The sequence below is a fragment of the Halichoerus grypus genome, chromosome 3 (assembly GCF_964656455.1).
Source record: "Halichoerus grypus chromosome 3, mHalGry1.hap1.1, whole genome shotgun sequence".
Lineage (NCBI taxonomy): Eukaryota > Metazoa > Chordata > Mammalia > Carnivora > Phocidae > Halichoerus > Halichoerus grypus.
Genome location: NC_135714.1, coordinates 24604720 through 24748898, shown reverse-complemented (window position 1 = coordinate 24748898; position 144179 = coordinate 24604720).

Sequence of the window (144179 nt, the reverse complement as noted above, 5' to 3'; positions counted from 1 at the left end):
AGTTCCATCATTGATTTATTTTTTTTAGGGCTGGATTTTACATAGCCCAGTGATTTCTAGGAACACAGATTAGGCTTATTGCAGAACTGACTGTATTTACAATGAAGCTTTCTACATAGTATTTTCAGATGTCTGCAGTGCTGGCCAGAAGTGCAAACAACAAACAACATATAAGCTACCTAGCTTTGTAGAATCTATACAATTCAATAGATAAACGTTTTTTGTTTGTTTGTTTGTTTTTTTGGTAAGTAGTAATCAGTGACCTAGGGATATCTGGGTAAAAGTGTGATTCTAATAAGCCATGGGGCTATTTGAAAAAAACAAACTCATTCTGTTTTTTGTTTTGTTTTGTTCCTATCATTTAAATTGGAATTTGCTGATTGTTAGGTTTAGTTTCTCCAGTCCTCATATCACAGAGTCTTACATATCACAAATTCTTAATATTGAGTGAGTAAATATAAGAATAGATGAACTGTATAAATATCCTCAAAAGAACAGCTGGAGAAAAATAAAAGAACTAGAAATTTTGCCCTAAATACACCAGGGACAGAGCCAGCATTATCTGATGGGTAATGGTGACACTTGCCAGGCAGGACCTGATATGAATTTGCCAAATTCATGTCCAGTTCACAGAGACACCAGCTACTTCTTTGCTGAAAACAGAATATAGTATCTGCTTTTCATTTTCACTTAAGAGACCACAGGGTTGTTCAATTGATACAGAAATAATTGTATCACCATGTTATTTAAATTGAAGGAAAATAATTTAAAATAATTTTCTGTCTTATATGTATAAATACAGAACTAGAAAAATAATTTTAAAAGATATAATCTGAACTAATGGTAAATCACATGTATAGAACCAGTGCTGATTTATAACAAGTTCTAATTTACCAAATAGTAACCCCATGAATGCCTTTAATTCCTATGTTCAGTGATATCAGCCCAGAGAGTATTCCACATCCTCTGGTTCTCAGTATCACTGGGTACTAGTAGAAATAACAGGCAGGGAATTTTAAATATTTTCTAGTCAATGCGTTGCATTGTTTCAATGACCTTTCTTCTTTGGACTATGGGTCATTGCCTAAAAGCTTTGTATCAGTAACGATAGGGATTTTGTAATGTTCAACATGAGGTTTGCAGTTATACTATTTCTAGGTAAAGCAGAATCCCATTAAATAGAATCCACACAATTAGAAAGCTTTGTGAGAATTTTCTTACATGTATGTATGCACCTTAATTATTTCTGTTTAAGTAGATGAACCTGAGATTCCGTAAAATCCTAAATTACCTACTAAAATATCAGTATGTATTTGAAGTAATCAGTATATTCATTCATATTCTACTGAATGAAAATAATTTGAAAATGTGTGATACATGGATTATTTATGTCAAAGCTGAAAAAATCATTCAATGAAGCAGAGCTCTTTGGAATGGGAACCTCCACAGCTTTGAGTCATTCAGAGTTGAAATATAGGGTTTGCCACCAATTACCTATAATTTCTGTCCTTTTATTTAAATGTTATAAGCCTCAGGATATTCATATATAAAATGGATATTATTATGCCTACCTTACATGGTGGTTATTAGAATTAATGAGATTATATTACATTAAATACCTGGCATATGCATTCTCTGTGCAAAAATATTGGTTCTCAATCTTTTTTTCTCTTTAATTCTGATTCTAGTTTTAAATGTTATTTTATGACCATTCAATAACTGATGTCAACTTATAGGCTATAGTTGATTTCTAAAAATATTGTTAGATGATTAAAAGAATTGATACTGGGCCCCTGGGTGGCTCAGTTGGTTAAGCGACTGCCTTCGGCTCAGGTCATGATCCTGGAGTACCGGGATCGAGTCCCACATCAGGCTCCCTGCTCAGCAGGGAGTCTACTCCCTCTGACCCTCCTCCCTCTCATGCTCTCTGTCTCTCATTCTCTCTCTCGCAAATAAATAAAATCTTAAAAAAAAAAAAAGAATTGATGCTATCTTCTAAGCTATGATGGAAGTAGGAGACAGAGCAATGACTTTCTGCACAATAACTTGATAATATTAGTAATAGAGAATTTGGCTTTGTTAAATCTTGTAACTGAAACATAGCCATAAAACTCCCACCAAATCTTCTTCTGGTCTTGATATTACAGTGGCTAGCAGCAGCAAATTTACCACAAGATCACCATAATTGTAAAGTCTCCTTCAATAGAGAGAAGGGTTTGCCCTTTCATAGTTGGCCAAATATAGTAATTGCCCAATAAAATATGTAAGTATTGAAATGTTCTAGAGAAGTTGAGGCACTATCCTTATTTGGATCTGATAACCAGTTTCATTTCTTCCTAATTACACACTGAGACCAATGTGTTGGGAAATAAGACAGCATTGTGATTGTTTACATGATGTCACCTAAGGGATGCCTTAATATCTTATTGGGGAACAGCGGTTTGCTTTCAAATTTGACATATAGTGTTGTGTATGGAACACATGAGAATAAATTATCTTATCACATAGTACCCGTATCGGTGACATGAAAAGAGATTGTGTGGTTAATATCAAGATAACCAAATCTACAAAAGTCTTTTTAAATCACTGAATGTCTTATATGTAACTTTCTTAGAACAGTATTGTCTCCTTGAGATTTTATTGATAAGGCACCAGAATAAGTAAGAGTCCTTGTATTTTTATTTTTAATTCTGAAGGTGTTACATATTTGAAGTTACCTTGTCACTGGTAATCATGTGGAGGACATAATAGGAAGAAATTCTAGGTGTCTAATTTTTCTACAGTTGGACATAATTGTAGTCCCTTTGATCAACTACACAGATTATGTAACTTTACCTTTTAAAATGACAAAGTCAACAGTATGAATCCAATGTCCTTAATCTTTTTATTTTTTTTTACCAAAAGTCTGTATTCTATCTACTTTACACAGAGATATTTAAGAATATGAAAATCACCCCCCCACACTTGTGCTCTCTCTCACTCTCAAATCTTAAAAAAAAAAAGAAAAGAGGGGAGTGGGGTCTGGGTGGCTTAGTCAGCATCCAACTCTTGGTTTTGGCTCAGGTCATGATTTCAGGGTTGTGAGATTGAGCTCTGCATTGGGCTCTATGCTCAGCAGGGAGCCTGCTTGGGATGCGCTCTCTCTCTCTCTCTCTTCCTCTGATCCTCCCCCATTCATTCTCTCTATCTTCCTCTCTCTCTCTCTCTTCCTCTCTCTCTCACTTCCTCTCGCTTTCTTTCTCTCACTTTTTCTCTCTCTCTCGAATAAATAAATCTTAAAAAAAAACCCATGAAAATAAGTGTACCATGTTATAGAGAATTTAGAATTTTTTCCTGAAAGAATCAAGGAAAATCCTTTTGTTTCAGGTTAATTTTTCAGATCTGAGATATCCAGAAAATTTCCTTCAATTTACTAGGCAAACAAAAGGGGCTTCATAAACTGAAAATTTGGATTTGAGAGATTCCAAGGAAGGGTGGCCTTGGTAAATTGCCCAGCCTTTGCATGGAAATACCAACAGACTAAACCTTGAAGTGAGGATAAACTGGAAATAGATGGGCTTTCACAGGGACTCTCTTAGGTTTGAATTATCTAAAACTGCTTGAAATAAGGTGTTCTGGGATTGTTAGCATAGTCATTTATCAGAGGTAGATATAAGTCCTCTCTTACAAAAGAAAATACTAATCAGAGAGCTAAATTATCTTTAGAATATTTTAGTAAAATTTTCTAGTGTTCATTAAAAATAAAAAGACCTCCCAGGAGGCAATTCTAATGACTGAAAGGCAAGGGAAACAATAGGCAATAGAAAGAGACCTATGGAGAACTTAAGTAATGGAGATAACCGGAGAAAATAACAGGAAAGATTACTGAGATTGATATAGAACTACAAAATAATTTTATAAATATAAACATGTGGTGAATATCAGTAAAATATTGTAACAGAATTTAAGAACTCAGTGGGTAAATAATAGATTAGGCAGGATAAAGAGAAGAAGTCTGATCAGGGAGATGGGTCTGAAGTAAACAACAAGACTAAAGTTTGAAGAAACAGAGAAAACACAAAAGGTCAAAATAGACATGGATAAAATAACAATTCTAAACTGGAAGAGTTTTGAGAATGAAAGTTGGGTTACTCAGTTAATAGACATTAATTAATCTCCATAGGTATGCACTTGAACTGATTGGTGAAACCACGACTCATGGTCACTCTACACATAAGATACCATTAAAAGGCCGAATATTCTTGAAAGCCCAATTCAAGTCACAGAAAAGGATAATTGAGAAAATGGAGACAATAAATATTTATAGAGATAATACTAAAAGAATTTTCTAAAATTTGAAAGAAGCCAGTGAAAGTCCTTCAAGACTGTGATGCCCTTCAAACTTTGTCCAAACTTAATTCCCCTTTTGATAAGAAGGATTAGACTTCTAATAAATCATTCAAATAACTATTCGCTCCAAGATACAAAACTATCTGAGCTAATGCAGGCAGATTTTGTTGTGAGTGACTATCATAGTGACTATCATGCAAATTTCACATTTTTGGTGACTAAACTCTAAAAGAAAGGCCTGTCCTATTTCTGGCTAGAAAAACTAAAGGAAGGAGCCTCAGACATGTACCATAGAGAAAATCCCAGAATAGAGAGGACCAGAAAGAACAGTGGGATCAAACTTAATGTATAATCTCTACCACTGTGTCTACCTGGTTTATTACTTACTAACATGCATGGTACACAAGACTTTCTAAACTGAGATCTAAATGGTTACACCTTTCAGACATGACAAAATTTATACTTTGAATCTTTCTAAGTTAATGTCAGATAAAACAAAAATACCCTTTTAAGCTATATAACAGAACCCAGAGAACTATAAGTCCAGGGTCAAAAAGAGTGAGTGATAGCCAGAATGATGATGGAGGCTCTGTCCCAGCACAAGCCTGAGTTGCCTCAATGATCACACCTGTTCTTGTCATATCTGTATATCAGCTTTTCAGTTGTGAAGAGGCTGGTGTTGTGTAAATGACAAAATATCTGGAACAAAATCTCAAATTGTTCAACATAAAAAGCCATATTAAAAATGAAAGAAAATGATCATTTTAATATACGCAGACAAAAAAATTGAAAAATACTCTGTGTGTTGAGAAAATTCAACACACATTCAAATTTTGAAAAATCAAATAGAGAACTTTACCAACTTAATGAATGGCAAGAATGGTAAAACTTTCAGATAACATCATAAGCAATGGTTTAAAACAAGCAAACTTTCCCTCTAAAATTAAAAAAAACAAAACAAAACAAAGATGCCTTTTCTCCACCATTCCAACCAAACATTCTCTTGTTCTGATCTTTACTATAATACCGGACGTGATAACTATTGCAATTTTACAAATTAAATGAATACACTTTATTCCAAATTATACATCAATTAGATTGATTTATTTTATTTTTTATTTTTTGAAAGATTTTATTTATCAGAGAGAGAGAGAGAGAGCACAAGCAGGGAGAGCAGGAGGCAGAGGGAGAAGCAGGCTCCCCACTGACTGAGGATCCCTATGCCTGACTGGATCCCAGGACCCTGGGATCATAACCTGAGCCGAAGGGAGAGGCTTAACCAACTGAGTCACCCAGGTGTCCTAGATTGATTTTTTTTTTAATCTTAAATTTAATAGTCACCAATATCTGTAAGATGCTATGAAACAATGGATCTTTCATAAAATCTAGGCAAATCATGATAAAACTGCTAGAAAATAGAAAAAATCTTAAATGCAGCCTAAGAAAAATAATGGGGTTAATGTGTTTATGTCCTGTATTGTCCCCCAAATGGTATGATTCGAATGAGTCAAGGGTATCTGTTGCAATCTCTAGAGAAACCGCAGTAAGAGCACTGCAAGTTTGGATATCAAAAAACTTACTGAGGTGAAAACATGAAATAAAAACAATAATCCATTGAAAGTTACCAAGTAATGAAAGAGGCCTACATTGAGACAAATTAAATGTTAATAGTAAAATGGTATATTTAAACTCAAATATATTCATTATTATACTAAATATAATGACTAAATGGCAAAAACAATATTTTTAATTGAAGTATAGTTGACATACAGTATTAGTTTTAGGTGTAAACACAGTGATTTGACATTTATATACATTATGAAATTCTCACCACACTAAATGTAGTTATCTCTCAACATACAATTGGTTACATTATTATTGACTATAATCCTGTTACATTTTTCATCTCTGTGACTTATTTATTTTATAACTGGAAGATTGTACTTCTAAATACCCTTCACCTATTTCACTCTCCACCTCCCCTACCCACCCCACATCTGGGCAACCATCAATTTGTACATATATTTAGAAGTCTATTTCTGTTTTTTTTATTGTTGATTTTCTTTGTATGTTTGTTTTTTAGATTCCAAACATAAATGAAATATTATAGGGGCGCCTGGGTGGCTCAGGCGTTAAGCGTCTGCCTTCGGCTCAGGTCATGATCCCAGCGTCCTGGGATGGAGCCCCGCATCGGGCTCCCTGCTCTGCGGGGAGTCTGCTTCTCCCTCTCCCACTCCCCCTGCTTGTGTTCCCTCTCTCCCTGTGTCTTTCTCTGTCAAATAAATACAATCTTTAAAAAAAAAATAAAATAAATGAAATATTATAGTCTATGTCTTTCTCTGACTCATTTTAGTTAGCATAATACCCTCTAGGTCTATCCTTGTTGTCACAAATGAAAAAATTTCATTCTTTGTTATGGCTGGGTAATATTCTGTTGCATATATATACCACATCTTTATCCATTCATTTTTCAATGAATACTTAGCTTACTTCTATATCTTGGCTATTGTAAATGTTACAATAAACATAGGGGTGCATATTTATTTGGATCGGTGTTTTTGTTTTCTTTGGTTAAATGCATAGAAGTGGAATTACTAGACCATATAGTATTTCCACTTTTAATTTTTTGAGAAACCTCCGTACTGTTTGCCATAGTGGCAGCACCAATTTACATTCCCACAAACAGTGCACCAATGTCTCCCTTTTTCCACATTTTTGTCAACACTTGTTTTTTCTTGTCTTTTTGATTCTAGTCATTTTAACACGTGTGAGGTATTATCTCATTGTGATTTTGACTTGTATTTACCTGCTGATTAGTGATGTTGGAGCATCTATTCATGTGTCTGTTGGCCATCTGTATGGCTTCTTTGGAAAAATGTGTATTCAGGTCCTCTGTCCATTTTTTAACTAAATTGTTTCTTTTTTTGGTGTTGAGATGTGTAAGTTCTTTATATATTTTTAGATGTTAACCCCTTACCAGATAACCTCATTTGTGAATATCTTCTCCCATTCACTGGGTTGCCTTTTTGTTTTGTTGATGGTTTCTTTTGCTGTACAAAACCTTTTTACTCTGATATAAACCCATTTGCTTACTTTTGCTTTTGTTTCTCTTGCCTGAGGAGACCAACCCCCACCCCCCCACACACACAATGCTAAGATCGATATCCAAAAGTTTACTACCTAAGTTTTCTTTTAGGAGTTTTATGGTTTCCGGTCTTACATTTATATCATTAAACAATTATGAATTTATTTTTGTGTACGTTGTAAGAAAGTGGTCCAGTTTCATTCTTTAGCATGTAGCTGTCTATTTCTTAAAAAGACTCTCTTATCTCCCATCATATAGTTTTGCTTTCTTTGTCCTAGATTGAGCATGTTAAGTATGGGTTTACTTCTGAGATCTCCATTCTATTCCATTGATATAAATGCCTATTTTTGTGCCAGTATCATAGTCTTTTGATTATTATAGCTTTGTAGTCTAGTTTGAAATCTGGGATCGTGATACCTTCAGCTTATTTTATTTTTTTAAAATTTTTGTCTAGTACAGTTAACAGTGTTATATTAGTTTTGGTGTACAATACAGTGATTCAACAATTCTATACATTGTTTGTGCTCACCATGATAAGTGTACTCTTTAATCTTCATCACCTATTTCATCCATCCTCCCACCCATCTCCTCACTGATAATTATCAGTTAGTTCTCTATAGTTATGAGTGCTTCTTGGTTTGTCTATTTCTCTTTTTTAAATTTTTTCCTTTGCTTGTTTGTTTTGCTTCTTAAATTCCACATGTGAGTGAGATCGTATGGTATTTGTCTTTCTCTGTCTGGCCTATTTTGCTTAGCATTATACTCTCTAGCTCCATCCATGTTGATACAGATGGCAAGATTTCATTCTTTTTTATGTCTGAATAACAATCCACTCTATAAATATATGCCACTTCTTCTTTATCCATTCCTGAATCTATGGACACTTGGGCTGCTTCCATAATTTGGCTATTGTAAATATTGCTGCTATCAACATAGTGGTGCAGGTGTCCCTTTGAATTAGTGCTTTGTATTTTTGGGGTGAATAGCCAGTAGTGCAGTTATTGGATTATAGGGTATTTCTATTTTTTAACTTTTTGTGAAACCTCTGTACTGTTTTCCACCATGGCTGCACCAGTTTGCATTCTCACCAACAGTGCAAGAGGTTTCCTTTTTCTCCACATCCTAGCCTACACTTGTTGCTTCTTGTGTTTTTGATTTTAGTCATTCTGACAGGTGTGAGGTGATATCTCATTGTGGTTCTGATTTACACTTCCCTGATGATGAGTGATACTGAACATCTTTTCATGTGCCTGTCAGCCATTTGGATGTCTTCTTTGGAGAAATATCTGTTTATGTCTTCTGCCCATTTTTAAATTGGATTATTCATTTTTTGGGTATTGAGTTGTATCAGTTCTTTATATATTTTGGATACTAACACTTTATTGGATATGTCATTTGCAAATATCTTCTCCCATTCCATATGTTGTATTTTGGTTTGTTGATTGTTTCCTTTGCCTTGCAGGAGACTTTTAATTTGATGTATCCCCAATAGTTTATTTTTGCTTTTGTTTCCCTTGCCTCTGGAGACCTATCTAGAAAAATGTTGCTGTGGCTGGTGTCAGAAAATTTACTGCCTGTGCTCTCCTCTAGGATTTTTTGGTTTCAGCTTTCACATTTAGTTCTTTGATCCATTTTGAGTTTATTTTTGTGTATGGTGAAAGAAAGTGGTCCAGGTTCACTCTTTTTCATGTAGCAGTCCAGTTTTCCCAACATCATTTGTTGAAGAGACCATTTTTCCCCATTGTATATTCTTTCCCCCTTTGTTGAAGATTAAGTGACCATATAATTGTGGGTTTATTTCTGGGTTTTCTGTTCTATTCCTTTGATTTATGTGTTTACTTCTATGCCAGTACCATATTGTTTTGGTTAGTATCACTTTGTTTTTTTTTTTTTTTTTTTTTTTTTTTTTTAAAGATTTTATTTATTTATTTGAGAGAGAGAATGAGATAGAGCATGAGAGGGGGGAGGGTCAGAGGGAGAAGCAGACTCCCTGCTGAACAGGGAGCCCGATGCGGGACTCGATCCCGGGACTCCAGGATCATGACCTGAGCCGAAGGCAGTCGCTTAACCAACTGAGCCACCCAGGCGCCCGGTTAGTATCACTTTGTACTATAACTTGAAGTCCAGAATTGTGATACTTCCAATTTTGCCTTTCTTTATCAAGATGGGTTTGAATAAGTGGGGTCTTTTGTGGTTCCATACAAATTTTAGGATTGTTTGTTCTAGTTCTGTGAAAAATACTGTTGGTATTTTGATAGGGATTGCATTAAATCTGTAGATTCCTTTGGGTAGTATTGACATTTTAACAATATTTGTTCTTTCAACCCATGAGCTTGGTATGTCTTTCCATTTCTTTGTGTCATCTTGAATTTCTTTCATCAGTGTTTTATAGTTTTTAGAGTACAGGTCTTTCACCTCTTTGGTTAAGTTTATTCCTAGATATTACTGTTTTTGGTGCAATTGTAAACGGGATTGTTTTCTTAATTTCACATTCTCCTGCTTCATTATTGGTGTATAGGAATGTAATGGATTTCTATATGTTGATTTTGTATCCTATGACTTTATTGATTTTTATCAGGTCTTGTAGTGTTTTTTTTTTTTTTTTTTTTTTTTTAGAGTCTTCAGGGTTTTCTATATATAGTATCATGTCATTGGTAAACAGGGAGAGTTTTACTTCTTTCCTACCAATTTGGACACCTTTTATTTCTTTTTGTGGTTAGGACTTCCAGTACTATGTGTGGTTAGGACTTCCAGTACTCTGTTATATAAAAGTGGTGGGAGGGGACATCCTTGTCTTTTTCCTGACCTTGCAGGAAAACCTCTCAGTTTTTCCCTGTTGAGGATGATATTAGCTGTGGGTACTTCATATATGGCCTTTATTATATTGAGGTATGTTCCTTCTAGATCTACTTGGTTGAGAGTTTTTATCATGAATGGATGCTGTACTTTGTCAAATGCTTTTACTGCATCTATTGAAATGATCATGTGGTTCTTTTTTTTTTTTTTAAAGATTTTATTTATTTGACAGAGAGGAACACAGCGAGAGAGGGAATACAAGCAGGGGGAGTGGGAGAGGGAGAAGCAGACTCCCACCGAGCAGGGAGCCCGATGCGGGGCTCTATCCCAGGACCCTGGGATCATGATCCGAGCCAAAGGCAGACGCTTAACGACTGAGCCACCCAGGCGCCCCTGATCATATGGTTCTTATCCTTTCTCTTATTGATGTGACATATCACACTGATTGATTTGTGAATACTGAACCACACTTGAATCTCAAGAACAAATCCCACATGATTGTGGTGAATGATTTTTTTAATGTACTGTTGGATTTGGTTTGCTAATATTTTGTTGAAGACTTTTGCATCTATATTCATGAGAGATATTGGCCTTTAGTTCTCTTTTGTGTGTGTGTCTTTGTCTGGCTTTGGTATCAGGGTGATAGTAGCCTCATAGAATGAATTTGGAAGTTTTTTTTCTCTTCTATTTTTTTTGGAATGGTTTGAGAAGAATAGGTATTAACTCTTTAAATGGTTGGTAGAATTAACCTTTGAAGCCAACTGGTACTGGAATTTTGTCTGTTGGGTATTTTTTGATTGTTGATTCAATTTCATTGCTGGTAATTGTTCTGTTCACATTTTCTATTTCTTCCTGTTTCAGTGTGGTAGGTTTCTAGGAATTTATTAATTTCTTTAGGATGTCCAATTTGTTGATATATAATTTTTTCATAATATTCTTTTACCATTGTTTGTATTTCTGTGGTATTCGTTGTTATTTCTCTACTCTCATTTGTGATTTTGTTTATATGGAGCCCCTCCCTCTCTCTTTTTAATGAATGTGGCTAGAGGTTTATCAATTTTGTTTGTATTTTCAAAGAACCAACTCCTGGTTTCATTGATCCATTCTATTGTGGTGGTGGTGGTGTTGTTTCTTTTATCATTTATTTCTGTTCAAATATTTATTTATTTTTTTTCCTTCTGCCAGTTTTGGGTTTTGTTTGTTCTTCTTTTTCTAGCTCCTGTAGGTGTAAGATTAAATTGTTTGAGATTTTTCATGCTTCTTGAGGTGGGCCTGTATTCCTTATAAACTTTCCTCTTGGAACCACTTTTGCTGCATGCCAAAGGTTTGGGAAAATTATGTTTTCATTTTCATTTGTTTCCATGTAATTTTTTATTTCTTCTTTGATTTCTTGGTTGACCCATTCATTGTTTAGTGGCATAATATTTAACGTCCATGTATTTGTGTTCCTTCCAGATTTTTTCTTGTGGTTGATTTCAAGTTTCATAATGTTGTGGTCAAAAAAGATACATGGGATGACTTTGATCTTTTTGAGTTTGTTGAGACTTGTGTGGCCTAAAATGTCATCTGGAGAATGTCCCATGTGCACTTGAAAAGAAAGTGTATTCTGCTATTTTAGGATGGAACGTTTTGAATTCATCTGTTAGATCCATCTGGTCAGTATGTTATTCAAAGCCACAGTTTTTTTCTTATTGATTTTTTTTTTTTGTTTGGATAATTTGTACTTCAGTGTAAGTGGGGTTGTTAAAGTCCCATACTATGATTCTATTACTATTGGTTAGTTCATTTATGTTTGTTATTAACGGTTTTATGTATTTGGGAGCTTCTATGATGGGTGCACAAATATTTAGAGTTCTTATATCTTCTTTTTGGATTGCCCATTTTTATTATTATATAGTGTCCTTCTTTGTCTCTTGGTACAGTCCTCAGTTTAAAGTCTATTTTGTCTAATATAAGTATTGCTACTCTGGCTTTCTTTTAGTATCCGTTTGCATTATAAATGTTTCTTCATCCCCTCACTTTCAATCTGCAAGTGTCTTTAGGTCTGAAAGGAGTCTTTTGTAGACAGCATATAGATGGGTCTTGTTTTTTTTTATCTACTATGTCACTCTATGTCTTTTGATTGTTTAGTCCATTGACATCAAAGTAATTATTGATATGTATTTATTGCCATTTTGTTACTCATTTTCTGTTTTTTCTCTGATCCTTTCTTCTCTTTCATGGTTTGCTGGTTTTCTCTAGTGATATACTTGGATTCCTTTGTCTTTATTCTTTGCATATCTATTACTGGTATTTAATTTATGGTTATTATCATGTTTGTATATAACCTCTTCTGCATATAGCAGTCTTTGTTGTTGATGGACACTTATTTTCAAAACCATTCTTTACTCCTCACTGCCCCCCCATTTTAGAAATTTGGTGTCATATTTTACACCTTTATTTTGTGAATCCCTTGACTGATTTTTTACAGAAATATTTACTTTTACTGCCTTTGTGTTTTTGTTTTTTATTTTTTTTTACTTTTCATATTCTCACTTATAAGTCTTTTCTTTCCGCTCAAAAGTTCCCTTTAATATTTCTTGTAGGTGCTGGTTTAGTGATCATGAACTTCTTTAGTTTTTGTTTGTCTGAGAAACTTTATCTCTCCTCTGTTCTGAATGATAGTCCTGCTGAATCACTCTCCCTCCTGTCTGCCCAGACGGTTTTTCAAACTGCTGCTTCCACACTGTATCTCTGTGAGCTGTTTGTTGTACTGTCTCTTTAAGGGTGAGGACTCTGCTTCCTAATACCTCACAGGCTCTCCCAGAGCTGAGCCTGATGATTTTTAAATTTCCAAGCTTTAAGCCCTGCTGGTTCTAAAAACTCACAAGATTTGGCCCCTATTGCTTTTAAAGCCAAATGTTATGGGGATTCTTCTACCCCATGTGGGCTTCCTGGTGTGAAAGTCTGTTTTCTGCCCTTCTCCACATCACTGACTCCCTCCCCGCTATGGATGGCCATGGTCCCTTTTGCTCCCAAACTGTGTCTTCACCCTTCCTATCTTCTTTGATGTAGCCTCTTCTCTACCTTTAGTTGTGGAATACGTTCTGCCAGTCTTTGGATTGTTTTCTGGGTTATTTACACTGATGTGAGTGTTATCTAGTTGAATCTGTGTGACAAGGCTAGCTTATGGTCCTCCTACTCCACCATCTTTCCAGCCTCCCTAGTGATACTTCAGCTTTATTTTCTCAAGATTGCTTTCACTATTTAAGGTTTTTTGTTTTTCATGTAATTTTAGGATTATTTGTTCTAGTTTTATAAAAAATACTCTTGGTATTTTGATAGGGATTGTATTGATTCTATAGATTGCTTTGGGTAGTATGTACATTTTAATAGTACTGATTCTTCAAATCCATGAGCACAGTGTATCTTTCATTTATTTGTGGTGTCTTCAGTTTCTTTAGTCAATGTCTTACAGTTTTTAGAGCACAAATCTTTCATCTTTTTGTTTGAACTTATTTCTCTGTATTTTATTCTTTTAGATACAACTGTAAATGTGATTGCTAACATTTTTTCTTCTTCATTATTAGTGTATACAAATGCAACAAATGTCTATATATTAATTTTGCATCCTGAAACTTCACTGAATTTATTGATTCTAATTTTTTTTTTTTTTGTGGCTTCTTTAGGATTTTCTATATATAGTATCATATCATATGAAAATAGTGACAATTTTACTTCTTATAAACTTTGGATGCCTTTTATTTTCTTGTCTGATTGCTGCAGCTTGTACTTTCAGTACTGTGCTGAATAAGACTGTGGACATCCTTTTCCTATTCCTGATCTTAGAGAAAAAACTCAACTTTTCACCACTGAGTATGCTGAAGCTGTGGGTTTGTCTTCTATGGCCCTTATTATGCTGTGGTATGATCCCTCTAAAGTGACTTTATTGAGATTTTTTTTATCATGAATGGATGTTGAATTTTGTCAAATGCTTTTTATTTATCTCTCTTTTGAGAGAATTATATGATTTTAATACTTTATTTTGTTAATGCAGTGTCTCATGTTGATAGATTCATAGGTATTGAACCATCCTTGCATCTGTGAAATAAATCCCACTTGATAATGGTCTATTATATTATAGAATTTGGCTTGCTAATATTTTGTTGAGGATATTCGTATCCATGTTCAACAGGGATATTGGCCTATAATTTTCTTATTTTGTAGTGTCTTTGGTTTTCATACCAGGTAGTGCTGGCCTTATAAAATGAATTTAGAGGTATTCCTTTCTCTAAGTTTTTTTGGAATAATTTGAGAAGGATAAATATTAACTGTTTAAATATTTGGAAGAATTCACCTGTGAAGATGTCTGGTTCTGCCCTTTTGTCTGCTGGAATTTTCCACTCAACACTTTGAATATAACATGCCTCTCTTGTTGCAAAGTTTCTGCTGAAAAATCAGCTGATGGCCTTATGAGATTTCCCTTGTATGTAACTAATCGCTTTTCTCTGATACTGTTAGGATTCTCTGTCTTTAATTTTTGACATTTTAGTTATTTGTCTTGCTGTGGATCTTTGGGGTTCATCTTGTCTGAGGCTCTCTGTGCTTCCTGGACATCTGGATGTCTGTTTCCTTCTTAAGGTTTAGGAAGTTTTCTGCTCCCTTATCTAGCTAGAAAGTGGATGTTTGTACACTTGACTTTTGTCCTAGAGGTTTCTTAACCTATCCTCATTTTTTAAACCTTATTTTTTCTTTTTGCTGTTTAGGTTGGATGATTTCCACTGTTTGTCTTCCGGATGACTAATTTATTTTCTGCCTCCTATAATCTGTTGGTTCCATCTGGTGTATTTTTTTAAATTCCATTATTGTGTATTTAGCAGAAAGTAGTGGCTATGAATAAAGGTATTCTGTGGGGCTCAATATCCCCTTGTCACCAGAACCAGGCATTTCATGGATGTCACTTGTGTAAGTTGTGTGCACCCTCCTGTTATGACTGGGTTGCAACCGCTATCAGCATGCTGGTGGGTGGTGCTGGCTCCCAGCTCATTTGATTGTAATGACCAGCTGCACCCATTGTGGGTGCACTGGTGGGCAGGGCTGGCCCCAGAGCAGTGGGCTAAGATGTCCATTTGTAGATGCTGCAAACAAGCTATTGGGTAGGTGTAGTTCCTAGGTCTGAGAGGCCTCACCACAACTGTTTCAGGCATGCTTTTAGGTGGGGCTTGGCCCTCCATCCTCAGGGCAGGAGTTGCTATGGAGGGGCACTAGTCTTTTTTTTTTTTTTTAAGATTTTATTTATTTGACAGAGAGAGACACAGCGAGAGAGGGAACACAAGCAGGGGGAGTGGGAGAGGGAGAAGCAGGCTTCCCGCCAAGCAGGGAGCCCAATGCGGGGCTCGATCCCAGGACCCTGGGACCATGACCTGAGCCGAAAGCAGACGCTTAACGACTGAGCCACCCAGGCGCCCCTGGAGGCGCACTAGTCTTGACGGGGGCTGCCAGCCAGGTGTAGTGGGGTAGAAGCTGCATTGGAAGGGCACCTGCCAGAGTGGGTGGTTTGGGTGGAGCAAGTCTTCAAGGGAATTCTGGAGGAGGATGAGTAGTGAAGCAAGGTAGATGGAGAGTGTCAGAACTAACTCCTGCTAGCATCAGGCCAGCTAGGCTGATGGAGGTGGAAACATGATACCTGACAGAACTTCTGTTCCTGGAGAATGTTTACTGAGATCCCTGTCCTTCTGGCACATATTCTAAAATTAGTCAATAAATCTCCTTCATATATAAGCTAGGTGCTTTTCAAAGTGCTACATTTGCTGGACCTCAGAGTGACTTATATAGTGTGCTATACTTTTAAGAGTAGAGTGTCCATTTCCTATAGTCCTCTGGCTCTCCGGGAGATAAACCCCACTGATTATCAAAACCAGTTGTGTTATGGGGGCTTGTTTTTCCAATGAAGATCCTCAGGGCAAGGAGTACTTCATATAGGTCTTGATTCCCTCAAACCTCAGGGAGGACCTCTATGCCTATGACATACCTTCCACTTGTGGGTTTCCTATCCAAGGGTTTAGTTCCTGAGCACATCTCTAACACTCCCCACCCTTCTTGATGAGGCTTTTTCTATATATCATTAGCTATGAAACAGATGTTCTGCTAGTCTCAGGTAGTTTTCAAGGGAAATTGCACTATATGTAGTTTGTTGTAGGTTTGATGTTTTTGTAAGAGAAAGTGAGCTCAAGATCCTTCTACCCTTCCAACTTCCTAACCACCCCTGCCTCAGAATAGATTAAAAAAACAATTATATTCTACTTAAGAAACATACTTAAAAAAATTAAAAAATAGGGGCGCCTGGGTGGCTCAGTTGGTTAAGCGACTGCCTTCGGCTCAGGTCATGATCCTGGAGTCCCTGGATCGAGTCCCACATCGGGCTCCCTGCTCAACAGGGAGTTTGCTTCTCCCTCTGACCCTCCTCCCTCTCATGTGCTCTCTCTCATTCTCTCTCTCTCAAATAAATAAATAAAAATCTTAAAAAAAATAAAAAATTAAAAAAAAATAAAAATAAAAAAAAAATTAAAAAATAGACTAATATTACCTAAAAGAAAATTGATTAAACTTTTAAAATATCAAAATAAAACCTTTGTTAAACAGTGATAAGTTTTGGTATACCAAGTATATATAGCAATTCTTAATTGTAAGGAAACATTAAAAATTTCAAATATATAAAATGAAATCACCAAGAACTACAAGAATAAATAAATACATAATCATATTTGGGGATTTTCAGATAGTTCTCTTAGTAACATATAGAACAAGTAGACTGAAAATTAGGAAATATATAGAAAAGTTTAACCAAAATGAAGTCAACAAACATGACTTAATTATCATATAAACAACATTGCACCCAATGAATGAAGAATAAAGATCTCTTTAGATTGCTCAAAGATAATTTACTGAAATTGAACATATGCTGATGCATAAAGCAAGTATCAATAATTTCAAATTAGTAAAATCATAGAGGTGTTTCAGACCTAGTGGAATTAAGATGGAAATCATAACAAAAAGAAAGTTAAAAATCCTGCAGATAATTTAAATTCATATAGCACATTTCTCATAACTTTTAGACTTCAAGAAAATTTTACAGTGGGAATGAGTAAACATGATATATCAAAAGTTGGGTGATGCAGCTATTTTATGCTAACAGGAAATCTAGAGCCATAAATGCATACATTAAAAAAAGAAATATTTGATCATCAATGAACTAAGACTATACTAAACAAAGTTATAAAAATATCAGCAAATTATATCCCCAAATCGTAAAAGATAGAAAACGATAGAGAAATAAACAGGTAATATTAAGATAGAAAATAAACCTTTTGATAGAGATTAACCAAGGCAGAAGTGAGTTCTTTGTGAAGACCAATACAATTTACAAATGCTTGAAACACCTGGCAAGATAAGGGAACAGAGTAACTATAAAGTAACAAATATTCTAAATGTGAAAACATATTACTATATATGTAATTTTAGAAATTAAAAATATTATGGGAGTTAGTTTTTATGAACAAGTTACATCAATAATTTTGAAAAAACTAAATATATAAGTTCTAGAAAAATAAATTTACCAAAGCTCATAAAAGATAAAACATTAGAATTATTGATATACATTTACTATTAATAACCTTCTGTAATTCTAGGCCCAGATTACTGATAAATTCTACTAAATATTAAGGAGGAAATAACATCCATTTTTTTAAAAACTAATAATGACTAAGAAAAAATATATTTCTTAATCGAATCAATGAAATTTATATCACCCTGATATCAAACATAACAAGGTAATGATAATATAAATATAGCCAATCTCATTCATGAACTTAAAAGCAAAAATCCTAGGGGTGCCTGGGTGGCTCAGTCAGTTAAGTGCCTGCCTTCAGCTCAAGTCATTATGCAGGGGTCCTGGGATCCAGCTTGGGCTGCCTGCTCACCAGGGAGTCTGCTTCTCACACTCCCTCTACCCTCCCTCCCCCACACAAGGCTCACCCTCTCTCACTTGTTCACTCGTTCATCTCTCTCAAATAAATAAAACCTTAAAAAAAAAAAAAAGGGAGTAAAAATCCAAAACAAATGTCAGTCAACAAAATCCAATGATACAAAGTGGCTGTTATATCAAGAACTAAACGGGGTGCATTTCAAGAATTCCAGAATGCCGTGCTATTGAAAATCTCTCAAGTTGTTCAGTATTTTAACAAAGTAATAATCAAAATTTTCTCAAAATATTCAGAAAAATCATTTGCTATAATCCAATACCCATTCATAAGAAATTATTGGAAACTATGAATAGTGGAAAAGAATTTAACATAATAACATTATGTTTGAAAGAATCTTCAGAGTATATCACATGTATCTGCAAATTAAAAAAGAAAAAAAAACCCCTTAATTCACAGGTAATTCCATCTCCTTAGAATGTTGTAAGTTCCTTTTGGTTGGGTGCTGTCTTATCCAATTAATTTTGTATTTGTTTTTGCCACTGTACTGCAAACATAATACACACTGAGTTTAATTCTAAAGTCAAGGCTTTTATATCTCTTTGCTTGGAATTCTTTTGATCCATGTCTTTGCCCAGCTAACTCCTCATTATTCTGATTTACTCAAGATACTCTTTTCAGAGAGGATTTCTTCAACTATCCTAGCTACAATGATTCCCTATGGTCTTTCTGACGATGTATTCAGCTAAGTTACCAGGGATAACAATCAACTGATGTGATTGTACATTCATGTCACAATATTTTTTGAGTGCTTCTAAGTGCCAAAGGTTCTTCTACTTATCAAGGATAGAGTAGTGATAAAAACATAATCCCTGATCTGCTTTATTTCAGGAGGAGAAAGTTAAAATAGCAAATATTAAAACTTTAGAAAATGATAAATAATTGATAATAAATCATAGTAGCAGATGTAAAACAGATTGTTGTAGTACTTTTTATCCTTGGGTTCCTTCTGTCAGTAGCAACACCTAAGACTAATAATATATATTATATAATTTAACAAAATACATTGTGATGATCACTTTTAGCTTAAAGATATGTGCTTCCAATAAAGTAGTAAATGTAGGTAGTAGTAGCAAAACAAGATTATATTTTTATGATAATCATTATAATTAAATTAAAAATCAAGTCTCTTTTGATTAACATTTAGAAACAATGTTTTTAGTACCACATATTGGGGATGTTGAAGAATATTTTTTATAACCATTTTAATGGACTATTTAATAGAAGTTCTGTATTAATAATGTGACTTTTCCTTTCTTCTAAACTCCAGAATTTATCCTCCAAAATGCAGAGCATATACTTCTTTTTAATAAGGCTGTTGTCATTCTGTAGTGGTGCATTACTAATTAGAAAATTATTTCCATACTAGTAAAACATTACTTGGAGTACTTATTATAGCTCTTATAACAGTAAGGAGTTACACAGTTATAAATTGCTTACATTACATCAGGTATCATTTGCCACACAGTTCAAAACTGCTTGTCCTTTCTCAAAGTAAGTGTTGCATAATTACAGTAAGTGACTGCAATTATAAATACATAACTTTTAAGAATGACATTTATTGACTTAATTGAAATAAATTTGGAATGAAATTCTTCAAACATAAAATCAATAAATATTGCCTTTTGTAAAGGACCTTAAGTACATAAATTTTGTAATGTGTACATCACGTATTCATTTACATTTTTTTTGTTTAACAGATTATTTTAGAGTATCTAATATATGTAAGGAAATGTACACGTAAAAGTCAATGGAAGTAGCAGTATAATGTAATGGGTGTTAATGAATTTGTCAAGCCAGTGAAATCTGTTGCTTATTATCAGGCTAGAAGTATGAACACTTCTGCCCACAGTACTTTTATATCACAGTTGCCAAAGAAAACGGAATGCCATCAAGCCCTAGATGAAACAATGTTTTACTCACATAGAGTAGAGAGACAAAGCAAGATCATCTTCAGTAGTGGGCATTGGTCTCCATGGCAAGCCAGTCTCTTCCAGTTGCTGATGCAGGGCAATTAGCCTCCATGTACCCATGTTGTGCTACAACAGAAGGACCCTGTCCCATCCCCACAGAGAACAGATATAGTAGTAGTGTTGGCCAAGTGCCATATGACGCACATACCTAAGCAAAACAAAGGAGTACACACTGAGTCTGAATAGGGAAAGATCTTCCCACACAAGTGATAAATTCAGCACAAGCTGTGAGGTCTCTTTATCTCTTGGTAAGGAAGTATTCCAGGCCCAAGGCCCATTCTTATGGGGCTGAGTAGGAGTCCTCTGTATGCAATTTTTGGACTACCTTTCCCAACAGGATTTATCTTGAATTCACATTCAATGTTAGCCGTTTAGGGGATTCAGCAATCTTAGCCACCATGCTTTTACTAATTTAGGCAAAATCGAGAGTCAACAATTCCTATTGGTCAGATAAACATGGCATTCTACTTCATTTTTAACATGTTTTAGAAAGCCATTGCCAAATAAGACTATACAAAGAAAAAATATTCAGGACAATGGGACTGAAAACTTTCATATAAGGCAGAATTGAAGGAATTATGGAGGTCCAACACTAGCTAAAGCAAAATAAAATGAAGATGGAGGACAGATAAAGGAAATGTAATGCGTGCTGAATTTCTTATGAGAACCTTACTGTGACTTCTACCATAACTTTCATGATAATTTGTTATATAATATTACACCAATAATTAAAACTTTTAAGGAGAGGCAGAGACATAAGAGTTAAAGCACACAAAAGAGATCCTAGAGGATATAAATGACATAATTAAATAATACATTCAATAGACATATATTGAATTCATTTCCTGAAAATGGGATGTGAACTTGCTTTTCAAGGGCTCATGGAACTTTTTAAAACTTCAGTTAGAATAGAAATTTTAATAATCAAATCTAAAAATAACAGTAACCTAAAAAACAAAACCTCAGTGATATGAACATTAAAAAAATACAAACTTTAGGATTGATTTTAATTTTGCCACAAAATAATCATACACTTTATAAATAACACTTCACGTCTAAATTTTGGAAGTTAAGACAGCACTCAGAGGGATATTTATAGCTGAAATATTTATATTACTAAACATTGAAATAAATTATCTAATCATCTAAAAGGGTTTGAAAAATGATCAAGAAAACAAGCCAGAGGAAGCCTAGAAAAACGGTGAAGTAAGTGCACCTAGGTCTGTGTCCCACATGTGAGTTCTTTCAAATCTTTCAGAAATACAAAATCTCACGGCTATCTAAACTATTAGAATTGAGAAGTGGGAAAATTACAAATCAGTTTTACAAAGCAAGTATAATATTGTATCACTGTATTAAATTTCATAATATGCAAAGGAAAAATAACATACACTAGCCTCACTTTTGAAACAATGCAGAAGTGCTTTAAAATATTAGCAAATAGAAATCAAAAACACATTAAAAGAGAAAAAAGACATGTGGAATTGATTCTAATAATAAGATGTAAAGTTTATTATTAGAAACCTATCTAGGTTTAACAAAGCAGAAATTACACTAAAAAGTATCTATAGATGCTTAAAAGTCAGTTGATTAAAAATTAATATCCATTTCTGATAAACTCTATAATATATATGTACATACACACAAAGCCACAGTTATGAATAAAACTGAAATACTAGGTCATTACCATTAAAGTCAATGATGCCCAATATTGCCACTATTTTTAATCACTTTCTGGCTGTACTTGATGATGCAGTTAGGTAAGAAAGACATAATTGGCATAACATTGGGGGAAAAAAAACCCTAATCATTATTGCAGATGACATGGTTTTATACCTGGAAACCATGAGAAAGTCAAATGAAAACCCATATGAACAACAGAATTCCATAAGGGAGCTATTTACAAGATTAGGATATAAAAAGCATTATCTGTCTTACATACACATTATAAACATTTAGAAAACACTGGTGAACTCTCTGCTATTGAAGTGTTGAAGCAGAGATAAGGCAACCATCTGTCAATGATATGGTGGAGGGATCTCCCTGGATGGGAGCTTAATTATTCTGGATGAATTCTACAGCCCAGTCTATGCTCTGATCTATAATCTTGGGGAATCTGAATCTATGAATAAAGGGTTTTGACAGTAATGGCATAATTCCTATGACCAGGTTTCTGCAGGTCCTGCACCTATTCTGACAATTCTTGTTTGTGTAGTTGCCTTTTGTTAAATTCTGTCATTCTGCACTCTGGTTTGGTGCCCAAGTATCTTCTTGGACATCGGACCTTGGCCCATTGTTCTCACCTACTGAATGTACATATTTTAATTTCTGTCTCTCCTTGTTAGTAACTTGAACTTGGCTTGATCCTAACAAATAGACCATCCAATCTTTAGCATGTGTTAAAAAGTCTGGCACATAATAGGCATTAAATAAACACGTAATGAAAACATATATCTTGATTTTCTACATAATTTAGATTCGCACACTTGTTTATAAGATGAAGATTTTCCCCAATTTGCCCTGCCTAATTGCTTCTAGACTTTGGTCCCAAATTTGAGGTTTGGGGCTTTGTTCCCATTCATTTTATCCAAAATTATTTCTTTTAAACTAGAGGTTCTTCACTGGGAATTCATGCAAGCCCAGGAAGTCTATAGGAAGGATTCAGTGTTATTTTGCAAGTACCCCAGTCATACACAAAAGCTTTGGTTTATTATATGCATATAGTCCTATTTTTCTGGAGAGTTCATAAATTTTATCCCAATTTTATTATCTCTCCTTTTCTATGCTTTACTATGTCATGCTGATCCCACACCAATGCCTTCTAATACTAAAACTCAAATTGGAAACTGACAATACTGTATTGTTTTTTATAATAACATATGTAGCTGGATGTCAATAATAGTTTTTAGTTGTGGGAAGGTTCTTTGTGCTGGAGATGTTTTTCCTTTTGGTGCACTCTACAAGAAACAGTATCGCAATTACAAATAAATGTTATAAAATGTTTATCACATTAGGGCGCCTGGGTGGCTCAGTTGGTTAAGCGACTGCCTTCGGCTCAGGTCATGATCCTGGAGTCCCGGGACCGAGTCCCGCATCGGGCTCCCTGCTCTGCAGGGAGTCTGCTCCTCCCTCTGACCCTCCCCCCTCTCATGTGCTCTCTCTCTCATTCTCTCTCTCTCAAATAAATAAATAAAATCTTTAAAAAAAAAAAAAATGTTTATCACATTAAAGATATATTTTCTACAAATAATAAATCCCATGATCTGTTTTTCTCCTTACTTTCCATGTGGTTGATCTTCACATATAGTGATGGATCAAACATTAATATAGGCCAAAATACACATGGTAGTGATCAAACAGCGTTGATCAAACAGGACCTACTTCTTTATCATGAAAAAATTGATATTTTCTTTCTTTTTTTTTTTTAAAGGATTTTTTTTTAAGATTTTTTTTTTTATTTATTTGACAGAGAGGCAGCCAGAGAGAGAACACAAGCAGGGGGAGTTGGAGAGAGAGAAGCAGACTCTCGCAGAGTGGGGAGCCCTACTCGGGGCTCGATCCCAGGACCCTGGGATCATGACCTGAGCCGAAGGCAGACGCTTAATGACTGAGCCACGCAGGCACCCCTTTCTTTTTTTTAACTAAAGACTTTGTTTTTGGAGCAGCTTTAGGATTACCACAAACTTGAGAGGAAGGTACAGAGATTTCCCATTTACACTTTGCTGCCACACATGCATAGCTCCCCCACTATCAACATCCCTGTCAGAGTGGCAATTTAATACAATCAATGAGCCCACATTGACACACTTGGTATCAAAGTCCATAGTTTATATTAGGGTTCATTTTAGGGTATATTCTAAGGGTGGGGACAAATTCATACTATTATAATATCACACAGAGTAGTTTCACTGCCTAAAAATCCTCTATGCTCAACCTATTCATTCTTCCCTCCCCTCTTAAGCCCTGGTAAATACTGATCTTTTTACTGTTTCCACAATTTTGCCTTATCCAGAACATCACACAGTTGAAATCATACAGTCCCTGCCCTTTTCAGAGTGGCTTCTTTCATTTAGTCATACACATTTAAGTTTTCTCCATATTATTTGTGGCTTAAGAGTTCCTTTCTTTTTAGTGCTGAATAATATTTATTGTCTAAAAGTACCACCTGTGATTTGTCCGATCACTTACTGAAAGGCATCTTGGTTGTTCTGAAGTTTTGTGAATTATGAGTAAAGTGTTACAAACATCTGTGTGTAAGTTTCTGTGTGGACCTCTTTTCAATTCCTTGGGTAAATACCATGGAACTTGATTGCTGGATCATATGGCAATAGTATATTTAGCTTTGTAAGAAACGACCAAGCTCTCTTCCAAACTGGCTGTATCATTTTGCGTTTCTACTATCAATGAATGAGTTTTTGTTGCCCACATCCTCACTAGTATTTGGTGTTGTCAGTGTTTTGAATTTTGACTGTTCTAACAGGTATTTAAGTGTATCTCATTAGAGTTTTCATTTCCCTGATGGCATGATATAGAGCATCTTTTCATATTATTATTTGCCATCTGTGTATCTTTTTTGGTGAGGTGTCTGTTAATGTCTTTGGCCTGTTACAATGGAGAAGGTAGTCTTTTCAACAAATGGTGCTACAACAACTGAATATCTACAGGCAAAAATAAATCTGGATATAGACCTTGCACCCTTTACAAAAATTAACTCAAAATGTATCATAGACCTAAATGTAAAACACAAAACTATAAAATTCCTAGGAGATAACATAGAATAGACCCTGGATAACCTGTACATAGGACAATGACTTTTTGGATACAGCACCAAAGGCATAATTCATGAAAGAAATAATTGATAAGCTGGATTTTATTAAAATTAAAATTTTCTGCCCTGCAAGAGACACTATCAAATAAATGAACAAGTCAAGTCACACATACATGTAATTATCAAATTGACCCTCATAGGAGTTGTACTGATTTACATTCCCACCAGCAATGGATGAGAAGGCTTTTGTTCTACAGCCTCACCAATAGAGTGAGACATCAAATTTTGGGCTTTTGCCAATCTAAAAGTTAAAAATGGCATCTCAGCATGGTTTTCAATTTTCACTTATATTACTATAAGTAGTATGAGCATATTTTTTAATATATTTGTAACCAAATGGTATTATATTTTCTTAAACTAGACTTCATATCCTTTGGCCATGATTTGTAGGAGCTCTTTTTATACGAAAATGATTAGCCTCTTGTGTACGTGATGAAAAGATAATATTTTTCCAGTTCGTCATTTGTATGTTCATGATTTCATCCTTACTCATTTTTTTCTCTTATGTTTAATAGTATATTTGTATTGCATCTCTACTGTTTTCTTTATTGCTCAAAAATGAATAACTTAGGATTCCTCGATGTCTGTGAGATTCCTAAGTGTTATGCGAAAAATAGGGGGTTACACAACCAAGTTAATCTTTCATGCTGGGTGGTTTTGCCATCTCAAATTCTCTGCTGCTTCAGAGAGATTGTGTCCTGCAAATATGACTCACTTGAGTGATTCTTTGTGTTGATCTGCCTCATCTACAGTTCTGAATCAAACCAGGCTAAGAACAATTTCTTCATGTGTCCTATCAACACACTTTCTGCAATTATTGCTGTAGCAAGAGATGGAATTTTGTACTTCAGAATATGCTTCTTCCCCTCAAGAAGCATGCTTTGTTGCTGCTTTCCCTAGATCTGCTACAACTGGGCCCTCTTATCACTGACAATGCAAATACTATTCATTCTTTCTGTATGGGACCTGCCTGATCTTAGCTACTCTTTGCCTTTTCTCATACTTTGGAGATTGAGGATTATATTCCTTTAGAAATACATTTTTTTTGTGATTTTATTTCTTGCTTTTACTTGACATCCAGGAAGTAAAGAGAAATTTTGAAATGCACATCTTTTCATACTCAAAGAAAATATCAAGACATTTTTGAGCACATGCCCATATGTGATGTTAATCATCATATGAATCTAATCTTTTTAAGATTTGCATTAATATAAAATTTTAAAGCTTTGTTAATATTTCCTACTTAATGTTGCATTACTATTATTTTGTGGCTAAAAACCTAATATGGAAACAGTATATTAGAAGTTTGACAACAAGTCAAAGACCTTTTATAAAATGTTAATCTTCATATACTTTCTATTTGGGTGTAAGAACTTGTGTCCCCAGGGATAATACATCTGATATTTTAACCACAATTGCCAGTGATCTATGTGAATGATGACAATCATATTTGGCACCATATAGGGCAAATGGCATGTGCTTTTTTGTAGCCCCAGTATATTGCATGGTGCTTAGCATACATAATCAGTGAAAATACTTTTTTTTTTTTTTTTTTTTATGACTTGATGCGTAAGTTAATGAACAAATGAATGGATCCTAGTGGGACAGTTAACTGAGGATAATCTTTTGATAAACAATCCATTTAACAATATAAAACAAGGGAACAGAATGATTTCACTGAATAAAGAATGCTTAGACATCATGGATTTTCACGTGGCTATTTTAAGGCTAACTAATCTGGGATAACTATAATTGAGAATGAACAAGACAGGAGGAGATGGGTTTAACAGTCGAAATGCATTAACTTTAATTCCTGGGAGGCATTTGCTGCCACTGTATACCTACACAAGCCAAGTAAAAATTTGAGTTTTGGCCTAATTATCTTCTTATATGCTACTCATTTTGCTACCGTGATCTAAGCCTTAGGGAAAATATATCCTGCTAATTATTTTAGTCTCAATATTTACAATAACAATGTATGCATGCCATGTATTAGAAAGATAAGGTAAGTTACCACACATCAGGACAATCTTTGAATTTTGGTTCTGTAGGGTGTATCGACCATGAAGGAGAAACCTCTGTTGGCCACTCTTTTTTTTTTTTTTTTTTTTTTTTTTCAGAGAGAGAATCTTTTCTTTTCTTTTTTTTTTTTTTTTTTTAAGATTTTACTTATTTCCTTGACAGAGAGAGACACAGCGAGAGAGGGAACACAAGCAGGGGGAGTGGGAGAGGGAGAAGCAGGCTTCCCGCCGAGCAGGGAGCCCGATGCGGGGCTCGATCCCAGGACCCTGGGATCACGACCTGAGCCGAAGGCAGACGCTTAACGACTGAGCCACCCAGGCGCCCTCTGTTGGCCACTCTTGAGAATAGGAAGCCAAAGAGGAAAAGTAGGAAACTCAATTTCTTCTATCATATACTCATGGGAGCAAAAGTGATAGTAATGCTAAATACATAGTCTAACTTTCATTCATCAGTTCAGATATGCTATATATTCTTTTAAAAAATATTTTATTTATTTTAGAGAGCGAGACAGAGAGAGCATGGGGTGGGGAAGGGCAGAGGGAGAAAAGAATCTCAAGCAGACTCCACACTGAGTGCGGAGCCCTACTTGGGGCTCAATCCCAGGACCCTGAGATCATGACTTGAGCCAAAACTAAGAGTCATATGCTTAACCCACTGCACCACCCAGGCACCCTGATAGGCTATATATTCTTGAATACAAAGTAATTTTGCCTAAGTAAAATGCTACTGAGTGAGCATATATTTTGTCTTCCATGACTTCAGTTAGGGAACGAATGTGGGCTTCCTCCAGTGAGTGCTGCATCCATCAGTCCTTACAACACAGTCACTTTTTCTGATCAAGTCAAAAGCTTATGTATTTTCTAAGCTTCAAGGATTACACAGTTCCAGATAAAAATGTTATTAGATTATGTAGTGATGTGTAGTGAGAAAAATACAAAGTGCCTTTTTGGTAGCTGGAAAATTCTGCTTTCCAAATTAAAAAACGATATGGGAATATTCCTATAATACAAGAAAGTTTTTTTTCAAATACTTTTAGAAAGGAGGTAAGAAATGAGCTCTATTGTTTATTGCATTAGAATAGCATTTGTTCTGTAAATGTCTATAATGTTAAAATATTCATATTCACTTATTTATAACTTACAATTTTTTAAGTCTAATTCAGTTTTTTAAAATTTCTTTAAAAATCCAATCTCACTTTTTAAAGTACCTTAATTAAATAAGCATTCACTGAATCTCTGAGATGTTATGGTATTCTGCATCAGATGGAATAAAGCAGAATAGAATTTAATCCTGTTCTCTATCAAAGAGGTCACTGTCTAGTTGATAAGTCAAATGAATATAAAGGCAAAAAAGTAATTATGGAAAAGATTATGATGGGTCTTATAGCAAACATATTACTAAAGTGAAAAGAAGGCATACATGTTTAAGTTTTTTTCATGATCCATTGCTTTTACAAATGATATGGAATTTTATACTTCTAGCAGATAAATATTAATAGGTATAAGATAAATAGAAAATTTGAAGCAAATTATATATTTCCTCTCAGGATTAGATTTAATCCTTAGTGAAAGTTTCAACCTGATACAATGAAAATTTTCAAATTTCAGTATCATTCTGTAATAATTATGATTAGACTGGCTCTTACTCTTCCAGCAGAGATTAGGAATGATATACTCCCTGATCAGTTAGCTATGTGAAATTGACTCATTCTCTTCTGGAATAGAAGTACAACTTGAAGAATTGATTTTATTTCCTTTTCCCTGAAGGAGGCTGACCAGCAGAATGGTCTTTGTCTAAGACATGATTGAATCAGTTACATTTTCATCTTGGAATAGGGAGCAGTTACTAAGGACAGTGACTCTCTAACTGGGGCTGGACCAAAGTGAAGCAGAAAGGAAACTAAGGACCATTAGGCAAATCGAGGTGACTCACGACCATTTTGGAAGAATGTCTTACAAGTTTACACCTGAGTTAGAAGCCTTTCCTTCTTCACCTTTCGTTGGATAAAATGTAACCAGCTGCAGCACAGGGGCCAGATCCTGCCCACAGAGGTGCTTCTTTTGTTTAATATGCACAAAATGAATGTTGATCCCGGCTTTTAAATTTAACAAAATCCAGGTTTCTGCTTTCCCTTGAAAAACCAAAAAATATGCTTCAATTCTCCATTTCCACAGTGGAATGACCAGTTGAATCTGAGCAGCAGCTGCATTTCAAACAGGTCATTCACTCCTGTTTTCCAGCTGTTTTTGCTAGCAAAACAGTTTGTCTTATGCTTATCCTATCTCATTTATTTGTGGCAAATTACCTTTAACATACTTGTGCTAGACTAAATGGCAAAAATACAAAATAAAGTTGAAAAATCAAAATATTTATACATCACACATGGAGACAAGTGAAAGTTACCCAAGCAATTAGCTTGTGTAAATACTTTCTTAGTGGATTATTTTGATCTCCCTGTATCAAAGAGCTTATTTCTAAGTACTTTTTTCATCTTTCTCTTGGCTTATAAAACTTGTATCCAACAGACTACTATAGATATCATCCACATTTCCTAAAACTTCCCCCGTGCTTTGCTCACTTTCCAGACTAAATATAAACATACTCCTTTATTCATATTTCATCCCATTCCCTAGATACTCTCTTTGCTCTGTTCCCTTCTACCCATTCTTTAGATTCTTCTCCATATGTTCGTTCTTTCATACCCCAACATTTTCCTCTTATGGCACTCGGCTCATACTCCATCAATATTAGGAGAGCTTCTCACTCTCAAAAGTAAATTTGGGGGGCGCCTGGGTGGCTCAGTCGTTAAGCGTCTGCCTTCGGCTCAGGTCGTGATCCCAGGGTCCTGGGATCGAGCCCCGCATCGGGCTCCCTGCTCGGCGGGAAGCCTGCTTCTCCCTCTGCCACTCCCCCTGCTTGTGTTCCCTCTCTCGCTTTGTCTCTCTCTTCAAATAAATAAATAAAATCTTAAAAAAAATGTTTAAAAAAAAAAAGTAAATTTGGGGAACATTTGAGGCAATTTATGTATGGAATTACTATTGAAATTGCTAGATGTGATGAAGACATTGTAGTTATGTAAGGAAATGTTTTTTATTCCCATAAATGTATAAATACTATGAGGGAAATGTCAGTTTGTAATTAATCATAAATACTACAGAAGAAAAGACCTGTGAAGCATATACTTCAAATATATTAACTGTTAAATCTAGATGATAGGTGCATATGTTTTCTCTATAACTCTGCATATTTGAGATTTTTCATAATGAATTTTGAAGTGGGCTCATGGTTAAGTGCAGAGGTATACATGTTTCAGAGAAAAAGCATTATATTGAATGTACCTGTATTCAACCCATTATCTCTACTACATTCTTTTTCCTCTCTTATTGTATACAGTTTAGTGTCTAAATTGTTTGAGGTTAAGAATAAATCTTGCATTCAGCATACTTACATCCTACCTCTTTTTAAAAAAATTGTATTCTGTATGAATCACTAAATGATACTCTGGAAATAACAGCTTAAACCAGATTAAAAAAAAAAGTTATATGTCTCTATTAATGAAGTTTGAGTATAGGTGGTCTGGGACTGATAACATTGTTCCATAAACTTAATTTTGACATATCTTCATTCTAGAGAGCTTCATCCTTAATATTGCTTTATAGAACAAATGCCTGGTGAGGGTCCAGCTTTCCTGTCCATATAGGAGATACCAGTGAGACAAGGAATCATAAAAAAGCCATACCATATATCCATATGTCCTTGTCTTAAGGAGCCTTCCCTGGGATATCACCCAAAACTTCCCCATAAATCTCCTTGACCATGTGTAGTGGGAGGAAAGCTGGAGAGTCAGTCATTTAGCTGGACATGTTGCTACTTTGAATAAAATTTTATTTTCCTAAGAAAGAAGAGGAGAGTGGGGTAATCAGCCTACATTCTCTATATAACTTCGGTTGATAATAACTTAAAAAATTCTTATTTTCACAAAAATTATATTTGGGTGGAAATAATACTGAACTTTGTAAAAAAAGGCATAAATATAAATTTACATGCAAAGACAGTTAATAGTGAAACCCATGTTTTGAAAAAGTTAAAAAATCTTGCTTTATGGGGAAAGCTGAATATATTAGTAAAAAAAATATATTCATCATCTTTCTTCCAAATAAACTTCATAATGCAGCAGATATGCTTTTTCCTTTTTTCCCCTTCTGTTACTGTTGTTGTTATTATTATAAGATCATAGAACAAAAATACTCTAACAAAAATACTAATAGGAAGAAAGCATGAAAAAGAAACTATCTTTTATGCTATAAAATGCATTAATTGTTTCTAATGATTACCAATCACCCACAAAAATGTCTGTATCTTTGCTTTTGTTTCAACTGTGTAATCAGAAATGGTTTCCTTCTTTAACTTGATCATTTTTATTCTATTAATGGAAGAATCTTCATATAAAAGACTGACACAGTTTTATACTCTTACATCCTTGTACTTTCTTTTTGGGGAGGGTATGTGCTATGGTGAGCGCTGTGAATTGTGCAAGACTGTTGAATCACAGATCTGTACCTCTGAAACAAATAATACATTGTATGTTAAAAAAAAAAAAAAAAAAGAGGAAGAAGAAGAAGATAGCAGGAGGGGAAGAATGAAGGGGGGCAGAATCAGAGGGGGAGATGAACCATGAGAGACACTGGACTCTGAAAAACAAACTGAGGGTTCTAGAGGGAAGGGCGGTGGGGGGATGGGTTAGCCTGGTGATGGGTATTAAAGAGGGCACATTCTGTATGGAGCACTGGGTGTTATACGCAAATAATGAATAATGGAACACTACATCAAAAAAAAAAATTTGTTTATTTGAGAGAGAGTGAGAGAGAGAGATCATGAGCAGAAGGAGGAGTAGAGGGAGAGGCAGACTCCCCGCTGAGCAGGGAGCCGGATGGGGAACTCCATCCCAGGACCCCGGGATTATGACCTGAGCCAAAGGCAGACACTTAACCGACTGAGCCACCCAGGCGCCCCACATCCTTGTGCTTTCAACTGCATAACTGATGCAAATTGTTCATCCCTTGTCCCCAACAACTTGTCATTTTCTCCCTCTCCCACTTTCTCTCTGCCTCTGTCTTTTTGTCTCCCTCATCATCATTGAAAGATAGACTTTTTCTTGTATTCTATGACCAAAGAACTTGGAACCCAGATATTATGTATTGGACAAGACAGGAAATACATGAAATGAAGGGGAAAAAACTTCATTGTTGTTAGTGGAATGATGATGATATAGGTCCTCAACATGTCAATGGCAAGTGAATGAATAAATGAAAAGCTACCCTCCCACTGTAAAACAGAATATGAGGCCTTAGGCCCTGCATGTTTTGTAATTGTCTTTGTAATTTAGCTCACTGATGATGTAGACAAAATGCTGCTTGTTGGAAAATATGCTTCTCATGTCTCTTTCATCTCTCCTCCTAGTGGTTCTCAAATGGGCTACACATTGGAATCATCTGCGGGACTTTAAAAAAAATCTAATATCTGAGCCTCATCTCTAGAGATCCTGTTTACCCGGTCTGGCCTAGAGCCTTGGATAAAACTTCTGTATCTCTAGAGTTGAGAACCACTTTTAAGCTCAATAGTTTTCTAGTGTCACATGTGGTGTTTTGTTAAAAAATTCTGATGTCATGGTTCTTCTTTTAGAAATTTACCTTTCTTTAGTCATCCCAGTTACTTGTGATACAGGTAGTTCAAGAAGTAAATCAGGAAACATTATTATTGTTTTAATTAGATACAGTTAATGAACTTTGATGTTTATTCTTTTTTTGTTTGCTTTTTGTGTGTGTGTGTGTTAACTAGTTGGCTGATTTGTTTTTTTATTTTATTTTTTAATTTAAATTCAATTAATTAACATAGAATGTATTATTAGTTTCAGAGGTAGAGGTCAGTGATTCATCAGTCTTATATAATACCCAGTGCTCATTACATCACATGCCCTCTTTAATGTGAATTGTCATCTAATTTAACCCTGTACTCTGAGTTACATGTTTGTAACATTAGTGGTTACTTCAGTTGATTTTGGCAGAATTTTTATTCCTTGAAGAATAAGAACTAATGCATCAGGTGTGGGAATTTTAGTTCTAGTTGTTTATTGCAGAGTAATTGATAGAGATTAGAATTGGAAGCACGCCGCAGTCTTTGAACCTGGCCCTTGATGTCCCATATCAGGAAGATTTCTAGTAGATTTACATCCTGACATTTATTTATCTGGAATTTATTAATGCCCTTGTTTTCCTTCTTAACATTAGCTTTAGCAAATAGATTTTAAGTAACAAGTGTTGAGTTTGTTTTGGAAAATTCTAACATAAAACATTATACATCATTCCAGATTAGTCTTTCTAGGAATGAGGTCAGTAAAAATGATTACCTTTTATGGAGGGGGTGGAGTGGAGTAGGGTGTGGGGTAAAAAAGAAATTTTTAAAATATAGGAAAAAAACTTAGCCCTAAGGCACCAAATTTATAGAATTGCCAAATAAATTTATTTTCATTCTTAAGCCAAGTATATCCATGAAGAAGACAGACTGTAAATGAAGGAAGGAGTAGAAACACAGCCTTATTCTATCTTATTTATTTATTTATTTACCCAGATTGACAGTGTAAATTGTCCTGAAATCACTGGGTAATTAGGCAACCTTCTGCATGGCCCTGAAGCAGCAATCTTGATACTACATAATTAATAATGTTCTCTTCAAAGTATGAGCGATAATCCCTTGATTGAATGTTCCAGTTTCATTACATTACTAAATAAAATGAAACAATAATTAGAACAATAGGCAAGGTAAGGGAGGTCCATATCATTATGTGTTTGTATGTAGGGAAGCAGAAGAATTAATTAAATGAAATGTGAAATTATTATGGATAATTGCAGGTATATGGAGATGATCAGTTGCTTGCAATCAGAATTTTATAAAGGGAAAATACATGTGCTTATCTTTCCTTGGTAATGCTATGTAAATTTGGGATTGTAACTGAGTTCTAGTATCTAGAATTACAGTAAAATCTTTATTCTTTTTACAGATCTTTGAGAGGTACTTTTTGAAAATTTGAACATTTCTTTTTAAACTCTATTCTCAATTCCCCTTGTGAAAATTAGTTTTTTTTCTTCATTTCACTCCCATATACCTTCTTTATATTTTCCCAGACAATATTGTTTTAATATAAGCTTATTTTATCCTTATCCCACATTATTTTAACCCCAGCAATACCTTAAAACCGTCTTATATCTTTTTTTTTTTTTTTGAAGGAGAGAGCCTGAGCAAAGGGAGGGACAGAGGGAGAGGGAGAGGGAGAATCTCAAGCAGGCTCCACACCCAGCATGAAGCCCAATGTGGGGCTCAGTCTCACAACCCTGAGATCATGACCCAAGCTGAAATCAAGAATCAGATGCTTAACTGACTGAGCCACCCAGGCACCGCATAACTGTCGTATATCTTATTCTTTGTGGTCTCTGCTCACACTTAGTACTATGAGCCACACATATTTTGTCTTCAGTAAGTGCTTGATAAATGCATGAACACAATCAAATGACAAACATTATTAAAGGTAAATAATGAAAATAAAACTATGGGTTCTATTTCCTAAGGATAATGATTGAAAATTAAACAAGTCATTTACCTAATGTAAAAATTAAAAACTACTTTTATTCATCCATTTGATAAGTAGTCAGTAATTATAGGATATAGATAAGGCATTACCAGAAAATTCAATGCACAGTAATTGAAGAGCTAGTACTTGTAACATCAGAATAGAAATTCTTTTGGTAGTCATCACCTATCAAGCTCCAGTTCCATGTTCTCAACTGCTGGTGGGACATCTTAGTCACTTATGAAAGAAATGTTTGTTAAACATATATGTATAGAACTATGCTGTATATTTTCAGAATTCAAAGGATAAGAGGGTTATTATATATGGCCATGCAAGTTTTACATTGCCCAACTGTAGGAAGGGGTAGATGGATTTATTTATACACAGAATTGGTCTGTGTATAAGAGACACAGTTTGGTCTCTTGGTAGAGTTTACCAGTGAACCCATTGGAGCTTTGAATTTCTCTTTCAGAAGGTTATTAATTATTTATTCATTTCCTAAACACATTGTATGCTTCTTTAGGGACACAGCCAATTGAAACTTAAATCTATGGCAAGTGAAAATTAAGGGGTATGCATTATTGTCTTTTAAAGAATTCCACCTGTCATGACACATATTTTATTGACCAAAGTATATGGTCCCACCCAACTTCAGGGAATAGTGAAAGTGTAATCCTCTTATATGCCTACTATGTGCCTGAAATAAGTAAAACTGTAAATACTGGTGGGTAGGAATAATAGATACCACACCATCATTAACTTGAATGATCATGAACAATTTCACATGGCATTTGAATATTTTAAAAATAGCTAAAATTTGGGCAAAAAAAAACCAGTTACAGGGATGCTAGGGAGAAAGATGGAGAACGCAGAAAGTTATGGAAACAAGAGGAGTTCAAATAACTCAAGGTGAGTTCAAACCACCACTATGAAATGCCATCATCACATAATATAGAGCCTGTATGATTATCTACCCCTTCCTTTTCAATCTAAGATTTTCACGCTTGAAAACTTGGAATTATTTGACAAGCACTACTAATATTTACAGTTATTGCTTCTGTGTTATTTTAATAGCTACTTAAATGGATCTAAATATTACCCTTTTTGAAAATATTCACTAATAATGTTATTTTTCTAAAATGTTTTTTGGTAATTTCCATGCTGAAGAACAATAATTATTCTTGGTTGTCTTTCGGGTCAGTTGCTTAGTCTGTGTCAAAGAGCCTCAGTATGTTGATTATTTAAACTATTTAAATTTATTTATGCATCATTTTCTATAGCCAAGGAGTTGGTTTCCTTATTTTAGCAATAAAACATGTTCATTAATAGCTCTTTTATAATGTTCTCCACCTGGAATACCCATTTTTCCTTTTCACTAGTCCATGAAATGATCCCATTCATATTTTATCCATAAAAATATGTCCATATTGCCTCAATATATTTCCTTTCAGTTGTATAAATAATAACAAAGAAAAAGAACTTTAATGAATTGCTTAACATATATTAAACAATTACAAATGTTATCTTTGATGTATTTATATTTTCATTTGAGAAAAGGGAAATCTGGAGTTTAGAATCTGAACAAATAACCAAAAGTTATAGGAGGTCATATAGCATATAGCTGATATTTAATTCCAGGCCCATGTAATGCCTAAACTTGAATAAACGTTATAATACCTCCTAAATCTTTTAAAGTATATGGTGTATTTCTGAGTTTTCTATTCTGTTCCATTGATCTTTGTGTCTGTTTCTGTGCCAGTACCATAATGTCTTGATCACTATAGCTTGGTAATACAACTTGAAGTCCGGAGTTGTGATTCCTCCAGCTTTGCTTTTCTTTTTCAAGATTGCTTTGCTATTTCGGGTCTTTTGGGGTTCCATATAAATTTTAGACTTCTTCTAGCTCTGTGAGAAATGCTGCTATTTTGATAGGGATTGCATTAAATGTGTAGATTGCTTTGGGTAGTATAGACATTTTAACATATTTATTCTTCCAATCCATGAGTATGGAATATTTTTCCATTTCTTGGTGTCATCCTCAATTTCTTTCATAAGTGTTTTATAGTTTTCAGAGTACAGATATTTTCACTCTTTGGTTGGTTAGGTTTATTCCTAGGTATCTTATGTTTTTTGGTACAATTGCAAATGGGATCAATTCCTTGATTTTCTTTTCTGCTGCTTCATTACTGGTGTATAGAAATGCCACAGATTTCTGTGTGTTGATTTTGTATCCTGTCACTTTATTGAATTTGTGTATCAGTTCTAGCAAGTTTTTTGCTGGAGTCTTTCAGGTTTTCTACATAGAGTATCATGTCATCTGCAAATAGTGAAAGTTTGACTTCTTCCTTGCTGATTTGGATGCCTTTTATTTCTTTTTGTTTGATTGCTGAGGCTAGGACTTCCAGTACTATGTTAAATAACAGTGGTGAGAGTTTACATCCCTGTCTTGTTCCTGACCATAGAGGAAAAAAGAGAGAGGCAAACCAAGAAACAGACTCTCAACTATAGAGAACAAACTGAGGGTTGCTGAAGGGGATGTGGGCAGAGGTTGGGTTTAATAGGTGATGGGTATTAAGGAGGGCATTGTTTGTAATGAGCCCTGGGTGTTGTATGTAAGTGTCAAATCACTAAATTCTACACCTGAAACTAATATTGTACTGTATGTTAACTAACTGGAATTTTTAAATAAAAACTTGAAGCTACAAAAAAAAAGTGGATGGTCAGTTATTTTACCTGAATGTGGATTCCTATTTTTCTCTAAATCATTTTCACATACATATCTTTTTTTCTCAAGTAGCCTATAAGCATTTCAAAGCCAGGGACTTATCTTTCAATTGTTTTGTATCCCCAAACCAATGAACATTGTGGAAATATATGAGGGTGAAACAAATGAGAAAAGCAAAGGCTTTTTATTTTGAGCTTACTGTAGTAAGGAAGTCAGCCACAGTCACCTGAGTTTTGACAGACTGAAAGGAAAGCAAAGGATTGGGAAAGCTTTATAGTGGAAAAAAGGAAGACTTTGGTATGCCCTGATTGGAGGCTGTTGGCATGCGGAAGCTGTATGCGGGCAACTAGATGTGGAGCATACTGTGTGACTCTGTAGAGGTGAATATTTGTCTCTTTATGGTTGATCCTAAGTTAAAAGCAGGGACAAAAATTAGGAAACCTTTCAATTATTAATCAAGTCTTGGCCATTTGGAGCTGATTGTTAAATTATTGTTTAGCTTACTGGTTTGTCACTAGAAATAGAAATCTGCCTTTCTGTTTGCTTATTATAGATAAGGAGTTAGTTCCCTGAGCAGATTGCTGTAGGTTGTGGGTCAGAGTTCTCTTTTTATATTTGGTCAATCCATTGTCCATTTACATATTCAGTTTCTCAGCACTATGTTTAACAATTGAGAGCTATCAGGAAACACTTAATAATTTTAATTTGGCTATGCTCTAAGGAAGATGAAATGAATCAATGATGTCTTGTAGGTTTTTGCATGCATAGGTGAAATAGCTCTGTTCTATCCCTGATTTTTAATGTGCTGGCCACAGAATCCATCATGTATAGTTTCTTCAATGCTGGATCATTTCCTACGTCTTTGAGAAAATAAGAACAGGGATGGAGACATTCTCTGCTTTGAGGAAAGCAGCTACTATGGTCTTAACAGGTCAATTTTCAAGTTGAACTACCTGAATTCCAATCTTGATCCTGAATTTTATATGCCATATTATTTGAAACTAATTACTGCCTATCTTTAAACCTCCATTTCTTTATCAGTACATTAGAGATTATTATTATCTTATAGGACTGTTGTAACAAATAGGGGTAAATTAAGAATTTTAAAAGCCCCAAGTACTGACCTGTTTATTGAATTTCCTCATATGCAATTCAAAATGAAAATATTTCTAAACCATAAATTAATTGGAAAAACGTCTGACACAAGTTTTATTTTTGCTATGATAAATAATTAAATGATACTATAAAAACCTTAAATATCAAATAATTTCCTCATTCTCTATTGGGAGGGGGGTATTCAGTCACTGCTGGTGCACTAAGCACATGATTACTGTAACTATATAATGCAATCCAGTGTTGGTGGGTATTATAATAAACCTCACATTTAAAACCCTTAGCAATAAGGAACTCTTAATATTATTATGATAATTTCATTTTTACATTTTTGAGGTTTCATGTAATATAATGATGAATAATGAATACATACATAAATATGATGGGTAGACATATATCGTGTTTAAATGGAGCTCTACTTTCTAAAGTTTTTCAGAAAAATTCTCATGTTAACACATAAAATAAAGTTCCTGTTAAAATCATAAAATTGGTGGAAAAATTGCTGTTTTTAAATCAAAAGACCTTTTAGAGGCACCAGGAAATGGAAAAGAACTCATGACATTCTTAAGAGTCAACTCTGTCTTGAACCGCTTTTAAAAAATGTAAATTTTTTTTTTTTTTTTTTGCTTTTAACTTGACTTGGAAACCTCAGTTATAGATGTAAGGGTTATTTTATAAATGTATAATAATAAGCCATAATGATGATGTGCAGAGTAACTAAAACACACATTACCCTGCATAAGAAGGAATTCACAGCAGAATAAATGGAAAAGTTATAATTTTAGAATGGTCAAATGCATATACCTTTAAAGTAATTTATTTCAAAAATAAATTTATTTTGCTATAGTATTTTCTCAAAGAGGTGAAAGATAGTTTTAATTTAAACTTTCATGACAAATGTATAGTGTTTTTTTTTTAAATTATGTTTTCCTCTTTATTTTAGCAAAGCCTTTTGTTTTAACACTCATTTAAATAAATGCATTCCCTTTTATTTTGATGTTGTGTATTTTCATTAATTCTTATGCTAATTCTTCAATTATTCATCCACGGCAAATAAATAATATTGAGTATCTACTATATGCTAACTATTGGGCTAAGAATTTGAGATACAGTGTAAATATGATGAGCATAGTGCCTACTCTCCAGGATAATAGTTTAAATAGGAAATTTTAGAATGTAATGTGATTGGGACTGTGATGAACAAAATCCCACGTGTGGTGAACCACATAAGAGAAAACCCTAATACAAACTTGAATATATGTGAGTGGAGATCTGGGGATGCAAAGGGGTTTGGGATAGAATGCTTCCTGGAGTTAATGCTTTCAGTGAAATTTAAAGATTGAGCTATAAAACCTGGAGGGAATAGTGGTCCAGATTCAGGAGAAAAAATGTGGAAAGGCCCCAAGGTAAATGAGAGCAAAGAGGTAAATGGTAAGAAGAATGAAATTTAGAAGTTTATTAAGAATCAATTTGCATAGGGCCCTGCATGACATTTAATTGGCTTTAGAATTTATCCTGTGGTCAAGGGGCAGCTTTTAAGATATTTCATTAAAGTCTTTCAATTAAATGTTTAATTGATTTTTGTAAAAATTTTATAATACCTATAAGTTATCTCAAGTTTTTGAAGGCAGTTATAGAGATTAGGTAGAGTTTATTTTTCTTTTTTGCTTTTGTTTTGTTTTAGCCATTTAAAATATTATTTAAAAATATATGACTTTGCATATAACTTATAAAATATTGAGTGGATTAGATAACACAACTTCAAAAGAGATTTTGTTCCACTTTCTTGTTTTGAAAGCTTTCTAAGATTAGGTCTTTGGGGACTGGAAGGGGTGAAGTTGCTGTGAGTGTTCAAAAACTACTGGGACATTTCAGGTCAAATCACTGATATGTGCTTCCAAACACTATGTGCTAAATGTTGATACAAATTCCAATGGTATATATCCAAGAATAACAGGTGAACTTAGTTCAATATTTGATGTTGTCTGCTGCATCATTGATCAATCTAAAAGATATAAAGCTTGCTTTCAGCAGGGATAGAATAGTTTGTTATTTATTTAGTTTGATTTGGGGGTTAGAGAATGGGCAAGCTTTAAAATATCCTTTATGAAAATGCTATGAAAGCTCAAATACTTACTGCTGGTGTCTTTTATTAATTAGTTAATTAACTAATTAATGAAGGTTAAATGGAAATATCTTACCCATGTGGAATAATGCATGATACCAGGATTGCCATTACCGTAGTATTCTTTTACTTATGACATGTAATGAGTGCTGCCAATTGAAAGAAAAATACTAGAAGTAATAAGGGAATCCTAAAAGTTCATAAAGGGGATTGGAGATCAAATTTAGAATATGGTATACCATAATTATATTTATCTCAAGGGTACTTATATATTATATGTGTTTTCAGAGTCTAAGAAGATTTAAATGCTACATTTATGTTAAAATCTGTGCCAGGTAACCAAAAAAAATGCAACTGAGAATCAAGGTTCATTAAATGTGGGAAGACTAGTTTTCAAGCTCTGTCAGGAGAAGATCTTCAGAATGTTATACTTGAAAGTCAAAATCTCTAGAAAAATTAAGATAAAACAATATTTTGAAGGGTTATTTGGGGGAAATGGAGAATATCATCCCTGAGGATTTTTATGTCCTTTGATAAGATCTCTACCAAAAAAAGATTTGGAAAGAAAGAGATTGATTATTTTTTTCTTCAACCTTTTGTTTTTTAAAGATCTGAATCAAAGCATAAATTAGAATGGAATTATTAGGATAGTCTTTTTTTTTTTTTTAAGATTTTATTTATTTGTTTGACAGAGAGAGAGATAGCGAGAGCAGGAACACAAGCAGGGGGAGTGGGAGAGGGAGAAGCAGGCTTCCTGCCAAGCAGGGAGCCCAATGTGGGGCTTGATTCCAGGACCCTGGGATCCTGACCTGAGCCAAGGCAGACGCTTAATGACTGAGCCACCCAAGTGCTCCGAATTATTAGGATATTCATTACTGAATCTGAATATTCTGAATATGTTCCATAATTATTCAGTAACTTCACTTTTACATGAGGCATATCACCGAGTTCTGAAGATTTGCAGTATTTTTATTTTTTTTTATTTTTTGAGAACAATGTGTGTGTGTATATGTATCTCAAACTTCTACGGACACACCAGCAGTTGGCTAGAGAAGAAATATGATGACCTTGAAAATATAGCTTTTGAAAAACTTGATTGACATTGTTTTCCTCTTCAACCTTGTTTTGAATTAATGAAACATTGTGGCAAAATCAAATTATTAAAAAAATTACAATTAAAATTGAAGAAATTAGAATGCCTGTTTTTGCTAGACACTAGTTTAACAACAAAATGCATTTCCATGCTTCTAAGGGTGGAGAGAAATTGAAATTGTCTACCAATGCTTTATTAAATTCCTATGTGTAGTTGGACAGGGATTGGGATATCACTAGTATACCACACTGTAGACTATTTCATCTGAGTAGCTAGCTTGCTAAACCAAGAATGAGGGGCAGATTCCCTTGGATTGGTGAGAGAGGGAAGAGAATGGTATTTGATTTATGGAGAGTTTAGAGGGCAAATTTCAAAACAGAACTGTGACAGTAAGAGACATTTGTTCATAGAAATCTTATATGAGGAGGGTGCTGAAAAGAGAAAGGGCAAACAAGACAAATATCACCTATAGAGGTAACTACCTATTGTAATTTTTCTTTGTTCCTTGAAAGTACTTACTTACTTATGAATCCCAAACTAATATTTCTCTTTGGGACAATCTGGGTTAATCCCATTAGCCTTTCCTAATCTGCTTTCTATTACACACTTACACTCTTTTTCATTCATCCACATGTTCATTGATTTCATCATTTTTCCACTGCCAATCATCCACGGAGGACTTACTGTGGAGGTAACACAAACATTTACAGGAAGCCATTTTTCCTAAGACAAATCTCGATTTCATAATATTGCCAAATAACTCTGTAAGGTGTAGAGTTATCATTTTTTCAGAATTCTAAGCCTGACTCCATTTTCTGGTGTATCTACAAAATAAAAAACAAAACAAAACAAAACAAAACAAAAAACATGGATTATTTGGATTTCTGACCCATGGATATAGTCTAAGGGTTGGTTGGCATTCAGCAATATTTAGAAAATAATTTTAATTAAGAAGCAATTTCCACCATTATAAAAATGTTTCCTTCAATTTGTTCATAAGACTTCTGGTTGATCCTGATGATGGTATTGAAGGACTAGTCAGCTATTATTTATTAGTACTTACTCCTATTATTTTTGTGACCTTATATTCTTAATGAAAACACTTTAAAATTACAATGTGGACCAGGTCAGAGATTCAGTCACTTTTTATACCAGTAATTGCATTTAACATTTCTCCTTGTGGCCAAATCAAAATGATATTCTGTCTTCATCTACAATAATCCTCTGCATCTTTTGAAACTGGTGACCTCATTCTACTTGAACATTCCTTTCTATCAGTTTTCATATCCCGGCATATATTTTTGACCTACTTCTAAATTCTTTTCGTAGTCTTCTCTTTTCCATCTGTGACATAAAATTCAGTGTGTTTCAATGTTCTGTTATGAGCCCTATTCTAATTTTTTCCTATATATTCTCTCTGTGGTTCTCACCTACTCCACTGCTTTTATTCAGCTGACATGTGTGTGTATATGCAGATGATGATAACTCACAAATTTTCATGCTTAATATGCCTCTGGAACTTGTATATATAATTTATCATTCAACATCTCCACTAAAAATACCTTATGACCTCAAACCAAACCTATCCATAATCAAATCCACCATCTCCCTATTCTTCAACCCATCTTCCTCCATTATTCCCTATTTTGTCCTCTCAAATCCTCAGATCTTCCTTGATTCCTTTTTTTAATTGAAGTACAATTAGCATACAATGTATATTAGTTTCAGCTGTATAACATATTGATTCAACAATTCCCTACATTACTCAATACTTATCACAATAAGTGTAGTCACTATACAATGTTATTCCTGTATTATGGATTATATTCCCTATGCTCTACTAATAATCTCTGTGACATTGAATTTATATATGGAAGTTTGTACCTCTTTTTTTTTTTTTTAACAGGTGGGAGGTTTTATTGGGAAGTTTGTACCTTTTAATCCCCTTTATGTGACCCATGCCCCCACTCACCTCCCCTCTGGCAACCACTAGGTAATTCTCTATATTTAAGAGTCTGTTTTTGTTTGTTTCTTTCTTTGCTTGTTCATTTGTTTTGTTTTTTAGGTTACACATTTAAATGAAATCATATGAACTCTGTCTTTCTCTGACTTATTTCACTTAGCATGATACTCTCTAGGTCCATCCATACTGTTGTAAATGGCAAGATCTCACCCTTTGGAGCTGATTAATACTCTATTGTGTGTATGTGTTTATGTATGTGTGTGTGTGTGTGCATACCATGTATGTACACATATACAAATGCATACATACACATATATGTATATATACACATGTGTATGTACATATACACTCCACTTTTTCCTTATCGATTCATGTATTGATGGACACAGGTTGCTTCCATATCTTGTCTATTATGAATAATACTGCAATAAACATAGGGATGCATATATCTTTTTGCATTAATGTTTTTGTTTTCTTTGGCTAAACACTCAGGAGTGGTATTACTGAATCATATGGTATTTCTATTTTTAATTTTTTGAGGAAATTCTATACAGTTTTCCACAGTATTGCACCAATTTATGTTTCCACCAGTAAGGTAAAAGTCTTCCCTTTTCTCCACATCCTTGCTAACATTTGTTATTTCTTGTCTTTTTGACACTAGCCATTCTGACTGATATGGGGTGATATCCCATTGTGGTTTGATTTGCATTTCCCTAATAATTAGTAATGTTGAGAATCTTTTCATGTGTCCATTGGCCATCTGTACATCTTGGGAAAATGTATGTTCAGATCCTCTGCCCCCTTTTAAATTGGAGTCCTTATTTCTTTAGTGTTGAGTTGTATAAGTTCTTTATATACTATGGATTTTAACTCCTTATCAGATACATCATTTGCAAATATCGTCTCCCATTCCCTGAGTTGTCTTTTTGTTTTGTTGATGATATTCTTTGCTGTGCAAAAGCTTTTTATTTCGGTGTAGTGCCAATTGTTTATTTTTGCTTTTGTTTCCATTGCCTCAGGAGACCTAACCATAAATATGTTGCTAAGGACAATATTCAAGAGATTACTGCCTATGTTTTCTTTTAGAAAATTTATGGTTTCAGGTCTCACATTTAGGTCTTTAGTCCATCTTGAGTTTATTTTCATGTATGGTGTAAGAAAGTGGTCCAGCTTCATTCTTTTGCATGTATCTGTCTGGTTTTCCCAGCACCATTTATGAAAATACTGTCTTTTCCCCATTGTATATTCTTGCCTTCTTTGTCAGAGATTAATTTACCTTATACCTATAAGTTTATTTCTGGATGCTATCCTGTTCTATAAACCTCAACTGGTACCAAAAGATTGAGATCATACCATGCATATTTTAAGACCACAATGCTATGAAACTTGAAGTCAACCACAAGAAGAAATTTGGAAGGACCTCAAATACATGGAGGTTAAAGAACATCCTATTAAAGAATGAATGGGTCAACCAGGAAATTAAAGAAGAATTTAAAAAATACATGGAAGCAAATGAAAATGAAAACATGACAGTTCAAAACCTTTGGAATGGATCAAAGGTGGCCCTAAGAGGGAAGTATATAGCAATGCAGGCCTTTCTCAAGAGGCAAGAAAATCTCAAATATACAACCTAACTTCACACATAAAGGAGCTGGAAAAAAAACAGCAAATAAAGCCCAAATACATCAGGAGAAGACAAATAGTAAAGATTAGAACAGAAATCAATGATATAGAAATAAAAAACAAATAAACAAAAAAAACAGTAGAACAGATCAATGAAACTAGGAGCTGGTTCTTTGAAAGAATTAACCCTAGCCAGACTTAACAAAAAGAAAAGAAAAAGGACCCAAATAAATAAAATCATGAATGAAAGAGGAGAGATCACAACCAAAACTGAAAAAATACAAACAATTATAAGAGAATATTATGAGCAATTATATGCCAACAAAAATTGAATCAGTAATCAAAAATCTCTCAACAAATGAGTCCAGGGCTGGATGGCCTCCCAGAGAATTCTACCAAACATTTAAAGAATTAATACCTATTCTTCTGAAGCTGTTTCAAAAAATAGAAATAGAAGGAAAACTTTCAAACTCATTCTATGAGACCAGCATTACCTTGATCCCCAAACCAGAAAAAGACCCCACTAAAAAGGAGAATTACAGACCAATATCCCTGATGAACATGCACGCAAAAATTCTCACCAAGATACTAGCTAATAGGATCCAATAGTACATTAAAATAATTATTCACCATGACCAAGTGGGATTTATTCCTGGGCTGCAGGGGTGGTTCAACATCTGCAAATCCATCAACATGATATACCACCTTAACAAAGGATAAAAACCATACAATCCTCTCAATTGATGCAGAAAAAGCATTTGACAAAATGCAGCATCCTTTCTTGATAAAAACCCTCCACAATGTAAGGATAGAGTGATCATACCTCAACATCATATAAGCCATATACGAAAGATCCACAGCAAATATCATCCTCAACAGGGAAAAACTGAAACATTTTCCCCTTCAGTCAGGAACACAACAGGGAGGCCCACTCTCACCACTGTTGTTCAACATAGTACTTGAAGTCCTAGTCTCAGCAATCAGACAACAAAGAGGAAAGAAAAGGCATCCAAGTTTGCAAAGAAGAAGTCAAACTTTCATTCTTTGCAGATGACATGATAATCTATGTAGAAAACCTGAAAGACTCCACCAAAAAATTGCTAGAACTGATACAGGAATTCAGCAAAGTCACAGGATATAAGATCAGTGCACAGAAGTCTATTGCATTTCTATGCACTAACGGTGAAGCAGCAGAAAGAGAGATCAAGGAATTGATCCCATTTACAATTGTACTAAAACCCGTAAGATACCTAGGAATAAACCTAACCAAAGAGTAAAAGATTTGTACTATGAAAACTATAGAACACTTATGAAAGAAATTGAGGAAGACACAAAGAAATGGAAAAACCTTCCATGCTCATGGATTGGAAGAATAAATACTGTTAAAATGTCTATGTTACCCAAAGCAATCTACACATTCAATGCAATCCCTATCAAAATACCACCAGCGTTTTTCACAGAGCTGGGACAAACAATCCCCAAATTTGTATGGAACCAGAAAAGACCCCAAATAGCCAAAGTAATGTTGAAAAAGAAAACCAAAGCTGGAGGTATCAAAATTCTGGACTTCAAGCTGTATTACAAAGCTGCAGTTATCAAGACAGTATGGTACTTGCACAGAAACAGACCCATAGATCAATGGAACAGAATAGAGAACCCAGAAATGGACTCCCAACTCTAGGATCAACTAATCTTTGACAAAGAAGGAAAGAATATCCAATGGAAAACACAGTCTCTTCAACAAATGGTGTTAGGAAAATTGGACAGCCCGCATACAGAAGAATGAAACTGGACCACTCCCTTATACCACATACAAAGATAAACTCAAAATGGATGAAATAACTCAATGTGAGACAGGAATCCATCAAAATCCTGGAGGAGAGCACAGGAAGTAACTTCTTTGACCTGGCCACAGCAACTTCTTGCAAGACACATCTCCAAAGGCAAGGGAAACAAAGGCAAACAGGAACTATTGGGACTTCATCAGGATAAAATGCTTTTGCACAGCAAAGGAAACAGTCAACACAACTAAAAAGCAACATATGGAATGGGAAAAGATATTCACAAATCTCTTATCTGATTAAGGGGTAGTATCAAAAATCTATAAAGAACACCCAAAAAACAAAAACCCAGTCAAGAAATGGGCAGAAGACATGAATGGACATTTCTCCAAAGAAGACACACAAATGACCAACAGACACATGAAAAAGTGCTCAACATCACTTGGCATCAGGGAAATACAAATCAAAACCACAATGAGACACCACCTCACACCGGTCAGAATGGCTAAAATTAACAAATCAGGAAACAACAAATTTTGGCAAGGATGTGAGAAAGGGGTACCCTCTTAAACTGTTGGTGGGAATGCAAACTGGTTCAACCACTTTGGAAAACAGTATGGAGGTTCCTCAAAAAGTTAAAAATAGAGCTATCCTACAACCCAGCAATTACACTACTAGGTATTTATCTATTGGATACAAAAATAATGATTCAAAGGGGCATATGCACCCCAATGTTTATAGCAGCAATGTACACAATAGCCAAAATATGGAAAGAACCCAGATGTCCATTGACAGATGAATGGATAAAGAAGATGTGGTATAGTTATACAATGGAATATTACTCAGCCATTAAAAAGAATGAAATCTTGCCATTTGCAACAACATGGATGGAACTAGAGGGTATCATGTTAAGTAAAATAAGTCAGTTAGAGAAAGACAAATACCATATTATTTCACTCATGTGGAATTTAAGAAACAAAACAGATGAACATAGGGGAATGGAAGGAAAAACAAAATAAGATGAAATCAGAGAGACAAACCATAAGAGATTTAACTATAGGAAACAAACTGAGGGTTGCTGGAGGGGAGTGGGGCTAGGGGATTGGGGTAATTGGGTGATGGGAAATAAGGAGGGTATGTGATGTAATGAACACTGAGTGTTATATGCAACTAATGAATCACTAAATTCTACCCCTGAAACTAATAACACATTATGTTAATGAGATTGAATTTAAATTAAAAAAAAAAAAAAAAAAAAGTCTATTTCATCTGATTTAAGTATTGCTACCCTGGCTTTTTCTTTACTTCCATCTGCATGGATTATCTTCTTCCATACCTTTACTTTCAGTCTCTATGTGTCTTTAGGTGAAGTGAGTCCCTTGAAGGCAGAATATAGATGGGTCTTTCTTTTTTTTTTTTTTTTTTAAATCATTCACTCTGTCTTTTGATTGGAATGTTGGGTTCATTTACATTTGAAGTAATTACTGATAGGTATGTAATTATTGACATTTTGTTAATTGTTTTCTTATTGTTTTGTAGTTCTTTTCTGTTTCTTCTTATCTTGCTTTCTTCACTGTGGTTTGATGACTTTCTTTAAGGTCATGCTTGGAATACTTTCTCTTTACTTTTTATGTATCCATAATAGGTTTTGATATGTGGTGGCCATTAGGTTCACATACAGCATCCTATGTGTATAGCAGCCTATATTACGTTGACGTTCACTTAAGTTTGAACACATTCTAAAAGCACTAAGTTTTTACTCCTCCCTCCATGTTTTATTTATTATTTGTCATATTTTAAATTCTTTTATGTAGTGTATCCCTTGACTAATTTTTGTATATATAATTGATTTTTACTATTTTTGTGTTTTAGTCTTCATATTAGCCTTATAAAGTGATTAATCTACTACTTTACTGTATGTTTGCTTTTATCTGTGATACTTTTTCTTTTCATAATTTTTTTCTAGTTATGCCCTTTACTTTCCACTCAAATAACTTTCTCTAACATTTCTTGTAAGGCTGGTTTAGTGCTAATGAACTCCTTTAAGCTTTGTTTGGAAAACTCTTTATCTCTCCTTCTAGTCTGGATGATAACCTAACAGAATAGAGTAATCTTGGTTGCAGATTGTTTTGTTTTGTTTTGTCTTTTTTTTTTTTTTTTCCCTTTCACCACTTTTAATAAATCATTCCACTCCCCTCTGGCCTACAAAGTTTCTGCTGAAAAATCAGCTCATTACCTTGTGGACTTTCTGTTTATGTAACTTTTATTTTTATTTTTTTAAAGATTTTATTTATTTATTTGAGAGAGAGAATGAGAGACAGAGAGCACGAGAGGGAAGAGGGTCAGAGGGAGAAGCAGACCCTCCGCTGAGCAGGGAGCCCGATGTGGGACTCGATCCTGGGACTCCAGGATCATGACCTGAGCGAAGGCAGTTGCTTAACCAACTGAGCCACCCAGGCGCCCTTTATGTAACTTTTAATTTCTCTTGTTGTTTTTAAAATTCTTTATCATAACTTTTTGACTTATTGTTATACTTTTTAGTATTTTAATTATTATGTATCTTGGTATCTTGTTGTGGACCTCCTTCGGTTAATCTTAGTAGGGCTCTCTGTGTTTCCTGGACCTGGATGTTGGTTTTCTTTTCCAGATTAGGAAGGTTTCCAGTTATTATTTATTCAATTTTTCTTTCCTCTTCTCTCTTTCTTCTTCTCTGAGATTTATATAATGTAAATGTTATTACTCTTGATAATGTCTCTGAGTTCCTATAACCTATTCTCATTTTCAATTATTATTATTATTATTGCTATTCAGCTTTGATGCCTTCAATTACCCTGTCTTCCAGATTGTTGATCTGTTTTTCCATCTCCTCTAATCTGCTATTGATTCCCTCTAGTGTCTTTTTCATTTCAGTTATTGTCTCTAGCTCTGACTGGTTCTTTTTATATTTTCTATTTCTTTGTTGAAATTCTCACTGAGTTCATCCACTCTTTTCTCAAGTCCAGTGAATATCTTTATGACCATCACTGTGAATTCTTCAGTAGGCATATTGCTTATCTGTTTCATTTAACTCTTTTGTTCTGATTTTGTCTTTTTCTTTCATTTGGGATATAGTCCTCTGTCTCTTTATCTTGTCTAACTCTATTAGGAAAGTCAGTTATATATCATGTTCTGGAAAGTAGTGGCCTTGTGTAGAAGAGTTCCTGTGGTGCCCTGCATTACAGTACCCACCTGGTCACTAGAACAAGTTGCTCCACGGGTTTCTCCTATGTGGGCTACATGCACCCTAATGTTGTGGCTGAGTTGCATTTGCCTTCAGCCCACTTGGCTGCAATGACCTACTTTGCCTGCTGTGGGTGAACTGGGCAGGGCTTGTTTAGTGTGTTGTTGAGGGGCCTATCTGAGGCCACTGTGAGCTCATAGGTGGGTGGAGTCACACTAAATGTCTGTAATTAACCTCTCTGTCATAATTGCAGGTGCACCAAATGTCAGGACTTGCTTTCTGAACAGTGAGCTAAAAGGCTTGCCTGGGAGAACTACAGACACACTGGTGTGTAGGATTATCTTCCCCTCTCCCCAGGGCAGGACTTACTTTGAATGAGCACTGATCCCTGTGAAGGCTTCTTGAAGGGTATGGTGGGGTAGGAGCCACCCTGGAGGGACGCCTGCTGATGCAGGCTGGTTGGATGGGGCAGGTCCACAGGGGAACATGTGCGTAGGGCAAACCACAGTGCTAGCAAAATATCAAGAGCATTGGCCTTGGCTCCTGAAAGTATCTATCTAGATTGAAAGAGGAGAAAAGAAATGGTGCCTGCCAGCACTTTCGTTCCTTGAGAAATCTCCTGAAGATCTCTGCCCCTGAAGTACAGATTGTGAGGTTAGTAAATACAACTTCACATGTACCTCAGGTACTTTTTGAACTCTGGCTTCTGTGCTGTGTCTCCCTGATTTATTTATTATGCTGGCTCTTTAAGGGTGAAGACTCGGTTTCCTATCATCCTTAGGCTCTCTCAGAGTTAAGCCCCTTGATTTTTAAAGTACCCGGAGTTAAGCCCACTGATTTTAAAAGCTCCTGAAGTTAAGCCTCACTGGTTTTCAGAGTCAGATATTATGGGAGCTTGTCTTTTCAGTTCAGGTCCTGGGTGTCTTGTGTGGCATCTGATCCTCTCACATCTCTATGCTTTTTTGTCCGTCCCATTAGTGGTTATTCTTGCCAGCAGTTTGGTTCCCAACTGTATTTCTACCCCTCCTGCCCTTAATGATTAATTGTTCAAGGTTGATTCTGTCAGTCTTTGGGTTGTTTTCAGAGTTAGTTGCATAGATGTAGCTATTATATCAGTGTGTTTGTGGGACCAAGTGACCTTAGCATCCTAATACCCTGCCATCTTCTCTGAACCAAAGAAAACTTTCTTGATTTTTTTTTATTTCTCACCTCCAGATGCAATCACTACATCAATTTATTATTTTTTAAATATGTTCACTTTTCTTCCAAAATCATCTTTCATGCCACATATTTTCTCCTTGGTTTTTGCATTCATCTGCTCAATAGGTTCCAGTTTTGCCTTCTTATTTATTTCTCTTGCTACATATTATTCTAATATTTAACCTGCTCATTTCCCCTGATTTAAAGATGTCATTGGCCCTATTTGTTAGCTCCAACATACAGTCAAAATCTTTCATAATTTGGCCTTTTTTTTTTTTAAAGATTTTATTTATTTATTTGACAGAGAGAGACACAGCGAGAGAGGGAACACAAGCAGGGGGAGTGGGAGAGGGAGAAGCAGGCCTCCCGCCGAGCAGGGAGCCTGATGCGGGGCTCGATCCCAGGACCCTGGGATCATGACCTGAGCCGAAGGCAGACGCTTAACGACTGAGCCACCCAGGCGCCCCAGCATAATTTGGCCTTTTTATATGTACAGTTTTGCCTTCTGTCCTTCCCACCTACTTTAACGTTCAGCTAAACTGAGAATGTTGCCATCTCATGCATAAGCATATTCTTGCTAGCTTCTTGGACTCTACAAATGATTTTTCTCTAACTGAAACTTCCATTTCATTTCTTAACATGGCTAGTTCTTATTTAATCTTGAGCTTTTGATTTAGAGAGTACCCTAGAAACTTAGACTGTTTCTCTTGGTACCTCTTAAGAATTTCTCCAGAACCTTCCCCCCCACCCGTATTAGCAGTTATCATATAATCTGGAAGTTGCTTTTTAAAGTTATATTTTCCACTATACATTGTTGGAGGGTAAGCACTCTCTTTCATGATTGTAGTCACCAAAATATGAATATATTTTGTGGCCACTTCAATTCATTACTGCAGAACTAAAACCCAGCAATTCGTGCTAGCACAGATGGAATTTATGCAAAAATTAAGAAAAACAAACCTTCTTCAGGGCCTAGAGATGTAAAGATAGGGGTGAGCAAAGCACAAGATAGATTTCAGCCCCAATTTCCTACTTCCCCTTGGGGTTAGGAGGAGTTTTGAAGGGTAAGATTGATAACAACCAAACACAGAGCTCAGTCCTGCTGGTCTTGTCTAGGACTACTTGAAGGTGTGAGGATATCTGTGCACAGGTAAGCATGAAATAACACATCTAACTCATGATAGAGAAATTAAGGTAATTGATGGATCAGTCTAAGTTTTGAAATTTGTCATTGACTGGGGTCATTATGAATTATACTTATTTATCTTTTGTTATCTCAGGGTTGATTTCATTGTTATTCCAGCTTATTTTTGCTGTTTCTTCTATTTTCAGTGTCTTACTAAAAGGAATAATCTGAAATTCAACCAATAATCAAGTTTATTTTAAAAGGCTAACTATACATTGGCACTCTTGATGGAGAGTGTTATTTAGGATTATTCCATGTTAGGAATCCTATGAATGAGAAGTCAGGTTAATATAAAGTCATAGAGGATTACATGGGCTCTAAATCCAAGGACAGGTGTCCTTATAGAAATGCCACGTGAAGACCCAGAATCAGAGGAGAGAGGGCTATGTGAAACAAGCAGAGATCAGAGGTTATGTAGCGGCAAGCCAAGGAATTGCTCTCCCAGATTTCCACCACAGCTTTTTCTCTCTTTCATAATTTCCTGTCTTCGTTCTTGCTTGCTAGAACCTGAGAGGCAAGCTTCTAAAATACATAGTTTTTTCTACTCACTGTCACCATTTTCTCTTAAACCAACTTCCGGTTTTTGCCTCTACTACAATAGTAACAAACTGCTTTCTCAAAGTCACAAATGACCTATGTTGTTATTTCTAAAGGTTATTTCTCTATCCTCGCCATCTTTTATCTCTTAGGAACATTTGCCATAACTAATTACTACTCGTTTGGACACTCTAAAATCTCTCTTTCTCCCTTGTCCCCTGCCTGTTAATATGATGTTGGTTTTTCTCTCCTCTCTAATTCACTCAAATGGTGAAATTTTCCAGTTTTATAGCTTGAGATACCAGTTATATGTTGATGACTCCCAAACTCAGACTTCTTTCTTGAACCCTAGACTTATCAGCTGTCTGATATTTTCACTTGGCTATCTGTTACATAGCTCAAAATATTTCTGAATTCTCAGTTTGTTCCTTTTCTTTTCCCTTACTGCCCCCCTCCCAAAAAAAAGAGAACCACATAAATAAGAAAACCACACAAATCACTCTGCTCTTACTGAATTCATCCCAAGTCTTCCCCCCGCCCAAATTCCTTACAATTGCTCAGGTCAAAGAACTTTGAGTCATTGGAGACTTTTCTATTTCTCTCACAATCCACATACTGTCTGACAGGCAATCATGTTGAATTTATATTTAAAATATATCTAACATGTGACCCTTTCTCTCCTTGCTATCACCCTGGTTGGGTCATCAACATCTCTCTCCTATCTTACTTTAATAGCCTCCTAACTGGTCTCTCTACCCTCTTACCCATTAGTCTATTTTCAACAGAGCATCTAGAATGATCATTTAAAAACAAATATAATCATGTTACTCCTCTGAACAAAACCCTAAAATTGTTCTTCATTTTACTGAGGGAGAAATTCAAAGCTTTTACAGTGACTGACAAGGTAATAGCTGATCTGCGCCTCCTTACCTCCTGTTCTCCTCATCTCTTATTTCTCTCTGCTCTGCTGGTCCTGCTCCAACTACACTTGTCTTTGCTGATTCAGGGTCTTTGCACCAGTTATTCCTGATGGATGGCTCACATCAATACCTCCTTCAAATATTTCCTCAGAATTCACCTTATCAAAGAGTGTACAACTTATTTAAAATGCACCATTTTCCATTCCCAGTTCCTTTATCCTAATCTCTATATTTTTCCATATCACCTCTCTCCTTCCAATATGTTACATTATTCCTTTATTTAGGGTACTTATTTACTATTTATTGTCTGGTAGAATGTTAACTCCATGAGACTAGAGATCTATGTTTTATTTACTTGCATACTCCAAGTACCTAGATTAATGTCTAGTACATGATAGGTGTTCATTTTATATTTTTTAATGAATTAATGAAAAAATGACCAGTAATATAGTTTAGTAGTAGTCTCACAGCGGATGCCTGTTCATTTTTGCATTTACTTATGCATAAGATTACGGAGAACAAAAGTCATCACAGTACTCATAATCACTATTGTTTATAGTGCTTTTCAAGATCACTAGGGATTCTTTTATATAATTCAATTTGATACTATATTATAGGTATCCATAAATAAGGCAACTGAAGTTTGCAAGATTAATAAGTTGATCAGGCTTAAACAATTGGTGCAGTGGTAGAGTTCAGAGTGTCACCAGATATGAATGAATTGAAATTCCATTTTAACTCTTCTGTGATATTAGCACTTTTATAAACACTCAAAGAGCAGACAGGAAGTTTCTTTCTTTCCTCATATACATATGCTCTCTCATATGTAGCTGAGTGTCATCTATTTATGTGAGACAGCTGCTGCTCATCCAGCCCTGAATTTGTTAGTCTAGATTTTTAAAACCACCACTGATACTGTTATTGTTTTTTTTTTTTTTCTATCGTCATCAACTTCTTTTTTAAAGCAATCTGTGACACATTGAGGAATGCTATTAGCAAATAGCTCTGCAACTTAAGAATGGCACTTCAGAACTAAGTAATTTAATATTTCACAGAGGAACGTACAGAATGTACCAATTTCCTCAGGGCTTTAGTTGGACTCACAGAAGTGACACTGTGCTACTCTATAATAGGTCTTGAGCTTTCTTCATAGTAGGCTTTTTATGTAGGTGGCCAAGAAATCATTGTGACATTCACCTTAAAGAGGATTCACTAACTTTGCCTTATTTCCCTGGTTGGTTTTTGTTTATGTTTGTTTGTTTGTTTTTTTTTTTTTTTAAATACATGTGATGCTGTTACATGAAGCTGGCTTTCTGCAATAATTTTCTTTTCCATATATTGGTATGGTATTACTTTCTGAAATTTATTTTCCTATAAATTGCTATAATCATACATTTTATGAATTTGGGCTCCAATTCAGATTCGCATTCCTTTAACAAACTGTTATTTTTTCTTAAATCAAGTATAATTAAGTGTTATCTTAGTTTCAGATGTACAAGATAATGAGTCAACAATTTAATTAAACTGTTTAAGGTGTGTCTACATGACTTCAAACTCTTGGATAGGAAAGAAAAACCTAGCATCAGTCTGATAGGATGTCCTTTATCTAAATACCATTTAGACCCTGTGGAGCTTCCTAGCAGTGACACCAGAAGTAATACGAAAAATTGGGGAAACTATATGGTCACCATAATTTAATTTCAAATGTTCACATTCTGAAGTCCTCAGATATAAAAAAAAAAATCACTTTTAAAAGGTGACATGTGCTAATTATAGCCTTCAAAAAAAAAAAAATGATAGCTCAGGTAGAGCGCGGATATGTTTGTTTTAAATTTAGAGAATATTTTCTTAAGGAACTCAGGTTGGATAAATACACAATTACTTTTCATAGCGGAACTGTTTACTAATGGTGTATTAGGTCAGGATAATTGAGAAATCCTTACATTAAGTTTAATTTTTCAAATCTAAATCTACACCTTATGACTGTGTGGAATAATAGGGGAGAACTGAGGATGAGGATATGGATAAATGACATTTTTTTTTCCTCAAGAGAACCAAAAGCTTAGGATAGTTGTTAAACTATTTCAATTGACTTGAGGCTCAAATATCAAGAGTTGTCACTTTTTATGAAAAAAAATATATAACTTTAAAAAATTTGTAGTAAAATCTTGTAAATTGCTCAGGAAACTTGAATTTCATATGCATATAGTGACTGAGCTCTAACATTGGGGGACATTGAGATGTAATTAACTTATCCTACAGACGCTATTCTTTAGCTAAGAATTTAATTATTTAGATAAAGTGTCATGGTTGAATATCAGTCTAAAAACTGAAACCTCAAAATTGTCATTTCCAACTCATTAGATATTGTGGTACATTCTTTTACAGGTGTTTGCTAGTTTGGTTTTTGGAGCTCAGTCTAACCAGAAAGATATGAGGCATCTACATTAGAAATAGAGAGAATCTTGTAATTCTTTTTCAAAATCCCAGGGAAGTCTACAACACAGGGAACAGAAAGCCCCAAGAAATGTGAATTGTTCCCACCCAAAGAGAAAACAAACATTTAACTAAAGGCTGTATATATTACTGGAGAGGAAATTTCATGTAGAATGGAAAGTGAGAAATAGAAGTTGGGGAGGAACACTGAGGAAGACTACTCCTACATATGGAGTTCTAGTAAATCTGATCCCTGTCATCCTCAATTTATATAATGAGTTGTTGATTAGAAGAAAAGTCTAATGTAGCCAAACTGTAAGACCTGAAAATTTGGACCCACAAATATAATTCCTTCATGTGGAACATTTGAAATATTTTGGAACAACTTTAATGCTTTACAACTGGTGGAAAACTCATCTGGTAGTCATTAATATAACTTTTTAAATAATAATACATAGCAGCTTGCTATTATACTGAGACAGTTATAAAATACAGACTAGCTCCTAGATAGCTTGTTGTATCCTAGCAGATATGACAAGAATATATTAATCAGATATACAATTTATTTTACCAAACTCACTCATTTACCAAACTCACTTTACCAAACAATTGCAATTGGTAGAGAGATTTCTAGAGGAATTATTTTATAGAATTTTAAAACTGAATGAAACTTTAGACTTGTGTTTTCATGAAAATTGGAGCAGAGCACTAAAGTCAGAAGAAACACATATAAATTTAACTTTACCTAAGGAAACTAGGAGAATAAATTGAAACATTCTATGTGCTATAAAATATCAACAATATGACCAGGTACTAAACAAGTAGAAATAAATATTCACAGTTTTATTAAATAACATCATGAATATTTTATAGATTATAAAATTAAAAATATAATTATTACCTGCATCAAAAAAAATCTATGCAAGAATTTAACAATATTAGGCGTTATGAAATTTATAAGGAGAAAACAAACTTTTTTCAAATATGTAAATAAATACTTGTTAGAGAAATAGAAGCTCTTGGGTAGGGTCTCTGAATTTATAAAGATTTCAAATCTTATTAAATTTATAAATTTAATAACTTTCCAATTGCAAGCCCCATGTGATTTTTTTGTGGTGACTTGATAAAATCATACTAAAGTTAATCTGGAAGTATAAAATGTTTAGATATTTGAAGGACAGCTATGCTTCTAAATATCAGAATATATTTAGAAAGTTACAATAACATAAAGAGTATATAGTAAAGACTAAGCATTGGCCCAAAATCAGTATCTCAGACAGACAGACACACACACCTTAACACATAGCTACACATGGATTTTCATTGAGTATATGATGAATTTGACCATCAAATCAGCAGGGAAAGAAGGATTACTTGGTTATTGATTCTTGGAATTATAATATTTTAAAAACATTAAAAAATATCAATATTTCACTTCACATGCAGATATAAACTGAAGAAGCATTTACATTTAAATGTAAATTTGGAAACGGAAATTCTAAACCAAAATGTCAATTACTCTTATCATTTTGAAACATGAGAGTCCTTCCTAAGCATAAAAGCAGTGAAAGAAAGCACCAGGAACAACAGCAACAAAAACACAACAAAAGAAGCAAGTCTGACTTAAAATTTGAAGAAAATCATCAGTATACATGATAAATAAGATAGAATGTCAAACACTAAAGCCAGGAAAAATATCTGATCAAAGGTTAAAGTTCTTCATAAATAAAATGTGATTATAGTTAAGTAAAAAAAAAAAAAATAATTCCAATAGAAAAATGATCAAAGCTCACAGAATATTCATAGAAAGAGAAATGTTAATTTGTGTTTTAAATATAAACTTTTTGTGTTTTTAAATTTCTAGAATGACAAAAAATCAAAATTATCATATTAAGAGTATAAAATAAAATATAAAATGACAGTTAATTTTTAATTTTCAATTTGACCCAGAAAAATATATTGCTTTCTTACCCTTGTATAACATACTCACATTATTTCCTATTCAGTACTAATGAACCAATAAAATCCAATTGGCATACTTTTCCAGTGAGCAATAGGTTTCACTTCAGAAAATAAATATATTCTTTGTAGCATTAATAAATTTAGTATTTTGTGTAATGGCACTAGTAAGACCTGTGACAGAAATTTCTATTACAGTCAGCACAAGCTTACTTTATCTTTGACTTGATTAAAACAGCATATCTGGATCATGTTTGCATCTTTATTTATTATGCTTGAAAACTTCAAATATATGTAAAATTTATATTGCTAATTAGTCATAAATAGTTGTCAAAGAGACAGGTATTAATCTGGGTCTGACTTCTTTTCAGGACACCACATTAATATTCTTAACTATGCAAGGTAAGAACAAATGTTTGGGCTTATATAAAGCATAAATATAAAAAATTATAACTATATTTTAATCAACAACATTTTTACAATGCAACATATGTCTCTGTGTACCTTTCAAACTACAATAAGTTGGAAGTACATTTTTCTCCTTCTAGTTATATATTCATTAGGTATGGACCAGTCATGATAATAATTATTTACATCTATACTATACTTAGCATTAGAGATCTTCACAATGATTGACCACCAGAGTTAACTGAAGAATTTCTCCAATTTGCAGATGAAAATGTTAAGGTTAACAGAAATTCTGTGATTTGTTCTAAATCATAAGACTCCCAGGTGGTACAGCTAAAACTCAAGTCTCCTTATTCTTAGTTTGGTGTTTGAGTCTTTAGCCAACTTTAAATAAAAGGTTTTATTTAACAATCTTTCTCTCAGTGCCAGGCTTGATAGAAAGAAACTTAGCAGGACTGAATAATATTGAACTGCAAATTGGTCCAATTTCCCCCCCCCCCCCCGTCATTTCTTCAATGTGCTAACATACATATGAACAAGATTGTCATTGAGGTTCTCTTGGTGACACTCAGGAGCCTTTCCACAGACATTTATATGTGTAAAACAGTATTTTTTTACATCATTAATCCTCTCAAGGAGTATTTGTTGCATACCAACTATTTGTTTGGCACAATTTAGGTACAGAAGATAATGACAAACAATTCTCTATATTCATAGATATTAAGTGTTATTGAAGTCTGGCTTTAAGCAAATAGTTACATACAGAATATTAACTATAATTATTGCAAGTAGTATGAAGGGGAAATATAGGGAGGTTTGAGAACATGCAATGAAGGGACTAGGTTAACTTTTTGTAAGAACCTGAATGTTGATTAGATATCAGCCAGGTGAATGGGGTTTGGGGCTAATAATATTGGGTAAAAGAAGAATATTTCTAGGCTGAGGACAATGTAGGGAAGCCCTAAGGTGGGAGAGGGAACAGTGATTTCATGAAACTGAGAGACCAGTGTGGTTTGGGTGTAATAACCAAAGGGAAATTTATGACAAAATAATGTAAGATCCACAGTCAATGGCAATGTCATTTCACTAATTGTACCCTTGAAAGTGGGTGGGGAAGAAAAAAGGTTTGAAAAAAATTCAACCACTTCTTCAATACAAGACTTAGACTGAGTTATTCCATGATCTGGTAGGGCACAAAGATGATAGTTACAACAAAAGAATCTCAAGTGTGTACTACTTACTTCAGGGGCCATCTAATTCTAGATTGGACAATGATTTTAAACACTTTATCTTAAACAATAAAGCCTCGGCCACAGTCAACTGATGAGAGAGGTATTCACTGGATATCCCATTCTTGCTTTAGCAGAAGGGAAACTTCGAAAGTGCACCAAGACTTTGGATATCACCATAGATTAATGTCAATGTTGAATTATCTGGAAATTGTCAAAATCTATACCTGCTTTATGTACCTGCTATTGATTTCAAGCACTAGCCCAGGCTTCCAATCTTCCTCCTGTCAGTCTGGCTGTTATCTCCCTTGTTAGATTACATATTCCTCTACCCCACACCCTAATTTAAGATTGAAAAAAAAATTAGAATTCTACAGCAGTGCTTAATTTGAGAGGTTCTGTTCAATATCTCTGCATTACTTGTATGTTGGCCACACACTAAAATGTCACCCTGTCATATGATGTTTTCTTCTGGACATCTAATTCCTCAAATACTCAATGTGGTTCACAAGGTGAAACATTTATTATCTGAAAGGAGAATGGCAAGTGAGAAGTGTTTGTCAGCTGGTTTAAAGTTGTGACAAAGAGTGACTACTATTTCCCCCCACTTGACTCTTTCATGTCACATGGGGAGGGTAAGGTGACAAACCTTTATGACATGTTATCTTGTGGCTTTTGTCTCATCCCTCAGGGCCTTTGGCTCTTCCTCTTGTAACAACAAAACCAATAGTTTCCAAGTCATTTAATATTTTAAAGGATTTAATATTTAGTTAGTGATGGATCCAGCTACTAAATTGAATCTTGGCAGGTAGAAGGATTGAATTCAGTCCAGATGAACAGTAACAGACTTTTTGCTCTCCTGGGGAGGGGAAAAAAAGGGCAAACACAAGCTGCTATATAAACGGAATCCCTGGTTATGATCTCACTCTCGGTAAAGTATGTTATAATTTCAGTGGCACTTTGTGACAATAGTTTTCCTTTTTAAAGGGATCGTTTACAACCTCTCCTTTCCATGATCATGTATTCATTTAGAAAAATACATTTTTGTGCAATGATTGGCCTTTTGTGAGGGACATGTGTGGGACACAGTGTTAACTCTGTACTTAAGATCAGTGTTATTTATAGAGCTTCCTTCTCAACATATCCTCTCTTTAATTACCTTTTTTCTTAAACGTCAGACTACAAAGGAGTCTGTAAAGCTAGAGTGTACAATGACATAAATAATAATAGTGTTTGTGCCAATTATTTTCCAGAAACTTGGATCATTTTCTGGGCATGTTCATATATATTTCTTCAATAACTGCAGTGAAATTGTTTCCAAAAAATGAGTCTTTCCAATGGCTTCATTTGACCACTAATTGTCCTTTTTATGGATGTGTTTAACTGTGTTTACCTGTTGCTTTTCTTAAAAATTTTCTTTTCCCTTTGCTTCAAAACCATGCCCACTTCTTAGTTTCCTCTGTCACTCTGTTAAGGCTAGTTACTAGTGATTTTGTTGTTGTTGTTGTTGTTAATTTTTTTAAAGCTAATCCTAATCTTTAATTACCATGATTATAACAATGACTCTCAAAAATCTCTCAGTTTTTATCTTTCTCCTATGCTCCACTTTATTAACAACTGCTTTCTGTTTAGTATGACCATATGTATCAATTTACCTAAGTCCTGATTATGCTTGTTTCATAAAACACAGTAGTTTGAGCAATTAGAAAATGCACCAAATATCCAAAAGGTCTAGGTGTTCAGAATTGGCTGCTGGGACTAGAGCCTATATTACCAATTAGGACAATGCAGCAAAGACCCGACTACCACCACAACTGAAAAAATCCACTGTTCCTGACTTGCTGAAGCAGAGAAGTAGAAGCTGAAAGCTAAATCTTTTATTTTTTTAATTGAAGTATAGTTGACACACAATTATTACATTAGCTCCAAGTGTATAACAGAGTGATTGACAAGTCCATATATTATGCTATGCTCACGAATGTAGCTATCATCTGTCACATACAATACTATTAGAGTACCATTGACTATATTCCCTATGCTGAGACTTTCATCCCTGTGACTTGTACATTCCATAACTGGAAGCCTGTACCTCAACTCCTTTTCACCCATTTTTCCCATCTCTGCACCTCCTCCCCTCTGGCAGCCACCAATTTGTTCTCTGCAGCTATGGATTTTCTGCTTTTGTTTGTTCATTTGTTTGTTTTTTTAGATTCCACATATAAGTAGAATCATATGGTATTTGTCTTTCTCTGTTACTTATTTCACTTTGAAAATTGCATCTTGCTAAATACCCTTTACAGAATGGATTCCCTGTAACACCATTTACATCATGCTTCCAAACCCAAGTCTCACATGATTGCTTCTGACTGACAGTCTGGTTACAAGGAAGGCGAAGCAAGTGAGTTTTAACTTCTATATTTGGAAGAATTGTGATGATGTGTAATACTCGACAAACATGTGAAAAGTATTTGAACACTGGGGGGTTCAACAATCACAACAGTTTATTGTTAGAATAATTCCAAACTGGTTTGTGTCGATATATAAGGAGAGAGGGAGAAACTGGAAAAGGGTACAAAAAGTGCTTTAAATTAGCTGTAAGTTTATTTTTTAAATGTCTGAAAGCAACAGAAATAAACACCATGTAAAAACCAATAAATACATAAAACGAACAAAGGAATCTGAGTACCAATAAAGTCTCACCTCTTTTTTGTTTGTTTTTTTTAATTTTATTTTATTATGTTAATCACCATACATTACAACATTAGTTTTTGATGTAGTGTTCCATGATTCATTGTTTGTGCATAACACCCAGTGCTCCATGCAGTACGTGCCCTCCTTAATACCCATCACCAGGCTAACCCATCCCCCTACCCCCCTCCCCTCTAAAACCCTGTTTGTTTCTCAGAGTCCATAGTCTCTCATGGTTCATCTCTTCCTCCGATTTCCCCTCCTTCATTTTTCCCTTCCTTCTCCTAATGTCCTCCATGCTATTCCTTATGTTCCACAAATAAGTGAAACCATATGATAATTGACTTTCTCTGCTTGACTTATTTCACTTAGCATAATCTCCTCCAGTCCCATCCATGTTGATGTAAAAGTTGGGTATTCATCCTTTCTGATGAAAGCCTCACCTCTTAAAAAAGAACCCAGATCTAGCTTAAAGATGTGAATTTGAATTTTATATAACAGTAGCTTAATAATAAAGCTGGTTTCTATTTTTATGAAAATTCAGAGAAAACCACAAACCATTTCATAGCATTCCTTCTAGAAGTTGATATGTCATATACATAAGAATTCTGAAACTGCTCTTTGAAATTGTTTGAATCTATGAAAAAAAATCCATTGGGACTTAATGCTCTGAGTATTTACTTCTTGCTGATAAGTCTCTTTGGCTTTCCCTATGGTTTTCCAAGTTGAAAGGTAGTTGACCTTTTTCTTTCTTTCTTTTTTTTTTTTTTTTTTGTCCTTTTGGAACTTTTGTTGTAAAACTCAAAGATAATTAATGTTAGATCATGATCATTGAAGTAGATAGTGCTAAATACCTATCCAATATCCATTGATCTTCTTTTCACTGACAGAAACTGATGATTGTTTGACATGGCTATGTGCACAACTAAAAAACCAAAAACCAAAAAAACCTATTTTCCTACCTTTTTTCCAAATCAGGTTGGTCATGTGACACAGTCTTGACCTATAAAAATAAGTGGAAGAGGGCTTCCTTCAGGCCCTCCATGTAGTTAAATGGAAGCAGTGTAGCAAAGCAGGCCTTGCTTCTTGTCTCAAAGCTAAATCATTTTCCCACTACAAAGCTTGGAAAATTGAGAGAAAGTGATGGGTAAGTGAAGGAGCAAAGAAACAGGCATAAACTCTACAGAGTCTTTTACAGAGTAACATTTATGAATCATAAGGGTTTTGTTATACTATTTTTGATTAATTAATTCTTAAATCTCAAGCTCTAAGCTAACGTACTTTTCTCAGTTGAGAACATCAATTCCATATTCCAAACATTTGTTCAATGAACAGACATTAAAAAATAAAGCAAACACTGTGCTATATTTTTTTGCATCTCCTTTACAACAAATATTGGCAACAACCAGTTAAAATCTACAAACAGTAATGGCTTGGGGAATTTGCCAGTAGTTCTCAATATCAATTGTTGCTTTAATCTGGCTTAAACCCTGAGTTATTTTTCAGGTTTCAGCAGCCTCTAAATTATTACTCCATTAAGGTTGTAAAGTTAATCCCATGAACATACTTTTACAACCAATAAATATGCTGTCCTGTGCATCATTTAGAGCATTACTTTATATTGATACAGTAGCAAAGATATTTTATCACCATAAAGCAGTATCTCCCTAACATTTTTGGAAACTATTTAAAAGCAAAGGAAGCATATTGTCTGTTGCTGGAATGTACTGCTTATGGTGCTTTATAAATTGTTTTCTCTCCAAACACACTCAATATTACTAAAGAATAAAAATTGTTCTTTTCTTAACTAAATTTGAATAACTCTTGTGCCATGGCCTGTATTTTGTTTCAGTTTCATTTTTACATGCTGCTGTTACGCTGCATTAGAGTTTTATTTGATTTTTAAGAAAATATATTTTGATGATAACTTCATCAAAATCTAGATGAACTATGAAATTTTAATATCTGAGTATTCTTTCTTTACATTAATGTTCCACTTACAAATATGCTGTTAAATTTACATACAGTTCTTAGCAGTGGTGTTTTTATTGCTTCATGAGAACTAGAAAACAAAATAATGACTGCTGATAAGTTGCATATTATGGCAAAGTTACAATGGAACTATATTTCATAATTGTAGGATCTGAACATAAAAGCAAGTTTTCAAAGAATATATAAAAATATGATGTGGGGTGCCTGAGTGGCTCAGTTGTTGAGCGTCTGCCTTCGGCTCAGGTCATGATCCCGGAGTCCTGGGATCGAGCCCCGCATCAGGCTCCCTGCTAAGTGGGAAGCCTGCTTCTCCCTCTCTCACTCCCCCTGCCTGTGTTCCCTCTCTCGCGGTCTCTCTCTGTCAAATAAATAAATAAAATCTTAAAAAAAAAAAAAAAATGATGAAGCTCATTTTCTATTATATTTTTAGGAATAAATTCCCTATAATTTATTAGGTTAAGCTTGTTATCTTTGTTGTTGAAATTATTTCGATTGTTTAATTGATGTATCAACTTCTTCTTTTTTTGTTGTTGTTTTTTTTAAATTTTTATTGTTATGTTAATCCCCATACATTACATCATTAGTTTTAGATATAGTGTTCCATGATTCATTGTTTGTGCATAACACCCAATGCTCCATGCAGAACGTGCCCTCCTCAATACCCATCACCAGGCTAACCCATCTTTCCACCCCCCTCCCCTCTAGAACCCTCAGTTTGTTTTTCAGAGTCCATCATCTCTCATGGTTCATCTACCCCTCCGATTTCCCCCCTTTCATTCTTCCCCTCCTGCTACATTCTTCTTCTTTTTTTTTTTTCTTTCTTAACATATATTGCATTATTTGTTTCAGAGGTACAGATCTGAGATTCAACAGTCTTGCACAATTCACAGCACTTACCAGAGCACATACCCTCCCCAGTGTCCATCACCCAGTCACCCCATCCCTCCCACCCCAACCCCCACTCCAGCAACCCTCAGTTTGTTTCCTGAGATTAAGAATTCCTCATATCAATGAGGTCATATGATACATGTCTTTCTCTGTTTGACTTATTTCGCTCAGCATAATACCCTCCAGTTCCATCCACATCGTTGCAAATGGCAAGATCTCATTCCTTTTGATGGCTGCATAATATTCCATTGTATATATATACCACCTCTTCTTTATCCATTCATCTGTTGATGGACATCTTGGCTCTTTCCACAGTTTGGCTATTGTGGACATTGCTGCTATAAACATCAGGGTGCACGTACCCTTTCGGATCCCTACTTTTGTATCTTTGGGGTAAATACCCAGTAGTGCAATTGCTGGGTTATATGGTAGCTCTATTTTCAACTTTTTGAGGAATCTCCACACTGTTTTCCAGAGTGGCTGCACCAGCTTGCATTCCCACCAACAGTGTAGGAGGGTTCCCCTTTCTCCGCATCCCCGCCAACATCTGTCATTCCCTGACTTGTTAATTTTAGCCATTCTGACTGGTGTGAGGTGGTATCTCATTGAGGTTTTGATTTGGATTTCCCTGATGCTGAGTGATGTTGAGCACTTTTTCATGTGTCTGTTGGCCATTTGGATGTCTTCTTTGGAAAAATGTCTGTTCATGTCTTCTGCCCATTTCTTGATTGGATTCTTTGTTCTTTTGGTGTTGAGTTTGATGAGTTCTTTATAGATTTTGGATACTAGCCCTTTATCTGATATGTCATTTGCAAATATCTTCTCCCATTCTGTCGGTTGTCTTTTGGTTTTGTTGACTGTTTCCTTTGCTTTGCAAAAGCTTTTTATCTTGATGAAGTCCCAATAGTTCATTTTTGCCCTTGCTTCCCTTGCCTTTGGCGATGTTTCTAGGAAGAAGTTGCTGCGGCTGAGGTCGAAGAGGTTGCTGCCTGTGTTCTCCTTTAGGATTTTGATGGACTCCTGTCTCACACTGAGGTCTTTCAACCATTTGGAGTCTATTTTTGTGTGTAGTATAAGGAAATGGTCCAGTTTCATTCTTCTGCATGTGGCTGTCCAATTTTCCCAACACCATTTGTTGAAGAGACTGTCTTTTTTCCATTGGACATTCTTTCCTGCTTTGTCAAAGATTAGTTGACCATAGAGTTGAGGGTCCATTTCTGGGCTCTCCATTCTGTTCCATTGATTTATGTGCCTGTTTTTGTGCCAGTACCATACTGTCTTGATGATGACAGCTTTGTAATAGAGCTAGAAGTCCGGAATTGTGATGCCGCCAGCTTTGCTTTTCTTTTTCAACATTCCTCTGGTTATGCGGGGTCTTTTCTGGTTCCATACAAATTTTAGGATTATTTGTTCCATTTCTTTGAAAAAAGTGGATGGTATTTTGATGGGGATTGCATTGAATGTGTAGATTGCTCTAGGTAGCATTGACATCTTCACAATATTTGTTCTTCCAATCCATGAGCATGGAACGTTCTTCCATTTCTTTGTGTCTTCCTCAATTTCTTTCATGAGTATTTTATAGTTTTCTGAGTACAGATCCTTTGCCTCTTTGGTTAGATTTATTCCTAGGTATCTTATGGTTTTGGGTGCAATTGTAAATGGGATCGACTCCTTAATTTCTCTTTCTTCTGTCTTGTTGTTGGTGTATAGGAATGCCACTGACTTCTGTGCATTGATTTTATATCCTGCCACTTGACTGAATTCCTGTATGAGTTCTAGCAGTTTTGGGGTGGAGTCTTTGGGATTTTCTACATAAAGTATCATATCATCTGCAAAGAGTGAGAGTTTGACTTCTTCTTTGCCAATTTGGATGCCTTTTATTTCTTTTTGTTGTCTGATTGCTGTGGCTAGGACTTCTAATACTATGTTGAATAGCAGCGGTGATAGTGGACATCCCTGCCGCATTCCTGACCTTAGGGGGAAAGCTCTCAGTTTTTCCCCATTGAGAATGATATTCACTGTAGGTTTTTCATAGATGGCTTTTATGATATTGAGGTATGTACCCTCTATGCCTATACTCTGAAGAGTTTTGATCAAGAAAGGATGCTGTATGTTGTCAAATGCTTTTTCTGCATCTATTGAGAGGGTCATATGATTCTTGTTCTTTCTTTTGTTAATGTATTGTATCACATTGATTGATTTGCGGATGTTGAACCAACCTTGCAGCCCAGGGATAAATCCCACTTGGTCGATAATCCTTTTAATGTACTGTTGGATCCTATTGGCTAGTATTTTGGTGAGAATTTTTGCATCCATGTTCATCAGGGATATTGGTCTGTAATTCTCCTTTTTGATGGGGTCTTTGTCTGGTTTTGGGATCAAGGTAATGGTGGCCTCATAAAACGAGTTTGGAAGTTTTCCTTCCATTTCTATTTTTTGGAACAGTTTCAGAAGAATAGGTATTAATTCTTCTTTAAATGTTTGGTAGAATTCCCCTGGGAAGCCATCTGGCCCTGGGCTTTTGTGTTTTGGCAGATTTTTGATGACTGCTTCAATTTCCTTAGTGGTTATAGGTCTGTTCAGGTTTTCTATTTCTTCCTGGTTCAGTTTTGGTAGTTGATACATCTCTAGGAATGCCTCCATTTCTTCCAGGTTATCTAATTTGCTGGCATAGAGTTGCTCATAATATGTTCTTATGATTGTTTGTATTTCTTTGGTGTTGGTTGTGATCTCTCCTCTTTCATTCATGATTTTGTTGATTTGGGTCATTTCTCTTTTCTTTTTGATAAGTCTGGCCAGGGGTTTATCAATCTTGTTAATTCTTTCAAAGAACCAGCTCCTTGTTTCATTGATCTGTTCTACTGTTCTTTTAGTTTCTATTTCATTGATTTCTGCTCTGATCTTTATTATTTCTCTTCTCCTGCTGGGTTTATGCTTTATTTGCTGTTCTTTCTCCAGCTCCTTTAGGTGTAGGGTTAGGTTGTGTACTTGAGACCTTTCTTGTTTCTTGAGAAAGGCTTGCATTGCCATATACTTTCCTCTTAGGACTGCCTTTGCTGCATCCCAAAGATTTTGAATAGTTGTGTTTTCATTTTATTGGTTTCCATAAATTTTTTTAATTCTTCTTTAATTTCCTGGTTGACCCATTCATTCTTCAGTAGGATGCTCTTTAGCCTCCATGTATTTGAGTTCTTTCCGACTTTCCTCTTGTGATTGAGTTCTAGTTTCAAAGCATGTGGTCTGAAAATAGGCAGGGAATGATCCCAATCTTTTGGTACCAATTGAGACCTGATTTGTGACCTAGGATGTGATTGATTCTGGAGAATGTTCCATGGGCACTAGAGAAGAATGTGTATTCTGTTGCTTTGGGATGGAATGTTCTGAATATGTCTGTGAAGTCCATTTGGTCCAGTGTGTCATTTAGTCTTTATTTCCTTGTTGATCTTTTGCTTAGACAATCTGTCCATTTCAGTGAGGGGGGTGTTAAAGTCCCCCACTATTATTGTATTGTTGTCGATGTGTTTCTTTGCTTTTGTTATTAATTGCCTTATATAATTGGCTGCTCCCATGTTAGGGGCATAGATATTTACAATTGTTAGATCTTCTTGTTGGATAGACCCTTTAAGTAGGATATAGTGTCCTTCCTCATCTCTTATTACAGTCTTTAGTTTAAAATCTAATTTGTCTGATATAAGGATTGCCACCCCAGCTTTCTTTTGGTGTCCATGAGCATGGTAAATGGTTTTCCACCCCCTCACTTTAAATCTGGGGGTGTCTTTGGTTCTAAAATGAGTCTCTTGCAGACAGCATATCGATGGGTCTTGTTTTTTAATCCAATCTGATAGCCTGTGTCTTTTGATTGGGGCATTTAGCCCATTTACATTCAGGGTAACTATTGAAAGATAGGAATTTAGTGCCATTGTATTGCCTGTAAGGTGACTGTCACTGTATATTGTCTGTGTTCCTTTCTGGTCTATGTTGCTTTTAGGCTCTCTCTTTGCTTAGAGGACCCCTTTCAAGATTTCTTGTAGGGCTGGTTTCGTGTTTGCAAATTCCTTTAGTTTTTGTTTGTCCTGGAAGCTTTTTATCTCTCCTTCAATTTTCAATGACAGCCTAGCTGGATATAGTATTCTTGGCTGCATATTTTTCTCATTTAGTGCTCTGAATATGTCCTGCCAGTCCTTTCTGGCCTGCCAGGTCTCTGTGGATAGTTCTGTTGCCAATCTAATGTTTCTACCATTGTAGGTTACATATCTCTTCTCCCGAGCTGCTTTCAGGATTTTGTCTTTGTCTCTGAGACTCGTAAGTTTTACTATTAGATGTCGGGGTGTTGACCTATTTTTATTGATTTTGAGAGGGGTTCTCTGTGCTTCCTGGATTTTGATGCCTGTTTCCTTCCCCAAGTTAGGGAAGTTCTCTGCTATAATTTGCTCCATTATACCTTCTGCCCCTCTCTCTCTTTCTACTTCTTCTGGGATCCCAATTATTCTAATGTTGTTTCATCTTATGGTATCGTTTATCTCTCAAATTCTGCCCTCATGATCCAGTAGTTGTTTATCTCTTTTTCTCAGCTTCTATATTTTCCATCATTTGGTCTTCTATCTCACTGATTCTTTCTTCTGCCTCATTTATCCTAGCAGTTAGCGCCCCCATATTTGATTGCACCTCATTAATAGCCTTTTTGATTTCTACTTGGTTAGATTTTAGTTCTTTTACTTCTCCAGAAAGGGTTTCTCTAATAACTTCCATGCTTTTTTCAAGCCCAGCTAGTATCTTTAAAGTGATGATTCTGAACTCTAGATCTGACATCGTACTAATGTCCGTATTGAGTAGGTCCGTGGCAGTCGGTACTACCTCTTGTTCTTTTTGTTGAGGTGATTTTTTCCGTCTTGTCATTTTGTGCAGAGGAGAATAGATTAATGAGAGAACAAAATGCTAGCAGGGTAACAACGTCCCCAGAAAATATAATCTAAACAAATCAGAAAAGACCTGAAGCAGTGGGAAAAGAAAGGGAAAGAGAGAAAAAAGATAAAGAAAAAAAAAAAGAAAAAGAAAAAGATAAAGATAAAGATAAAAACAAATAAAAACAGAACAAAACAAAACAAAACAAAAACAGAATGTGATCAAATATGATCAGGCTGGTATATAGATCAGTGCCACACACTAGATTTTGGGTGTATTTTGGTCTGTTAAAAGAAAGTGCCTCCCAAATTTTAAAGAAAGAAAAACTTATATATGTAGAAAAATAAGGGTTGATATGATGAAGGGATGGAATATGACTGTAAAGATGGAAATTATAAAAAATTTTATAAAAGGAATTGATAAGTTGTTTGAAAAAAGGAAGAAGAGGATTTAAAAAAAAAAGAAAAAAAAAGGGAGAGAATGTGATCAGGCAGGGGAGTAGAAAAAAAACATACACTAGAGATTTAGAGTATATTTTGATCTGTTAGAAGAAACTATCTCAAAATTTTAAAGAGAGAACAACTTATATATATATGCCAAAAATATGGGTAACTACTATGAAGGGATAGAATATGACTCTAAAAATGAAAAATAAATATGTTTTCTAAAAAAGGGATTGATAAGATGTTGGTTGAAAAAGGGAAAAAGAAAAATTCAAAAAAAGAAAAAAAAGATAGTTAAAAAAAAATTAACTTTGAAAGACTAAAGAATCATGGTAAAAAAGCCATGAATTCTATGTGCAGTATTCCCCTAGCACTGGAGTTCTGCTGTTCTCATTGATCGGTAAACTTGGTCTTGGCTGGCTGTTCTCGCTGATCTTCTGGGGGCGGGGCCTGTTGCCGTGGTTCCCAAATGTCTTTGCCGGAGGGGGAATTGCCCCGCCCTTGCCCGGTCCGGGCTAAGTAATCTGCTCGGGTTTGCTCTCCGGAGCTTTTGTTCCCTGCAAGCTTTCAGTACAGCTTTGGAGGCAGAGAGTGAAAATGGCAGCCTCCCAGTCTCCGCCCCGGAGGAGCCAAGAACTCGGGGTCCCGCTCCTCAGTGAGCCCCCAGAGAAAAGCCGTCAGTCACTCCCGTCTCCCCGGTCTCCAGCCACACTCCGTGCTCACCCGGCCTGTGACCGCGCGTTTCTATCTCTGGCACCTGACCCCGTGTGGAGTCTCCAAACCCAGCAGATCCCTGCGGTGCGCTCCCACGCCGCTCCTCCTGTGGGAAGGTGAGTCTCCCCGGATCTGCCACTTGTTGGGTCCCTGCTGGAGGAGCAGTGGCCTGACTGTGCCGCGGATCACAGTTTATGGCAACCCCGAGCTGACAGCCCACGCCTCCGCTCCGTCTCTGCAGCCGGCTTCCCTCTTCAGATACCTGGGAGCTCTGCCGCACTCAGGCACCCCCGGTCTTTCTGTGAGCCCGAGGGTCCTGAGACCACCCTGTCCCACGAGGGTTCCACCCCCCGCTTAGCCACTGGAGCAATGTCCCTCAGCGGAGCAGACTTCTAAAAGTTCCGATTTTGTCTCCGCGGCTCTATCACTTGCCAGAAGCGGTGGACGGAGGCCCCTCCCCCGCCGTCTATCCTCCCGAATATCGCCTCGGATTCACTTCTCCGCACGTCCTACCTTCCAGAAAGTGGTCGCTTTTCTGTTCAGAGAGTTGTTGCTCTTCTTTTCTTCGGTCTCCTGTTGAGTTTGTAGGTGTTCCGAATGGTTTGATCCCTATCTAGCTGAATTCCTGAGAGGAGACGAAATCCAGGTCTCCTACTCCTCCGCCATCTTGCTCCGCCCCCTCCTTGATGTATCAACTTCTGAGAGAAGTATGCTAGAAATCCACTATGATGGTAAATGTGTCAATTTCTCTTTGAAGTTCTATTAATATTTGTCTTTTATATTTTGATGTTTTATTAGGTTCATAAAATTTTAAAAATGTTATATTTTTAATGAATTTAATGTCTTCATTTGTATTGATATCTTTAATTCTAACTTACTGTCTGAATATAGTTATACTAGCTTTTTAAAAAAATCTTTTACATTAAATATTGTTTTAAATTACTTAATGCCAGTGTTTCTCTGAATATACTTTCTTTTTTGTTCGCATTATCTACCTACATTAAAACTGATTTAAAAAATTGAAAATATGAATATATCTAATATCTATATCTAAAGCCCCAATCCAATTGAAATTGCTAACAAATTTTTTTTTTAAAGATTTTATTTATTTATTTGACACAGAGAGATAGCGAGAGCAGGAACACAAGCACGGGGAGAGGGAGAGGAAGAAGCAAGCTTCCCGCTGAGCAGGGAGCCCAATGTGGGACTTGATCCCAGGACCCTGGGATCATGATCTGAGCCAAAGGCAGATGCTTAATGACTGAGCCACCCAGGCACCTGGGCTAACAAATTTTTTTTTACAAAGAAAACTACAGACCATGATGGTTTCACAGATTAGTTCTATCAAAAATTTAAGGAAAAAGTAATACCAATCTTACAAAAAGTCTTTCAGAAGATTTGGGAGATGGGAACTTTTTCTAATTTATTTCATAAAGCCTATGTAATGATATACAAATCTGAAATTACAAAGCCAGATTTTCTTGATATTACATGAAAATTATAAATCTATGTTCCTCCAACCACATATATACAAAAATAATAATATATAAAAGAATAAATATATTATTAGCAAATGGGATTTATCCCAGAAATGTAAAGTTCTTTCAATATTCATGAATCAAACAATATAATTTACTATTGCAATATATTTGCACCTAAATAGATGCAGAAAAATTATTTTACAAAGTTATGCACCCTTTCCTGATCAAATATCCAGCTAAGTAGAAATTGATGAAAACTTTCTGATTGTATTATAGGACATTTGTTATAGACTGAATTGTGTTTTTCCTGAAATTCATCTATTGATGCCCTAACCCCAAATGTGACTGCATTCGGAGAAAGGGCCATTGGGAGGTAATTAAAGTTAAATGAAGTCATAAGAGTGGGGCCCTAATTAAATAGGAGTGGTGATCTTATAAGAAAAGGAAGCACGCTCTTCCTCTCTCTCTCTCTGCAGAGAGGAAAGGCCATGTGAGGACACAGCAAGAATGTTGCTAGCAGCAAGCCAAGGAGAAAGGCACCACCAGAAACCAACTCTACTGGCACTTTGATCTTGAACTTCCAGCCTCCAGAACTGTGAGTAAATAAACATGTGTTGCTTAAGAAGACTAGTCTGTGTTACTTTGTTATGGCAGACCAAGTCAACTAATACAGCATCTGTAAAAGTGTACAGATAACCTCATACCAAATGGTAATATATTGAACATGTTCCCTCTGAAATCAGAAAAAGGAGGGGGTATTCATCCTTACCGTTTTTGTTCATCATCAGATTGAATGACCCAGCCAGTATAATAAGGAAAAGAAAAAAAGAATTAGGGATTGTCTTTATTTTTAGGCAATATGAAAGTCTACATAAAAAATTCTAAGTAATGCACTATAATACTAGAACTAAATTGCTAGAACTAATAAGTGAATTTAGCAAGAATGTAGGATACAAAGCCAACATAGAAAATTCAGTTTCAATTATTCAATTGCAGCTTATGATAGCAACAAAAATTGAAAAAAATATGAATAGAACAATTTATAAACAGCATCAAAAACTTCCACATTATAAAAATATGAGATACTGCTGAAATTAAAGTCCTAAATAGATGAATATATACATCTTACAGATTAGAAGTCTCAATACTCTTGTCAGTTTTCCTAAAAATGATTTATAGATTAAAAAGATCCTATCAAAATTCCAGAAATGTTTTAATAAAAATGAATAAATTAATTCTAAATAATATATATGGAAATGCAAAGACCTTGAATAGCCTAAACACTTTCAATAAAAAATAAAATTTGAGCATTTATGTTACCTGATGTTAAGATTTACATAGCTATATTATTAATCAAAACAATCTAGCATTTGTCTGAAGATAGACAAATAGGTCATTTAATCTAAATAAAGAGTCCAGAAATAGAATAACATATATACAGTTTACTTGATTTTTGACAAAGTCACTATGGTAACTAAAGATGAAAGTATAGACTTTTTAACAAATGGTGCTACAAAAACTGGATAAACACATGAAACAAGATTAGCAAAAATTAATTTCCAAAGGTTCACAGACCTACATATAAAAGCTAAAACTATAAAATTTATAGATTAAATATAAGAGAAAAACCCTTGCAACCTTGGAATAACCATTTCTTAGTACAAAAGAAGAAAAAACCCACTAACATAATGGTAAAATTAAAAATATATAGATGGACTTCCAGTTTGTGGAAATTTAATCCATGTCAGCTATCATTCTGCATAGTTAAAATATCTACCTCATATGGGGAAACTTGGAGGAAGCAAGCTCCCATCTGCCTCTGACTGATTCTGGACCCAGATCCAGCAATCCTAAACCTTCAGTCCAGACTTGCTCCTTTGTGTGTCTGTTCCTCTTCATATCCACAGAAATACTATTTCATTTTTTTGTGCAGTGCTAATTTTTTCTATTTTCAGATACCTTAGTGTTTGATGTTGGAATGGAAGTCATAAAGTATGAGCTCACAAAGCCATCCTGATTGGAAGTTTTAGCAGTATTGTTAGACAAATTACACGACAAAATTCCAAGTGAAAAAGGAATAAGGTGCATTCTTTCCTGTGGATAAAAGCACAAAAGCCACTTATAGCAGAATGATGTGGGTCCCAGGAGAGCCACAGAGGCAGTGATGTGAGGACTGCAGTTGCTAGGCTGCTTGGAGGAAGCTGGATCAAGAGAGACATAAGGAGGAAGCAAAGACCATTTGTCAGCTTCATAATTTGGTCCAAGGCTGTCTTTGGCCTTTGGGTCATCCAGCGCACTTTGCATGACTCAGCAGGTTGGACCACATTCCCATCAGCTGCCACAACTTTAAATCCAGAATGACAGTACAGGTTATAAACTAAAAGAAAGCAATAACAATCCAAACCTAGTTAATTATTACACAGCACTTTATACAAAACCTTTTTAGTCACTCAGAAATTAATCCTGTTAAGTTTAACATGTTTGACTTCAGCCAGAAGGTAGAATTTCCTCTATGCCATCAGGGTAATCAGTTGAACAATTTTTGAAAAAAACATGAAAAATATACACTTTCTCCCACTTCAACAAGTTGGTATGCTGTTTCTGCAAACTGGCAGCTCAAAATCAGTGGAAAGAAACCTCTCTTAAGCTTACCGTGATCATAGGTTTTGGAGAAGAATGCTTCTAAACAACCACATTTCTGAAGTAGGCTAAAAATATTTCTACTTACTTACAATTAAATTTACATTATCTTGGTGGAGACAAATGTTACCAAATCACAAACTCATGCCTTTGTTTTGTTAAAAAAGCAAGTAATGAGCCACATTTTATACTTGGCAGGTCTGAGAGTAAATTACATTCTTTCACTCCCCTTGTCATTTTTATTCAAGCTAAAAATAATGATTAAAATGAGCAAGTAAGGCAAATTTGAAGGGGAAAGATTATGAGAGAACGACATTGTGGTGGAGGGTATTCTGGAGTGTTCATGTACACGTCTGAGCAGTATAATTTTGTTATTGCTATTGGCATGCCTCAACACTACTTTCAGAATCCCTTTGTATGAGTCTTGGTGTGCGTATTGGATTCCTGAAGAAATAGGCTCAAATTTACATTTGAACATCAATAAAAATGTGATTTTAATATGGTCTGTGTAGGTCTCTATGAATATTGTGCTAAATATCCTATAACTTTGTTTTAATTTTTATATGTCAAGGTGTATTAGTTTCCTGTTGATATACTAGTAAATTAACACAAACATCATGACCTAAAAAAAACTCACAAATTTATTATTATCCTACAGTTCTGGGGGTTAGGAGTCCAGAATGGATTTGTTATAGCTCTATATTGCTTCTGGAATCTGTAAAGAAGGACCCATTTCCTTTCCTTTTTCAGCTTCTAGGTGTGCCAGCATTAATCCAACCTTTGCTTTAAAAAAAAAACAAAAACAATTTAAATCAGCTTTATCGAGGCATAATTTCCATGCAGTAAGATCCCTTTCACTTGTAGTGTTCAATGAGATTTGACAAAAGTTTACACTCCTGAAACCACCACAATCAAGAGAAAATACTATCACCACAAGATGTCCCCTAGTCCCCATTAAGGCACATCTACCTTCCAGGCCCCAGGCAACCGCTGATCTGACTCGTATCACTACAGTTTGTTTTACATTTCCTTAATATAAATGGGATCATAGAGTATGAACTCTTGTTCATTATAACTGACATCCATCTATATTGCTGAGTCTATCAATAGCTCCTTTGTTTTTATTATTTTGTAATATCCCCTGCTATACCTAGCATACTTTGCTTACCAATTTGGCTGTTGGTGTACAATTGCGTTGTTTCTGATATTTTGGCTGTTGCGAATAGAACTTTGTAAACGCTATTTTTTGGCATGTATTACTTTATTTTTATTAAGTTATAGTTGACATACAATATTATATTAATTTCAGGCACACAACACAGTGATTCAACATTTATATACCATAGAAAGTAATCGCCATGATAAATCTAGCTGTACTCTGTCACCATACAAAATGTTACAATATTATTAACTGTATTCCTTATTAACTATATTCCCCTATGCTGTCCATTGGATTCCCTTTATTATGTATTCCATAACTGGAAGTTTATACTTTCTAAATCCCTTTCCTTATTTTGCCCCATCCCCCTTTGCCCCTCTGGCAAAAACCAGACTGTTTTCTGCATCTATGGTCATTCTGTTTTGTTTTATTTTCTTAGATTCCAGATATAAGTCAAATCATATGGCATTTGTCTTTCTCTGTATGACTTTTTTTCACTTAGCATAATATCCTCTAGGTCCATCCATGTTGTTGCAAATGTTCAGATTTCATTCTTTTTTTATAGCTGAATACTATTTCATTGTATATATTTATACCACATCTTTATTCACTCATTGATGAACATTTAGGTTGCTTCCATATCTTGGCTATTGTAAATAATGCTGCAATAAACAGGGGTGGTTATCTTTCAGAATTAGTATTTTTGTTTTCTTTGGATAAATATTTGGCAGTGGAATTACTGGGTCATATGGTGATTCTATTTTTATTTTTTTGAAGAACCTCCATTCTATTTTTCACAGTGGCTGCACCAGCTGGCATTCCCACCGACAATGCATGACAGTCCTTTTTCTCCACATCCTCACCAGTACTTGTTTCTTGTGTTTTTGATTTTAGCCATTCTGACAGGTATGGGGGTGATATCTCATTGTGGTTTTAATTTGCATTTCCCTGATGATGAGTGATGTTGAGCATCTTTTCATGTGTATGTTGGCCAACTCTATGTCTTTGTAGAAATGTCTAATTAGATTTTAATTAGTTTGTTTTTTAATTAGATTGCCCATTTTTAAATTAGATTCTTTTTTTGATATGGCATTGTGTGAATTCTTTATATATTTTAGATATTAAACCCCATATGTCCAGTTCCATTTTTTGTTTAGTTTTAATTTATTTCTGCCCTGATTTTTTACTATTTCCTTCCTTTACTAACTTTTGGCTTTATTTGATCTTTTTATTTTCTTCATTCTTTTAGCTATAGAATTACATCATTTGAGGTTTTTTTTTTTTTTTTTTCTTATTTCTTGAGGTGAGCTTGTATTGCTAAATCTTCCTTTTTAGAACTGCTTTTGCAGCATCTCATTGATTTTGGACAGTCGTGTTTTCATTTTTATTTGTCTCAAGGTATTTTTTTTTATTTCGTTCTTTTTTTTTTTTTATTTACCCATTAGTTATTTATCCTATATAGTAACATGTTTAGCCTCCACATGTTTGTGTTTTTTCAAGCTTTCCTCTTGTAACAGATTTCTAGTTGATGTTGTTGTGGTCAGATTTCAATCTTCTTAAATCTGAAACTTGTTTTGTGGGCTAACATGTGATCTCTCCTGGATAATATTTTCTGTGCACCTGAAAATAATGCATTTTCTATTGTTTTGGATGGAATGCTCTGTATATATCTCTTAAGTCCATTTGGTCTAATATGTTGTTTAAGGCCAATGATTCCTTATTGATTTTCTGTCTAGATGATTTATTATTTATGTACATGGGTTGTGAAAGTCTCCTACTATTTTTTGTACTACTCTCAATTTCTCCTTTTACGTCTGTTAATATTTGCCTTTAGCTGCCCCTGTAATGGGTATATAGATATTTCCATTGTTATATTCTCCTTTTGGATTGATCCCTTTATCATTATGTAATGCTCTTCTTTGTCTCTTGGTTAGAGTCTTTTGTTTTAAAGTCAATTTTGTCTGATATAAGTATTGCTACTTTAGCTTTCTTTTCATTTCCATTTGCATGGTGTACCTTTTTCCATTACTTCACTTTTATTCTGTGTGTATCTTTAGTTCTGATGTGCATCTCTTGTAGGCATCATATGTACAGGTCTTGTACTTTTATCCATTCAGTCACCCTATGTCTTTTGAGGCATTTAGTCCATTTACATTTAAAGTAATTATTGATAGATGTGTACACATTGTTTCCATTTTGTTGGTTGTTTTCTAGTTGTGTTTGCAGTTCTCTGTCCCTTTCTTTTCTTGTTCTCTTCCCTTGTGATTCGTTTAGGGTTATGTTTGCTTTTCTTTCTCTTTCTTGTCTATCTAACATATATATTTGGTTTCTGGTTACCATGAGATTTATATATAGCATCCTATGTATATAGCAGTCTATTTTAAGTTGATTGTTGCTTAAATTCAAGTGTGTTCTAAAAGCACTACATTTTTACTTCCCCCACATATACATTTTATATTTCTGCATATTTTATATCCTATTATTTTGTGAATCCCTTGACTATTACGGGTCTAGATGATTTACTACTTTTTTCTTTTAACTTTTGTATTAACTATGTAGTGGTTTGATACACTATCTTCACTATATTAAATACACTATATTTAACTTTACCAATGAGGGTTTTTTTCATAATTTTCATATTTCTAGTTATGACTTTTTTCTTTTCCATTTAAAGAAGTCTCTAACATTTCTTATAAGGCTGTTTGGTTTTGATAAACTCCTTTAACTTTTGCTTCTCAGGGAAACTCCATATCTCTCCATTTCTGAGTGATGTTCTTGCCACATAGAGTATTCTTGGTTGTGTCTTTTTTTTTTTTTTTTCCTTTCAGCACTTTGAATATATTGTGCCACTCTCTTTTGACTGAAAAATCATCTGATAGTCCTATAGGGTTTCCCTTGCATGTGATTAGTTTTTTCTATTGCTGCTTTTAAGATTCTCTTTTTATTTTTAACTTTTGCAACTTTGATTATAATGTGTCTTGGTGTAGGTCTCTTTGGCTTCACCTTACATGGATGGGACTCTGTGTGCGTGTCCTAGGCTTGGATGTCTGTTTCACCAGATTAGAAAAGTTTTCAGCCATTATGTCTCCAAATAGCATTTCTCTCCCTTTCTCTTTTCTCCTTCTGTGACCCCTATAATTTGAATGTTATTATGCTGATATTGTTCCAGAGATCCCTTAAACTATCCTCATTTTTAAAAATTCCTTTTCTTTTTTTTCAGTTCTGATTGTGTGATCTCTAGTCTGTCCTCCATATCACTGATTTATCCATCTGCCTTATCTAATCTGCTGTTGATTCCTTTCGTGTATTTTTCTTTTCAGTTATTGTATTCTTCAGCTCTGATTTTTTTTTAACTTTTCTCTTTGTTGAGAAACTACAGCTGCTATGTGTGCACTGGTGAGTGGATCTGGTTCCTGGACTGTCCGGCTGGGATTGTTGTAGGTGTTCTAGTCTGGTCCAGTTTACTGTTTGGGAGGGGCTCTGCTGTCAGTCTTGTGTATTTGCAGGGCGTGGCAGGGATGGGGTTCTGCTTAGGATGCATTTTGGGGTAGGGCGAGCAGTGCTAGCACAGACCATGGAGAGTGTCAGAAGGATGCCCACCAGCTCTGGGCTACCTAGGTAAAAAGGAAGTAAAAAGTATATCTATATCTATAAATTATGTATCCATAGATAGAGATAGAGATAAACGTAGAGATGGAGGTAGACATTTCTGTAGTCTGCAAGTGCTTCTTCTTCCCCAGAGAATGACTCCATAGATCCCTGCCCCTCTGGCCTATGCCCTAAAATTAGTCAATGGATCTCCTTTCTGTGTAACCTAGGTGCTTTTAAAACTGCTGCCTCTGCTCTGGGACTTGAAGCAAGTGAAATTATTTGTATGGGTGACTTTAAGAGCAGAATCTCAGTTTCTTACTGCTCCCTCACTCTCCTGGACACAACCCCACTGGTTCTCAAATCCTGATGTTATGGGTGCTTTTCTTCCTGCCACAGGTCCCTTGGTCTGCGGAGCCCAGTGTGGGGGTTGAACCACTCACTCCTCAGAGAGGGCCTCTGCAGTGGTAGTATTCCTCATGCTTGTGAGTCCGTGCACCCAAGGTATGGATCCTGACTAAATTGCTTCTCTGCCCCTCCTATCTATCTCAATGTGGCGTGTTCTTTATACCCTCTGTTCAGCTAGTCTTCAGTTCATTCTCAGAGACTGTTGTTCATAAGTAGTTATTTATTTTGATATGTCTGTGGGAAGAGTTGAGCTCAGGATATTCCTATTCTGCCATCTTGATCTCCAACCTCCCAGTATCTGCTTTTTCCATCACATTTCTTTTTTTGATTATGACCCTCTGCCTCACTCTTATACAGACTCTTGCTATTACACTGGACTCACTTTGACAATCCAGAATAGTCTTCCTATCTCAAGATTTGTAAGCGAATCACCTCTGCAATGTCTTTTTTGCCATGTAATATAACATCTTTATAGGTTCTGGGGCTGAAACATAAACTTTTCTGGGGAGGAGTTTTATTCTGTCCACACCAAGAGGATTCAATATTAGAATATTTCTGACTAGATTTTTTAAAAAATAAATATTTTATTTATTTATTTGAGAAAACTAATGAAATATAGATATGTTAACAAAATGAAGGAAATTAAAAATAACCTCAAACTCTACCATCTAGAGTTCACTATTATTGATGTATTTCATACATCTTTTCAGATTACTTATTGGGTACATGTATATCTATACTTCTGTATTTTATAAAAATTGAAAAAATCCTGCATATTTACAGTAACATCTTTTTGACTTAGTTATATTAAGAAAATATATCTTTTATCTTAATAAATATTTGCCTTTAGTATTTTTGCTGGCCAAATATTGGCCGCTTGTATGTCTCTACACTTAATCCCACAATTTAATGCTGAACTTTTGCATTGACACATACATCACTTTCTTAGGCTAAATATCTAAGCGTAGTATTGCTGTATCAAATGTAGGATGTTTAATTTAACATTAAGCTGACTTAAAGTACTTATTTCTTCAAACCTTCCTGCATATTGGTAGTGTGATTCATTTTATCGTTGTCTATTTGTTGGAAGAAAAGTATATCTGACTGTGGTTTTAACTTGGTCCAATCATGACACAAACTGTTTGCAAGTGTTAACCTAAAAAGAAGAAGAAGAAGAAAAAAAAGACTTATTTAGAAATAGCAGATAGCAGAGAGGTGCCTGGGTGTCTCAGTCAGTTAAGCGTCTGACTCTTGATTTCAGCTCAGGTCATGATCTCAGGGCTGTAAGATCAAGTCCCAAGTCAGGCTCCCAGCTGGGCATGGAGCCTGCTTGAGATTCTCTCCCTCTCTCACACCCCTCCCCCACCAAAAAAAGAAAAAAAAAAGAATTACAATCCAGGACAAGCAAGCTATGGTAAAACTGTAGTCAAGTACTGAGAACAAAGGAAAGAAATGCTTTTTTATAAAGGAAAAGGGGAATTTGGGAGAACCATTACAAACAAAAACTTCATTGGAGTAAACTGATAGTTTGAAGTATAGCGGCTTTTTGTTGGCTGATTTGTGACAGTCTCTCATTGGCTGGGCTGTTGCCGGGGCTGGAGGAAAAACTTCCTTCCTCCTGCTAGGATAGTAAAGTAATAGCTAAAGTAGTATGGACTTGCATGGTATGTCTCTTCCTGTTGGGTTCTGCAATTGATGAGGAGTGGTAGGATGTGAGAGCTCCCCCTGCTGGCCTTCTGGCTCCATTCTATATGAAGTTTCATTTTATTTTCACCTAAGTCACTGACTTCCATAACAGGGACTTACAGGCAAATTGTGTAATTTTCTCTAGCAGAAGAGAGGACATGGAAATCTCCATTCATTTATTCTTTCATTTGTGACATCATTCATTCGTTTATTTTTAGTCTCTACAGATTTTTCATTGCTGTTAAGAGTACAGGGAATATGGCAATGAACAAGACCATCAAGTTTATTATTCTCATTATCATAGTCGTGTGTGTGTGTGTGTGTGTGTGTAGGAGGGTCATAAACAATAAGCAAACATCTATTTTTTTTTTTTTTAAAGATTTTTTTTTATTTTTATTTATTTGACAGAGAGAGAGATAGTGAGAGCAGGAACACAAGCAGGGGGAGTGGGAGAGGGAGAAGCAGACTTCCTGCCGAGCAGGGAGCCCGATGCGGGACTCGATCCCAGGACTCTGGGATCATGACCTGAGCCGAAGGCAGACGCTTAACGACTGAGCCACCCAGGCGCCCGCAAACATCTAAATCAATGAGATAATTCCATATAGTGAAATGAGAGTATGGTGCAGAACATACTCTATTTGATATGGGAATACATTGAACATAAAGGAACCAGGTATGGACAGCTGGGGGCTGAGCATTGGGCAGGGAGATCTCCATGAGTTAGGAGTGAAGGAACTGAAATGAGGTCAGTATAGCTGGAATATATGGTCTTGGGCTGGTTGAAGTCAGCAGGGCTTGGCCGGAATGTTCCAGACCCATGTTAAATTAAACAAACAAACAAAAAAACACAAGAATTTTTCCTAACTCAATGAGAAGCCACTGTGGGATTTCAAGAAAAAAAAAAAGTATATGTTTTAAACTATGGATAAAACAACTTACCTTGGCTGATATGTAGAAAATTGTGTGCTATATTTTAAGAGAGGGAATAGGAAGGCCAGTTAGGAAACTATTTCAAAGGGCTGATGGATTGGTTTAGGGTGGCAGCACAACTATGAGGAAAATTAGCTGGTTTGGAGATGCGTTTGGGATCTATATTGGTACTCCTCACCACACTATGGGTACCACACTGAGGAGCCGAAATAAGATTCTGTTGTTTCTTCTAAATGCTCCATACCTCAAGCTGAAACTGGTCTTCAGAACTCCTCTGACACTCATTTTAATATGGAAACAGCTATTTACTGATCCAGTGGCAGTCAGGGAGGGCTGGTAATAAGTAAAAATGAAGAGTAAAGGAAAATGTCCTGTAACATATTTTTAAGAAACCAATATTCATATTTTCTATTAAATTTTGCCTGTCTGTTATGGGTGCCTGAAATAACCCACAGTTTCTTTCATATTGAGGTTTTGTTTCCAGAATTCCAGTGTACAAACAGAAATAACTTATCTGGAAGTAACAACCCATTAGCAGTCTCTAATACTTTAGCACTAATTAGATTATAAGGATGACTAAATTTAAAATTGGAAGGGTCTTTGAAAGATCCTTCCAATATCGATGATTTCAGCTGAGTTTACCAGAAACAAACCTAAGAAAAGAATTTATTTGAAAGTGGAAAAAAAAATAATTTAGGAAGTTTTCCCAGGAAAAAGCTTATAGAGGATTAGAGGAATGAGAAGGAAAGGAATCTCAACAAGTATATAATATTAAGCCAAGTTACAGAGACAATACTGAACAAAACTCATACCTTCTATGTCCCATGTGGAAGACAATGAAGCTGAAGTAGTTGTCCCCACATTTCTCTCACAGCTGTCAATCACTGTGACTGCCTGAAGTCCACAGAGCTGACTCTGACTGTGGCAGACATATAGTAGGATGACTCAAATGATGCCCTGCATCATTCCCTTTCCTTGAGTGTGGGCAGAATATGTGAATATGATGGATGAAGTTATGTTCTATGGCAAAGGTCAGGCATTTTGCACATATCAAAGTCCCCAATCAGTTGAGTTTAATTTAATCAAAAGGGAGGCCATCCTGGGTGTGCCTGACCTAATCAGCAAGTCCTTTGAAAGAGACTTGAAGCAGCAACAGATGTTAACCTGTTGGCCTTGAAGGAGCACACTGCCATATTACGAAAAGGGCCAAATGGTAGGGAATTAGGGGAAGCTTCTAAGAGCTCGGGATCTCATTCCTACAACTGCAAGGAACTGAATTCAGTGAGACTAGAAAAAGACCTAGAGTGTCAAATGAGATTGCAGACTCTTTCAACAGTATTTTGAGACCCTGAATTTTGAAAGAGTTGTGCTGTATCCAAACCCCAACCCATAGAAACCATGAGATAATAAATGTGAGTTGTATTAAGCCGCTAAGTTTGTGGTAATTTGTTAAACAACATAAAAATCTAACATGTAAGAAAACAGATAAACCAATCAAAAAATGGGCAAAAGATCTGAACATTCACCTCATGAAAGAAGGTATATAGTTGGAGAATAACCATAAGAAAGTATGCTCAACATCATATGTTATTAGGAACTGTAAATTAAAACAACAGTGAGATAACCCTACACACCTATTAGAATGATTAAAATCCAAAACACCAGATATTGGTCAGGATGTGGAGCAACACAAACTTTCATACATTGATGGTGGGAATGGAAAATGGTATAGCCACCTTGCAAGACAGGATGGTGGTTTCTTACAAAACTAAACTATGATCCAGCCATCATACCTCTTGATATTTATCCAAATGAATTGAAAACTCATGTCCACCAAAACCCTGCATGTTTATGTTTATACTGCTTTATTCATATTTTTAAAACTTAGAAGCAACCAAAATGTCCTTCAGTAGGTGAATGGATAAACAAATGGGTACATTTAGATATTGGAATATTATTCAATGCTAAAAAGAAATTATCAGAAAAGACTTGGAGGAAACTTAAATGTGGATTGCTAAGTAAAAGAAGCCAATCTGAAAAGGCTACACACTGTATGATTCCAACTAAATGACATTCTGGAAAAGGTAAAACTATAAAGACAGTAAAAAGATCAGTGGGCTTGGAGGGAGGGAGGGAAGAATAGGTGGAGCACAGGGGATTTCTAGGTCAGTGAAACTCTCCTATATGATAGTGTAATGGTGGACAGGTATCATTATACATTTGTCAAAACTCATAGCATGTATATAACAATAAACCCTAATATGGACTGGAGTTAATAATGTATCAATATTGGCTTATTAGTTGTACAAATGTATTACACTAATGCAAGATGTTAATAATAGGGGAAAATAGAAGATGGGGATGAGGAAGTGTGTGGGAACTCTATAATTTCCATTCAATTTCTATATACCCCTAAAATTGCTCAAAAAATAAATTCTATTAAAAAACATATAGAGTCAGTATTATTACACAGGTAATCCTATTTCAAGATTCTCTTATTTCTTTTTTACCAAATTTTATTGAGATCAACTTATCTCTGTAGTTTAATGTGTAGGTTCATTCTAAAGACATTCTGTTATCATTATTATCAATATTCCCCTTTTCTGTGTGTATGTATGTGTGTGTATTCACCCATATTAATTATAGAATTCAGGTTCTTTCCCTAGTTTGGAAGAAGTGAGGCAAAATTTTCAATTGTGTTACCTTAATATTCTTGTATTTCTTGATGTTTGGCTTGAATATTTTGATACTACATGATTTATTACAAAAATTATTATGACAATTATTTTTGAACTTGAGGGAGTCTAGCTCCAATGGCTTACAAAGCTCCCTGCCTTTTGCTAGCATTCCTCTTTTGTTTACTTTCTCCATTTTTGTAGTTTAGTTAGAGCTGTTCTGAGTGACATTAAGGTAGGTAGGGTCTAATACCAGTCACTGGGCTCCAGAGTTGTTGTTGTTGTTGTTGTTGTTGTTGTTGTTGTTGTTGTTGTTTTAACAAGGTCATTTCCTGGACCAGGAATCTCCCATTATTACATAGTACCATATAAATATGCAGTGTCTTAGAGTAAGAAACCTGTCCTGGAGTTTTAGAGTCTGCATGTAATTTATGTTTTTGACCCAAAGTGTGAGTCTCATTCCTTTTTCATTTAGTGTCAGAACAGATATATTTTCACAGTGTCATCTTATTATATCTAAATAAGTGTATATCAATACATATACATATACATATTTTATGCGTGTGATATATATTTATGTTTTCATGTATTTATACCTATGTTACATGTATGTCTTTACATGTCTGTGTGTGAGATAGATAATGGATAAAACCTCTTCTGATAATCTGTAAGTTTTAAAACCCATTTTTGGTTATAATAATCATCTCTATAACACTAAGTCATATGATTCACCCCATTTCTCATTTTTTCCACATCAGTATCCAAGTAGTGCGATCTGGAAGTTATTCCCATGTTGAGTGTTTTTCATTTGTTTCTTGCTCTCTACCTTATAACTAATCTATAGAAGGGTAAGTAAATTAGGCCATTTTTCCCCTTTTGTGTTTCTTCTCACCATTCTATTCTAGCTGCTTACTGTTTAAATCACTATTTCAGCATTTAGACTGAGAGACTGCACTGCTCTCATTGATGAGCTTTCAGTTCATCCTGTGTTTCAGAGGAAACCAGACCATAAAATCAGAGAGCAGCTTCCCTACACCATGTTGAATCCAGTCTTTTCCCAAGAAGGGAACAGGGAACAGGTTAAAAGGGGGTTAGTGGATATATATCTTTCTCACTTTAGGTGGAGTATATCACCTGGCAGAAGTCTAGGTCACTCAAAATTCTTGGATCAAAGCATTCTTTTTTGATGGATCACTCTTTATTTCTTGTGTCTTGTATTTGGTCAGCAGCTCTTAAGTCATGTTCCCACATTAATGATCCTTGCCTCTGCTCTAAGTCAATCCCTTTCATTCTTCTGTCACAGATAGGAAATGGTTGAGAAATAATAAAATTCATATGTATTTACTTCCCCTTTCAATGTTGTGAAAATGGTCCCCAAGTTGGGTATTTTTCAATTCTCTTCTTTTTTTTTTTTTTTTTTAAATTCCATCTCCATTAATTTTTTGTTCCTTCCTTTTTTTACCATTTTTTTCCTCCACTCCTTTTATCTTTAAGTTAAGAGTTGTTGATGAGTCTTTAAGAATGATTCTATTCTCCAGTGTGTGCTGTTCTCCTGATAGGAGAGAGGCATATGGGCCTATGAGGTATCTCTTGACTGAATCCTAAAATTCATTGTTTCTCATACTTATATTTCAGACTTCATCTTATTTTATAACCTCACTTTTTTTCCAAACGTAGCATATGTTTACTTCTCAGTTTTGGGTTCTTCTTGTTTATTTTATTTTATTTTATTTTATTTTATTTTATTTTATTTTGTCTCATGTAGGGGAGTAGAACAAATGTCCATTTATTGCATCTTAAGTGGATAACTCAAGTAGAATATGTATTGGAATCCCCTTCACAACTTAAGTCAGTATGAGAAAAAGAACAATCCTGAAGAATAGAAGTTGGGAAAGGATTAGAAATTACAATATTATATATTAGTACCCAGCTTCTAAGTTACATTTTTACCCATTCTTATCCCTTTTCCTATGGCCAATTGGCAAACCAATAGAATACATTCTGAATCAAACCCCTTTTCCCCACCGCTTCCCCCTCAAAAAGGCAGACACCCATGTACTTGTATGCTAAGGGACCTAATATTATTTGAATACACACTTTGTATTATGCACTCTACTAGGTGCTTTGTTTATGCAATGGGAATCTTAATCCTAGAATAATTGATTTTGTAAGACATGATTATCTTGGGACATATGTGAGGATAACAAACCATGACACAAAGTGATCTATTTGAATGGTAGGGAAGTTGAATTCTAGCTTTAGCTCTGGACTAATCAATTTTAATACATGGCATGTTGGAGGTGATAAAATTTTCAGAGAGCTTAAAATCATGATATCAGTGTTATCCAGGATATCCATGTTCTCCAACTGGTGAGTAGTGGCCCCTTGTTAAAAGGTATAAAATTATTATGATAGGTCTTATATTTTGTATTTTTTAATTTTATTTTGTATTATTTTTATTAATCTGTTTATTGTTTCACTTCTTAATCTAATAGAATATAATAGACACATAAAATATACTTAAACTAAGTAATATTTATTGTGTAATGAAAAAAGAATGATTTTTGTACTGGGATGTCTGCAGATGCAAGATAAAATGTATCCCTGCACACAAATATGATGTAAATATACATTTTTAGTGAGCATTTATGGTATGATAGACATCATGGAAAATATTGGGGGTCCAATGATCAAAAATTTGCAGAGAGCGTGTGCCATTAATTTAAATAAACACAGATTTAAAATAGCAACTGTGGAAAATGCTAAGAAGGGGTCCATTTCCCAACTAACATTTTCTAAAATATGTATTTGTCCATTTGTTTATCATTTTGTCCTATTGCCTCCCCCAACCATATGGGAAGAAATTTGGTCTATTTTATTTACTGCTAGATATATTCCGACATATAGTAGGTTAGCGATAATATTTGTTCAATGAATAAATGACAGTGAATTAAGATGGATTTAAGGTATTCAAGGCAATTAGTAAAGGCAACCTTGAGATAACTGAATTCTGAGTTCTGAAGAGTGGGTTGACATTGTTTAGATGAAAAAGAGTTGGAAGACTGTCAGGCAAAGGGAAATGCTATGTAAAAGCTCTATGTTGAAGTAAGCATAGAGAGTATGAACCACAATAGAGAGTCAGTGCTGAAATGAAGGGAGGAGAAGGAGCTTGGTGCTGGAGAGTAGGTAGGTGGGGAGAGATCTTCTCCAAGGCCTTTGTGAATAATGCTTAAAGAAAAAAAAATTCATCTTTCTTCTTAGAGTATTGAAAGTCACTAAATAAATGTAGGCAGTGGACTGAAGTAATCAGATTTGTACTTTAAAATAATATCTGTTATTAATTATTTATAATAAAATGGCTTATAGAAGGAGTATGGTTGAAGAAGAGCGGACCTAAAATAAACCTTGGATAATTTTGTTGTTTAAAGTCTGTTAAAGGAGCATGAGGTATTAAAGAAGTCAGAAAGAAAAAAAACAAAAGTGTGGTAGTATAATGGAAGGCAAGTCATGAGAGTATTTTAAGGAAGGGAAGCCACAGGGTTCAAGGCTCCTGAAAGGTAAATTGAATTGTAGAAGGATAATTAAATATGCACAAGATATAAAGATACGGAGATTATCATTGATTTTAGCAAAAGAAGTTAAATAACAATGTATCTCTCCTCTCCTCTCCTCTCCTCTCTCTCTCTCTCTCTCTCTCTCTCTCAGTCTCTCAGACACACACAAACAGACACACACACACACACAAATTCCAAAGCTGTTGGAAAAGAATGATAATATGTAACTGAGTCCAGAAGGAAGTATTACTGTTGACAGCCCAATTCAAAAGGCACCTGAAAGGCTTGAAATCCGAATGATAATTCTGAGCTAATAATGGCAGTTTGTAAAATAATTTATTTTGTTGGAATTTAAAACTTTGGATTATAAGAACTATATGGGTACATGAGACATAGTTTTGGGTCCGTGCAAAGTGGAATTTGGAACTGAGATCCTTTAACAAAGGCTAGACCTTCAAATGACTGTTCCTATAGAGAAAAAAATAAATAAAAGCAAACAAAAATCCTGCTCTCCAGAAAAGAGAGACAACAAGGTATTTTGCCTTTGTCATTCTTTGACCTTACTGTGAAAATGAACTCTATGCTGAGAATCAATAACCAGAGTTTGACTCTCATTCGTATAAGGAGAATGAATATTCACTTTTGGAGTCTGGAAATCCCCCAGCCAAGAAGTTCTGTTTAATATGACCACAAGCACCTTGGGACAACACACAACATCAATACCAATAATTTTTGGAGAAGAACACTTGAATAAAGCTCTCAGAATTCTCACAAATTATGCTCACTCAGACATTAGCTTATAACTCCATATTATACCACACATCAAAAGCAAACTACCATGATATAAAGCAAAAACAACAGTTTCAAACTCTCAAGGGCAAATAATAATGAAATCATTAGATAGAGTATAAACTAATTATATAAAACGTTTAATGAATTGAAAGAAGGAACTAAAGATATGAGAGAGGAATAATAAAAAAGCAAAATTAAATGGGCAACTTTAGAAAAGGACTAAATAAAACTTATAAAAATTCAAAATATAAATATTTCAATTAAAAACTCAATGAGGTTTCTTCCACTGATTTCAGTTATAGAAAATCTCTATCATCCTTATCAGTTAATATAACAATGGAAGAAATCTCAAAATCAATAAATTTGAAAACAAATTAAAAAAATTTAAAAAATTGAAAAATAAAAACTTGATGAATGTGTTAAAATTATAAATAGCTCAAGAGAGAATGGCTCTATGGCCTGAAGTATAAATATGTATGTGTATACACATATATACATATACACATATATACACATATATAATATATAATTATATACTATCATGAAATTTAAAAAGAAAAAGAATGAAAAAGGAGTAGTTATAGATGCCAGAAACTCTGATATACTTAATTGGACTTCCAGAGAAAGAAATCCAGGAGATTATATATGAGTCACAGAGTATAAGAATCATTTACTAGAATTTTCTAGAATAGATGAAAGACAGAAATGTTGATTTAGGAAGCACAATAAAACACTAACATGATAAAAATGCAATCCACATTTTAACAAATGTTGGTAAAGTTTTAAATTTTTCCCAAAGACAGAAAGATCTTAAAGGCATTCAAAGTGAAACAAAAATTACCTAAAAGAAAAAGCAATGATACCAACACCAGACTTCTCTTGAGCACCAACTGAATTTAGAAAATTGTACAAAAGGTAAAGCAGGAGGTAATTTAAATAACCATCAATGTAGGATTTTTTTTCTTTCTTTTTTTTTTAATATTTTATTTATTTATTTGACAGAGAGAGACACAGGAGAGAGGGAACACAAGCAGGGGGAGTAGGAGAGGGAGAAGCAGGCTTCCTGCAGAGCAGGGAGCCCGACGTGGGGCTCGATCCCAGGACCCCAGGATCACGACCTGAGCCAAAGGCAGACACTTAACGACTGAGCCACCCAGGTGCCCCTTTTTTTCTTTTTTTTTAAACTGTCATTCAAGAACAAGAGCAAAATTTCACATAAATTGTAGAAGTTTATCAGCAATGCATTCTCACTAGGAGAACTTCTAAATCATATATTTCAGGAACAAATAAATTGAATACAGAACAAAAGACATTAATCTAGAAATGAATGGCAAGCAAAATAAAATGATAAGCATATACAGAAACATAAAATTGTTGAAATAAAACTATATATCTTCAAAGGATTATTTTGAGGATTAAATACAACTTTTAAACTGAAATAAAAAAGAAATAAAAAAAGTGCTTGAAATACCACTATAAACATGGTCAACCTTTTTAATTGTTTGCTAAATAGGTAAAAAAAAGTATAAACATAACAGAGAACAGAATTTGACAAAGAAAACATGAATATTTATTAAACAGCATTGGGTACTTTGTGATCATAGAAAAATACACTAAATTTCTGTTTGTTTTCGAGAAGCATATAGATATTGTCTTACTTTCAAATTTATTTGTTGTACTTACATATTTAACCACTGAAATGTACAAATAAATCATTAGATATCAAAAGTATGCATGGTAAATAGAAAAGTATTAACCAATTTAAAATAGCAATCAACTTAAAATATCAAATTTTAAGTATCAATTTAAAAGAGGTACATTTTATAAAAGGGAAAAACAAGTGGTTGTAGACAGTACAGAATGAGTTGAAAGAAACACTTATAGGGATTATCAGTTTGTATTAAAATGCATTTATATGTGATTCATAATAAATTCATATAAAGCATAAAGACCTAGGGAGATTAAAAGAAAAAGCATAGAATAAGATAAAGCTGTAAATTTATTTTAATATCCAACAAAATAAATTTAAGGGCAAAAACCATTATTTGGAATGAACTTTTCAATTTATATGAGGAATATAGAGCAATTTTACATTTCTTTTTGCATGTAATAACATACTCAAAGATGCATAAAGAAAAAGTTGACAGATGGTAAGCAGAATGTAATAAATCTACCATCATACATGGAGATGTCATTCAACTCACTATTATGAGGTCCAATACCCAAACTTAGTAAAAATATGGACAATTAAAACAATACAGTTAAAAGCTTGCTCTCATGAATATACATTGAACCCTGAATCCCAAAATTAAAGAGCATATCATTTTTTAAAGCACATATGAAGTATATATGTGAAATGGACTTTAAAATAAGCTATAGTGTAGCATAATCAAACTTCAAATGATTGATAACATAGCAAGTTATGAAAATTACCACAATATTATTAAATTATAATGAAAATATAAGACAATTTTAGTATATTAAATATATTTGGAAGTTAAATCATACACCTATAAACAACTAATAGGTCAAAGAAGAAAGTATGACAACATTTAAATATGAACAAGACAATAATGAAAGTATTCCATATTAAAATTGAGCTAAATGCTTATTTATGAAAGAAAGGCTAAAAGTCAATGACATAAGTATTCATCTTAAAAATTAGTGAAACAAGCAAAAATAAACTCAAAGAAATCAAAAGGAAGGAATAACAAAGAAATATAGCCTGTGACAACTCATTTAAAAAGATATCAAAAAGATTAATAGTTCGATAACCATTTAAAAGTCTTTAATGTGCTTGGTTAAAACACCAAGTTCACATGATCTTAGGAGAAAATTATACAAAATATTCAAAGCATAGATAATTCCAATTCTATACAAAGTCTTTATGGAAAAATATAGAAAAATATTAGCAAGATTGTATTTTTTTTTTTTAAGATTTTATTTATTTATTTGAGAGAGAGAATGAGATAGAGAGAGAGAGCATGAGAGGGGGGAGGGTCAGAGGGCGAAGCAAGCTCCCCGCCGAGCAGGGAGCCCGATGCGGGACTCGATCCCGGGACTCCAGGATCATGACCTGAGCTGAAGGCAGTGGCTTAACCAACTGAGCCACCCAGGCGCCCGAGCAAGATTGTATTTTTTAAAATATTTATTTATTTGAGAGAGAGAAGAGAGGCAGCGGGAGAGAATCTCAAGCAGACTCCCCACTGAGCACAGAGCCCAATGTGGGGCTCAGTCTCAGGACCCCTGAGATCATGATCTGAGCCAAAACCAAGAGTTACATATTCAACCGACTAAGCCATCCAGGCTCCCCACAAGATTGTATTTTATATGATAAGCAAGAAGACATATTAAAATGGCTTGAAGAATGAATGGAAGATATGTAAATAAAAAGAATAAATACTAACAAATCTTTCAAAACTTCCAGGGAAGTAGAAGAGAGGGAAGTAACTTGAGGTGAGGTTTGAATGAGGATTTTTCTTATTCTATAAGAGACTTGAGCATATTGAAAAGCCATAGGAGTGTATTATTCAACCATAAAAACAAGGAAACCTTGCCATTTCTGACAACAACATGGATGGATGTCGAGGGCATAATGCTAAGTGAAATAAGTCAGACGGAGAAAGATAAATACCATATGATTTCATTTATATGCGGAATCTAAAAAACAACACAAAAATCCCCCTCAAACTCATAGAGAACAGATTGATAGTTGCCAGAAGCAGGAGAATGAAGGGTGGGTAAAATGGATAAAAGGATAGAATCTTCCAGTTATAAAAATAAATAAGACCTAGGGATTTAATGTACAATACGGTGGCTATAATTACAATAGTTCACTGTATATTTGAAAGCTACTAAGAGAGTATCTCTTCAAAATTGTAGTTATGTGTCATGATAAGATGTTATTGTGGTGATCATCTCAGAATACATACAGATATCAAATCATTATGTTCTGTACTTGAAACTAATGTTATGTCAATTATACCTCAATTTTTTTTAAAGATTTTATTTATTTATTTGACAGAGAGAGACACAGTGAGAGAGGGAACACAAGCGGGGGAGTGGGAGAGGGAGAAGCAGGCTTCCTGCTGAGCAGGGAGCCCGATGCAGGACCCTATCCCTGGACTCCAGGATCATGACCTGAGCAGAAAGCAGACACTTAACGACTGAGCCACCCAGGCACCCTGCATGGTAGTTCTATTTTTAAATTTTGACGAATTTCCATACTATATTCCATAATAACTACACCAATTTGCATTCCACCAACAGTGCCTGAGGTTTCTCTTTTTTCCACATCCTCACCTGCACTTGTTGTCTTTTCGATAATAGTCAATCTGACTTGTGTGAAGTGATGTCTCATTGTGGTTTTGATTTGCATTTCCCCGATGATTTGTGATTTTAAGCATCTTCTCATGTACCTGTTAGCCATTTGTATGACCTCGAAAAATTACTCTGCCCATTTTTTAACCAGGTTGTTTGTTGTTTTGATATTAAGTTGTGTAAGTTCTTTATGTCTTTTGGATATTGACCCCTTATAGAATGGATGATTTGCAAATGTTTTTCCTCATTTGGTAGGTTGCATTTTTGTTTTGTTGAAGGTTTTCTTAGCTCTGCAAAACCTTTTTAGTTTATTGTATACCCTCTTGTTTATTTTAGCTTTTGCTGTCCTTGCCTGAAGAGACTGATCCAAAAAAAAAAAAAAAAAAAAAAGATTTCTTGGACTGATGACAAGAGCTTCATGCCTATGTTTTCTTTTAGGAGTTTTATGGTTTCAGGTCTTACCTCTAAGTCTTTTATACGTTTTGAATTTATTTTTGTATATAGTGTAAGAAAGTGGTCCAATTTTATTTTTTGCATGTATTTGTTCAGTTTTCTCAACACTATTTGTTGAAGAGACTGTCTTCTCCTCATTGTATATTCTTTTTCATAGATCAATTGACCATATATGTCTGGGTTTCTTTCTGGGCTAATATATACCATTGATCTATGTGTCTGTTTTTGTGCCAGTACCATACTGTCTTGATTACTATAGATTTATAGTTTGAAATTAGGGAAGGTTTCAGTTTTGTTCTTTCTCACAATCGCTTTAGCTATTTGGAATCTTTCATTGTTCTACAAACATTTTAGGAATCTTTGTTCTAGTTCTGTGAAAAACGCCATTGCATTTTGATGGGAATTGCAGTAAATCTGTATATTGCTGTGGTTAGTATGCAAATTTCAACAGTATTATTCTAATCCATGAAAACAGAGTATATTTTTATTTATTTGTTTTTATCTTCAATTTATTTCATCAATGTTACATAGTTTTCAGAGTATAGGTCTTTGTTGATTGTTGAATCCTTGGTTAAATTTATTCCTAAATTGATGGTGGTTATTATTATCATTGAAGCAATTATAAATGGGATTTTTTTCTTAATTTCTCTTTCTGATAGCTTTTATTAGTTTATAGAGGCATAACCATTTTCTGTATGTTACTTTGTATCCTGGGATTTACTAAATTCATTTATTAGGTTTTTTTTTTTTTTAAAGATTTTATTTATTTATTTGAGAGAGAGAGAATGAGAGAGCGCGAGTACATGAGAGGGGGGAGGGTCAGAGAGAGAAGCAGACTCCCTGCTGAGCAGGGAGCCCGATGCGGGACTCGATCCAGGGACTCCAGGATCATGACCTGAGCTGAAGGCAGTCGCTTAACCAACTGAGCCACCCAGGCGCCCTCATTTATTAGGTTTAACAGGTTTTTGTGTGTGTGTGTGTAGTCTTCAGGGTTTTCTATGTATAGTATGTCATCTATAAATAGTGATACTTTTATCTCTTCCTTCTGGATTTGGATGCGTTTTATTTATTTTTCTTGCCTAACTGTTGTGAATAGTACTTCTACTACTATGTTGGATAAAAACAATGAGAGTGGATATCTTTGTCTTGTTCCTTATGTTAGAGGAAAAGTTTTCATTTTTTTATTGTTGGGTATGATGTTAGTTGTGAGTTTATCATAGGTGTTCAGGTACATTCCTTCTAAACACACTTCACTGACAGTTTTTAAATCATAAATATATTTTGAACTTTGTCAAATACTTCTGCATGATTGTATGATATTTTTTATCCTTTTTTTAATGTTATGTATCAAGTTGATGACTTTGAACCTATTGAATCATCCTTGCATACCTGGGATAAATAAACCTCACTTGATTGTGGATGTTAATCCTTTTAATGTATTGTTGAATTTGTTTTGCTAATATTATGTTGAAAATTTTTACATCTAGGTTCATTGGGAATATTGACCTGTAATTTTTTTTTTTTTTTTTTTTTTTTTTTAGCACTACCTTTGTCTTGTCTGCTATCAATGTAATGCTGGTCTTGTAAAATCATATTGGAAACATACCTTCCCCTGCAGTTTTATGGAATAACTTGAGAAGGATAGGTAATAACTATTCTGTAAATGTTTGGTAGAATTCACCTGTGAAGTTTTTTGGTCCTGAACTTTTGTGTCTTGTGAGTTTCTAAATTACTCATTCAATTTCATTACTTGTGATCACTCTATTAGAATTTTCTATTTCTTTGTGATTCGGTCTTGGAAGTTGGTGTATTTCAAGGAATTTATCCACTTCTTCTAGGTTTTCCTATTGATTCATAACTGTTTGTAGTAATTTCTTATGATCTTTGTATCTGTGGTATCAGTTGTAAGTTCTCTTTCAATTCTAGTATTATTTATTTGGACCCTCTCTCTTTTTTTCTTGATGAGTCTGGCTAGAGGTTTATTGATTTTGTTTGTCTTCTCAAAGAACCGACTTTTAGCTTCATTAGTCTTTCTATTGCTTTTTTAATCTCTATATTATTTATTTTCTCTCTGATCTTTCTTATTTCTTCCACTAACTTTGGGCTTTGTTTGATCTTCTTTTTCTTCTTCCTTTCAGTATAAAGTTAGATTGCTTATTTGGGATTTTTCATAGGTTGCTATGAACTGTCCTCTTACAACTGCTTTTGCTGCATTCCATAGACTTTGTGTTTACATTTTCATTTGTCTTAAGGTATTTTTTATTTACTCTTTGATTTCTTATTGACTCATTTGTTGTTTAGTAACATGCTGTTTGGCCTCCACATGTTTGTGTGTTTTTTCCCCAAGTATTCTTCTTGTAATTGATTCCTAGCTTTATACTATTGTTGTGGGAAAAGATGTTTGATATCATTTCAGTCTTCTTGAATTTACTGAGACTTGTTTTGTGGCCTAACATGTAATCTATCCTGGAGAGTATTCCATGTGCACTAGTTTTAAAAAAAGTGTATTCTGGGTTTTTTGGATAAAAATTTCTGTATCTATATATATCTATATGATATAAACTAATTTTAACTCTTTCTGGCTGATAATAGTGACAACTTGGTTGGGAGCAGTAAAGCGAGAGAAACAAAAGTTAATTTGTGCATGGAAAGATGAAGCTTTTTAGCCAAATAGATGTGTGTTGATACTAAAATAAAATATATCTAGTAGGAACAATATTCACTGGGATCTAGAAAAAAGAGAATCTGAGAATCACCAGTTCCATGTTTTCCTTTACTATCTTGTATTTCCCTCTACTACTTTCAAGTCTTTGGGAAAGAGTGAAAAAGAGTGTAGTCTTGTGTTAGCTTTGCTTAAGAGAATTAAGGGGAATAATTTGCATCTACATTTGGGGTGTCACAAAACTGAGGAAAGCCTGACAACTATAGCAAGATAATTTTAAGATGGCCCAAGGTGGTCAGCACAGATATCTTACACAACAGCAGTCCAAAGCAGAGGTATTAGTAAAAAATCTTATTTTAAGATGGCCCAAGGTGGTCAGCACAGATATCTTACACAACAGCAGTCCAAAGCAGAGGTATTAGTAAAAAATCTTATTGGAATATAAATCTTTTCTAGGGACTCATCCTTCAAATACTTTGAATTTGCTCAAACGCCATGTATCCCCAGCAGAATAAAGTACCTACTTCTGTAAAAGCACCTTCCCTTATTCTATTAAACAATTTATTAGGCTGCTATTATCTCTCTTTCTCTCTCTAACCATCCATCCAATCTGTCAACTCCTGTTAGAATTTATAGTTCCTACAAAGCAGTATTGTATTCCACTTAACCTTTACTTCCTCAGTATCTTGCAGAATTCCAAACATATAGAGGCACCTGGGCAGCTGAGTCGGTTAAGCATCTGACTCTTGATTTTGACTGAGGTCATGATCTCAGCGTCGTGGAATGGAGCCCTGTTTCAGGCTCCATGCTCGCAAGGAGTCTGTTTGAGATTCTCTCTCCCCCTCTGCCTCTATCCCTCTCTCTCTCTCAAAATAAATAAATAAAAATATAAATAAATAAATAAATAATACAAACATATAGTAGATTGTTTATAATGCCCACAAACTCAGTGGAATAACAATTTTATAGGGCTCCACCTTCTTTCACCCTATAACAAATCTGCTTGAGATCCTTATCTAATGGACCTTCCACAGTGGCAATGGTCCTTTGCCTGGCTTCCATTTTCTTTTCTTTTTTTTTTTTTTTTTTTTTTCTGACAGAGAGAGAAACAGCGAGAGAAGGAACACAAGCAGGTGGAATGGGAGAGGGAGAAGCAGGCTTCCGCAGAGCAGGGACCCGATGTGGGGCTCGATCCCAGGACCCTCGGATCATGACCTGAGCTGAAGGCAGACGTTTAACAACTAAGCCACCCAGGCGCCCCTGGCTTCCATTTTCTTAAGCTCTCTGATCTTTTGGCTAATTGGCTCTGTGCAGTATAATGTCCTCACATCCAGGAACCAATTCATTCTCTTACTCTACTTTTTTTGTTTGTTTGTTTTTTACCCCTTCTAGATGTATAACATAGCACAGTGAATGCTAGAAACTAAGATGGAAACTAACTTTGAATTATTTACTTCTTGATGTCATCTTCCTTTGTTCTGCATGATCTGTTTTATTTATTAACATCCTCAGATCTGTTTCACAGTACAAACATGATTTCCCTCTAGGGCTTGGGGATTGAACATATTACTTCTTCAAAATTTGTTTTCAGTTATTATCTATCCTTCAAAGACTGGTTTAACTTCCATCTAATCTATGCAATACTCCATGTTCAATTCAATCTACTGTGATCAATTCTTTCTCAGAATTCCTTTAGTTCACCTAAACTGATACTTTAAAAAAATATATTTATCATACGATGCCTTATATCCTTAGTTAATTTTCACCTGTAAAAGTGTCCTATCTTTCCAACATTATTAGAATTTGCCTTAGGGCCATAATAGCATAATGTCTTGAATAAACTACTTAGTTTTACTTAGCAAAGTTCAGTAGGTGTTAAGGATATAGTGATTTTTTTTCATTAAAAGTTATCTTTTTATTCAAAATGTATTTTCCAATGGAAATTTAATTAGATTATATAAAACATGTATTAATCAAATTTAAAATTAAACAGATAATTTCTCTTCTGTATACAGTTATGCACCACACTTACAAAGTCTGCAATTTTATTTAGACTTTTAACTTCCCAAGGAAATACACAATTATTTTGTGTCTGGTCAAGCACTTAGGAAAGGATGGTGGAAGATTTTTAATGATGATAATGCAATTGTGATGAAATAATAAACATGTATATTTAGCTCTATGAATGATAGTATCGATTGAATAATAAATGAACTGCCCATATTATGTTTTGGATATGGACATATATTAGCCCAAATGTGCATGGAGAGAATGTTCTGTATTGAAGACTGGGCAATAAGCCCACTAACCCCAGACTCTTCAAACTGTGATAAAGTATATCTCTCTGGCTGGGGAGAAAAAGAGAATTCCTAGCCTTAATGCTCTTTCTTTAGTATAAAATGTGCACTAATAGGATGCATTGAGCTACTGACACTTTCTGTGAAGAGTCTCTATCCTTTCAAATGCAAATATTTCAGAATCTGTCAGGTTTCCAGCACATGGATTTTAAAACCAAGTCATTCTTCACTGTGGGTTAGCATAATTGTACACTTGGGACATTATATATTTATACATATAATGGGTACAATTCAAGCAGCTGCCTGTTGAAGTTAATGGAAGATGTGTCTATTAAGAAGGTAATGTGAAATACACATACACGTGTGTATATTTATGGATATATATGATTTTTTCATTTTCTTTTTTTACTCAATTCCTGATTAGCCTCATTTCATGTTTTCCCTCCATAACTTGAATGCCTTGAGTTTAAACTTTATAGTATCATTATTTTAATTTTCATTTTTTTAAAGATTTATTTAATTATTTTGAGATGAGAGAGAGAAGAGAGATCGCGCGCACATGAGTGCGGGGGTGGGGGGTGGGGGGTGGGGGGGGGGCAGAGGGAGAAGGAGAGAAATCCTGAGGCCTACTCTCCACTGAGCACAGAGTCCAATGCAGGACTCAATCCCAGGACCCAGGATCATGATCTGAGCTGAAATCAGGAGTCAGACGCTCAACTGACTGAGCCACCCAGGTGCTCCTAATTTTCATTTTTAATTCTTTTTTTTAGGGGAGTAGGAGAGATTGAGAATTATACACATGTATCTGAAACTGCAAATCTTACAATTGCAACTAGGGTGAAACTTTTCAGTGTTATAACTGTTGTTATTTAATGTTATTTAATATACCATTAAAGATAATAGATTTTAGAATAAAAAACTTTGTTTTAATCCTCATTCCACTGATTACTAGATATTTGTCTTTGCACAGGTTACTTAATTCCTGTGAGGCTCAGTTTCCTCACCTCTAAAATGACACCTTTTCTTGCTAAGGACTTGCCACATGCTAAGTTCTCAAAAAGTTAGTTTAATTCCTTTAATTTTGTGGTTTTCTCACGACATGTTATCTGAGATTATTAAAAATGCAATGCCTGATGAATAATGCATAATGGATTTTCCTATAGGTTCATTATGGGGTTAGCCACAGAGAATCACCTGTCAGCCATACTCCCTTTAGATGTGCACAAAACATCTTCATCCTTTTCTATGGAAGCAGCTCTGAATCTATGGTCTTCTAAATACAGCACATCAAATTTATTTTTAGGCCAATAAATTAGGCCAATAAATCTTTAGTCAATTCAGAAAGTCTATTATCCTTTTTTGAGGTGCTAAGCTCCTGGGGGACCACCTAATAAATAGCATCTCTTTCTCTTGTCCCTTGGTTCTGAGCAATTTGAAAAAAATAAAACAAAGGAGTGTAATAGAGTCCCATACATCACCTTTACTATTGATACATCTAGGTAAGAAGACACAACTAAAGTGTAAGAGATAGATGGGCCTATTATATGAGTCTTAGATTTAGAGAGATTTGCTCAGCCAATTCTAGGTGATGCTGACCTGGGACAGCTTCTTAGTGTGGGAATGGTGGTTGGGGAGCATGAGCTTCCTTTGGGAAACCAGAGGAAGAAAGATAGAAATATTAAGTAGGTGGAGAGAGATGTGGGAGAAAAAAATCCCTCTTCATGGAAACTTGGGATGGCGTAAAAGCTTGATATCTAACAATAAATTGATTATTTTCAATCAGACTAAGAATAAAGATATGATTCTGTCCCCTTAGTACACTTGGGTGTTTCTTAATGGCCAAAAAAATTCTCAGTAATGGGATATGGTACTCTTCCCTATGATTTTTCTGGTTCTCTGATTTCACAGTCTTATTTCATGTTTGTTGCTAATATTACTTTGACTTTTCTTTCATGTTTTCTTCTTAGTTCTTATTTTCTAGTTTTGGAGATGCTCAGAGATATTAGTGGTAAAGTAAAAGAGAGCCCTAAATCTTGAAGTAAAAAGTTATGGAATGGAATTCTTCAATTATTATTTATATGACTTTGGAAAAATCACTTTACTGGAGGCTGTCAGTATATAAAATGACAATTATGCAAAAATGCACAGATGTGGAGAATGAGATGTGAAATCTTTTTATTAAGTAATCATGTGCAAATGTGGAACTCACGGTGGAAAAGGGGGATGATGGGTTAATTAGACTCTGGTTCCCTAGGGTCTTTTTGTCAAGTTTTTTTTAAAACAGTTATTGAGGTATAACCAATATACAAAGAACTGCACAAAATAAAGTACAAAATTTGATAAATCTGGATATATGCAAATACCCATGATGCCATCACCAGAATCCAAGTAATAGATACATTCAACACTTCCCCAAGTTTCCTTGTGTTTTTTTAGGTTTTATTGTTTCTGTTTTTGTTTTGTTGTAAGAAACTTTAACATAAGATTTACCTTCTTTACAAATTTTGAAATACACAATACTGTGTTGTTAACTATAACCATGATATTGTACAGCAGATCTCTAGAATTTATTCATTTTGCATAACAAAGTTTATAACTATTGAACAATTTCCCATATATCATAATCCCCAGTCCCTGGCAATTACCATTCTGTTCTCTGTTTTTGTAAATTTGACTTTTTTAGATAATTCATAAAAGTGGAATCCTGCAGGGGCACCTGGGTGGCTCAGTCAGTTGAGCAGCTGACACTTGATTTCAGCTCAGGTTATGATCTTGGGGTCCTGGGATTGAGCCCCACATCGGGCTCTGTGCTTAGTGGGGAGTCTGCTTGAGCATTCTTTTTCTCCCAGACCCTCTGCCCCTTCCCCCACTGTGCTCTCTCTCTTAAATAAATCAATCTTCAAAAAAAAAAAGTGGAATCATGCAGTATTTGTTCTGTGACTGACTCATTTCACTTAGCATAATGTCCTCCAAGTTCATCCATTTACAAATGGCGAGATATCCTTTTTAAAAAGTGAATAATATTCCATTGTATGTATATACCACATTTTTTTTTTTTTTAATCCATTCATCTGTTAAATGAACACTTGGATGTTTCCACATCTTGGCTATTGTGACTAATACTGCAATGAACGCAGTAATGCAAATATCTTTGAGATCCTGATTCAGTTCTATTGGATATATACCTAGAGGTGGGATTGCTATATCATATGGTATTTCTATTTTGAATTTTTTGAGGAATCTCCATACTGCTTTCCATAGTGGCTGTACCAATTTATATTCCCACTAACAGTGTACAAGTGTTCCATTTTCTCCACATATTCTCCAGCATTTGTCATCTTTCTTGCAGAGAGGGCTGGTGACATACTGACTGATTTGAAGGAGCAGCAGGTTTTTATGCATAATTTTTCTTTTTGCCATATCTAAAATACTCTTTTTTTCTCCAGAGCTAACAGTTAAGGGCAAATGATCATATGTAGAATAACAAGCAGCAACTCTCATTCAGTTTTCATCCCACAGAGATTCTAACTTCAACCACTGTTTTTTTTATGTCTTACTAAGGCCAGTTGAACTTCTATAGAACATCAATTTTTGTGCATTTTATCAAATTTATTTAGGAAATATGGCAATCACCATATTTTTATAATTCTGAATTTAATCCCCCTTCTTTCCAGATTATAATATGTGAGTTGAATATTCTTGTAGTGATAAGAATCTTTTCATCACAAACTCCCTAAAACTATCATGTGTCTTTGCATCAGTTTTTGCTACTTTCTCTCTAATTATTTGAACTTTTATTCTTTTTAATTTTTGCCATAAAAATTGATGGGATTTCCTTTCAATGAAATTGTCTGTTTAGCCTGCTCTTGATTCAAGAGCACACTCTCCTGAAATTTCTTCAGTGAGAGTTTAGAAAGAGACTATTATTTTTATGGAACCATAGCAGTACTATTTCACTTCCTTTCCCTTGCCATTATCTTATCTTGCTAGGGAAAAAAAAAAAAAAAAAAAAAGCCCCTGGTAGCCACTGGATACTATAGGAATCTTTAAAGGATTTAGTCTCTGTATTATATCACTATATTATAAGAGTCACATTTATACTGAGAGCTCAATTGTTATGAACATTTCCAAGAAGTTACTCAAGTGTTCCTTAGTAGTATTACTCACTGTTGAGTTAGGTTATAAGGTACAGTCCTATGTATTTATATGAGTGTCTAGCTAATGAAAAAGTGTGTGTATATATATATATATATATATATATATATATATATATACATATAGACTTACATATATAGTTATATGTGTATATATATTATAGGTACATGTAAGCTATAACTATATAGTTAAATAGCTATATAACTATATATAAAATTGTTAATATATATAATGGTTTAAATGTTTTCATTTCCCCCAAAATACATATGCTAAATCTATCAACCCTCAATTAGCTGTACAGGCGTATACCTCAGGACATATTGCAGGTTTGGTTCCAGACCACCACCATAAAGCAAATACTGCAATAAAGCAAGTCAAATGGATTTTTTTAAATTTCCTAGTTCATGGATATTAAAGAGGGCATGTATTGAATGGAGCACTGGGTGTTATACACAAACAATGAATCATGGAACACTACATCAAAAACTAATGATGTATGGTGATTAACATAACATAATAAAATAAAAAAAAAACTATGTTCACACTGAAGTATAGTCTATTAGGTGTACAATATTATGTCTAAAAATTCAATGTATATACCTTAATTTAAAAATACTTTACAGGGGCGCCTGGGTGGCTCAGTTGGTTAAGCGACTGCCTTCGGCTCAGGTCATGATCCTGGAGTCCCAGGATCGAGTCCCGCATCGGGCTCCCTGCTCGGCAGGGAGTCTGCTTCTCCCTCTGACCCTCCCTGCTCTCATGCTCTCTCTCTCTCATTCTCTCTCAAATAAATAAATAAAATCTTTAAAAAAAAAAAATAAAATAAAATAATAAAAAAAATAAAAATACTTTACAAAATACTTTATTGATATTAAATGCTAACCATTATGTGAGCTTTCAGCAAGACATAATCTTTTTCCTGGTGGAAGGTCTTGCTCAATGTTAATGGCGGCTGACTGATCAGGACAGTGGTTTCTGACGGTTGGGGTGGCTACAACAATTTCTTAAAATAAGACAACAGTGAAGTTTGCTTCATCTATTGACTCTTCCTTTCAAGAATGATTTCTTTGTAGCATCTAATGCTGTTTGATAGCATTTTACCTACAGAACTTATTCACAATTGGAGTCAAGCTTCTCAAACCCTGCCCCTGCTTAATCAACTAAGTTTATCTAATATTCTAAATCTTTTGTTGTCATTTCAATAATCTTTACAGCATCATTCCCAGGGGTAGATGCCATATGAAGAAACCACTTTCTTTGTTCATGTATAAGAAATATGTCTTCATTCTTTCAAGTTTTAACATGAAATTAAAGTGATTCAATCACATCTTCAGGCTCTACTTCTAATTCTAGTTCTCACTATTTCCATCACATTCGTAGTTGTTTCTTCCACTGAAATCTTGAACCCTTCAAACTCATCCATGATTGTTGGAATCAGCTTCTTACTAATGTTGATATTTTGACCTCTTCGTGTGAATCACAAATGTTCTTAGTGGCATCTAGAATGATGAATTCTTTCCACATTTTCAATTTATTTTGCCCAGATCCCATTAGAGGAATCACTGTGGCAGCTACAGCCTTTCAAAATGTACTTCTTAAATAATAAAACTTGAAAATTGAAATGACTTCTTTATTAATGGGCTTCAGAATGGATGTTGTTAGTAGGCATGAAAATAATATTAATCCCATTGTACCTCTTCATCAGAGCTCTTGGGTGACTAGGTACATTGTCAATTAGCAGTTAAATTTTTAAAGGAAATTTTTTTTTTTTTTTTTTTTCTGAGTAGCAGGTCTCAACAGTGGGCCTATAATATTCAGTAAACCACGTTCTAAATAGATGTGTTGTCATCTAGGATTTATTGTTCCATTTATAAAGAACAGGGTAGATTTAGCATCATTCTCAAGGGCCCTGATTTTTGGAATGGTAAATGAGGATTGGCTTCAACTCTAAGTCACCAGATGCATTAGCCCCTAACAGGAGAGTCAATCTGATATTTGAAACTAGGCATTGACTTCTCCTCTCAAGCTATGAAAGTCCTAGATGGCATCTTCTTCAAATAGAAAGCTGCTTTGTTTACCTTGAAAAGTCTGTTGTTTTGTGTGGTCACCTTCATGAAATATCTTAGCTAGATCTTCTGGACAACTTGCTGCAGCTTATACATTAGTGCACTCTGATGTTACATTTTTTTTCCCCCTTAAACCTCATGAACCAAATGTTGCTAGTTTCAAACTTCTCTTCCTCACCTCTCTATTGAAGAAAGTTAGGGCCTTGCTCTGGTTTAGGCTTTGGCTTAAGGGGATGTTGTGACTGGTTTGTTCTTCCATGTAGGCCACTGAAACTTTCTCCATCTCAACGATGAGCCTTTTTCACTTTCTTATCATTGTGTATCTCTGGAGCAGGACTTTTAGTTTCCTTCAACATATTTTTCATTGCATTCATAACTTGGTTAATGGTTTGGCACAAAAGACCTGGATTTTGGCATATCTACTCTTTTGACATGTCTTCCTCACTAAGCTTAATTATTTTTAGGTTTTGATTTAAAGTGAGAGATGTATGACTCTTCCTTTCACTTGAACACTTAGAGGGCATTGTAGGTTATTAATTGGACTAATTCCAATATTGGTGTGTCTCAGGGAATAAGGACGCCTGAGGAGAATAGGTAGAAGGGGAAACTTCCAGTTAGTGGAAAAGTCGGAACACACACAAAGTATATTAAGCTTGCTGTCTTATGTGGGCATGGCTTATGGTACCCCAAAACAATTACAATAGTAATATCAAAGATCATTGATCACAGATCATCATAACAAATATAATAACAATGAAAAAGTTTGAATATTGAGAGAATTATGACAGAGAAACACAAAATATGACACAGGGACAAGTGAGCAAATGCTTTTGGAAAATGGTGCTGATAGATTTACTCAATATTGGGTTGCCACAAATCTTCAATTTGTAAAAGCACAGTATCTCCAAAGCTCAATAAAGCAAAGTGCAATAAAAAGAGGTATGCCTGGGGGCGCCTGGGTGGCTCAGTTGGTTAAGCAACTGCCTTCGGCTCAGGTCATGATCCTGGAGTCCCGGGATAGAGTCCCACATCAGGCTCCCTCCTCAGCAGGGAGTCTGCTTCTCCCTCTGACCCTCCCCCCTCTCATGCTCTCTGTCTGTCATTCTCTCTCTCGCAAATAAATAAAAAAATCTAAAAAAAAAAAAGAGGTATGCCTGTATTTGGAGATGGGGCATTTAAGGATAAATTTAGGTAAAATGAGATTATAAGGATGGGGGCCTGGTCCAATAGGATTAGTGTCCTCATAAGAAGAGATAGCAGTTTGTTCTCCCTCTCTCTCTCACCACTCCATCCCACAATATATGCATAAAGAAGAGGTTGTGTGCACCCAGTGAGAAGGCAACCACCTATAAGCCAGAAGGGGGTTCAGAATGAAATGTATCTTGCTTGGATATACCAGCTTCCAGAACTGTGAAAAAAAACATATCTTCTTTTTTTAAAGATTTTATCCCAATTCCAGTTAGTTAACATACAGTGTAATATTAGTTTCAGGTGTACAATATAGTGATTCAACACTTCCATGCATTGCCTGGTGCTCATCACAACAAGTGCACTTCTTAATCCCCATCACCTATTTCACCCATCCCCCCCCCACTGTGAAAAATAAATTTCTGTTGTTTAAGTCACCCAGTCTATTTTGTTGGTGATATTTTGTTATGGCAGCCTGAGTAGACTAATACAATATACTCTATACATATATGTATACATATACAAACGCACACATACACATATCTAGAATTTTCAAATACTCAAAATGTTATATTTCAAGAAATATCATCAGAAAGTAATTCTTTGCAACACTCTGTTTTCTTACCTAGAGGCAATGGCCAATCTTGTAAGTCTTTTGCATATTCTTTTAGCGATTTCTGAAGTATCTTTTCTTTTTAAAATTGTTTCCACTATAAAATTAAATGATGTCAATTAGTATTTTCAGAGTGATGCCAAATTCCAAAGGAGGAAATTCAGTAGACCTTTAGAATGACATTGATGATAACAGTAAATTTATTTATTTATTTATTTTTTAAAGATCCAATTTATTTATTTGACAGAGCGAGAGAGCACAATCAGGGAGAGCAGCAGAGGGAGAGGGAGAAGCAGGCTCTCCACTGAGCAGGGAGCCCGATGTGTGACTCGATCCCAAGACCCTGGGATCATGACCTGAGCCGAAGGCAGATGCTTAACCATCCGAGCCACCTAGGTGCTCAGTAAATTTATTTTCACAATGAAACTAAGACTACAAAAGTCATGGTGTTATACTCACAGAGGAATTTTAAACACATTCAATTAAGTTCAATATCAATTATATTTTGATTTAGGTTGAGAGAAATGCCAGTGAAGTTAATCAGTATCAAATTAAGTTGGGGGACACCTGGCTAGTGTGTCAGGTGTCAGTAGAGCTCAGTCAGTAGAGCAGGTGACTCTTGATCTGGAGGTTGTAAGTTTGAGCCCCACATTGGGTGTAGAGATCCCTTTAAAAAAAAATTTAAAAAAAAGTAGGTTGGAATGAATTCCCTGAATGCTTTTTCTCACGTCCCAAGGAAGGAATAGTCAACACTTGATTATCTCTAGAGGATGAGTAGAATGTATATTTTATAGTAAAAAAAAAAAGTAAAATCATCTATATTTAGTTTTAGAAAGTAATCAGAGACCAACCCAGAATATTCCATTTTTATACATGAAGTATTATGTTGTGCTTTGGTCTAGATAGACTAACATAATTAATGAACAAGAACCCTTATGTTTCTCAGAATAAATATCCAGTGTCATAGTTTAATTATACTATCCCCTTGTTCCATTAATAAACCTTCTAATATAGGGCACCTGGGTGGCTCAGTTGGTTAAGCGACTGCCTTCGGCTCAGGTCATGATGCTGGAGTCCCAGAATCGAGTCCCGCATTGGGCTTCCTGCTCAGCAGGGAGTCTGCTTCTCCCTCTGACCCTCCTCCCTCTCATATGCTCTCTCTCTCTCTCTCATTCTCGCTCTCTCAAATAAATAAATAAAATCTTTAAAAAAATAAAAATAAAAATAAACCTTCTAATATAAAACATAAGCAATGCTAATGAGGGAGTTGAAAAGAGGTAAAATAGAAGGAATATGAGAACAGAAAGTGGGGATTTAAGGAAATACTGATCATCTTCAGCTAATAAAGTTCAATTTATTTAATGTCAAGTGTTGTGCCAGTTTCAGAACTGGCTCCTGTCTATTTGCAGAGGGGGCAGATATTAAACAAATTCCAACATAGTAATTATAATTACAATAAGTGGAAGTGGAGAAAAAGGAGGAACAGTGGGCAGTTGTACATTCTAAACCATAATTGACCTAGGTTCTCAGCCAGAAGTAGGAAAATGTATCTCTCTGTGTTCTGAAACCCTCTGTTCACCTGGAAGTTGGTGGTAGGCAGCAAGAGGGAGATAGTGACTCCAAGATTGGTATATGAACATAGCTATGAGATGGAAATTTGTATGTAAGTAGATGTCTAAATAGATAAACTGATCTTGTAGCCTAGTGATTAGTTTCCCAGGAATACAAAGATAAATATAGGTAGAGTTCTTGATTTTATAATAGGCACTTTATTATTAATTTGAAACCCTACATGAGTGTTTATAGCACTCTACGAACAAGAAATTAAAAAAATTATAAATATAGAACAACTAAATAAAAGACAGGTCAATTAAGTGAACAAACCCCAGGGTTAGATTCCATTCACACTGGGTTCCAGTCATGGCTTCACTAACTTGAACAGCTGTGGATTTCTAAACAATGCCTTAATCCTTCTGTGTCTGAATTTCTCCATCTGTGAGAATGACATACTCACACCTGTCCGTATCTAATTTGGTAATCTTAAGTGGCTCCTACAGTCTGATGGAGTCAATTTTCTCAGCATAGGATGTGGTGCATGAAATCGTTTAGTTTGGTATTTTGAGGTTTAACAGTTTGAATATTTTAGCACTTTAATTATAAGATTTAAAAATATATTCCACTTGTTTTCATTTTACTATAGTGTATTAAAAATTCAGTTAATTACTAAATTTATCAGTTAGAGACCATCTCTTCTTTATTTGTACTTAACCTCTCACCTTTCAGGACAGGATCTATAAACGCATAGATTTTTATGGTTCAGTTGGATACTTCAAAAGGCAAAGTCATTCACCATCATAGATATAATTATGTTTTCATAGAATTAAAAATTAGATTGAGGGATATCTATGTATACATCTTATTTTTGCTGAAATGTTTATATATGCATATATATAAATTTTTGTATATTGGATAATTATGTATGTATATACATCTGTACACACATGTAAAATTTTCATTTAAATACAATTTTATAAATGCTGAACTAATGCCTCCAGATTAATTTAAAATGTATTTGCATTCTCATATCTATTATCTAGCTGCTTGCTTAAAAAATAAATCTTATCCTGACATCCAAGTCTAAGAAATGACTTGACTTTTCTTTTCTTTTTTTCCTTTCCTTTCCTTTCCTTTTCCTTTTCCTTTTCCTTTTCCTTTTCCTTTTCCTTTTCCTTTTCCTTTTCCTTTTCCTTTTCCTTTCCTTTCCTTTCCTTTCCTTTCCTTTCCTTTCCTTTCCTTTCCTTTCCTTTCCTTTCTTTTTCTTTTCTTTTTTTTCTTTTCTTTTCTTCTTCCCCTTTCCATTTCTTTCTTTCTTTCATTAAAAATATTTATTTATTTGAGAAAAAGTTGGGGGGAGGGGAAGAGGCAAAAAGAATCTTAAGCAGACTCTGTGCTGAGCACCGAGCCTGATATGGGGCTCAATCTCACAACGCTGAGATCACGACCTGAGCTAAAACCAAGAGTAGGGTGCTCAACTGACTGTTCCACCCAGTGCCCCATCTGTCATATTTAAATAAATAACTATGTGGTGATTGCTGTATAGAAAAAAAAGAATGATGATGATTTTACATAAGTTAATAAACTGGAATTTTCCTTTATCTTGAACATAATGTAGTAAAAAATGCCACATTTATGGAAATTTGCAGCTTTCAAGAACAATTGACAAAAGCTTTGAATTTTTTTTTAAGCTTAGAAATTTTAAAAATACATATTTTTTGCTCACAACTAAGAACTCTACATTAAGTCAAGATGGGTCATGGTTTACTTTGATTTTCATGGTTTACTGGTGAAAATCCTGGAATCTAATAAATCATTGTTAGGTTTGTTATTGTAGGCTTTATATTAAGATGACCTGCACTTAGAAAAGTTTTGCTTTGCATATGTATATATATATCCACAATAATTCTTACATATTTACCAGTGGAAAATTTAAAATTGTAACCTTAAATTTTCCTTAACCTAAAATCTACATATTAGATAAAAATCTTTTGGAAAAGCATCCAAATAATTAGTCTTATGAAGAGAATATTTAGAAGTGTAAATATTCCATAGAAGAAATATAGTCATTTATTTTTATTACTCTCCAAAAGAAAAAAAAATTGTTATGGGCTCTCCTCAGTGGTCTTAAAAATAGAAAAAAAAGGGTATATATATGGTTAAAATAAATAATTTTCTTTCTTCAATGATAGAAAAACTTTGGTATAAACATCAATTTTCAAAACAAAAAAACAAAACAGCAATTTTCAAGATTGTGGTATATTTTTTTCTTATAATAACAATTGTTAAACAAAATGGAAAACCAAGGGAAATTTCAGATAAATTCTTCAAAAATTCTTTCATTTATTTTACATATATACTAGCACTTAGGAATAATATTTTTATTAAAAAAATGGCAATACCTACTAAAATCCCCCCAAAATTTTAGCATTGTCTGCTTATTAATATATAAAGACAAAATGGTGAAGATAAAGGAGGACAAACTTCTAAGAATGGTTAAAATCCAAAACACTGCCAAAACTGGCAAGCAACATGAACTCTCATTCACTGCTGCAAAATGGTACATTGGTTTGGAAGACAATTTGATGGTTTCTTACAAAAGTAAACATACTCTTTAGAACAGCATTTGCACTCGATGGTATTTAACCAAATGAAAATTTATGTCCACATGAAAACCTGAACATGAATGTTTACACTGGTTATATTCATAATTGCCAAATGTTGGAAGCAACCAAGATGTCTGTCCTTCAATATGTAAATGAATAAACAAACTATTATAGTCATAAAATGCAATATTATTCAGCACAAAAAAAAAATGAGTTATCAAGCCACAAAAAGACAGGGAGGTGCCATGAGTGCATATTGCTAAGCAAAAGAAGCCATTCTGAAAAGACTACCTACTGGGTGATTCCAGTAGTATGACATTCTGGAAAAGGCAAAACTATGGGGACAGTAAAAATATCAGTGGCTCCCAGAGTTTAGGGGGGATGAGGGATAACTAAGTAGCAAATAGATTTTTTTAAGGTAGTAAAACTCTTCTGTATGATACTGTAATGGTGTATATATATGTCATTATACATTTGTCAAAACCCATAGGATATACAACACAGAGTAAATTCTAATGTAAATTATGAACTCTAATAATATATCAATATTGACTTATTAATTGTAACAAATGTACCACAGTAGTACATGATACTAATATGTGAAACTGGGAAGAGGTAGTATATGGGGACTCTATTTTTTCTGCTCAATTTTTCCATAAACCTAAAAATGCTCAAAAATAAAGGCCATTCATTTAAAATACAATGAATATTAGAGTACTATCTCCATTTTCATGTGTAGTTCAACATTTTGAGTATAAAAACTTTTTAATATGATATAAGAAACTAAACAAAACAATAAAATAATACTGGTACATGATGGGAGATTAGTTTTTCTCCCCTTACCTGCTTGTGATGGATACTGAAATGGTACTACTTTTGTTGCTGAGGAAGTGAGAATTTACTTGAGTGTGTTCACTGTAGGGTTTTCATGGATGGCCTTTATCAGGTTGATACAATTACATTCTGGTCCTACTTAATTGAGTATTTTTACTGTGAAAGAGTGTTGGATTTTTTAAATGTCTTTCCTGTGTGTATTGGGATTATCGTGTGTGCGTTTACTTTTGTTCCATTAATATGATTTATTAATTCAATTTCAGATTATAAACCAAGTTTGCAAACCTGGGATAAATCCCACTAGGCTGTCATGTATAATATTTTTTATATGATGCTGGATTCAGTGTGGTCACTTTTTAAATTAAGTTTTTTATTTTAATTCCAGTATAGGTAGCATACAGTGTTATATTTGTTTCAGGTGTAAAATATAGTGATTCAGTAATTCTATGCATTACTCAGTGCACATCCTGAGAAGTGTGCTCTTTAATCCCCATCCCCTATTTCACCCTAACCTCCCCCCCCCCCCACCCACCCACCTTCACTCTGGTAATCATCAGTTTGTTTTCTATACTTAAGAGTCTGTTTTGGGTTTGTCTCTCTCTTTTTTTTCCCCTTTGTTTCTTTTGCTTCTTCCACAGATGAGTGAAATCTTACAGTATTTGTCTTTCTCTGACTGGTTTCTTTTGCTTAGAATTAGACTCTCTAGCTGCATCCATGTCATTGCAAATGGCAAGATGCCATTCATTTTTATGGTTGGATAATATTCCATTGTAGATATATATCACATCTTCCTTATGCATTCATCTATTGATGGATACTTGGGCTGCTTTCATAATTTTGCTATTGTAAATAATGCTGCAATAAACATAGGGGTGCATATGTTTTCAGATTAGTATTTTGTATTCTTTAGGTAAATACCCAGTAGTGCAATTACTGAATCTTAGGGTAGTCCTATTTTTAAATTTTTGAGGAACCTTCATACTGTTTTCCACAGTGGCTGCACCAGTTTGTATTCACACCAACAGTGCATGAGGGTTCCTTTTTCTCCATATGCTTGCTAACACTTGTTTCTTGTGTTTTTGATTTTAGCCACTCTGACTGGTGCGAGGTGGTACCACACTGTAGTTTTGATTTGCGTTTCCCTGATGATGAGTGATGTTGAACATCTTTTCATGTGTCTGTTGGCCATCTGTATGTCTTCTTTGGAGAAATGTCTGTTCGTGATAACTTTTTATTCAGAAATTTGAAATCTATATTCCTAAGGGATATCGGTCTGAATTTTTATTTTATTGTGATGCCTTTGGTTTTCTTGTCAGCATAAAACTGGTCTCATAGAATAAGATGTAATGCGTTTTTTCCTGTCCTATATTTTAGAATAGTTGGTAAATGATTGGTATTGAATATATTATAAAAATTTATTAGAATACACCAGCATAGCCATCTGGACCTGGGTTATTTATTTATTTTTCTGGGAAGTTTTTAAAATTATTATTATGAATTTAATTACTTTAGTTATTATAGATTAACAACTATTTAGATTTTCTATTTTTGAGGAAGTTTTAATAATCTGTATCTTTATAGAAGTTTGTCCATTTCATCTAAGTTATCTACTTTGTTGGCATACATGAAATCATAATATTCTTTACAATCCTTATAATTCTTTTATAATTCTTGTATGGTATCCTTGTATTTTTCCTTCCTGATGTTTCTGATTTGAAATGTCTCTTTTTTTTTTCTTAGTGCATCTATTTTTTTGTATTTGTTGATCTTTTCAAAGATGGTTTCAAAAGATCATCTTTTATGTTCATTGATTTTCTCTATTATTTTTGTATTCACAATGTCATTAACTTCTGTTCTATTTTGTACTTCTTTCCTTTTGATTCCTATAAGTTTAGTTTGCTTTTCTTTTTATAGTGTCTTAAGGTAGAAGTTTAAGTTACTCATTTGAAGTGTTTTTTTTAATGAAGGCTTTTACAACTGTAAATTTCCCTCTAAGCACTGCTTCATCCCATAAGTTTTGGTATGTTATGTTTTTATTTTTATTTATCTCAGTGTATTTTATAATTTCCAGTGTGATTCTTTCTTTGACATAATTGTTATTTAGAAATGCATTGTTTAATTTTCTAATATTTGTCAATTTTCTAAATTTCCTTTATTTTTTTTAAGATTTTTTATTTATTTATTTGAGAGAGAGGGGGGGAGCAGACATGTGTGAGCAGGGGGAAGCGGAGAATCTCAAGCAGACTCCCCAAACCAGAAAACAGAAAGAGAATCTCAAACAGACTCCCTGCTGAGGATGGAGCCCCACTTGGGGCTGGATCTCAAGACCCATGAGATCATAACCTGAGATGAAATCAAGAGTCAGATGCTTAACTGACTGAGCCACCCAGGAGCCCCTCCTTTACCTATTTTTAATTACATTTTATTATAACTAAGGAATATACTTTCTCTTATTTAAATCTTTTAAATTTATTAAAGCTTGTTTCACAGCCTAACATATAGTCCATTTTGATTCAGGCACTCATGAGAAGAATATGTGTTCAGGTGCTTTGGATTAATTATTCTACAGATGTCTGAAAGGTCTACTTGGTTTATAATGTTGTGGAAGACTTCCATGTCCTTGTTGATCATCTACCTATTTGCTCTATTCATTATTCAAAGTGGGGGGTATTGATTATTACTTTGAATTATATTTCTCTTTTTAATTCTATCATTTTTGTTTCATGTATTTGAGGACCACTTGGTTAGGTATATTTATATTTAGAACTATTTATGTCTGATGGATTGAACTTTGTATTATAAATTTTTATAGTAACATTTGTTTCAAATTCTATTTTGTCTGATATTCGTATAGTTACTCCCACTTTATGGCAACTCTTTGCCATAGTGTATCTTTTACTTAAAATTATTTGAATCTTTAAATATAAAGTGTGTATCCTGCATGCAGAATATAGTTGCATTTTGTTTTCTTTTTTTTAATTTAATTTAATTTTATTATGTTATGTTAGTCACCATACAGTACATCATTAGTTTTTGATGTAGTGTTCCATGATTCATTGTTTGCGTGTAACACCCAGTGCTCCATGCAGTACATGCCCTCCTTAATGCCCATCACTGGGCTAATCCATCTCCCACCACCCTCCTCTCTAAAACCATCAGTTTGTTTCTCAGAGTCCATAGTCTCTCATGGTTTGTCTCCCCCGCTGATTCCCCCCCCCTTCATTTTTCCCTTCCTTCTCCTACTTTCCTGCATGCTATTCCTTATGTACCACAAATAAGTGAAACCATATGATAATTGACTTTCTTTGCTTGACTTATTTCACTTAGCACAATCTCCTCCAGTCCCCTCCACGTTGATGTAAAAGTTGGGTATTCATCCTTTCTGATGGCTGAGTAATATTCCATTATATATATGGACCACATCTTTATCCATTCATCTGTTGAAGGGCATCTCGGCTCTTTCCACAGTTTGGCTATTGCGGACATTGCTGCTAAGAACATTGGGGTATATAGGGCCCTTCTTTTCACTACATCTGTGTCTTTGGGGTAAATACCCAGGAGTGCAGTTGCTGGGTCATAGGGTAGCTCTATTTTTAAATTTTTGAGGAACCTGCCCACTGTTTTCCAAAGTGGCTGTACCAACTTGCATTCCCACCAACAGTGTAAGAGGATTCCCCTTTCTCCACAACCTGTCCAACATTTGTTGTTTCTTGCCTTGTCAATTTTTGCCATTCTAACTGGGGTAAGGTGGTATCTCAATGTAGTTTTGATTTGAATTTCCCTGATGGCTAATGATGATGAACATTTTTTCATGTGTCTGTTAGCAATTTGTATGTCTTCTTTTGAAAAGTGTCTGTTCATGTCTTCTGCCCATTTTTTGACTTGATTATTTGTTTTTTGGGTGTTGAGTTTGAGAAGTTCTTTATAGATCTTGGATATCAGCCCTTTGTCTGTAGTGTCATTTGCAAATATTGGTAGAATAAACATTGTTAAAATGTCTATGCTGCCAAGAGCAATCTATACCTTCAACACCATCCCAGTCAAAATTCCAATGACATTTTTCACAGTGCTGGAAAAAATAATCCTAAAAATTGTATGGAATCAGAAAAGACCCTGAATTGCCAAGGAAATGTTGAAAAAGAAAAAAAAAAAAAAGCTGGGGGCATCATGTTCCCTGATTTCAAGCTATATTACAAAGCAGTGATCACCAAGACAGTATGGTACCGGCACAAAAACAGACACATAGACCAATGGAACAGAATAGAGAGCCTAGATAGGGACCCTCACCTCGATGGTCAAATAATCTTCAACAAAGCAGGAAAAAATATGCAATGGAAAAAAGACAGTCTCTTCAATAAATGGTGCTGGGAAAATTGGACTGCTATATACAGAAGAATGAAATTCGACCATTTGCTAACACCATACACAAAAATAAATTCAAAATGGATGAAAGATCTCAGTGTGAGACAGGAATCCATCAAAATCCAAGAGGAGAACATAGGGAGTAACCTCTTTGACATCGGCCACAGCAACTTCTTTCAAGATACATCTCCAGGGTGCCTGGGTGGCTCAGTCATTAAGTGTCTGCCTTCAGCTCAGGTCATGTTCCCAGGGTCCTGGGATCCAGCCCCGCATTGGGCTCCCTGCTCAGCGGGAAGCCTGCTTCTCCCTCTCCCACCCCCCTGCTTGTGTTCCCTCTCTCGCTGTGTCTGTCTCTGTCAAATAAATAAAATCTTAAAAAAAAAAAAAAAAAAAAAAAAAGATACACCCTCAAAGGCAAGTGAAACAAAAGGGAAAATGAACTTTTGGGACTTCATCAAGATAAAAAGATTCTGCACAGCAAAGGAAACAGTCAACAAAACAAAGAGGCAATCCATGGAATGGAAGAAGGTATTTGCGTTCTGTTTTATCATCCAGTCTAATTATCTTTGCCTTTTGATTAGATTATTTAATTTATTCACATATGATATTGATGTGCTTGGATTTATGCCTGTCATTTGTCATGTTTTTTTTCCTTCTTTTCCTCCTTCAGTGCTGTCTTTACTTTAAGTAAATTATTAATGCAACATTTAAATTTCTTCAGTATTTTTTCACATTATTTTTGAGTTACTTTCTTATTGGTTGCACTAAGATCTATTATGTTAATGCAAGTATATCATAAACTACTTTAAATATACAGATGCTAACAATTTCAATGAGATTTAGCAATCACATTTCTATATAACTGTATTCCCTCTTCCTGTGTTTGTGCTAATAATGTTATACCTATACCTATATCTATTTTATAAGCTCCAAAATATACTCTTGTAATTTTTACATAGTGTTATATTTTTTAAATAAGCTGGAAGAACAAATGAGACCGAGTACATATTTATAGTTTATATTCACCTTCTAATTTACAATTTCTTATTTCCTTCACTTATTCCTGTAGATTTGTTACAATCTGGTGCCATTTTCTTGATCCCATACAATTTCGCTCCACCTGCCTCCTTTGTTTTGTTATTTTCAAATATATTATAATTGTGAATGCTATAGGCCAAATAAGAATTATATGCATATAGTTTTGGGATATTTATTTTTAAATCAGTTAATAAAGGGAAGCAATATACCAAGGTACAGTATTTTGCAATTACCTTCACTAATTCTCTTTTGTATATGTGTGGATTAAATTAATATATGGTCACTTGCTTTCAGCCTGAAATCTCCTCCCAGTATTGTTTTAAAAACTAGGTCTGCTATTAGTGAATTTCCTCACTAATTATTTAACTGGGAATTTTAATTTCACTTTCAATTTTAAAAGGCCATTTATCGGATACATGATTGACCTTTTTTTTTTTTTTTACTACTGTGAATATATTATCTCAATGCCTTTGATCTTGACTGTTGCTAATGAAAAGTCAGCTGTGAATTTTGTTTGAGTTTCTCTGTATGTGATCAGTCTCTATTCTTTTGCTGCTTTAAAGATTTTCTCTTGGTCTTGGTCTTTAGACATGATATAGCTGAGTATAAAACTGTATGTAGACTACTTGGAGTTCATTGTGCTGCTTGATTGTGTAGACTAATGTTTTTCATTTTTGGAAGTATTTGGTAATTATTTCTTAAAATATGTATTTTTCCTTCTCCTTTTTCTTCTTTGATCCTGCAACTCCCATTACATATATGATTGTGCAAGTAATGTTGCCCCACATTGCTCTAAGATTTGTTCATTTTTGTCTTTTCTTTTCTCTCTGTTCTTCAGATTGCATAGTCTCTATTTTCAAATTTGATTCTTTTGTCTACCAGCTCAAATCTACTTTTGAGCTCTTCTAGTGATTTTTTTTAATTCTGTTTATTGTAGTTTTCATCTCTAGAATTTCTATTTATTTTTAAATATATGTAGATTTCTACCTATTGATGTTCTCTAGTTGACACAATGTCATTACTGTAACTTCTTTTAATTCTAAAGCATTGTTTCCTTTAGTTAAATACATTTATAAGAGCACCTTTGAAGTCTTTATCTCTAAGTTTACTTTCTAGGCTCTCTCAAAGACAATTTCTCTTGTACCTTTTTTATTATTATTATTATTGTGTATAAGTCACACTTTCCTGTTTCTTTTTTTATTTATTTTTTTCACACTTTCCTGTTTCTTTATATGCCTTATAATTATCATTTAAAATGGGATATTTGAGATAATATATTATTTCATATTTGCATATTGATTCCTACTCTGGGACTTAAATTTGTTGTTATTTGTTTGCTTATTTTGGCTAGATCTGTTCAGTACAGTCTGTTTTCCCTGCACTGTGCAGACTCTGATAGAACTTCTCAGAAGACACTGCCTTGGGCGTGCACACAGTCACCCTAACGACCTCTTCCTACCCCCATCTCAAAGGGAATGAGAGATTTTAACTGAGCTCGCTTTATCTTTTTTCCTGATTTTTCTATAAAGCTTCTGAGAGTAATAAATTTATTTTTTCAGTAAATATACCTTCTGGTCTCTCAAAAAGTATCATGATATGAGACAATCCCCTTTGATTGCAAAATAAAATGAATTCCCAAGCTGATAATCAGACTCTTTTGTATTGGTCTTATGAGGGTTGAAAGAAAGAAAGAAACAAAGAAACAAAGAAACAAAGAAATGACAAAGAAACAAAGAAGAGAATACTTGAGCACAATCAATTCATTTATTCTGATCTGGCTGTGTTTAGTGTAAAATGTTTTATAGTCCCATGTATAATTATATAGACTGTATTGAATTTGTATAAAGTCCTTGATTATCTTTAAGTGGTCTAGCTTTCCATTTTTTGATGCTATGACTGATTGTCAAGCAAAAGATCACCTTACTGAAAATATAATCTCATTCAATATATATATTTATGTGATTCCACAGTCATTTCATTTATGTAGTTAAATTATTTTTACCCATTGAGTGAAAGGACGGCACCCAGCAATATCCTATAACTCATTATATCAAGTTAATTGGTGTCTGAACATGGAGGTGCATGATCTGAATTCACATTACTATTTTAACAGGGAGTATGTGGGTAAGTGAGTAGGCACAATTTTTTATATTTAAGAAGCCAAAAGCTCATCTTTGGAAAACTCTTTCAAATGTTATAGCTCATATATAAAAGTTGAGAGAATTTTTCCCCAAATTCCTTATGTTAATGAGTAGCAAAGCTGAAACTTTCTAGACTATTATTAACAATAACAAAAATATTTCTACCAACCACATATAAAGAAAATAGAATTACCTTTCAATTATCTCTATAGAAAATTAAATCACAAAAGAAAATTAAATTACAAAAGCTGTTTTCACATAAAAAGGTGATCAAAATATGAAGCCAGGATTGTAGGGAAAAAAAAAAAAAAAGTTGTGCCAGACAGTTAATTGATAAATACAGTAAGTTCTCTGTCTGGATTTTTGTGTTATTTGGGTTAATCTTCAGCTTCTTAAAATATATAACGTGTTTAATTTATTTTCTTATTCTCAATATTTTCTTAGGTAATTGTAATTTCATATTATTTTTCTTAGAGAAGCAACCAAAATAGAAAAAAAAAAAAAATCAGAGCCCACAAAACTAAGATCTGTCCCTGATAAGCCTGTTGTAATTTTGGAATAGGTTAGTAATGTTTTTAACAGGAAAAAAATAACAGCAGATTAAAATACATTGTTTTCTGTGAGACACAAACTCTAGAAAAATTGCTCATCACATCATGGAAGTCAATTTTGTTTTATGGGATGAAGGTAAGCCTGGCTTCTGTGTAAGACCAAAGCTTGCTTGATTTTGGTATTTACAGGCAAAGTAAAGATAAAAATACGCTATTTATGCATTGATTTTTGCTGATATATTATCAGAAGGATAAAATACTCTTTTTTTTTTTTTTTTAAAGATTTTATTTATTTATTTGACAGAGAGAGACACAGCGAGAGAGAGAACACAAGCAGGGGGAGTGGGAGAGGGAGAAGCAGGCCTCCTGCTGAGCAGGGAGCCCGATGCGGGGCTCGATCCCAGGACCCTGGGATCATGACCTGAGCCGAAGGCAGACGCTTAACGACTGAGCCACCCAGGCGCCCCAAGGATAAAATACTCTTAAAGCCCTTACAAAAATATAATTATGTATTGACATCTCAATTTTAATAATTTGGCATCTCATGCATATTTTACTATACAACTGAATTATCTACTTCAATAATATATTAATTTCATGTATAATATGGTCATTTTAAAATGTAAAACGACACCTTCTTTAAAAGAGATGTTTGAACAAATTAAAAAGAAACAAGTAGCTAATTTTATATTTTTGTTAGAAATTCCAGGTATTTTGTTAGAGACTATGTTAATATGTTAGCGTTTATTTTTTCATATAGATCAGACTTTTTCAAAATTTCTATTTATTTATTTATTTTAAAAATAATGTATACACCCAACATGGGGCTTGAATTCACATCCCTGTGATCAAGTCTACTGGCTGTTCTGACTGAGCCAGCCAGGCACCTACAGACATTTTTGTTAATTGTAAGATTGCCTTATTAGTAGATTTATTAATATGTATGAAGGAGAACAATCATTATTATGGTTAAATTTTACTTTTTGAAACCCTAAGGAAAACCATAGCACTTGGGATGTTCAAAAATTCATAGGATTAAACCAATTCATTATGGATGATTTTGTTTTTCCATGTAAGATCTTAAAACTGGTGTCTAGTTAATTTTCCCTGGCTTTTAGTCTTGCTGGGAGGGAGGAAAGGGGAGAGAATGAGTATTAGTTCCAGTCTCTCTTCTTTCTAAAGGCACAAATCCCATCATGGGGTGCCATTCTCATGGCCTTGTTTAACCTAATTACCTTCCAAAGGTTCCAGCTCTAAATAGCATAGCACTGGAGGTTAAAGGCTTCAACATAGGATTCTGGGACAACAGATATTCAGTGCATAACACGCTGTAACTGGGTTCTCTTTCTTCCCTTCAATCTATTTCCTATACAGTGTCCAAGTAATATTTTAAACAGATTGATCTTAACTTGTCACTTCTTTGCTGAAAATTTAGGATAAACACAAAATTCCTTAACATGGTTTACAAGACATGGCTTGACCTTTCCCTTGCATGAATTTCACCTAATCTACTTTCTCTTCACCACTCACACTGGGCATATCATAGTTATAGTGGATGGCCTATTCATTATTTGTCTGGTGCTACTACAGATGTTTTCTCTATGTAAATGTCAACCACACAGCTGTTCTAGGAGTTATGTATGATTACTTAGAGATGAGGAACTGGAGATCAAGAATTTGGATAAGTTTTCATAGACTCAATTTGTTCCTGGAGCCAGACTATTCCTTCTCCCTAGAAAGATTTTTCCCCATGCACCCTCCACATTTCCTTAATTATTTTTCTTGAATCAGTCTCAGAGAGGAACAAAATTAGCTCTTTTAAAATATATCCTATTATATTTTGTACTTACTGAGTGCAGCTCATATTTATTGCTCTTTCTTTCTCCCTGTAGCTAGGCTCCTCCTAGGAAGAGCCTAGATCTGTGTTGCTCATAACAGTTTCCCTGATTATTTGGCATAATATATGATAGATGCTCAACTCAACAAATATTTATCAAATTATGAATTGAATGGGTTAATTTCTCATTTGGACAGTTTATTAGTGTATAAAAATGCAACAAAATTCTGTATATTAACTTTGTATCCTGTGACTTTACTGAATTCATTTATTAGTTCTAATGTTTTTTTGATAGAGTTTTTAAGGTTTTCTATATACAGAAGTATGTCATCTGCAAATAATGACACATTTGCGTCTTCATTTCCGATTTGGATGCCTTTTATTTCCTGTCTGATTGGTGTGGCTAGGACTTCCAGTACCATGCTAATTAAAAGTGGTGAGAGTGGGCATCCTTGTCTTGTTCCTTATCATAGAAGAATAGCTTTCAGCTATTGAGAATTATTATAGTTGTGGGTTTGTCATATATGGCTTTTATTATGTTGAAGTATGTTCCCTCTATACCCACTTTGTTGAGAGTTTTTAATCATAAATAGATATTGAATTTTGTCAAATGCTTATTCTATATCTATTGAGATGATCATATGATTTTTATCCCTCATGTTGTCAATGTGGTATATCACATTGATTAATTTGCAGATATTGAACTACATTGTCCCTGGAATTAATCCTACTTGATCATGGTGTATAATTGTTTAAATATATTATTGAATTTGGTTTGCTAATTTTTTGTTGAGGATTTTTCCATCTGTGTTCATAAAGGACATTGGCCTATAATTTACTTTTAGGTGGTATTTTTGGTTTTCATGTCAGGGTAATGCTGGCCTTGTAGAATGAATTTGCAGGCATTCCTTTCTCCTCATTTTTTGGGAATAGTTTGAGAAGGATAGGTATTTACTGACCTTTAAATGTTTTTTAGGGGGCGCCTGGGTGGCTCAGTCGTTAAGCGTCTGCCTTCAGCTCAGGTCAGGATCCCAGGGTCCTGGGATTGAGCCCCGCATCGGGCTCCCTGCTCTGTGGGAAGCCTGCTTCTCCCTCTCCCATTCCCCCTGCTTGTGTTCCCTCTCTCGCTGTGTCTCTCTCTGTCAAATAAATAAATAAAATCTTTAAAAAATATGTTTGTTAGAATTCACCTGTGAGGACATCTGGTCCTATTTGTTTTTTGGGAGTTTTTTTTTTGATTACTGATTCAATTTTATTGTTAATAATTACTCTTTTAAGATTTTCTATTTGTTCCCCCTTTAGTCTTGAAAGATTTTATGATTCTAGGAATTTATCCATTTCTTTTCGGTTTTCCCATTTTTCTTGGTGTGCCCCCCCACTTCATTTTTATGAGTCAGGCTAAGAGTTTATCAATTTTATTTATCTTTTTGAAGAACCAGCTGTTAGTTTTATTGATCTTTTCAATTATTTTAGTCCTTATTTCATTTATTTCTGCCCTAATCTTATTTTCTTCAACTAACCTCAGGCTTTGATTGTTCTTGTTCATTTAGGTTAAACTGTTTGAGATTTTTCTTGTTTCTTGATGTAGGCCTGTATCACTCTAAATTTCTCTCTTAGAACTGCTTTTCTGCATCCCACAGATTTTGGACCAGTGTGTTTCCATTTTCATTTGTCTCAAGTCTTTTTTGATTTCCTCTTTGATTTCTTTATTGACCCCATTGGTGGTTTAGTAGCATGTTGTTTAACCTGCATGTGTTTGTGTTTTTAAAATTTGCTTTATGTAATTGATTTCAAGTTTCATACCATTGTGGTTAGAAAATATGCTTGATATGATTTTCACCTTTTTAAATTCATTGAGACATATTTTGTGGCCTAACATGATGTATCCAGGAGAATGTTTCATGAGCATTTGAACTGAATGCGTAGTCTCTTCCTTTCCTATGGGATACTCTGTGTGTATCTAAGTCCTATGTGTCCTTTAATGCCATAGTTTCCTTATTGATAATCACTCTAGATGATCTATTCATTTATATAAGTGGAGTATTAAAGTCCCTTACTATTATTGTATTACTGTCAATTTTTCCTTTTATGTCTGTTAATTTTTGCTTTATATATTTAGGTGCTTCTAGGTTGGGAGCATAGATATTTAAAATTGATATGTCCTCTTGTTGGATTGATTCCTTTGTCACTATGCAGTGCCATTATTTGTCTCTTGTTACAGTTTTTGTTTTAGTGTCTATTTTGTCTAATATAAGTATTACTACCCCACTCTGTTAGATCATGTGCACTGAGAACACTGTAAGAATAAGCTCTGTCTTGAGTAATGTGACATGTACACAGGCAAAACTGTAGATTGTTTATTTCCCGCTTATCCTATGAAACACTTGCTCTATTTGAGATTAGAAAAACCTGAGGTTTGGTGAATATAGGACATAAAATAAAACTGTTCAAAATATTTATTGTTTACCATAATCAGAAACAGAAGGATAAAGGAGGGATAAACATGTGGGCTTTGGAGCCAGTTAGATTTGATGAATCCTGGCCCCATTACTTCCTGGCTGTGTGATTTTAGACAAATTACTTAATCAGGACTGTTTCTCTATCTCTCAAATAGATTTAAAAAAATAGCTCTAACTTAACGTTATTATGAGTAGCGATGCATATCTCTAGAGTCCAAAAAGTTCTCATAATAAAAAATATACTTATTTGGTGACACTTTATTTATTGTAAGTAGTATGACTATTAATATGTTTTATAACAAAAGAATCAATATGTTTGATTACAAGATATTACTCCCTACCTCTGTGTTAAGCTGGTCTTATGGTTCATTATACATGTACACACACACACACACACACACACAAACACACGCATACACTACCATTCTAAACTCTAAAATTTCTAAAGTCCAAAGCCCCCGGGAATTTCAAATAAATAAACACATATATGACCTCTAGGAGTCTGGAATAAATTATTGTAGACTTGCAATAATCAACTTTAATAATAATAATTTGATAAAAAGCCTGAAAGATACTAATTCTAACATTCTCCAAGTACTTTAGGCCAGACTCTTCTCATGACAATCCAGTGCATGGGATCAGTTTCCATACACATTCTGAATAGATATGAGTGTAAAGCCTGGGGTAACGACACATCAGATTACATAATAAGAGAAGAATCCAACATTTCTTTATTTGCATATAAATTATAAAGCTTTTTATACACAGACTCTTACAATTTCAGAAATCAAAATGTATAAAGCTTTGTGCTGGTGAAATGGAAACACTCAGGCTAGTGTGATTTATTTTGTTTTATTTGAAAATGCATGCATTCTGAGTTACCCTCTTTTTTCTTTCCTAAATATATGATTTTCTTGGCACAATTACAGTGATGAAAATTTTATAGAAAAAGCTCTTCCCCTCAAAGCACTCTATTAGTTATAATCAGACTCCAAAAATGTTAAAAAGGGAGTGTATTAGGATTTTGGAGATATCTACCAACTTTTTCAGCAAGCTGAAGTGTATCAGTGTCTCTATTAGTTTGGCTGCAGCTATAAATATTAATATCCATTTTAGTAATTCCTTGCTATAGTAAGCAGATACACAATTACCTCAGTAGTTTCATGACTATCTTAAACCATCATTGCCTTTAGTACACTTATTATTTCACATTTTGTATTTTAGGACTACATCTTGATATTCAAATATTATTTTTTTAATAAGGGGATGAAATACATTTTCATGCTTATGATCAAACTTGGAGGAATATCGAAGACAGAAAATTACTCATAACCAAGATACGGTATTTGTTAAACATTTCAAACTGGATGCCAATGGTTCATTTGTAACTAATAGTATATCTCTGGTATAGCACTATTCCCTCCTTTTGCAAAGAAGTCACCTTTCTGTGATGTGATAAAAGGTTGTTTGTTATACCTAATTGAAGGATACAGATTTCAAGCTGTGTGTAGGTGATACATGAAATTTTCACTCCTGCTGATGAGCACATTGACTGCTGTGTAATTCTTTAAATTGATTCAATCAAGCCCATGCTGTTTGTGCTTTTAATTGATTGAATTAAAACAGCATTTTAAACTTTTAATCATTCCATTAGACAGGGGTCTTTTTGCTTATTTATGCTCAAGATGTGTTGTGGCTTTTTAACTTGTGAAGTCACACCAAAGGGCCAGGTGGTACATCAATTTATTTGGCAGCAAGGATAGAATATAACATCATCACAAATAAAAAAAGGACACTCCTATTTTTGGGTGCATGTTGGAACTTTCCAGAAGGAGATGAATAGAGGTGTCTACTTTCCCTACCTCTTTCCAACTGTACAGATAACCGGATGTCATGGTTCCCTGATGAAGGGAGAGTCCTACTGGAGTCACAGAAATCATTGCTGATCAAAAACTTCTACAGTAGACATGCAATTAAACTTGGGGACCGTATAGACATACATGGCCTGGAACTAAAGCCTCACATTCTCATCTCAAAACACATGCCAAATGCATGGTAGGGGGAGGGTGGGTATGGTCCACAATGGCGGCAACATGTAGGTGCCTTGTCTATAAGGAATTCAAAAACTATAACCAAACCTAAACATTGCCCATCATTATTCCATGACCATACACTAGTGATTCTAAATAATATTAGTGATAAAATTGTCTCCTAAAAATATTTTCTGAGGCTGAGTTCTAAATAATTGCTGTGGTTATTGTGAATTTTAAAAATATATATGTAAACATACAATTAGCCTATGCTTTATTACTACTCTTTAATTAATATTCCATGATTCATGTAAGTTAATTCAGGGAATCTCCAGTTATACAATTGGCTCATGACACATTTGAGCTCAGTTACACACATTTATTTAAAGACTCAGTAACAGCTTAGAATCATTCATGGTTGCTTTGAATACCATTCTTGTCTCCAATCCTCATGCTACTCCATACACCTGTGTTTAAATAGCAACTTCAGAATAAACCATGATAGCACAGGAAATATAATAATGAAGAAATAGAACTTTGTTTACTTCAATTCTGTCATTCTATGTGACCACATGAAGTTTTTATTTGTGTTTAAATTTTAACTCAGAGAAACAGTACAAAATTTAAGATGTTGTGGTTTTTGTTTTGTTTTTATTGAAGTACTGTTGGGATGCAATATTAGTTTTAGGTGTACAACATAGTTATTTGACAAGTCTATACATTTTGTTATGCTCACCACAAGTGTAACAACCATCTGTCACCATACAATACTATGACAATACCATTGACTATATTCCCTATGCTGTGTCTTTTACCCTGTGACATTCACTTTCTGAGAACCTGGATTTTCCACTCCCCTTTACTCATTTTGCCCATCTTCCAAACCCCCTCCCCTCTGGCAACCAGTTTGTTCTCTGTATTTATGGGTCTGTTTCTGCTTTGCAATTGTTCATTTGTTTTGTTTTTTAGATTCCATATATAGGTGGAATCATATGGTATTTGTCTTTCTCTGTTTGGCTTATTTCACTTAGCATTACCCTTTAGGTCCACCCATGTTATCAAAAATGACAAGAACTCATCCTTTCTTATGGCTAATGTGTGTGTGTGTTTGTGTGTGTGTATGTGTGTGTGTGTGTTATCCATTCATTTATTGATGGATACTTGGGTTGCTTCCAATATCTTGGCTATTATAAACAATGCTGCAATAAATATGGGGTGCATGTATCTTTTCAAATTAGTATTTTTGTTTTCTTTGAATAAATACTGGATCATAGGGTATTTCTATTTTTAGTTTTTTGAGGAAACTTCATGCTGTTATCCACAGTGGCTACATAAGGTATACTATTTTTGTTTGATAAGTCATATTGTGGAGTGCCTGTATGACTCAGCTGGTTGTGTCCAACTGTTGGTTTTAGCTCAGATCATGATCTCAGGATGGTGAGATCAAGTATGTGTTGGGCTCCATGCTCCGTGCAGAGTCTGCTTGAGATTCTCTCTGTCCCTCTGTTGCCCCACCACCCGCTTGTGTGTGCACATGCTCTCTTTCAAATAAATTAATTAATTTTTAAAAAGATAAGTCATATTGTAGTTCATGCATGAAATATTTCATTAAATTTGAAAATATCTTTTAAAATGAGATTTATCTTTTTAAATTAATTGTTCAATTAAACAATTAAGGAAACAATTTTTATTGATATACTAATTAATGAAAATAATTTTTTCATATGGAAGAAAAGGACTTTCCAAAATGATCTTCTCTGGGTGTCAAGTACTCTATGTACATTGTCTCAAGGATGGAAATGAATCAAAAAATTGCTTAGAAAATATCACTTTCTAAAAGAATCTCAGGGCCAGTTAAATGTAAATTTTACATTTTAATCATTATATCTCACACAAATGTAGAATCTAGAATGAATTAAAAACAATATTGTGAAAAATAAAATGTGTATTTAATAGACAAAATGTTACAGAATACCTTTGTGACATAGGGGTAGAAAGTATTAAAAAATTCACATACAAAAACCATAAAGCAAAAAACAAAAATAAAGGTTAAATTCTACCTCATATGATTAAGCATTTTTTGCCAAATAAAGGACACTATAAATAAAGATAATAGGTAGATTACAGAATGGAAAAAGATTTTTTCAATCTTTGAAACTAAGGAAGAATCAGGATTCAACAATCTTCCTTCAAATAAAAAGTCAAAAGACATCAGTCTCAATGGACAAATAGAAAAAGTTATGAACAGGGAATTTAGAAAAGAAATTTTAAAAATGAATAAAAAAAGAAATTAAAAAAAATGCTGACAAGTATGTTAAGAGATGGCCTAAATCATTACTAATCAGAGAAATGGAATTAAACAATGATATCACTTAAATCCTATTATATTAGTACAATTAGAAAGTGTCATACTACAAAAGACTCATGAGGATAAAGTGATATGGCAACCCCTTCATATGGGAGGGCAATTCAGCATTTCTTAATTAAGATATTTATATATGTGTATTATATGTGTATATGTATATTATATATGTCATATATAATATACATACACATACCTAATTTACAGTAATGCATGAAAGTGAAAAGTATTTACCCATTAAACACAATAGAATAATTTCTTTATGGGGGTAGAGAAATTAGAGTAAATATTTGGTATAGTTTATTTAGTTCATGTTCATTATATACAATGCCATAGATTTTGGCTTAGTTTATCAAGAGAGAAACTAAAATCATACATCTTCTAAAATAATTTTAATGTAACTGTTTTTCAGATTGCATAACAATTAAAATCACTCAATGTTGCAATTTAATCTATCTAATATTTGAAATTTTCTTCCCACATAAGCATTAAAAAATGGTGATAGAGTAGAAGTATTAATAAGCAAGAGAGCACAAAGATTCCACATTTCTGTACCCTTAACCAGGAGAACTTGAGTACAAATTACCAAGGGAGACATGCAATGGGAAATGTTCTGGAAACTATCCATTGTTTATTAGGTTATAGCAGCATGTCTCAAAGTGACAACTGCTATTTTATCTCTATGTAACATCTAAATTTTTCTTCAACATAAACATGAAGTAAGTGGTGATTAGGGTAGAGGCATGACCCCTGAACATAGAGTTTTTCAAAAAACATTTGGGGAATCCTATTAATTAAATCTGTGATATAATTAGAAATTTGCATTGCATATAAACATACTAAAGACTTAATTGTCCTTAGGTACTAGAACCTGTTAAACAAACCTTAACATTGCATTTCTCAAATGTTGGTATATAACACATCACCATCCCTTTTTATTTCATTTTACTTGAAAATTGCATCAATATCCCGAGAAACAAGTGCTTAAGAAAACACTACTCTTAGTGGTTTCCTATCTCAGTGATTTAAGCCAGACTAACACACGTATAAGGATTCCATTTACACCATAAGCAAAAGGCTTCTTAATTCCTCTCGTCCCAACAAATATATGCAGATAACATTTTGAATTATGACTTTTAGCTTTTTCTTTTCTCATTTCTTTGTCAGTGACTATTCTCCCAGTCAGATGGGGACATCTGCATTACTTTTTGAAGAATGAGGATACTTCTGCATAGGCTCTTAAATTCCTCCCCAGACACAGAAATTATGAGAGCCAAAATATTTACCTTGCCAAATTCAGACTTAGAGATAAAAAAGGCTCAAACAAAACAAAACAAAACCAAGCAAACAACAAATAAAACAAAACAAAACCCTAAATAAAACCAAAGGTAAAGCTCCAAATGAAGCTGAGATACAAAATAAGGTTCAAGCCATAACAAACTACTGAAGTCATGTAGAGAAAGAACCAGACTACCCCAAACCCAGAGAAGACTAGACAGTATGATCTTGTATGAGAAGACAGGAAAAAAGTGTGACAGAGTAGTTGTTAAAACCCCAAATGAGATTACTGGTTGGACCCAATGTGAGGGATTTAGATCTGGGAACCACATCAAGGGGATGAGGACAGCACTACACTGTACACTGACTGTCACAGTATGTTTTGCCCTGGGAAACCCTCAGGAAAGGAACTGATCCAATGCTCCAGCCATCTGTAACAATGTGAGTGAGCAGTGCACACCACATGTCCTCCTTTGGCATCATCTTCCAGCAATCTTCTATCAAAAGTGATGCCCATCTATGTCCTAAGACTGTGCTGAGGTCCATTAAATTGTCCAGGTTTGCACTTTTCTTTTCAATACCTAAATTGTACTCTTCTGCAGAGAAGTGAGGGTTATAGAAAAAAGGAATCAGCCCCTGGGTGAAAGTGCACCCATTACCTACTCTGTGACGTGTACAATGTAGTGTAGAGACACATCTTAGGAAATACAATCATGGGAAAAGCTCTTCAATCTAAGGCCTAGAGTAGTTACACTGATTCCTTTACTTTTTTTTTTTTTTTCTTACCCCCAGAAATTTCCTTGTTCCTTATACTCCTATCAGAGATAAGGGAGACTCAAGATTTTAAGGAATGGAATGGGCTCCCAAGAGATAAGACCAATAAGATGCAATCTAAAGAAGATACTAAAAGTCAAGAGAGAGAGAGAAAAATCATAAAGTATACTTTAACTTTGTGTTTGTTTGTTCTTCTTCTCCCAAGAAAATTTTCACTTTAGAGAAGTGAAACTATTATTTTTAGTCCTTGACTTTACTTATCAAAGAGATTTAATGTGTCAAAAGTGAAAGGGATTGATCTCCCCCTAGACAGAATACAGTGTATAAACTAACAGATAGCTATTATTTTAGGATGGACTTAAACCCCCAGAGGTATAAAATATTTTATTGCAGGCAAACTGGAGGAAAAAAGAAGTGGAGGGAGGGGGAAAGATGAGGAAGTGAAAAACAAAACAAAAACAAAAACAAGATCTCAGAAAAGCAAATGATAAAATTATTATTAGAGGTAAATTTGATTTTGGTTTTATAAAAAACAACAGAATCTAACCACAGTTGACTTTTGAACAATGTCGGGCTTAGGGGTGCTAACTCCTCAAACAGTTAAAAATCCACATTTAATGTTTGACTCTCCAAAAAACATAACCACTAATAGACTACTGTTGACCAGGAGACTTATCGATAACACCTGAAACATATTTTGTATATTATATGTATTATATACTGTATCCACATAGTAAGATAAACTAGAGAAAAGAAAATGTTAAGAAAATCATAAGAGAAAATACATTTACAGTGCTGTATGGGATTTATTGAAAAAAAAATCCACCTGTAAGTGGATCCTTGCAGTTCAAACTCATGTTGTTCAAGGATCAACTGCACTAAACATCTTGAGCTTCTCAAATCTATTTTACTATTTTTATTGCTGTTGCTGATATTTCCAAAGCACCTTTTCAGTTTCAAGAAGATATTGAAACATAATGGTTGCAAAGTCTGGGAGGAAATAATACAATCGAAGCCAACCTCATGTTTGGCGATATCCCTCCACTGACAGAAGAACTACTGGAGACAGCTTGGCACATTTAAATTTATATTTTTATGATATACAAGTCAAACTTTGGAAAGAGGGCAACAATATTTTACAATTCTTACATCAGGAGGAAGAAAGGAAACACTGGCACCAATACTTGGTTTTAAAATAGTAGTTGCTATGACTACTTAAATCCTGTCTTAAGGTGACGTCCTTTTCTTTCATGAATTTTTTTACAAGTTTAGTTGCCCTAACAACAGGACTCACTTAAGCAGCAAATTTAATGAATTTGTTTTTGTGTTCAAGGGGCTTCTGTCCCTCACTATCTACATGTTCTTTCAGCCATGAATACAATGACATGAAGCATAGGTGTTGAAAAGTGTTTGAAATAGACTCTCTATTTTAGAATAAACAGCAGCAAACATGATGGATGCCCTAATCTCCATTTTCCTAGGAGAAAAATCAATGGATTTTTTTAAAACTTGGAATTGCTAAAAGATATTTATAAAGCCATTGAATATTATTTGATGAAAAAATACTTCTTCGGTTGGATTTCATATACTTCCATGCATTTGGATTTTTTTTTTTAATTTAAATTCAATTAGCCAACTACATCATTAGTTTCAGATGTAGAGTTCAATAATTCATCAGTTGATGACACCCAGTGCTCATCATTTGTTTTTAAAATTTCAGATCGGTGTTATAGCAGAGGCTTCGAAAAGTAGCACATATTTTGTTTTTATAATTTCAAGTTCCTGATGCATTTAATTCTGTTGTCTAATGTAGACTTTATACTTCTAGTCAAGAAACAAAAACAATCTTACCCATTAACTATTATGATTGAGGGTTTAACAGCTCAAACTATCTCATATAGTCACTGAATATATGTGTGTATGTACATATATGCTTATTTTTTTAAAGATTTTATTTATTTGAGCAAGAGAATGAACAGGGGGAGGGGCAAAGGGAGAGGGAGGAGCAGACTCCCGCTGAACAGGGAGACTGACTCTGGGCTCCATCCCAGGACCCTGGGATCATGACCCGAACTGAAGAAAGATGCTTAACTGACTGAGCCACCCAGGTGCCCCATACATGTATACTTATTAATCAGTTACACAAGAACAATCAAAAACCTGCAGTTGGAACTATAAATTGATACAACTGTTTATGAGTACATTTTACAATATGCATAATAATAATTTCAAAGCAGTTCTAATCTTGGGATTTTCTCCTTAGGAAAGTGTTTGTCACAGTATCATTTATGCATAGGAAAACTCTAAAAATAAAGTAATTGCTCATCAATTGAAGATTGGTTAAATATATTGCGTACATCTATAATGGGATACTGATGAAGTTTTAGAATATAAGTGAGGTCCGGAGCTGACGACCAAGAAAGAATTCTTAAGACGTCTCTGGTGCAAAATGGTGGTTTATTAAAGTATGGGGACAGGACCCATGGGCAGAAAGAGCTGCTGCCCTGCGGTTGTGAAGGGTGGCTGATTATATACTTGGGACTTGGGGGAGATAAGGAAAAGGGAGGTTTCAAAAGGATTTTTTATGTTAAAGAAGACTCACAGGATACCAGAGGCCTTGCCATTGTCAAGTTAAGGTTGTTTTTCCTTCTATTAAGACATTAACAGTAAGACAGTTGGGAGCTTCCTGGAGGAACATTACACTTTGCCTGCTTCAAGTATCTGTCAATGGGCTGCAGGTTATAAGGACATTTAATTGTATCTACAGTCCCTTCTGGAAGCTAGGCCATTCATAGAAATGCTTTGTTCTTGTAGATTGCTAAGACATTTGTAAACTGAGGGAGACTCCTGTCTTGTAGAATTGTGATCTCTATAAGTTAACTATTTGTATTTCCTTTAGAGCAGCCAGGAGTGCCTGAGGAATATCACATAAATCCCAGGGCGGGGCGGGGGGGTTGTGGGGTGTCAGCTTCTGCTTTGTCCTCAGCTTGCCTTCTGTTCCCTCATCAATACTATATAGCAAAGCCTTTATTGACATCATTACTGACACTCCATTATTAATGAAAATATATCAGTTACATGCCACTTAATGAAAAAGTCAGGTTAATAAAAAGTGTTTAGGGTATGTTCACATATATGTAAAAAAAGGGAGTATATAGGTATATTTGTGGACTTTTTTAATTAGAAAATACAAATAGGTCAATATTTTAGTTTTTATGATGGTGATTTTAAATTTATATTATACTTATGTGTCTATATTTTTAATGAGTAAACCTTATAATCAGACAAAAAAGTAAAGTTATTTAAATTTGGCAACATAAACAGGTATTTTAATTTTTAAAACTTTTGTTTGGAAAATATACATAAATCAAAATGCCATTTTTTTTTTAAGATTTTATTTTTTTTTTATTTATTTGAGAGAGAGAATGAGTGAGAGAGAGCGCATACATGAGAGAGGGGAGGGTCAGAGGGAGAAGCAGACTCCCTGCTGAGCAGGGAGCCCGATGCGGGACTCGATCCCGGGACTCCAGGATCATGACCTGAGCCAAAGGCAGTCGCTTAACCAACTGAGCCACCCAGGCGCCCCTCAAGATGCCATTTTTTACCAAGAAAATGATTCAGAAAAAAAAAAAGCAAAGCAACAATTATATTTTTCTTATATTGGCAAGTTATCAAAATTTATGTCCTGAATCCATTTATTATAAATATTAGGGCAAAAATAGAAAGTGAATATATAATTTAGTTATATTTATTAAATATAACTAAACTAAATAGTTAAATATAACTAAACTAATAGTTAAATATAAACTAAACTAAAGAATTTATTAAAGGGGTAAAATGTAAAAAGAAAAAAAAAGCTATGAAATTTAATAACAGCCATGCTATCAACAGACTAGTGATAGTAGTATAAACCACACAATAAGAAAGAATCAGAGAAAACATTTATGCATTCAATCTCTACTTGCATGAAAGTATTCTTTCCTTTCCTGATGTTGTTTGTTTATCCCCTTATTTATTTAGCATAGAGCATTGGCAATTACAAAATAAATGATATTTACTCCCTAGGGGGAATTCCAGAAGGGGAGCATGTATGTTTATATGTCATCAAACAAAACACAGTCTCTTACCCATCTTTCTCTTCCAGTGAATTCTAAGTTGCTCTAGGTCAAGAAGTACTTCAGATATTTCTTTATGACCCCAGATCTAAGACACTGCTAGATATTTAGTAAATATTCTCTATCTGCTCTGAGTAAGGTGTGGGTGAAGAAATACATAGATAAGCACAGATTCTTTGAATTTCAAAACTGTGGAGCAAGAAACACTATGGAGGAGATGGCAGATGGAAATGAGAATATATGAAGTTTAGAGAAGGCTTTATCTTTTACTAATTCAATCACATTTGTTTCTTAAAATCATCCTCTGATTCTGCATCAAGGGTATTCTTTTTCATTGTTCAGTGTCCAGTCTGGGACACAACCAGTAATAATAGCTGGAAAAAGACTTGGAAAGGAATAAAAGAATTGGCATGAAATTAATTAAATTTACTTATGATGGGAATTGGAGAAAAAGAGAGAAGTAAGAGGAATTATAGACCTTGAAAGAGAGAAGGCTGGATGGTAGTTAATTAATGGTCTTTATGTGTTTAAACACCAGAATTAGGAAAATAGTTCTTTGTGCTTAGTAGAAAAGAGTGTAAGTAATGTTAATTAAAATGGCATTTTGAAAGATATGAAAACATTAGCATTCCATAAATAAAAGATGGTGGTGAACTTGAAGGATTTATAAAACGAAGGTATTTAAAGATGTTATTAATATCCACTACCCCCCCCCTTGTGTTGTACAGATTTCACAAATAAGAGCCAAGTCTTAGTTTCTATGTTAGGAAAAAAAAAATAGACATCAGTCTCTATTGGGCAAATATATATACCCAGAATTGTGCCATCTGATGAAAGAAATAAAAAATGGCCTCTTAATATTACAGCTTCATAATTAATTTATAAGCAGGTATTCTTTTAGTTTAACAAAGAAAATGATAATCTTTAATCGATTGAATTCTTTTTTTAAAGATTTTATTTATTTATTTGAGAGAGAGAATGAGAGGCAGAGAGCACGAGAGGGAAGGGGATCAGAGGGAGAAGCAGAGCCCCCGCCGAGCAGGGAGCCCGATGTGGGACTCGATACCGGGACTCCAGGATCATGACCTGAGCTGAAGGCAGTCGCTTAATCAATTGAGCCACCCAGGCGCCCGATCGATTGAATTCTTAAGAAGAGAGGCGGTTTAGCATAAAGTCAGATCTGGTTCTCCTATTTCTTAGCCGTGTTACCTTGGTCAAATGTATTAACCTTTCTGTTCCTTGAGTTTCCTCATCTGTAAATGAGAATCATTGTTATACTTACTCCAGAGGTGATACATATGAATTCCTTAGAACATGGCCTGGGACAGGTGAAGTCAGTTGTCTATACATTACTGATTTTTATGACCATATTTCAGGCTTCCCCCTAAATACATTACATATAATTTCATGTACTTTATTCTGATACTACAGATGAGGGAATGGAAGCTGAAGTAGGTTGAATGATATGGGCAAAGTCACACACCATTAGGATAGCGGTAGAGTCTGAATTCAAGTCTTAAAACTTCACTCTTTACTTTTATACAAGCATTTATCTGATCAATAGAATAAAGGATTTTTATGATATGTAAAGATTAAATAATGTCATGCCTGCCCTACAGGGCTCTGAATCACTGAGAAGCTTAAAATTATTACTGGGTAGAACTCAGTAAATATCAAATTCCTTCACATCTACAATTTAAGGCTTTACTTGATAAGCATTTATTTCTTTTAGAGGTTCTAGAAAAACAAATTTTAAAAAGAATGCTGCTTTTTGAAATGACCAAGTTAAACCTTTGATATGTCCATGACTGCTGTGTTACCAATGAAGTAGAGCAGATCAAAGTTACATCACCAAACATGGCATATTAACTAAATTTTAGTAAGCAGTTTTGGTTTGATGGCTGAGAAAAGTATTTCCTCATCTGCTGATATTTTGAAAAGGAAAAGGGATAAAGAGCAGGTATTTACTTGGGTAGGCCTTTGCATTTAAATCCTTTCCTTTCCTTCCCTTTCCTTCCCTTCCCTTCCCTTCCCTTCCCTTCGCTTCCCTTCCCTTCCTTTTCCTTTTCTTTTTCTTTTTCTTTTTTTCTGCAAAGTGTCCAACTTAGGGAAATAAAATCTGCAAACGAAAATTTCTCTGAGATCAGCTAAATTTGACTTAATCAAAGATGCATTATTGTCTGAAATGATACTGGAATTATTTTATTCCTGGAATCGATTAAGACTCCAATCCAGGCAAATGCAAAGAACTTCAACAACTTTATTCTTTTCACAAAGTTACCTCCTTTATCAACAGTAGGTTTAAGTTAGGCATATAGTTATGTGGTGAGTAGAGCTGGTCAGTGTGATTGAATTACACATTTTGGTCCTATGGACCATTTATCATGTAATTTATATGTTATATTACATGTTATATAGATGATAGATGATAGATAGATAATGCAACCATGCTTAAAATAAAATTCACAGTATGTTCCACAGGAATAGGTTGGGAAGATATTTTTGTATATTTATTTCTTTGTGTTTTAGTCTAAATTGTTCAATAACAATGTACGCATTTTAAGCAGTAGTGCCAAGCACTCAGAAAGTAACATTTGATTGATTGATGCAATGACTAACTGACAGAATTATTTCTCCTTCATTCTTTGCCTACAATTATTAACGCTTGTGCCCACGCATACATTTGATTATAACATACATATTATTTTATGGTCTTTTTTTCAATTAATTATTCCACTCTAATATATAGAATTCTACATAATTATTTTTAAATTCAAACAATATTCCCTATTCTAAACATAACATTATTTATTCGAATACAGTAGTCCTTTATTAATGAACACTCCAGTGGCTTTTTCTTTTGTCATTGCAAATAATGTGGCAATAAAGTTCTGGTACATATAGCATTATCAACAGATATAACATTTTTGCTCAGACCTATTTGGAGCATTTTTGGACCAACTTTTAATCCCTTAGCAATCCTGCAATCTAAATGAATTAATCTGGGTCTCATTCCCTTCTCTTCAGCACAGAGTCCATGAAGGAGAACTCTGCAGTAGGCACATGACAGGACAAGTAGGACTATAGGCAAATGCTTTGAAGAAAGTTGCATGTTGATAAAGAGTTACTGATATCGAAGAAGATTATGACTTTACTTAAAGCTCTTTAATGTTAATGCATTTCTCTTTGGTAAAAAATAAGGTGCATATAGGAATACTCAATATATTTTTAAAGAATATAAACATAAAATGCATGAATGTGTGAACTACATGAATTATAGAAATCCTGTTACTATCCAGAGAAGCAATCATACTCTCAAGTTGCTAAAGCATGGTATGATAAAAACCACATAAAATGTGTACTCTGAATTGGAACTTTAAATTCTCTGGGTTTCTGTCTTCATGTGAAAATAACATGAAATAATAATGTTGGTGCCAAGAATGGTATTTGGCATAGATTAGGCACTTGGTAAATATTTATTAGTGAATGTCTAGAGTACTCTAAGATGATGTGTTGAAAGAGTTAGAAATCCCAAAACCAGATACTTATAAACTACTAGCTCTTACTATAATAGCATATTATCATGAATTAACTATTTGTAGTCGTAGTGGTGATGGTGGTGGTGGTGGTGGTAATAGTAGTAGCAATTATGGTCCATATACTATTTGTCTATAATAACAATATAGATGTGATTCAAAATTCACAGTACTCAAGCTTTTTATCTCAATGTATTCTCTTACTGATTAATTGATATGCAACATTTCAAAGAAAGAATCTTCTAAATTCTTGGCACTATGCCTCAAACAATAGACATATAAAGTAAAACATATGGTCTTTGCCTCACAATTTTATTTGTACTTCTCTGTTACTATCGTATGTCTACACGTACAATTCTTTGATTTCCTGTTCCATGAGTATTTTGTTGCTCACTTTTTTTTTCCCACTATCCCAACACTTGTCTTCATTTGCTTTCTTATGCAGCCTGAAGCCCATGGTTCATAATTATCACTCTTCCATTTCCAACATCATTCCCTCACTATTTTCATTCTTCTTGTATTATATACACTTGACAAAACTCAACCCTCATTTAAGAACTTGTTTCTCCATTTCTTAAGGAAAGCAGCAGAAAACTGTTGCAGTAAATCAAATGAACAAGGCTGACAATAATGAAAATTGGTGGACATCAACTCTAAATGGAATCTTATTCTGCCTAGAAATATACTGTCCCCACTCACCTCCATCTTGTATTTGTCCTCCGCATCCCCTTCTTCTCACATGCAGTTTTGTCTCACATGTATTGGCAAGTCAGAAGACACAAATTGGAGTTTCTCTGTCTTCCCATCACCAAATCTGTGGTCCAAATTTTGTTTGTACCCATCCTTTTCCTCTTCCTTCATCTCACAATATCCCTTATGTTGTGAAATCATAGATTTCATTTAAGCTTTAAAGTATTCCTAGTCTTGGGGAGCCTGGGTGGCTCAGTCCTTAAGCGTCTGCCTTCAGCTCAGGTCATGATCCCAGCGTCCTGAGATCGAGCCCCGCATCGGGCTCCCTGCTCCGCAGAAGCCTGCTTCTCCCTCTCCCACTTCCCCTGCTTGTGTTCCCTCTCTCGCTGTGTCTCTCTCTGTCAAATAAATAAATACAATCTTTAAAAAAAAAAAAAAATCATTCCTAGTCTTAAAATGTGGTCCAATAACTAACAGCAGTAACATCACCTAAGTGACAATTCAATTTGGATTGGAAAAATGGTTTATATCATGCTTACATCAACATAATTAGCATATTTTTAAACTGCCATGGATTATTGTGGGAATTTTGCAGAGTAAAAATGTAATCCTTGAGGTTGTTAGACTTCAAAATAAATAACAATAAAAAATAGGTTAGGGTGCCTGGGTGGCTCAGTCATTAAGCATCTGTCTTTGGCTCAGGTCATGACCCCAGGGTCCTGGGATCGAGCCCCACTTTGGGCTCCCTGCTCAGTGGGAAGTCTGCTTCTCCCTCTCCCGCTCCCCCTGTTGTGTTCCTTCTCTCGCTGTGTCTCTCTCTGTCAAATAAATAAATAAAATCTTTAAAAAAAATAGGTTAAAGGTCATAATCGTTAATAACTTGTTTCTTTGTATTTTAAATCAGAAGATTATATTAGGTTATTTTCTAAATCCATGGCCTTTAGGTTTTCCTGATCTGAAGCCCTGGAATTCTGAAAAAGACTAAAAAAGTGGCATACAAATTATTGATCTAAAGTGTAAGCTCCAGGAAGCCAGGTACTTCTCTGTTTGATTTGTTGCTATATCTGCACCACCTAGAGTAGTGCCTTATGCATAGTGGGCATTATGTAGTTTCAAATGACACTCTTTAAGAGATAGTTTAATAAAAAACACGCACACAAAAGAACAAGGTTTGAGTTGTACCTTTAGACTTAGATAAAAAGAGGTTGGTGAGGGTAACCCCTTCTATTTCTCTACTGATATGTCTTCCTTAGTAAAGAAAGAATGACATTTTTTTTCAACATTTTTACCCATCTATATTTTCCTAAGACACCTAGGGAGAAGTAATGATTTTTCCTAGTTATTGAAAAAGTGACATATTCTTGGCCATCTTTCTCTACTCACTTGGATTTATGAGTGAAAGGTCAATATTCTTGCATTGACATGGGTACTGATTTGAGCGCTCAGCTACTTTAGTTCTTGCTTTTCACTGGACCTGCCTGAGCCCAATGACTGTAAATTCTTGCAATTCATGTTTTCCTGTGAGTGGAACGCTAGGTGGGATTTATTTCATCAGGCTAACCTCTTTCTTCATGTGGGTACACAAAATGAGATTGACCCTTGGATTCCTGGATGTATCAGTGTAGAATAAAAGACAGGAGTCTAAGCAGTGTTCTTCCATCCAAAAGTTTACAGGGAGCTCTGCATATTGACTATTTAACTGATCCTATTAATTACATGAATATTTTGATTATCATTTCACTCACTATTTGATTTTTCTAATAGTTAGAATCCAGAGGAGAAGAGTGAGTGATGTGTTCCCAAAGTTTCCAACAAGTTCTATTATGTCTGTATTCATTTTGGAGACATAGCCAAGAATATACTCACTATAATTCTACATATGGGTACACTGGAAGAATTCAAGTTGCTATATGGATTCTCTTTCTAACTTAGATATTTATAGATTTATTCTCTTTTGATTAGAGAAGAAGGCTACCAAAGGGCACTGCTTTAAAGGATGTATTTTTCTCAAAAATATTCTTCTATTATATGACCCCTATCTCTGAAAGCATGTAGCAAGCAAAGCTCTATGATCATTTATGGCATCAACATAGAGAGAGGAGATTATACAACCAGCTTCTATTCTCAAACTATATCTCTGTACTATCATTTCATTGACTTCACTGATAGAGGCCATTGTTGGTTTTAACATTAAATAGTCTTCTAAAATGGAGCAGAAAGAAATTAAGTGGCAGGAATGAAAATGTGTGGGGGGAAAAAAAAAGATAAACTCCAAGAATAGGGTCTTTGGATTCTACAGCATAAGTTCTAATGACCTGGAAATAATATTTAAAATGAAAAATAATATCAAGGAAATATCTGTAGACTAGTTTTGACTGTGATTAGTTCTGAGTGAGATCAATGAATAGACCGTTCCTCTTATGTTTTTTTTTTTTTCCCCTTAGGATTTTATTTATTTATTTGACAGAGAGAGACACAGCGAGAGAGGGAACACAAGCAGGGGGAATGGGAGAGGGAGAAGCAGGCTTCCCGCGGAGCGGGGAGCCCGATCTGGGGCTCGATCCCAGGACCCTGGGATCATGACCTGAGCTGAAGGCAGACGCTTAACGACTGAGCCACCCAGGCGCCCCCTCTTATGTTTTTATTACAACAGAGGAATCTCTCTTTAATGAAAAAAAAAAAAAATTACCTGTATCCTTTGTAATAGGTACATAAGAAAAACTAATGCCGTTGAATATGCATGTAATTTTTTTTTAAGATTTTATTTATTTGGGAGAGAGAGACACAGTGAGAGAGGGAACACAAACAGGGGGAGTGGGAGAGGGAGAGCAGGCTTCCCGTGGAGCAGGGAGCCCAATGCGGGGCTCGATTCCAGGACCCTGGGATCATGACCTGAGCTGAAGGCAGATGCTTAATGACTGAGCCACCCAGGTGCTCCAAGTATGCATGTAATTTTGAAGTGGCAGAATTTATAGGCACTTAGCCAAGTCTGAATGACAATAGGCAGCTCAGTACTTCCACATATAGTTATGTTATCAAGGTAGACTGACTTATTAGTCATGAATTTCATGCAGCAGAGAAAGAAAATGCTTAAATCAGAAAGTGAAGGTCAACGAAGTAAATCAAAGTAATGTTTTCTTAATATTATCAGTGTGTTTAGGACAATACCAAAATGTTACACTTAAAAGCACGTATATATGAAGAGCTCCAACAGATTGAATATTGCAAATAGCCAGAAACAGGCTCAATGATTAGCAATGACCCAGTGACTTTATTAAACAAACCATGTAATTTCAAGTTTGTGACAATTGGTGAATGTCTTGTGGTCCAACAGGCATCCGAGCTGTGCAGGATGACAGAATTTAAGGCAGGCAAGGGAATTGCTATAATAAAGCCTCATCATTTGGCATACAGTAAAAGTAAACATGAATAAACTTCATTAAAAATTCTGTACTCCCAATCTGTACACAACAGAGAGCAAAAGCTCAATCTAGGAATAGACAACTTGTTCCCACTGTAGATCAC